At 40.9% G+C, this 137,411-nt stretch overlaps 7 protein-coding genes across 10 annotated transcripts; 3 read left to right on the forward strand and 4 right to left on the reverse strand.

Annotated features, from left to right (window-relative positions):
- The first annotated feature begins 1,734 nt into the window (after positions 1–1,734).
- slc25a44a (solute carrier family 25 member 44a) lies at positions 1,735–6,837 on the forward strand. 2 transcript variants are annotated; one of them, XM_063902040.1, is made up of 5 exons: positions 1,771–1,804; positions 1,976–2,071; positions 3,105–3,812; positions 4,177–4,304; positions 5,178–6,837. In XM_063902040.1, the coding sequence occupies exons 3-5, from the start codon at positions 3,179–3,181 to the stop codon at positions 5,367–5,369; spliced, it is 954 nt and encodes a 317-aa protein (XP_063758110.1). In that variant the 5' UTR covers positions 1,771–1,804; positions 1,976–2,071; positions 3,105–3,178; the 3' UTR covers positions 5,370–6,837. The 2 variants fall into 2 exon arrangements, with proteins under 2 accessions (XP_063758102.1, XP_063758110.1); XM_063902032.1 differs by having other exon boundaries at positions 1,735–2,071.
- Positions 6,838–7,092: 255 nt separating this feature from the next.
- skic8 (SKI8 subunit of superkiller complex) lies at positions 7,093–13,364 on the reverse strand. The gene is made up of 11 exons (XM_063902052.1): positions 13,227–13,364; positions 12,805–12,862; positions 12,459–12,486; positions 12,072–12,177; positions 11,197–11,369; positions 9,890–10,038; positions 9,629–9,722; positions 9,339–9,432; positions 9,060–9,152; positions 8,351–8,429; positions 7,093–7,311 (listed from the first exon to the last, which is right to left on the reverse strand). Exons 2-11 carry the CDS (start codon positions 12,814–12,816, stop codon positions 7,222–7,224), a joined length of 918 nt encoding a protein of 305 aa, XP_063758122.1. The 5' UTR covers positions 12,817–12,862; positions 13,227–13,364; the 3' UTR covers positions 7,093–7,221.
- Positions 13,365–17,582: 4,218 nt separating this feature from the next.
- On the forward strand, positions 17,583–32,510 carry crabp1a (cellular retinoic acid binding protein 1a). The gene is made up of 4 exons (XM_063899512.1): positions 17,583–17,875; positions 21,656–21,834; positions 28,135–28,248; positions 32,141–32,510. Exons 1-4 carry the CDS (start codon positions 17,806–17,808, stop codon positions 32,189–32,191), a joined length of 414 nt encoding a protein of 137 aa, XP_063755582.1. The 5' UTR covers positions 17,583–17,805; the 3' UTR covers positions 32,192–32,510.
- An 8,098-nt stretch (positions 32,511–40,608) lies between these two features.
- Positions 40,609–57,524, reverse strand: sin3aa (SIN3 transcription regulator family member Aa). Of its 3 annotated transcripts, XM_063909259.1 has the most exons (22): positions 57,427–57,524; positions 52,940–53,156; positions 52,440–52,619; positions 51,875–51,981; positions 50,747–51,044; positions 49,851–50,099; positions 49,136–49,288; positions 48,800–48,955; positions 48,577–48,666; positions 48,267–48,385; positions 47,956–48,166; positions 47,654–47,770; positions 47,175–47,413; positions 46,605–46,788; positions 45,605–46,184; positions 45,036–45,205; positions 44,771–44,944; positions 44,577–44,669; positions 44,028–44,122; positions 43,919–43,940; positions 43,539–43,731; positions 42,277–42,498 (listed from the first exon to the last, which is right to left on the reverse strand). In XM_063909259.1, exons 1-21 carry the CDS (start codon positions 57,522–57,524, stop codon positions 43,588–43,590), a joined length of 3,696 nt encoding a protein of 1,231 aa, XP_063765329.1. In that variant the 3' UTR covers positions 42,277–42,498; positions 43,539–43,587. The 3 variants fall into 3 exon arrangements, with proteins under 3 accessions (XP_063765313.1, XP_063765321.1, XP_063765329.1); XM_063909243.1 differs by lacking the exon at positions 43,919–43,940 and having other exon boundaries at positions 40,609–42,498; XM_063909251.1 differs by lacking the exons at positions 43,919–43,940; positions 57,427–57,524 and adding an exon at positions 54,824–55,054 and having other exon boundaries at positions 40,609–42,498; positions 52,440–52,637.
- Positions 57,525–60,058: 2,534 nt separating this feature from the next.
- ptpn9a (protein tyrosine phosphatase non-receptor type 9a) lies at positions 60,059–81,285 on the reverse strand. Its single transcript, XM_063904290.1, has 13 exons — positions 80,837–81,285; positions 74,167–74,310; positions 70,361–70,450; positions 68,535–68,659; positions 67,952–68,057; positions 67,053–67,163; positions 65,697–66,013; positions 64,864–64,951; positions 64,423–64,492; positions 63,691–63,769; positions 63,392–63,542; positions 62,866–63,073; positions 60,059–62,374 (listed from the first exon to the last, which is right to left on the reverse strand). The coding sequence occupies exons 1-13, from the start codon at positions 80,867–80,869 to the stop codon at positions 62,184–62,186; spliced, it is 1,713 nt and encodes a 570-aa protein (XP_063760360.1). The 5' UTR covers positions 80,870–81,285; the 3' UTR covers positions 60,059–62,183.
- Positions 81,286–86,500: 5,215 nt separating this feature from the next.
- snupn (snurportin 1) lies at positions 86,501–94,419 on the reverse strand. The gene is made up of 9 exons (XM_063898835.1): positions 94,319–94,419; positions 93,181–93,345; positions 92,554–92,731; positions 92,090–92,194; positions 89,369–89,465; positions 88,404–88,501; positions 88,169–88,246; positions 87,610–87,690; positions 86,501–87,464 (listed from the first exon to the last, which is right to left on the reverse strand). Exons 2-9 carry the CDS (start codon positions 93,336–93,338, stop codon positions 87,144–87,146), a joined length of 1,116 nt encoding a protein of 371 aa, XP_063754905.1. The 5' UTR covers positions 93,339–93,345; positions 94,319–94,419; the 3' UTR covers positions 86,501–87,143.
- Positions 94,420–94,992: 573 nt separating this feature from the next.
- Positions 94,993–112,671, forward strand: snx33 (sorting nexin 33). The gene is made up of 2 exons (XM_063906416.1): positions 94,993–97,310; positions 109,604–112,671. The coding sequence occupies exons 1-2, from the start codon at positions 95,876–95,878 to the stop codon at positions 109,855–109,857; spliced, it is 1,689 nt and encodes a 562-aa protein (XP_063762486.1). The 5' UTR covers positions 94,993–95,875; the 3' UTR covers positions 109,858–112,671.
- The last annotated feature ends 24,740 nt before the right edge of the window (positions 112,672–137,411 follow it).

A 137,411-nucleotide genomic window follows, 5' to 3' on the forward strand; every position in this document is an offset into this window, starting at 1 on the left:
GCAATAATCCACGACGACCTCCAAGCTCATCATTAAGCTCAGGGACCTTGGGCTCAACAGCGCCCTCTGTGACTGGATCATGAGCTTCCTGACGGGCAGATCCCAGGCAGTGCGGATGGGGAACATCACATCCTCCACCTTGACCCTCAACACCGGAGCCCCTCAGGGTTGTGTGCTCAGCCCTCTCCTCTACTCCCTGTTCACGCACGACTGCGTGGCCACACACAGCTCCAACACCATCATCAAGTTTGCTGACGACACGACCGTCATCGGCCTGATCACAGACGGCGACGAGACGGCGTACAGAGAGGAGGTCAGAGCCCTGACATCTTGGTGCCAGGACAACAACCTCCATCTCAACGTCAGCAAAACAAAGGAGCTGATTGTGGACTACAGGAAGAGGCAGAGAGAAGCACACACACCCATCACCATCGACGGGACTCCTGTGGAGAGAGTCAGCAGCTTCAGGTTCCTCGGGGTTAACATCAGTGAGGACCTGACATGGACACATCACACCAGGGTCATATCCAAGACGGCTCGACAGCGGCTCTTCTTCCTCCGCAGGCTGCGGAAGTTCAACATGGACTCCAGGATACTCTGCAACTTCTACAGGTGCACCATCGAGAGTATCCTGACTGGCTGCATCACCGCCTGGTATGGCAGTTGCACCGCCCTCAACCGTAAGACTCTACAGAGGGTGGTGAAAACTGCTCAGCACATCACCAGGACGGAGTTGCCATCCATGGAGGACCTCTACACCCAGCGGTGTAGGAAGAAGGCCGGTAGGATATTAAAGGACCCCCATCACCCCAGCAACAATCTGTTCTGTCTGCTGCCGTCTGGCAGACGGTACCGCAGCATCCGGACCAAGACCACCAGACTCAGAGACAGTTTTATACCACAGGCTATAAGACTACTGAACTCCTGAGCTGTGTGAATGTCTACTCACATCTGTTTATAGTACACACATACATATATATTATACACATCTGCCATACATATCTGTTTATAGTACACATATCTATATATTATACATATCTGCCATACACATCTGTTATACATAATATATGCATCTGTCCATACCTCCTCATTCAACAGTGTAAAGTATTTAAATACTTTCAATGTATTCCACATATGTATATATTTCACATCCTCAAATCTGTATTGTTGTTATTGTAAATATTCTTCTCTCTTTTTCACTATTTTATTTATCTTTTGCACCATGTATGTTGAGTTGTTGGAGGAGCACGCGACATAAGATTTTCATTGCCAACATATACGCTGTATCTGCTGTGCATATGACAAATAAAACCTTGAAACCTTGAAACCTGAAACCTCATTCCAGTATTTGAGGACATTGAGATATCAAAACCTCTTCCAAATTAATGCATTTAAAAAATGTCTATCAATTATATTTTTAGTTAATATTTTTGAAACCACTTTTGCTACAACTTTATTTTCATTTTGTCTAAGGAAAAGTTTATGTAGCACAACTAGTGCATGTATTAGCATTTTGGGCATGGATTATTAGACACTTCATAGATGGGACATAAAATGTGAAATAGACCATTCAGTCAAACACATATCTCTCCTTCAATACCCTAAGTAAATTGTGATGCTAATACTGTAGTGCTTTTACTTAATTTTGAATCACATGTAACAATATTTCAACACTGGCATTATTTCTACATTTGCCTGCGTAGAAAGAGCTATTGGTTTATTGGTTGTACTGGTTTCTCACAATTTCCTACATTTGCATCGGATCCTGAATGCACCACCATCGACAAACTGCTAACTTGCTAAGGTAAACACATCGGGTAAACATCACCATTACACGGTCAACTGGAGTACAAAGCTCAACTTCAATTCACATATTTGTAATCTAGGAACATGTCATAATGTAAACAACAGAACGCTTCCTTAAACCGAGTGAAACACCACCCATGAACTTTCACCTTTGACTGTGTGTTAGCAGTAATGGACGGAAGACATAACCCACCTTGCAGCAGAGCAAAGAGTTTAACAAAAACAACAACAACAGAGACTGTGGACCGACTAAACCCCCGCACAGGTACGTTTTATCGGTGTGATTCGGTTAAATCCACCCATTTCTCCCACACTTAGTATCAGCCTTGTTGTTTGTTAGCTAACACAGCGCGAGAACACTGTGTGACATTGCACGTGTTTCCGCTTTCCTTCACCAACCTCTTCAAAACAAACACAAATACCAGGTTATTCTCTAACATGGCATGTGGTTGCCTAATGTGTTGTTAAATGTGTAGATAAGGATACATCCTGTGTATGTCTTTCATGCTGACCCTCATTGATTACATTAACACCTGCATAGAAACTGTGCATTTCAGTAGCGAGCTAATCTCTGCTGTAAACTTCCCCTCTTTGGCCTTTATTTCCGTATAGCATGAAGTAAAGATACAAGAGTGAGTTCCTGAGATATGATTTCTGTAACGTAGCATGTGTAAATACAGTCAGAGGAACAGCCCTCCACATTCTTCTGTTGGATCAGTTACATGGAGCCGTGCAGGTCTGTCCTGTTGTGACATGTAGCTTTTAAATGTTGTTACAATAGCTGTGTGTGAAATGTAATACTCATTCCCCTATTGTAATCCTGCAGCATGCCATTAAATTCATTCTGCAGATGCATTGCCGCTTTTGTGTGCTCGGGAACATAAACTGCAAAGCGACAAATCCATTCACATACACATATTAATTAAATAGCAAAAAAACAGTTTGGGTGTTTTGGACCCATTATCAAAACTTCTAAAGACATTACTTTTTAAATATTTAATGCTTAAGATTGAGCCCTTCAACCCTGGACCCAAACGTTTTGAAACATGTTCGTCTGACAAGACACTATCAGGACTAAAATGTAACGGAAACAATTTTTCTAATAAACAATGTCGAGACGCCCACTAACGTTGAAGCAAAACTGTAAAAATGAAGTATTTTCAAAACCTTCAAGAATTTTTACAAACCCTGATAATGTCTCCGGACAACCGTTCTGGGATCAGATGCAAAATCGGACTGAATGGATGAATGTTTCAGTGAATCACAGATCTTTTCTAATGCTGAATGCCATTTCACAGGTGTGATGGCTGCTGGAGGGCCGATGACTTGTGATCCGTTGCTTTAGTGGCGCAGCGCTGCCCTCGCCGGCACCATGCAGCAGAAAGGTGCGATCCAGATTATTGAATGGGAGGACCTGGACAAGAGGAAGTTCTACTCCCTGGGAGTGTTCATGACCTTGACCACCAGGGCCACCGTCTACCCGTTCAGCCTCATCCGCACCCGGCTTCAGGTGCAGAAGGGGAAGGCCCTCTACTCCGGCACATTTGATGCTTTCTGCAAGATCCTTCGAGCAGAGGGCGTACGAGGCCTCTACCGGGGGTTCATGGTGAACACCTTCACGCTGATCTCAGGACAGGCTTACATCACCACCTACGAGCTGGTGCGCAAGTATGTGTCCCAGTACTCGCCCAGCAACACGGTGAAGTCGGTGGTGGCAGGGGGAGCAGCTTCTCTGGTGGCTCAGACCATCACCGTGCCCATAGACATAGTGTCTCAGCACCTGATGATGCAGGGGCAAGGGGAGCACCTGACTCGCTTCAAAGCCAAACCCAAAAGGATGCTCGCAGCATCGAAGCGAAAACTTACTTTCGGGCAATCCCGGGAAATCACGGTGCAGATATTTGCAGCAGATGGTTTCAGGGGATTTTACCGGGGATACGTGGCATCGCTTCTCACTTACATCCCAAACAGTGCTCTCTGGTGGCCTTTTTATCATTTTTATACCGGTAAGGAATCACCCTGTTAAGGATGGGGATTAAATAAGAGTTTATTGATACCAATGTCATTATCGATTCAGCATATCGGTCAGATTATTTATGATTTACTGATACGTTTTCTGTGTGAAAAAGAAGTTGGTCTATATAGGATTTCATCATCAGCGCCCAAGTAGAAGTGTTAACTTTGTCAGAAAGAAATGCCAGCATTAATAACAAGAATTAATAACTTAAGAGGACTTCAATTCTCATCATTCGGTCAAATTTGAACAAAATTCTCGATTCCTCTGTCTACACTTAGCCGCTGCATGCATTTGAGTAGTGACTGAAACAACAGATATATTGGGCTTACACAATTTCTTTTATCATTTTACAGAGCAGCTGTCCTTGATGGCCCCCACCGAGTGCCCCCATCTGATGCTGCAGGCTTTGGCCGGACCAATGGCAGCAGCAACCGCCTCCACCATCACCAACCCCATGGATGTTGTTCGTGCAAGAGTTCAGGTAAACACTGAGACACCATTGTTCACAACATTAAAGCTGACATGTTCTATGTTTCGATACGTATTTCAGCTGGAGTCAGCGCATTTTGCTGTGTTGTTTCACTTCCTCTTCTTACCAACATTACTCAACAGCTCCCTTACGTGCTGTAAACTTCATTTTTTCATCAGTCTGATTGGACAAAAGCAAGGCAGGACTAAAATCTGGTTTAAAAATGTTAGAAAATCTCTTATTCATGACTAAAAAAGACAATTTTACTATTGAAAAACCCAACAAGCAGGTGTTACACAGGACCAAGACTAAATCAAAGTATCTGACAAAAGGTGCTCATACATTTGGAATAAATGAAGTAGAACTAGATACAAATATGCACCATGAACAGTTGTTCTTAGAGTCTTTAATTCTATAAAATGATTATTTGTTTTACTTTGAAACACAGTCAGTCCAGCAGTGGCTCAGTCAGTAGGGGCTTGGACTGGGAATCGTAGGGTTGCCGGTTCAAGTCCCCGAACAAACTTGAAATATGGTGGACTGCTACTTGGAGAGGTCCCAGTTCACCTCCTAGGCCCTGCTGTGGTGCCCTTGAGCAAGGCACCGGACCCCTCCAATCCCCCCTCCCCATTGCTCCCCGGGCGCTGCACGATAGCTGCTCCTAGTACTAGGATGGGTTAAATGCAGAGGACCAATTTCACTGTGTGTGCTCTGCTGTGTGCATGTATGTGACTAATAAAGAGGGTTCCATCCTCCGATTCTATTCTATGTTGCCTCAAGATTAAGTGTATTCTTGTCCTTGAAAACAGCAGTTAAAACAACAATCATTCACTTTTAAATCTCATACAAGTATCTAACGATGTACCTCTCTCCCGTCTCCTAAAGGTGGAGGGCCGATCGTCCGTCATCGAGACGTTCAAGCAGCTGCTGGCAGAGGAGGGCATTTGGGCGATAACCAAGGGACTGTCGGCCCGCATCATCTCCTCCATGCCCACGTCGGTGCTCATCGTGGTGGGGTACGAGACTCTGAAGAGACTGAGCCTGCGAGCCGAGCTTGTGGATTCCAGACACTGGTGAGAGACCGGAGGGAACCAGCACCGCACCCAAACAGTCGGAAAAGAACGACCAATATCTGTGTCCAGCCTCGGGATTAATGCTCTCTGCTTTTCACACCTTTTTAGATTTGTGTTGTTTTAATGTAGGTACAATGCAGCGGAGTACAAGTGGTGATCATCTGGTACACTTGGGAGTTTTTTCTGTTTGTCCGACCCATTTCTACTGGCCTTACTGGGAAATATGAAGACATAAGTGAAAATAAGGTTCTGCATTTGCTAAAAATGTCCAATCTAAAGAAAAACACACAATACATTTTTCCTAAAATTGAAATGTAGGAGGAAATTGCTTCTATAAGTAAAGCGTGTATCTAAGTCTGTTTGATTAATGCCTCCTGTACCGTTTAACAATAGGGAATGACAGCTGCAGGGTTTTTCTTTTTACTGTTGCTTCACCGTGCGAGTTCGCTGTCCAGCTGTTCTTTCAAGTGAAGGGACTCTGCAGTGAATCACACTTTGTTTCCCTGGCTTTTCAATATCACCAAATCTAGAGACCAAAAATTCCATCTTTGTCCTCTTGAGTCTCTGAAATGCAGAACAGCTTTACCGAGTTCATTCCAGTGGAAAGAACATTTGTGTACAGAGGTGTAAAACATCTGCTAATAGCAAGCAGTTATAGCAATGCTGTTAAAATGTACAGAAGCACCTCGAGTGTCAAATTTAAGCTAGTGTCCAAAGCAATATTTGAAAAATGGGGAAGATCTTAGTAAAACCTAACTAGAGTCTGTATAGTTAGACCTATTGTTGTAATGTATTCAGCTGTGTCTTGTGATTTATTCAATAACGATTTATTCAAGTCTGAAGTTTTGCGGGTATAATGATGAATTCTACTTATGGATTAGTTGATCAGACAGGCTTTTGTGCTTCTTGTTGTTCCTGTCTTTGTAAACGGACTGTACAAAACAAACGGAGCTGGACAGAAAAAGATGCAACTAGATGCAATGTATCAGCTAAACTGTAGAGTTGGTGTTCCAGGCCTTAGATAACCCCAACATGTGGGAACCCTTCCTCATAGGACACTTGTTTCTACGTTATGTAGACTGTTCAGATGACTGGGGATTACAAATCTGCCACTATTTGTTTAAAGCTAACACAGGGAGAGTAAAGCCAGCGGCAACACAACAGCAGACTCAGCTAAACATCAAAGTGGCCTTCAGATTTCACCGTCACAGGCCACAAGACTATTACTGCCAGAAAACATCAGTGAGCTGCGACACGGCTCCTTTCTTTTTTAAATGTAAATCAAACTGCACTCTTCTGTTTAATGACTCTTCTGATGTGATTTCTGAAAAGCACCATTAATGGACCTTTGCCTGTATGGAGGAAGTGCTACACATGTACTCCCCAACCACCCGCTGTGTGTAAAATCAAGCAATTGTTAGAAATGGGGTTTAAACTCGTGGAAAAGTAATAAAGCATTCTGAATCACTGCAGCTGTTTTATGATCTGTACTTTATGAAAGATTTCTATTTGAAATAAGTGCTTTGAGGCTGCAGCACAGCATCTGGGCCCACAGAGGGAGCTCTACTTCACTTTATGTCACCGCTGCTCAAACAAGCCCCCTCCAAAGCGGCTCTAATTTTCTGAATGTACAGTAAGGATCCCAAAGTAAGTTTTCTTCAAATTAAGGAGCAACACAACTGATGCAAAGCTGTAACTTAAATAAATAAAACCAAGAGAAACATGAGTACAAAAGAAACCCTTTTATTGGCCGCAGTGGGCCAGTGCAAAACCCTAACACATTTACAGCCTCCCCCCTCCTCCCTCCAGGATGTGAATAAACCTCTCTGCAGCCACCCTCCTGTACAGGACGCCCCTCACATGGGACAGTCGTAGATGTGGATGGAGCGGTCGTCGCCGGCTGAGATGATCTTTGAGCCGGTGCTGTTGTACTTCACACTCCACACCTGAAGGCAGCAGGGCCAGAGGAGGGGGGTTAGGATGACATTTTAAAATAACAAAACAGTGTTCCACCTTTTAGGGTTATCATAGTAAATGATATTTACACAGCTTTTAAAAACAGGGAATAATGTGTATGAGAATGAATGGTTTTAGAGACAGCGTTCTTGTGAAAAACAACACCCGGCAAGAACTGAATTTCTTGTTTCCCGTTTACCTTTCGTTGTTTGCCATTTGATTTATGTTTTCATTACTTTTGTTTGTTTTAATCATAAGGTTTATTTGACTCTGTTTTACACAGTGTTTAGTTCATTTCTTTCATTGTATTTATTTGTGTTCTGTTTTTTTATGTGAAGCACTTTGGGTCGCGCTATATAGGTACATTTTATTATTATGTATTTATTGCTTAAGCCCTTGGAGCTGAATTCTGTGTATGAAAAGTGCTATAAAAATAAGGATTTCTTATTCTCATAGAATAATCTTTTTTTCCATGAATTTACAGCAATATGTTGTTCTGCTGCATCGAAGACTGAGGAAGGGGATGGAAGGTAAAGTACACACCATGCAGATAAAATGGAGAGGGCATGGATACAACTCTTCGATTTTTTTACCTCAAGTAACTCGGAGTGGAGAGCTAAGACCTATCAACCAAGTGCTGTTTTTTTTGTCTACACAGACGAACAAGCAAATGAATTGTCTGCAAACTATCCCTGTGGATTTCCTCGTTTCGTCTCATTTCATCATGACACACAAAATAAAACAGGCAGCCTCTGTTGCCTCCCTGAGCGGCTGTGATATTTCATTTAGAGGTTTTGTTGGGAGTGTAGATCATACTCCCCGCAGGCGCCTGCAGCCGGGGATCTAATGACGGCTTATTGCTTTAGCGCGAGCTGAAGCGTCAGATAAGGGTCATGTGAGGGGCCACGCCATGACATCGGCCGTATTGATTTCCCCACAACACATCAGCACCTCCAGCAGATGGACTTTCTCACTTTGGATCTGATTATGACACTCAGTGAGGGGTTATACAGGGGGGGGGGTTGTCACCTGGTCCTGATGGTCGAAGAAAGTGTTGATGCACGCTCTGGAGCCGGCGTCCCAGACCTTCACACTCTTATCAGACGAGCTGAGGAGAGAGGAGAGACAGGTCATGTTACAATCTGACTGTGTTGTCCGGCTCAGCTGCGCCGTTTGTCCTGGCAGAGAGAAGTGGAAACAATAAATATATGAAGAAAAAAAAAAGCTTTAACTGGAAATGCTTTCACACCATGGGAGGAAAAGCAGGGGAACGAGAACAAGAGTAAACATGGCTAGTGTACACTGACAGATGCTCACAGCACTACTGGCTGTTCTAACTTAATATATTCAAAATCTTTTACACATCTATCAACATTTGTAGGTACAAAAAATGCTATGTTGCAGAAATTTTCTGCTGTATTTTTCCTAATTTAATGGTTCCTAAAATATGTCTTAGATTTCTGATTATAAAAAGGCCAAAAGTCAAACATTTAACAAAAATATACCAAATTATTTAATACACTAAGAATTAAAAAACAATGAAAACTACAGAACATAAAAAAGTGTAAACAAAATATGAATATGGGTAAAACCGTGAATTTGTACCTTTACCTTAAAGGAAAATACAATACTTTCTAAAATGCTTTGTTGCAGAAATTCAGCTTTTATGCATAGATCTATATATTTCTTTTTTGTCAGAACATAGAGTTGTTTTGATTTTGCAGTGTTTGAATTTTACCTGGAGACAAAGTGTGTGTTGTCTGGAGAAAAGGCGACGTTGAGAACCCAGGAGGCGTGTCCACTCAGCGTGCCGGCCAGGTTTGCATGTTGCCTGTGAAACAGAAGCTGAAAGTTTATTAAACCATCAAATGTCTCACTTTCTCTTTGCTCTCTTTTCTATACTCCACATCTGTAACACTGACACACCGTTCCCTCCCTTGTTCTTGTTCGTTAAGTTTAAAGGTATGATTAGCATATTTGGCTTATACATTATCCACAAGCAGCATTCGGAACTCACACGTCATATATCTTGATGTATCCGTCGTCGGAGGCGGTGACCAGCAGCTGGGAGTCGGGGGAGAAGGTGAGGGATCTGATGGGCATGGCGTGACCTGAAGAGAGAGGAAAGAGTCAATAATCTTCTTCAATGACGTCTTAAACGTGAATGATCTTTGCGTTCTTAATACTACATGTGTGTGTTTGCTGAAAGGATTTTACATGTGCAGCAGTGAAAGGCTGCAGATTGTCTGTCTGAACAGTCAGCTGTTGCAGCACTAGATTCCCTGTTTATTACAAAAAATATTTCACCTTCCAGCGTATGGAGCAGCTTTCCAGTGGCGATGTCAAAGATGTTGATGATCCCATCGATGGCTCCGCTGGCCAGATGTTTTCCATCAGGACTCTGAGGGACCAAACAGAATAAAACCAATTAATAACAAATTTTAAAACTACTTTTAAATGTAAAATAGGGTTAAATCTTGAGTGAGAAGATAGACGATGAGTTATTGTCAGGTATAAGACCGACAGGTCTTCACGCAGCCGACCAGAGGATGATTTATGATTCCTTACGTAAGCTATACTCAGGATGAATTTCCCTCGAGTGTCCAGAGAATGTTCCTTCTTGCCACTTTCCACGCCGAAGATGTTGACCTTGCCGTGGTGGCTTCCTGTGGCAATGTATTTAGAGTCTGGGGAGAAGGCGACCGACCATGCGTCAACTAAAGGGGAGAGAAGACAGAAGGGAGGTTGGACACATCGAACTGCAAACCTACTGTAGCAACAAGACAACAAACACTCTGCTAAATGATGACACAATTGCTATTTATAAGCTAAAGATTATATTTAAATGCAAAAGAACAAAACAAAAGACTCTTCTATAAACCAAAATACAGTTTTTCCCAAGAGGAAAAAGAAGGTCTTTAATCCAGTGACCCGGACCAACCACTGAGTGAAGTGGAGCGTCTCTAATGGGAGCTGACATGTCATAGGATGAAGTACAGTTCAGTCCAAGATACACAACGACAGAGACATTTCTCTGGGAGTGGGGTTCCTGAGAGGTGAGAGTAAAAAATAAAACAACCTGGCTGAGCTTCACAGCTGAACAGAGCAGCTGCCGTCACCTGCACTTCTGTTCGAGTACTTTAACCAAGTGACAAAAGCAATGACTCAACTCCTAAACCTGCACGGTAACAGCACATCCTCAAGAGCATAAGGAATGATCTAATAAGGGAATACTCTATGTCTGTAAAATAGCAACTGGAAAACCTCATAATCAATTATGAAATCTAGGGGAAAAAAGATATAATATGAAATGAAAGGATGAACATTTTCCTACATTTATCAGTGAAAAATATTAAAGAATTCAGAAAATAAGAAAAGATTAATAATTTCCTAAAGGGAAAGGTCGGAACAAAGGTCCATTACCCAAATATATCCCGTTTAATATCATATTCAAACACAAAAAACAGTTAATTACAACAAATAAGAAGCGACAATCATCGAGTGATCGTATTTCTGCAGGCTTTATAAAATTAATCTATACTTTAAAACGTTTATAGCAATTATGTCACTGCTCATCAACTTATTGTTTCAATAGGTATCTTACACTCCCAAAAATATTTGCCGACTGTAAATTGGTCGTGAACTTGATGAATCCATAATTAACCTAATACATTAAAGGCAGGAAGACAAACCACAGATGACATAGATTTTAAAACAGGGGATTCAAAGTGTTGTTGGGGAATAATCACACAGATTTCTTTCTATATTTAACCGAAATGTCGGAGTCAGATATAGCTCTGAAGAAAGCATCCCACGGCCCAATAGAAATGTAATAATTTAACAATCATTAGAGATTCTCAGAGGTCCAGTCTCACCTGGTCCAGCGTCCATGGACTTGATCTGTTTTCCGGACTCCAGGTCCCAGAGACGGATGTGGGCATCGAGGGAGCTGGAGGCGGCGATGGCTCCGTTGTGACTGATGTCCACTGACACCACGCCCAGCTGGTGGCCCTCCAGAGACCACTGCAGCTCCAGCTTCTCATCAGACCTGCAGGGGCCGGTGAGGACAAAAGGTCACGTCGAGTCGGATAACATTAACTCAACTTTTAGGGGAACATGGAGGAGAGACTTCTGAAAGTGCATAGAAATAGAATTGCTTTATATCCCTTTTGTTTGTTACAGATCTTCTTGAAGGCATTTTTTTTAACTTATAAGTAGAGGCAACGCTAAAGAAGAAATGAACCGAAGCGGGCAGTCAGGTGTGCTACTGCAGTCTCCATTTATGGTCATAATCAATAGCTTCATCACCACTACAGATCAACACAAATGGAAAACAGTCAGGCTCAGTTAGACAGGATTCCCTGATGTGGAATGAACACAGACAATACCATTTTTATAGAAAAATTCAAACGATGGCTTGCTCTATAGGCTATAAAGCCTGTTTCAAAATGGCCCATGGAAAACAGCTTATCTATTCATTTTTTTTACTTAACCAGTTAAAACATAATTTTATCATGCTTTGCTTATATTTAATAATAATAATTTACTGTTTTTAAAGTCATATTTCACTTTTTTTTGTGAAACACATATAAGGTATTTCAGACAGTTAAATAATAGTTGGATATTGACAGAACATAATCTTTGGCAAGAAAACAAAGTCATGTAGACAAATGGCTATCAGAAAAATTAAAGAACAATATCAAAACATTAGGATCAATTCTCAAGTAAATAAAAATGGAAATACACTCACCACTTCCAGACTTTCACCATATCATCCAGAGAGCCGGTGATAATCGTATCGGACCCATCCGCCTCGCTCTTCCCCCACGCCGCTGTCCAGATCGCATCATCGTGCGCTGAGAGGAAACACACGGGTTACAACTCTGATGATAGTGCGAGAAGAAGTGATCAAAACTGAAAGTAGCAGAGCTGATGGGTAAGACAATTAAAAGATAAGTCGTGCATCTTTCTATATTTTGGTTATTGTCCACAAATCCATTAAAAAAAAAGAGTGAGTTTGAGTTTTTTAGCAATGGAAATTGTGCTTTGTGCATATGTGTGTTTGTTCATTGCTTTTTGAAAGGTTAAAGTGTAATTTAGGAGGAGTATTTCAGTGTGTATCCATAATGTTACTCACCATGTTCTTGCTTGAAAAGAATGCTGTACTGAAATCAAAACACAAGCCGTTAGTTAATATGTGAGCTCTTTCACACATTTTTCAAACAGGGTCAGGAGATATTCAGAATTAGAATCTTATGTTCACTATTCATAGTAAATCCATTTTATTCAAGTCATTTTATTGTCGTTGTTTTCTCTCAATGTACATACACAGACAGAAATAACAGTCACAAACAAAGACAAGGCTGCACAAATATAGGTAAAGAATAGCCACGACTATTGTGTATATGCACTGATAATGTGTAAACATAATACAACGCACCAATGACCAATAACAATGTGGATTATGTCGAATTTTTGCTTACTTGAGTGCTCATCTTTTGGTCTTTGGAGTCGGAGAGCCAGTTATTAACTTAATTTAACCTGAAAACAACAATAAAGTGAGTTAGTTTGACAAAGTAGGATATTGTCATTCAAAAAAGTTCTGTCACTATTCAACACAACCTTTAACTAGTAGAGCTTCCACAGTTAAGGAGTGAAAAGTCACATAATAAAACATCAAACTTGAGTTTAACGGCACAGTATTTTTGCAGTTACTAATAATTCAATCTAAAACACCACGGCTAACAGGAGCTAGTTCTAACTAGCAGCGGTTATAAAGCAGGTTAGCGATGCAACAAATAGTCTTTTTAACAGTTAACCAGAATAGCAAGTGATCCCCCAGTTTAATGGGCAATGTGTATTGAAAATGTAATATTTAAATGTGATAAAATGTGCACCCACGTACCTTCAAATCACCTTAAAACAGGTTTTATTCAATATCTGGAGCTCGGTGATTTACATGCGAGACGCCATGACAACATCAGTCGTAACTTCCGCTCTGCATCTTCTTCGCTTGTTGAAAAGTGGTAGGCGGGTAATGTACGAGGCGCACTACTGCCACCAGCAGAGTGTAGAGGGAAACGCAATTACTTCATTTGAACACGTTTTGAAACGGCTGATTTTATTTATTTAAAGATAACAATAACATTGTAAAAATATTATAGAACGGGGTTTTCATTAAGTATAAAAATGACATTGTTTTGGTAAATTTATATTATAGAACAAACCAGTAAGACAGGTCTGAAGGACACTGAATATGGATATGGCAACACAAAGTACAATAAATACTAGAATCATATATTTGTGAATGGACAAACAAAAAGCACGCTTAATTAATACATTATTTGTATTTACTGCTGACTTAGTGAGACAGAATACTGGAAATATGACTGTTTAATTAGCCTACAATATTTAAAAAAACAGGTTTTGGCAGAAAGTTATAATTAATATTTGACATCCAACGAGACTTCAGGATGTTCAGGAGCTCTCTGTTTCCCTTCACTACAACAATAATAATAGCATATAGAGGAAAGTTTCTCTGTTGCAGAAAGACAGGCAATCCTGAGCCAGAAGAGTAAGCAGAAAAATGTTTTGACAGTTGCTGAAGCAGCAGTCTGAGCTCGACACACTCAAAAGAGGCTGTCAAGAAAAGGTTTCAAGAGAATCATTGAGGAACAAGTCCAGGAAAGTTAACAAAGTGTTTTCTAAAATAACTCTGAATAACTGAAGTGAAGCTGATATGGGCAGATGTGTTTTAGAGAAAGGACATCAGTGTGAATCTGCTGACAGAGAGAAGAAGATGAGAGATGTCCTATTTACAGTGTGTGTGTGTGTGTGTGTGTGTGTGTGTGTGTGTGTGTGTGTGTGTGTGTGTGTGTGTGTGTGTGTGTGTGTGTGTGTGTGTGTGTGTGTGTGACCCTTCATTAAACTCCATAAAAACTAAATGTACTGCGGCATAGGCCTACGTATAGATTCTTTAGATTCAAACATGGTGAACCTTCACTTCTTTTCAACAGTTAGATATTTTATCATTACTTGATTATCCTCTCAGCACTTCTTTATTTACTTATCCTTTGGAAAAATAATCTAAACATTTAAAACATGGACTCACTTTAATAGTTGTAAGCAGATATAAGTGTTTAGTATTGGTCATAAACAATAAGTCCAGCTGAGGGGGGGGGACTAAATGAACTGAAGCTGTAAACCACCTCTATAAGTGCAGGTCAAAACCTATAAAGAACTATATGTTCAGTACTTCTGTCTCCATTTTGAAACTATTTTTCCCAAAACTGTATTTCAACATTATTTTACTTTTTCATAAATGTTAGGCAGGAAGATGACTCATCTAAAAGCAAGAGCACAGAGCACTTATCCTCTTCCTGCCTCATCTGGAATTTTATAATTTCTCTTTCAAGCACTGGTGTTCTTCCTATTCGTTGGTCCTGCAGGCGGTTATGATCAGAGCGCTGCTATTTTCAGCCAAGTGATTCATTCGCCTTTTCAGGGAATAATAACAGAGGGTAATGAACCTGATGTAATGACATTAGCTGCAGCATGCTGAAGGGAAGCAGGACTTCTGTTGTCATTATCATTTTAATGACAAAATAAAGTACTTTGAAGAGAACAGAACACATCCACCCCTCCATCCCTCCGTCCCTCCATCCCTCCGTCCCTCTGTCCCTCTGTCCCTCCGTCCCTCCGTCCCTCCGTCCATCCATCCATCCATCCCTCCGTCCATCCGTCCCTCCGTCCCTCCGTCCATCCGTCCCTCCGTCCATCAATCCACCCCTCCGTCCATCCATCCATCCGTCCCTCCGTCCATCCATCCCTCCATCCCTCCGTCCATCCATCCATCCGTCCATCCGTCCCTCCGTCCATCCATCCATCAATCCAGCCCTCCGTCCATCCATCCATCCGTCCCTCCGTCCATCCATCCCTCCGTCCCTCCGTCCATCCATCCATCCATCCCTCCGTCCCTCCGTCCATCCATCCATCCATCCATCAATCCACCCCTCCGTCCATCCATCCATCCGTCCCTCCGTCCATCCATCCCTCCATCCCTCCGTCCATCCATCCATCCGTCCATCCGTCCCTCCGTCCATCCATCCATCAATCCATCCCTCCGTCCATCCATCCATCCGTCCCTCCGTCCATCCATCCCTCCGTCCCTCCGTCCATCCATCCATCCATCCCTCCGTCCCTCCGTCCATCCATCCATCCATCCATCCATCCATCCATCCATCCATCCTGCTTTTGGGTTTTTCCTTTCCTGTAATGTTTTATATAGGTTTTGGTGCATATAAATGGTCTGCAAAGGCTAAAATCCCAAAGCTCCCTCCAGGGAGTTTCTCTACCACGACGAGCCTGACGCTGATATTAAAATTACTGCAAGATATCTTTAAAGTGTCAGCTCCTTATGTAATGACCATTCTCCTCATTTTAGCTTTTAGATTATCAGTCTAGCCTGATTATGGGATTTGGTCTTAGAACGGATGTTCATCTAAAAAGTTTTGAGTCAGTGGAAACAACCGGCTTAAATATAAACTTGTGGAGTATTAGAATATAGTTGAGTGGTTTATACAATCTCAAATTATATAAGTGTTTCTATATATTACTCTAATATTATTACGATCTGTAAATTGAGTTAACAAGAACATGCATATATATATATATATGTACACATGGCCAGATGTGGAAAAAGCCATTTTTTTTTACAGTTAAGTACATGAAGTGAAGATGAACAAGTTGAACACTGATTATGATAATATTGAACAGTAATCTACATTTTCAAAGGATAAAACAAGTTAGATTCCGATCATATGATGTAATGTATGTGATTAACAAGTTTAATAACAGTTCAAACCCTTTTTTACGTTAGATAACATCAGAGCTCAGCTTCACTTTCCCTCTTCATGCTGCTCACCTGTTGAGGTCTGAGAGGTGAACCTGAGGGCACGACCGTGTTTCTCTTGCCGCTGCTAACCACACTACAGTATGCAACACTAAGCAATGTCAAAGCTCAACAGAGTGCAAACATTATCACGCTGATTCCATTACATAATAAGGCATAAATAATGTAATCAAATGCATACATAATAAATACATACATTGTTAAAGTCCGGGGGCGGGGTAGGATCAACAAGAAAACCTCCAGAGGAATAATAACCGGTTCAACAAACCTCCTCTTTGATCCATGTTTGAAATGCATTACATTATGGCCATATAGTGCACCATTTTAGTCAACAATACAGACTTCAATTCAATTTACATAAGTTCAGAGGAGGCAAAATGCCGCAAATGATCAAACTTTACATCATGATACATTATTAATAGAAAACAGTGCAACGTGTTTTTAGTAAATACAGTCCCTCCCTGTTTCTGCCTGCAAGGAATAAACAAAGGAACATGTGGAGGATGCTTTACTGGTGCAATAAAGCAAATCTTTGATCTGTGTTTATGACTCAAGGTTAGTTTCGGACAAATTTACTGAAAGTTTTCCAATTGTTTCCATAATTTAGTCAACATTTCAGAACAAAAGAGAGTAAAGACAGTCCAGAAAATACCCACAGAAATCTTTAATATGTATTAAAGGAGTATATATAATTGTAGGACATCAAATAAGGAACCGTTTGACTGAGGATGGATGGATGATAAGATAATATATACTTTATTTATCCCAAATTGGGAATTGTTTTTGTTGCAGCAGCATGTGAAACAAAGTATTGCACATAATTAGAAATAAAAAGTGTACAAAAATAAACAATTATACAATATAAACATCTCAAAATAAAAGATAAAACTGAACTAAATGAGTGAAAATATATAAAGTTTACGCTGAAGAGAAAAATATGTAGATCTGACAAATAAAGCACTATTTAAGGATTAACACAATTTAAAAAGTAAGATATTACTTACATTTAGTGAGCAAGATGTACTCAAATAAAAGTTATTACAGCTTAATAAACTTTATTCATAATACTTTGAAGTCACACAATCTTTCTTTACCCCTAAAATGAGCTTTTTTGGCAATAAATGTCAACAACTATGAAATCCAACTTCAAAATAAAAAAGAAGTGATTGAAAAAGAGTTATTTAACAAAGTAAAGCACTATAAATACACTCTGAAGGAATGGATTTGGCTGGTTTGATCTCCGGGGACAGCAGACACGTCAGTCTGTGTTAATGGGACAGAGCTTTCAGGGGGAGGGACGTCCTCTGACTCCCATTAAAGACAGACGCTATAAAAGAGCTGAAGACGAGACTGCAGCCGGCACTCTGAGTGAGACACACGGACGAAGCAAGAGAGTGTGTGTGAAGAAAATAAATAAATAAACACTTTGGTGAACGAGAGGCTGAGCCCAGCAGCAGCAGCAGCAGCAGCAGAGGAGACAGGGAAGGAGGAGGAGGGTGAGACACAGAGAGACAGAGGGAAGACATCAGGACGAGGAACAGGTTTCTTTCTGCAGTGCTCAGCTTCAGCAGACATGCCTAACTTTGCCGGCACCTGGAAGATGAAGAGGAGTGAGAATTTTGATGAACTTCTCAAAGCCCTGGGTAAGCCCCATTCTTCCTCTCCTCTCCTCTCCTCTCCTCTCCTCTCCTCTCCTCTCCTCTCCTCTCCTCTCCTCTCCTCTCCTCTCCTCTCCTCTCTCACCCCTCCTCATCCAGTGCTTCATCCCTGCATGAGGTTGGCTATCCATCATGTCCTTATAGAAAAAGAAGCTGTTGGTGGACGGCATGCCTGACTCCCAACAACGTGGTTTTGTTCTGGGAAAATAAACCCAGAGATCTTCAGGGAGATCCCACGGCTTTCCAGGAGATATGAAACACTGGATGCTGAATTCCAGCCTAAACAGACGTGGTATTGTTACATGAAGAGAAGAAGGGGGGGGGGGGGCACAACATTATTCATGTAAAGCATTTAAGTAGGGCATGCATTAGGAATGCCAGGGGAGGTCTCTGGAGCCCAACGCTGTTCTCTTGTGTCCTATCTTTATTCATTCTTCCTAGTTCTCACTGATGATTGTGATGGGTTGGATTTGGACCCGTTTAACTGGGTCACTACATTGTGTTGCAGCGTTTGGTCACGGCGAGAATGCTCAAACAGACAAGACACATCAAAAGGGTTTGCGGGTCTTTAGAAAAATGTAGAAATCTTTAGGGAGAAATCCCACTGGGAGTACGGGGAGCAGCTTCAACTAATCTCCAGGAACTGTTGACACCACACAGGAGGATTATTATACGTTTTTAGACGTGTATTTCCTCTTTTTGTGGGAAAGATAAGTTAAAAATAAAGAGTTTTTCACAAACAAACATCATTTTAGTTGTTTCTGCATCGCTGCAACACCACCCATGGGAGATTTATTGAATATCCGAGGACATATTTAGCTTTAGAACGGTCTTTTAACACCCCTACCTGCTGTAATAGACTATTCAACACTTGAAAGGATAATATGTTAAACTATATTTCTCTTAGTGACGGCGAATCCAAAGAAAAAACAACAACCCCCAATTTATCCAAAGTATCGCCTTCGTAATCAAAGCATTTCGCACAGAGCTTTTTTTTCTGTGCCACAGATCTAAACACATAAATGAACAGCACTTTTTCACTAGGTGACATGTTTCCTTTTATGATGAACCTGGGCAGGGTGGTTTATTTAGAATAAATCCCAAATGCAATGCCCTCCTGCTGTAAATACCAATTATGTGTTCATCCACAGCTGAAAATAGTCCCAGCAAAAGCATAGTTAATGCCTATTGGATTCACACTCTGTTTTAGGTAACTACTAAACCATTTAAAGAAAGTAAAGCATGTAATGAAAGATTTACATCCTGCAGGAATGAATAGGATTGGGGTTGAGTGCAGAGTAGTTGGAAATATTAAGGGATGCACTCTCTTTTTTAGGTAGAATATGTAGGTTAGCCTTATGTGAAGAAATACTCAGCATAAAGCTCTTAAATTGTTCAGTTTTGATCATTTTGATTCACAAACGAAGCCTCACCAATAACAAATCAACCCTACTTTACATAATGAGTTTTATTTCAAGCTCCATAAGGCAACCATCCCTCCAGTTGCACCATACATCGAAGGGAAAACCATTCACTCTCCTGTTTAGCACCTCATCCATTCATGAACACATTACCCACATCTGCTGGTGCCCATCACTCGTTGCTCTTACATAAGGACTGGGTCAATGGGGAGCTCTGATGGGCAACTACTGCGGATTCCAGTTCTGCAGGGCCGCCAGCCTCCATCAACATCTCCATAATTACCACAGGTTTCCCTACAGTCGGAAAGATGGTGTATCCAGGCTGCAGAGAGCGGCGTGAACAGAGCTGTACGAGCTGATCAGACTCACAGGGTGCTAATTGAGAGCAGGCATGTGTGTCTGCATTTGATCAAAGGGTGCAAGAATTCTGCACAAATCAGGAACAATTTTGCTACTGAGTTAACGGGGAGTCAATTCAAGGGGTGCACATTGAATAGAAAATGTTGAAATACAAGCATTGGGATTAATAGAAACAAGTAAATTACATTTTGAGAAGTAACACATGTTTTCAAAATGAGGTAGACTGCTCATACATATTTAATGCTGTAAAATCCCCTGGTGATATCCCTCAGATCATGGGTGGGGTCGAGTGTAAACTGTCTTAATTAAAATGTTTTCATGCCTGTGGGTTTAATAAGCAACATCACAGTTTGTTTTTGGCCTCTCAGAACTAAGAAGCAGAGCTGGAAGAACTGCTCAGATTTCATACTTGAGGAAAAGTAGCATTACCCAATGGTACAAATGTTCTGTTACAAGTAAAAGTCCTGCTTTCAAGTACTCAATAAATGGCCCATTTCAGATCATTTAGATAAGTGGATTATTATTATTGATGCAGTAATGTGTCTGGTAAAGGTGGGGTTTACTAACTTTGCACACTGCTGTTGGATTTTTAACCAATTTTATGTCAATGCTTATTTATTAGTTTTGTTATTATGTGAAAATGTATACAAACTAAAGCTGTAAAATAAATGGAATGGAGAAAAAATTAATATCAGCTTCCAACATGTAGTGGAATAGAAGTATAAAGTAGCACAAAACTAAAATACCTAAAGTACAAGTATGCCAAGATCGTACGATATTTGATCATATGTACTTCCTTAAATATCACCATTTCTAATAAGGGCTTGATTGTTTTTCAAAATCCATTAAATCTTTGCAAAATTAAACACTGGATCTTTTTAACAATGATATCGGCTTTTTATACATTCAGTTATATCAAGGGTAATTGGAAAATATAGAGAGGCCAGTCAAATAAAAGACGTTGGCAGAACATAAAGCCAGATGGTCTTGCAGGGTGACACCAGGCATGCCACTATGGTTAGTGCCATACGTAGGATCCCCACTCTTCCAGCTATCAAACAAAAGGAGCAACAGCGTAAACCTGCCTTCAAGAGTTTGATATTTTTCTGGACATGGCTGAATAATCTCTCACACAAACCCCGGTCCACAAATTCCCCAGATTTCTCTCAGTTTGGAGAGATTGTTCAGTCAGAGCCACAGCGTATTTATTGAGATTTTTTTGTCTCTAGATTCCTGTCATTCCCGGTTAAAAATTTAGGCTAAGAGACGTTCCTGTTCAGCGTACACAGAAATACAATGAGACATGCAGCCAGGGTGTGCCTCTATATTTGAGGTCTAGAGTCTGATAGAAGCTGGCATGAGGGCCTGGAGAGTCTAAATGTGGGTGGGGTCGAGGGTAAAGCAGATTAGAAAGACCACAGGACACAGTGGAGGAGGCCTCTGTGAAAATGGTAGCACTACAAGAACAAAAGACACCTCACTTTTCTTTCTTATTTTTGCAGTGATTCATCGCTCAATTTCAGTATCATGCATATACATATTCCACATTTTTAATTAGACACTCCACGCCAAATCTATGCCTCAGCTTTTAAAAAACAGACGGCAAAGATAAACCTTTTTCTTACTTCCTTTACATACACCTGCCATCCAATATTTAAGTTACATTTTATGAGGCTTTCAATGAGAAATTGTGGCCTCTCATGAACACAAAATTGTATTCATCCTCTAATAGATATCCAATCAGAACTGTCATGAAAATGTGTGTCTGATAAAGTGAGAAAAATATCAAAAAACATACCATGATAAACTATAATAGCAGCGTCTCCTTGGCTAATTTCCAACAAGGTTTAAAAAAACACCAGAAAAGCAAACACGTAATTATGGAGTCATGGATAATTATAAACAACCCTATTTCCCTCTAATAATCAATTCATGGTGACACTGACGCCAGTTTTCTCCCTCTCGTTGCTCTGGTTTTGTCCAGGAGTGAACACCATGCTGAGGAAGGTGGCTGTGGCTGCGGCCTCCAACCCCCACGTGGAGATCCGCCAGGACGGAGCGAAGTTCTACATCAAAACCTCCACCACCGTGCGCACCACCGAGATCAACTTCCAAGTCGGGGAGGAGTATGATGAGGAGACGGTGGACGGACGAAAATGCAAGGTAGAATTTCAAATCAGTACTGCAAAATCAAGAAAACCTGTGAGCTTCTCACTTGATTTGGTATTCTCAGTTTGTGTGTGTATTAAAGGTCTTCAAAGCTTAACGCACACTATTGTTGATGAGGGTTGAATAAAAAATGAATACCTTCTCACAGTTTCATCACTTGGTATCATCGTCACGTCTAAGCAGCTGGATTAAGGGCAGCTTGAGTCGGGATGGATGAGAGTTTCTCTCTGAACTATCTTCAGGCCCCCGAGGGGGATTTCACATCCTGAAAGACAGTCAGACAGACAGGTTAAGAAAGTAGGCTACTCTTCAGGTACATCAAAGTCTTCTGAACTCTCTGAACTCATTACATATTCTGCTAAAGTGACTGTAAAATGTGTAGAAGGACATTTAAAATCAGAAAAAGTGTTCATGTTCTGACATAAAGCTGTGCTATGTTACATGTAATGAGAGTAAGCTGGCTTCTTCAGGCACCTCTGATATGATCTCAACCCTGAGACTTTTACGTAGGTAGTATAATCGGATAAAGTGCATGAGGCAGATTATTATTTAGTCCTTAAATGTGTAAACATATTATGATTGCATTCACAAAGCTACCCACCGTCTGTCCTTATACTGTATATTGAGTCAAAGCATGAAGTCTTTTCACTCAAAACTTTCTAAATTTGCTTCGTGAAGTGAATTTCTTTACAATTATTCACCTCTTGGTGTTGCATACTATATATTGTAACATCATAAGTCATTAAAAGTCATAAAGGAAGACACAAAATGAATCAATCATGTATTGTTAAGCAGAGGAGGTGTTTTATGTTAACTCCACATTTGAAAGCTTTTCCATTTGTATGCAGAAGTCGATTCCCCCAACTATTTAATTGCATATAAACAACGAAGGAAGTCAGCGCTCCAAAATGAAAACTTGCTGCCACCGAGTCACTTTTGGTAATAAGATTATTTGCCATAATCATCCAGATGCTGACATCTGTTTATCTGCATAGCAACCGGTGTCTGAGCTAGAGAGAAGAGGAGTGTTATTTAGTATCAGTGAGGTCACACATATCGGGTAAACAACTTTAAGTCTAGATGAGTCAACTTCAGCTGCCACCCTGCTGAAGTGTCCCTGAGTAAGGCACTGCAACACATCACACAAAAACACTCTTAAAAGGCTGAAGAGTTTCTGGCTCTCTGCTGAAATGTAAGAAAAACAGAAAAGTCCCCACCCTGAAGAATTCTTTGGCCACAGAAAGCAATGCTATAAATGCTTGTGGAGAGGAAATATTGCACTTTGAAAGGGAAAAATGTGTAATTGCGTGCAAGCACTACTTAAGATATTGGAGATATGTGTTTTCTTGGAACCACAAATCCCTTCTGGTTATGTGCAGTACATAATTCATTTAGGGTGGATCTGTTTTATTGTGCACTTATATTTACAAAATTGCATCACGTTACGCTTGTAGAATTTGCTCAAAACTGAGCTGTATATGTTTGTCTTTACCTTTTATTTTATGGTATGAACTACGTGTTGCAGTCAGAGCAGACTTGACCTATTTCTGCTCACAGGAGACAGTGTGGGTTCGTCTGTCTGTACCCTGGGGCATGCTGGGTATACTGGGCAGAACTAGACATGACGCGCAGTGTGGCTTTTGTGATGGCACATGACGCCTCGAGTCAAGTTGTCATCACACATTTGCCACATCTTCTTGTTTGGGTTTGGGCAGCAGCATCACAGAAGGTGTTAGGACAGTGACATGTTTTCATTGCTTTGTCTCTTAAGCTATATTTGAAGCTTTACACAACTTTATTTCTCAGTTTATGGCATAGACTGATGTTTAATCACCAGAATGCCAGAAACACAATCCTAAATGAAACATAATGTAGCACCAAAACTGCAAGATGTGCAAATTAGCAACTGTTTGCTTATCTTTTCTTAGAAATGACGTCACGTTTCAATGTGTTTCAGCTTTAGAACAGTTGCTAAAACCTATATTTTAAAGCTATTTTGGGACAGAAAACCAAAACCACAACATAAAAGAAGCTAAAATGCTTAATATAGCTGACAGGAATTGCAAATCTTGGTTATCTATTTGGATTGTGTCAGTGCAAGCAACCTGTTCCACTGTATAGTTGATGGGGAAATGTTTAACATCAAATAATATTTTAAAGGAGACATTGTTCAGCGAGCTACATTTTCAATAGTTACACTATATTTTAACCTAGGATGTTACTCTGAGCAACAAGCATATTGTGTTGCAATCATACGCAAGAATGAAGCTGAACCTGCAGGAGGCAGCGCCCACTGACACTGGACCATGTGCCAGAGAGGCTGGGGGAGGGAGTGTCGGGTATTGGCGGACTCTCAGGTGGAGCGGGTGGCAGCAGAGCCCTCAGTGTGTTTTGGCCGTTGTGGTTAAAGGGATTACAGGCTGAACTGTTCCTGGCGGAGAGCAAAGGGGCAGATTAACTCTGCCATAAGGTTAAAGAGCTGCAGATAATCTGTGTGAGTGTGGTGGGATCAGACACCCTCCTCTCACTTACTGGAGGAGACAGTGAAAAGAGAAACAGAGGAACAGACACTACGGTTATTGCAGAAAGAGGAAGTCGTTATATGATATTGTATATATGATTGTACCTGATTTGATGTATGGAGGTGTATAGGTGGCAGACAAACATGAGCACAAGATATGTTTCTGCCTTGGGAATTGTCCAGAAATAAAACAGTGCAGGGATAAGCAACCATTTGAGAGATGTTGCGTGAATAAAGATCTGAAACAAAGCTTGTCCATACAAATATTTGACCTAGGCAATATCCACATTACATTCTGACACGAAGAAGATGGCAAACAGCATTTCCAAATAATGCATTCCCCCCCCCCCAGAGGAGATCCTGTAATCTAATAGTGAAGGTAATATGTGAAGCTCAGCCGCCTCCTTGAGGATGGAGGTAAATGGATAAAAAGTTATGAATGTATTTTCCAGAACAGCTGGGACTCAAGCGAGATTTCAAGGGTGTCATTTAACATGGAAAGGCAGGAACATGCCTTAGGCAACATTTAAAATAATCTGTGGAGAGAAGAGAGTCGGAAGAGTGATTGCTTTGGACTGATTCTCATATGCAGGGGAAAATATAGAGTTTTGGATTTGCAGTGCCGTTTGCAGAATCTGTGTCTCATTACTTTAAAGGCAGAAAACAGTTTTGCAATCACTTTTCAAGATTAAAGGCAATTTAACAAACACAATAATCCCTGACGTCATCCATTGTATTGAACGGGACATATTTAGGGTTACATTGATTTGGTTGCACCTGTGGTTTTCTATGATAGATTATTGTTTCCAGAGTTGTTTTCAAAACATAGAATGTGTACAAGAAGTTGACGTAACATTTGGCTCTTAGACAACGGTTTTCAAGCCTTGAGTTTTGCATTTCTGTGATCCTCATCTTGATTTATTGGAGCCAGAAGTGACTACATTTGGGTGAGAGGGTGGAGCTGTGAAGAGCGAGGCCCGGTGGCACCAACATAACAGACCCTTAGAAGCTAACGGCTAATGCTAGCTTGGTTAGCAACTTAATTTAATGTAATGTTTGATGTTTAATGTAACTCTTAGAGTGGCTTGAAGGATAACCAGATGCTGAACAGCACATCTGTAGAACCATTGACAGGACACCGCAAACAGGAAACACACTCAGGTAAAGTTAGCCACACAACCTGGAAGCTAATAAAAACGTTTTTGGCTAGCAGTTCTCCTCGAATTGCATAAGGATGCATCCATTTTCACTGACATTTTCTACTTTTATTTATTTTTTAAGGATTCTGTAATGACATGAGAATAATTATGGCAGATAATGAAGATATGAGCAAAGAAGCAGAGTTTGGGTAGAGCCAACATGGAACAAGACTCCTCAACCACCCAATACAATAGGCTGGCACCAAGAATAATAAACCCCAGAAAGTCCTTTTTCTTTTTACGGGTGAAATGAAACAACTTTTGAGACAAATTTAAGGGGAAGCTTCTTATGGAAACCCATCATTTAGGAAGTGGTGAGTTTTTGAAGGTTGAATCTTCTGTACTGTCAGATTTTTGGTTATCAGATCAAGTTTAAAGGTATTTCTGCATCTGTTCCTCATAGTTTTGTCCTAAGGCATACTGAGAGTTGGAAAAGTGATGAACAAGCAGAGAGAGATAATGTGATCAAACTCTGGGAAGATGAGTCCTGGAGAGAGTGAGTGTTATTTCAGGCTCTGTGTTTTTTTTATGTAAAATCCAACATAACATTTTTAAACCAAGCAGGAAATGAGATGTTCTCCTGCCACACTGTTTGTGTCTGATAAGCAACTTAAGTCTGAGGGATTGAACAAAAGCCAAAGGCAGCAGATGTTCAGATAAAAAAGCTGCAGAAACAAACAGGATTGGTAAAAACAAAACAAATGCAGGGTGAATTTGTGTTGGTGTCAAATGTGTGTGCACGAGCTCTCGTGTGTTATTTGGAAGTGAAAGACGATGTGTGAGAATTAGTCTTAATGTGCAACAGAGAGAATGAGAGAAAATCCATCCAAGTCAGAGGCTGAGACTGATGCTAACGCTAAAATGGAGCCGTAGCTAATCGACTCCCTAGGTTCTGGCTTTATTAGAAGAAAAAATCAGAGGGTGAGCTGCAGAAAAGCCCTGCTGTTGTTCAGCTTGGCAAAGCCTGTAGGCGGCAGCCTGCAGGGATCCATGATGGCTTTGCTTACCTTTGATATGCTGATTAACATTTGCCTCAGAGAAGCTGGGGGTGCTGCTCCCTGCAACACTGAGCAGTTGTGCAAAAATTATCAAGTGAATTGTTTATGAGCAGCACTACAAATATGCTTGAAAATTTCAAGTTTTGATCAGATCCAGGCTTTTGGAGTGGGATAACTAGCTAGCGATGCTCTGGTTAAAAGAAAATGCAGCTGGCTTTATTGAGCGAAAAAAACAGAGATCAACAGTGTGGGGAAACATAATAAGTATCAGACAGCAACACGAAGCTAACACTTGTGAAGAAAACTCATCTTTGGGTTAAAGTGTTGATTTGGAAACTGCATCATCAGACAGTTGAGGTAAAGACATACGAGTGTAATAAATGGACCCTTAGCTGAGCAAAATGATAAATACTGTCCATGACCACAAATTAAAGCCACAGGCTCACCTCGGTCCTGCTCCTTTAAGAGTTATTAGTCTGAAAGTCAAAGTCTGAGCAGCTCTGTTGATGTCATTTGAAATATTATCAAGGCAAATTAGCAGACAGAGGGGAGAAGAGGACTTTTCTCTGTGTCAGTCTGCCTAAGACTCCACTGGGAAATAATTTATTAGGAACCAGGCTCATTAGGAAGTGGCAGATGTTCAGACGTCCTTAAATATTTGTCAGAAGACCTTATGCTGCGATATTACACATGTTTCTGATGCCTTTCTTCTTTCTTTTTTGTTAGCAATGGATGGTATGATACATTGTGTTTGACATGTGTGGCTCATGATGAAAACACAGATCATTTGCAGTCTCAGTCAGATTTGACTGAGATGGTGCAGCTAAATTTTACCAAACACTGAACAAGACGGCAAACAAAATGATTAAAACTAACTTTCATAAACCGAAAACACACTTTAAAACCTGAACGTAATGAAAACACGGATAACATCCAAACTGAACAACCATTGTAGCAACCTGTCAATCAAAAAAGGTAGCCCCGCCCCGAATCATGCTTTTTCATCTATTGTAGATCATTTAATTTACAAAATGAATATCATGCTATAACGGAGAAGACTTGACAAAAGCAACTGAGATCATAAACTCATCAAGAAAACATTTACTGAGGTAATAAATCAAGTGAGTGGTAGGGTCATTTTCTCATAGACTTCTATAGAATCTGACTTCCCTCTGCAACCAGAGGAGTCGCCCCCTGCTGGCTATTAGAAAGAACGATTAAAAAAAGTTAAAGCACTTCTGCATTGGCTTTCATTTTCAGTCCAGGGGGTTGCAGACAAACAATTTGTCTAAAAAACATGGAAGCTAAGGGCGGCTAGATTCAGTGATTAAACTCAGCTGTTCATAACTACGAGCGTGTTTTTCTTTTAATGGTCTCTTTATACCTATGCTTCCTCATATTAAACAGCTTTAACTTGTCACCTTGATGCAGAGGTGTAGAAGTTCTCTCTCCAGGATGTGTCAGTACGTTTTGACATCACTGTTGGGTGCACTTAAGGGCCATTAGGTGACCTTTAAAAGGACATGACATGTAAATGTGTTTTACCTTACTGACCTCCATGTCCCTCCCTCTGCAGAGCCTTGTCACCTGGGAGACGGAGAACAAGATGTACTGTAAGCAGACTTTGGTGGACGGCAACGGCCCCAAAACCTACTGGACCCGAGAGCTGAACGGAGATGAGCTCATACTGGTGAGCGCACGAAAATGACTCATCTCGATGAAAGCCTCGTAATAGATTGCTGTCGAGGAAAGAGAAAAAACGACAAAAGCAATAGTAGATCAAATAACTCTCATTACAGAAAGAGGATCAACAAAGACAAGGCAAACAAATATTAAAGTGCTCATCCTAAGATGTTAATTAAAGCACAAAAATAATAAGATCTGATGGGTAGCTAATCTGTACGGTTTGTCTGGTACATGACTTGTTCTCATGGGGACCCGGAAGACATCAGGCACATTAAAATGGGATTTCTCGAGCAGCTAGTGTACTCGAAATGTTTAATGAAACGAGGCAGGGAGTCACCAAGGAGATTCATCCGTAAAGGAAATGAGAAGGCCCGTTTCCCAAGGAGTCGAGCTTTCATCCACCCCGCGGAGAGATGTTGAAAGGAGAACAAGAGGGAGCTGCTACGCTGACATTGCAGTAATACCCCCAGTATTTAGCCAGATTAATATAGGCACACGTCAATGGGTCTAAAGCCCCTCGAACGAAGTGCAAGGGAGCCGTCCAAAACCAATGAGCCGGACGAAGAGTTCTCAGGGACTCAACAGCTTTTGCTCTCTCAACGCTCCCACGCTTTGCTCTGTTGTTCCTCGAGTACTTGTGAGATGAATGTCTAAGAGGCAAGAGCTTTTAACAACAATACAGAAGGTGTAGATACTGAAGGAGTAAACACAGGATGTTTGCAAAGCTTTATAATACAAGCCTGAAGCTAAAGCAGCTTGAATTGTGTCTTCAATGCTAAACTCAATGCTCCACTTGAAGTTTAGAGAAAGGCAGAACAGATTCTAGTGTTTGCGTGATAAAATGTGTCACAGCGCCTGCCACTCTGCTGCCACTTTGGCCCCCTCTGCCCTGGAGGAGCTGATGCATGCATGCACAAATGGAGATTGATCTGTGTTCCTCTGCTCTTCTCACCTCTGTCCTCCCTGCTGTTACACCGTCACACAAACCCCAGGATAGATCGTGTTGACAGAGCAGCTTGTAGAGCCCCAATTTTACCTTTTTCTTTTTCAGTATTAGGACTGAAAGGCCAGGTATAAGACAGGTAATTGGTTTGCCATTGGTTTCGCAGCTTGTATGTGTTGTCATGTCAACACTAACAAGTACATCTTCATCGTCATGATTCACCTGAGACAGCTGGCCTAGTTTAAGTGCAGCAGCAGCAGCTTGGTCCTGTCCTTTCAAGCATGAAGGACAGCAAGAAACAACTGTGAAAGGAAATTGATGCGAGTGATAATTAAATTACAAAGTAACTGAGGAACAAGTCAATTGTAAAGCATGAATGGTGAGTTTATATTCTAAATGAGTTATTCTGTTATGCCTGACAGAAAAGATGCAACAAATCAAAACTTAGGTAGAAATATGGACACACTAAAAGCATTATTTGTAAATGTACTTCAGTGCCTGGTGTTGGTTGCTTCACACAGTTCAAAACAGATAAAGACAAAAGACGTACTTTAACCCTTGTGTTGTCTTCAACTTTTGTCCTCCCCATTGGACTATTTATAAAGCACATAGTATAAATGATCACCAAGGCAACTTTATTCCTACGTATTACCACAATTGTTACTCTTCTTTTGAAATGTATAGTCAATAGACCTCATTCACACAAAATAAAACATCATTTCCGAGTTAAAAAAGGAAAAAATTTGAAGGATTTTACTAAAATCTCCGCCAGAAGACCATAGATGCTATAACTAAACCAAAGCAAAGTGATCATAACTTTTTCTTCCTGAAAAACACAGTATAAAACCTGTTATTTTTCTGGCACTAACATAAAATAAACCTTTTACCCCGACATAAAAGCATTTTGGAAGAGGTCAAATTTGACGCAATGCAACAGGAAGGTTAAATAACTTCTGAAACTGAAAAAGAAACACAATCTTTGTCTTTGTGTTTACTGAGAAGTTTATGTGTTCTCACCCTCCAAATAAAACATCCAGGTGTGGAAGAGTTTATAGTCTTAGAAAAAGTCAACATTAGTCACCACATGTGATATTTAAGTATGAAAAGGATGCCTCGAGAAGCAGAAAATCCCCCAAATCCTTTGAGGATTAAAGCATAGACATTTGGAGTGAAGCTGAACAACTTGTCTGATTTTGATATGAGGTGTACTGAAGCCCAAAATAGTCTGCACCTGGCTGTGAGCACGTTCTTAAAATTTGAAAATGACTGTTCTTTTTCAGCAGAAAGTCTACTTAGCTCTTGTCCAGTCTGTTAGATATTTAGAAGCAGAGTAGTCCTTTATCTGCAACACATAATCTATTTTGTTAAAATGTGAGTGCTATTTGAACCGTTTTATACCCTAAGGCCAACATACTACTACTGCTAGATGTTCAACCAATTAACCAAATATCTGGACATCAGTTAGAAAACAAATCAGAGCATCACCTAAATAAACCCGCTCATAAAGTAATTGGAGCAAAAACTGTAAAATAAACAACATCTTTTCAAATGCTTTGGTCTGTGACACAGAAATAAACACTGTATCATTAAAATCCTGAAAGATTTTAAGCCTCTTAATAAAAATGAATGAATCAAAGTGCAACCAGATAACCTCTTTCTCAAACAAACTAGACAAGCCAAAACAAACACTGTCTGCATCTGAATCATATCTATCTGTCTCATGAAAGCCTCGAGACAAAGAGACAAAACCAACAATTGCAGAGCTTCAGCTGGAGCCTCAAAGGAGGACTAGGATCATAAAGCAATGGTCTGATTGTCTGTGGCAGTTCACACTGTAAGTGGGGCACATTTCCATACCATTTGCATGATCCGTTTAATTGGTTTAGTCTGAAAACACTTTAAAGGGCAAAGTCGTGTGGATTTTCTCCGGCTTCATCAGCCTGCAATAAAGCGAAAAGATGACGGCACATCAGAGGATTGGACTGGTCATTCAATGCTCGGTGTTGTGGATCTTAAGGGACGCATGAATCAAGCCGTTTCTTCTGGTTTCATCATCAACAGTTTTCAATCTGACCTACATTGATGTTATGACACACACATCATGGGGATTTCTTTGACACATTGAGATGCCTCATCCTGTAGACAGCATGTTGATACTGTCATAACCCAACGATCTCCAGACAAGACATGTTATTTCATTTCAAATGAAAGGCATAGACTACTTTAAAAATGTGTGTCACAAAAGTGCTTAGACTTACAAGGTCCAGCGTGCTTAAAGAAAATCGAGTCTAAATGACATCTAATGGATTGAACAGCCACATATACACCATCAATTAGTCTTTTTTTTTTAATTTCTATGAAGCCTTTGCATTATGATTAGTACAAATAAGGACGTGGGTACATGCTGTACTTGTTGTAAATACAAAATGTGACAGAAGTAGTTCTTTGAAGAGAAGAAAGGACGGCGTGGTTGTCAGATTATTGGCCCTGGTAGCAGAAGTTTAGTCCAAAATCAACCACCAATCCAGCCTCTGCATTGTGTTGAAACAATGATACTGGGGTTTTATATTTAATTATGTGTCTGTTTCTGGTGAGACAATTCAGGAAGTACAGTTTGGGTAACAGATCTGTGAATTTGGAGGCATTTCAGATACCAAAACCCTGTGAAGAAGATATCTCTGGGGGCAATTGTTTTTCTTCAACCATGTGCACAAAAATGTAAAGCCTGGTTCAACTTAATTATTTTGTCAAAACAGACTGGCTTTAAACAACTACAACATTAAGCCTTTGACCATGCAACATGTACTTTGCATCTGAGACCTACTATACCAGGTGTTTGTTTAAGACGTAAACCATCTTGAAGCTAATGAAGCTAATTTAACATCTACTTGCACGGTGGCTATAATGGCTACTCCCTGTCTGAAATCTACAATGATCTTTTTGTTTCCTGTAGACTTTCGGGGCAGACGACGTAGTGTGCACACGGGTTTACGTCCGGGAATGAAACTCTTCGGGGGGACGAGAGAGAGAGACCCAGTTGGACCACAACGCCTCGATTATACCCAACAACACTCTGTCATGCTAACATGCTAAATCATTCGCAACGTATCCTGTGTATTCTCTCAGCATCAGTCTGCATAGTCTCTACAAACAATAGCAATGTGTCTGTAATCTGGTGATAATAGTGAGTGTTGTGTCTGCAGTAGCAGTGTCCATATCTGCAACCCTGGTGTCGGCTGTGTGTGTAGGATTTAGTCATGAGTTGCCTTCATTAAGTATTCATGTTCAATGACAGGAAACAATAAAAAAAGGAACAAACGGCAGCAGAGATTCTTTCTTTAAAACATGTTGTCCTATTAATCTGCTTGACTTTGACAATGATGCTCAGTATATGCATGCACATCTCGTGGCAGACAGACTTTCCCTGGTTGTTAAGACATTCAAATATTCAGTTTCCCTCCAAAGCATGATAATAAGTAGCTGTGTCCAGTCTAATAACCTGCCTTGCTCTGCCTTGGTGATGACAACATGCCATATCAGATCAGATCTACATCCTGTACATCTGTAATGCAGCTAGGGTTTTACTACTTCCAAAATCCTAAAGTGCTAAGAAAAACAGGGGGAAAGATCTATATCCAAATACAAATCTTGTGATATGATTGAGAGCTATACTTTTTTGTCCGCAATAACTTATTCTTGCTTTGTAATAAACATCACAGAGTGACTTTCTGCAAACCGCTTTTGGAGTAAAGATAGACATACAGTATTTATTCATTTAAATATCATCTGTTAGTAGAGGACACTCAGTGGGTGAGAGGTCGGAGATCAATTCCTGCTTGGGATCAAAATAATCTTAGGCTCAATCAGGTCTTCACAAGTTTCCTGCTTTGGTCAAAAAAGTGGTCATCTCTAGGCTGGAAAAGTAATTTTAGAACCTTTTACAGACAGTTATATGCTATTGAAATCTCAAAGACAATACTGGTGCATGTTTGGAGTACCATGCACAACTCCCAGCTTCTACAGAACTCAGTGACACTTCCTACAAACCTTAAACTGCCTCTTTAAAGGAGCTTTAGCTTTTAAAACCCCACATCCCATCATGCTCCAGCCTCCCTCTCCCTACTGAAACCTCGTCACTTTCTGTGATTCTTCCCAGACACTCCCGAGAGACACGTCTTTGTGTCTGATAGACTTCTGAGGCCTGAGATTAGAGACAGAGTGGGGCGGGGAGATAAGACTGAAGCAAATACAGTTAACGCTTCTGAGCAGGGCCTGTCGCTGCAGCATGACTAATACCAGGGCTGCAAATTTTACACGAGTCGACTATTCATGTACGACATTATCAGCTTTCATTCTTCACGGTGGGTTTTAAATCCCAAGTGGTAAGAGGAGTGTGCGTGTTTTATCATTCAAATAAGTAAGAAAGGATGAAAGCTGTCCTCGTGTGACTTCATCCCCCGAGCAACTTTGATTGGAATGAGCAGACACAGTAGCGTTGTGGTCAGTTCCTCTCTCTGACCTCTTTCGCTTGGCTGGCCTTTCCAACCTGATTGCCCAGCGGTCTGTGCTGCCCGTTGTTTTACCAACAAGGTGGTCAGTCAGAGACGAGGTTGTTGGATGCAAAGTGCCGTGAACAGGAAGCCAGAGAAGCAGTGATGGAAGCAGAGTTTGTTCAACACAAAATGAAAGGAAACATTGCTGAAAAGTAATGTGGGATCATATAGAGGTAGAGCGATCAAAATGAATTTCAGTAATTGACATGTTTTAGTGACTGTAGAGAATGGTATGAAACAAAGGGTAAGCAAGGGAGAGAGGACAGCACACACTGAAAATATGGAACTCTGTAAACTCCTGGTAAATTCGGACCATGTTCTAACCCTCACTCCTCATTGCCGCCTCTCTCTCTTTCTTTAGTGTAATCTCCTGCTGTACGATTGAATAAAAGCACCAACAAAGATTATATAGAAATGGAAATCTTAGTATCTTATCTAGCACTAAACATGACACTCAAGGGAATTTAGCACATGGGTTTAGGGGTGTGCATTGGCCTCCACACAAAAATGGGGAGGTTTTGGAGCTCTGACCATGCTGATTGGAGATGGATGGACAGACAGGCAGAAGAAGAATTGAGAGGATTGTGGAAACGTGCACACTGAGCCACAGTGGAAACAATTCAGTAGATATCATACAATGAAAAATTTGAAATATTTCTCTGGTTACATGCTATCCAAACCAGTTCTTGTAGCGCTGTTGGTTTGCCGGACATTGAAGGCCTGAAGCTCACTTGTGTATCGTTTTTTGAATATTGTTTTGATGGTTGAAGGTTGACTCAAATAAATAAACCTATTCACACCAGTTGGATCATCTCAAGGTAAAATGACTGTATTCCATTCTTAGAAATCGTCTGTTTTATTGGTTCAGGGTTTCAGTACTGCTCTCGGGGCTAATGTACTGTTTTGGTTCAAGAGCCAGCAAGAGCAATGCTACCATACAAATCTCTCAACTAGAAAGCCATTTGGGATCGTATTCAGAACACTTCCCCAGAGCAGGTGCACGACCCATGAGTGTGATGCTCGGGGCCAACAGAGCCGTAGCCTCGCTGCAGTGAAACGTGTTGCCGCCTCGGTGGCGGTCAGAGGCCTTGGCTTGGACTTCAGTCTTGTCCTCGGGGTGGATATGGCGAGAAAGTGGCACACCATCAAAAACAAAAAGCAAATCTGTCTCTGTCCTCCACGGCTGCCAGGGATTAAAAGGTTCGCCTTTCAGCAAAACAGAGGAGCGGCGACTGTTCCCATTCCTCAACGCCAAGGCTGCTGGGACGGGTCTATGCCGCCCTGCTTTTTGACCTGGTATCCCCTGAAAGAATGAGTTTCCTCCTCAGTGCACCACAATGCTCCGGGATGCAAGGGCCAGGGCGCGCGCCTGCTGTGATGTTAATTTAATGACAAGCTGCTGTTCGGATGGCAGGTCCAAACAGCTGAATAAAGGCTTGTTGTGTTTATGCTCCATTTTGTCAGGAAGGGGCCCCTCCGCCTGTATTACTGCTCTCTTCTGGGCACCAAACAGTGGAGCCTCTGTGAGTACAGTGAAGCACATCGTTGCAAAAGACAAAAGTCGCCTTACTCTTATCCACTTGGTGTCCCATTTTATCTCCTTCCTTGAGCTTGAGTGGGTTTTGGAGTTTGGGACGCGTCTCAAAAAAGCCAATTGAGTTTTCTATGAAAAAAGACTCATTAGTGCTTTCAAGTTTTGGCCGCTACTCCCAAATGTAACAATGCCATTTGTTTGTACCAAGTTAACTGACATGAAAAAGAGGTCAGATGCTGCAAAAAACACAATAAACCTGATGGTCAGACAAACAAACATCCAGGTTAACCAAACAGATTTGGAAGAGAAAAAAAGGACGAAAAATAAAAAAAGACTTCTTCAAATTGACTTGCTAAAATTCTCACCATCTCAGTTTACTTTGAGACACCATACTTACTTTAGCTGAGCTTACAGTCTTTCTATGCAATAAGGAATTATTATCGGGCATACTAGGGCTCCAAAATGTATCAACATTTTATCAAAATGTCAATTTGGGCTGCTGCAAATAAACAAATCGCAGTGAGCAAAATATCTGGTAAAAACCAAAAATACGATCTGATTTAAAGAGGCCCTATTATGCTTTTTGGGGGTTTTCCCTTTCCTGTATTGGGTTACATAGGTTGTTGTGCATGTAAATGGTCTGCAAAGGCTAAAATCCTCAAAAGAATAGCAAAATATATTCATATTTTTTAAACCATACAACCAAAGCACAAACCAAAATGGTAAAACCAACTTTATGTAGCCATGACATGGCCGAAGTTACAGTCCAGGCTTCATAAATGTCCGAAGAATGCTAATAAGTGACCCCATATTTGACCATGGGCAGATGGTGCTGACTAACCCTCCCCTCTGGTGGAGAAGGTGTAACAAGCGACACATGAACGTACAAGTATTGGCTATGAACACCAAGAGGGAGGATGGAAAAGGTCAAGTTCAGCCAAGTGTGTGTTAAATTACCCAGCATGCTTTGTGCCTCTGACGTGCCCAATGACTTTCATCTTTAGTCAGGCTTAGGTCTCGATAAGTGGCTTTTTCTCAGGAGGGGACATGCACATATTCAGAGCTCTGCACAAATGTCTGTTAAGAGGAGAGGAGAAGAAGACCGGTTAAACATGATGAAAATGAGAAAATAAAGCATTAACATTTAAGGCACAATTTTAATACAAAACACATGATTTTGATCTTCATCTTAGTCATTTGGGCAGAGCCACAGTAAATAAATCGAAGCATCAGTCGCTGGTTAGTTTTCTAATGTGATTCAGAACACATGTTTATGGGATTACAATTGTATCATGTCAGAACAGTTTGAAAACGTCAATGCTAGTTTGAATGCTAGTGCATTTACGTCCATTACTGTGATGGATATTAACACCAAAAGATTGTCATACTTTCTCATGTAGTGTAAAGTACTATAAAGACAAGGAGGCATTGTTGTTGGCTTAACATCACAAGAACAAGACAGAACGTTTATAGACTTTCTGCCGTTTTTGCTTTGGTGCAATGTTTATCATGTTAGCAAGTTAGCATGCTAACGGTTGCTAATGAAGCCATAAAGTACAGCTATGGCTGATGGGATTGCAATAATTTGTGCAGGGGTTTTCATCATTAATTATGAGCAAATTCGAGCTAATGCTGGCGCTAGATGAAATCACCAAATTAAATTGTATCTGCGGTTAGTATGAATGTGTGAACCAAATTTATTGGCAATCTATCCAGTAGTTGTTCATACATTTCCCAGAAAAAAAACCCACATAAATGTGAACCTCATGGTGGTTCCAAGTCAGAAAATTACCAAAATGACAAGGATTTATTATCTGGGATCTATGAATTCCTAGACCAAATGTCTTGCCAATCCATCCAATAGTTGTAGAGATATTTAAGCTCAGGCAGCTATAACCTCTACGGAGAGCTGGGCCACTTATAGAGGTGAATATTGTCTCAAAAGTGAAGTTAGTAGTAAACAAATCAAATGTAGGCGATACTTGAAAACGCTTTCAGAAAACAACAGCCTACATCGTCTTTAGGGTTTCATTTATTTTGTTGGCAGCTCATTCCTTAAAACAGAAGCCTCAGATTGCTTATAATAAAGTAAATATGAAGGTTCAATTTCAAGCTTGTTATAGAAATAAGTTATTGGGCTTTTTTTTATCAACTAAGATTTGCTAGAAATGTTTTTTAAATTTAAATGACTGAATTTACTTGAAAATGTGGCTCATAATATATTTGAACATATATATTTGAGAAGTACAATATAAGACGAGCAAAAGTTTAATTTGTGGGCCATATTGCATTATACTTTTAGAATTTGCAGAGGCCCGATTGAAAATGGCCTCCGGGCCGCATTTGGCCCCCAGGCCTTAGTTTGGACACCCCTGCTCTAGGACATGTCCAGTCTGTAGCTTAATATAAGCACACAAGATATCCATCCAGGGCTTGACGGATGACACCTCAGGAGTGTGAAACGGCCGTTAAAAGGACAAAAGAGTTGGTGGAGAGTTTTAAACTGGACTGTTCAGCACAGGAGCTTGCAGCCGTTGTGTAAGAGTGCCAGACTTCACTAATCCTTTTATAGCAGGAGAGGAGCCTGCAGGGTTTCTCATCATCAAGACAAATCAGCCTCTTACACTTACTCCACTGGGCTGTGCATCCAAAACACATAGAGAAAAACCTCCTCTCTATAGAATAAAGCTGCTCTCGATGAAACGGGTGGAAATCACCTTTGAAGTTGTGATACAGATGAATTATAAAGAAAGATCAGAGCTTTGTGTTATTTATAGCTGCTCCAATTCATGCTTTTTGTTCTTTTGATCCGCCAGTTTTAAAACCGTATAACCTTTTCCAGAAATACATAATAGTTTTTGCCTATTTAGCTGGTGCACACACAAGAGGAAAACAGTGCCATCATTCAAATGCAGCAAACGTCTAGTCAGCGTTGCCAAGATGTTCTACTTCACCAAGATGAGCAGGACAAGTATTCAGCGTTGTTCGTCTTCTGAGAAAGAGCAAAAGTCTGTTGAATTTTGAGATAAAGCAAACACTGTAACTGAAAAAACAGGCCTCACCACATACGAGAATAAAGAAGGGAAGTGCAGTGGCCACTCTCAGGGTTAATTGCTGTGGATTGTGAGTGCCAAGGCCTCCGAGCTGCCGGGACAATGCGAGCTCTGTGGCGGTGACAATAGCTCTGCTCTCAGAGTCAGAAGTTGCGGAAGCACCGACATTAGGGAGCTGAAAGCTGTCGAAAGTTCAGGAGCGTGCACTCCAATGAAGAAATCACGCAGAAGAGCTTTGGGAAAAATAAAAGAAACCTCCCCCTCAGCCGGTGCTGCCTTTGAGGAACTCATTGTCCGCGCTGCCAGTGGGAGGCATGGAGGGCTCTGCTGGCATGTGTCGGCCTCACTCCTCGTCAGGGCCAACTGGGTAAAGGGTGTGTGTGTCTTTGAGAGTTTGGTTAAGGGGCTCAAAGCTGCAGGTAGTGGAAGTGGGAGTGTATGAAAAGGGAGGTGAAGTTTGGGTTAGGGGACATGTTCAGCCTCTCTCTGTACAGTATGTTGGACCACCCATGGAGGTCCTGTTTGGACCCGGGCCAGATTCCCAGTGAAATGTACTTTTTGCATCACAGAGCAGATTGTCTCACACAAAGAGAGGTCTGCCTCTTCAAGCTGCAGCAGATCATTTCCAGAGCTTGAGCACACACGTAGTATTAGCTGAGGGATGGTGTGTTGACGTAATGACAACAATCTGGCTCCAAATGTAAACACTACAGAGTTACCCAAAGTGAGCTTTTGCCAAATTCTTATGGCCGAAGCATATTTGGGGTAACACTGTTGATCAAATCATTTATAGAAAAACTTTTCAAATAGCATTATATTCTAAATCTAAGCAGAAAATCCTAAATATCATTTTTTGGGGGAGTTTTGATGAAACTCTTTGTTGATTATGAAGCATACATGTAGAAACCCCCCCCAAAAAAACAGGTTTTCTTGAACTTGTGGATATTCTGCTTTTTCTCTGGTTAATTTAATTCAATTGGTCATACTACAATAGCTTTTTGGATATCACAATGGACTCTAAAGGTCACATTTTACATACTAAATAATAATGTAGGGTCTAGGGTATTATAAGAGTGTAGACCTCCATTAATGCGAGTAGTCTCTCAGTAATGCTGCTGACAAACAAACAAACCAGACCAAACCAAACCTGCTTGGCAAAGGTAATACATCCATTTAAAAGCTATATAATATAAGCAGAAAAAAAGTATCGATGCCAATGCCACAACTCATACCTGGAGTTTACTGCTTCTTGTGTGATGAGACACTGGTCCAATAAGCATGGAGGGAAGACACCAGAGAATCAGGTGTGAAGAGGAAAGATTACAAATAAAAACGATCAGCCAATAACCTGTCAATAAAGACCATATGGCTGCGAGGGATTTAAGTCAACAAGTGTTTCAATTCATCTTCAAGTACACTTCAAATTCAGCATGGTAATACAGTATGTGGAAGATGCTATGAGCTCTGTGAGGACAGCTCAAGGACTCCCTCTGCAGGGCTTGAAGGGGATCGATCACTTCATGGCAGGTTTTCATACATGTTAAATAATGCTTTTTTAAATCCTTTCTGTGGTTTGTTAATTAATGTTTGCTACAGGGTTCACGTAGTTAAATTGAAGACTTTCTTAAACCACATTGCAAAATCAATTTAAATACCCATTGTATGCTCAACCAAAAGCATCATGGAAAACCAGAAGGGAAACTACGGCTAAGAATCGCTCTTTATTATTATTCATTGTTTCAGTACTTGCCTGAAGCATGTAGCATTTTATTAAATGAAATGATTCATTCAATTAATTTGAGCTGGATCCCAAAAGAGTGCGATGAATCCAACATCACAAAGCCATTATTAGAGAATAGTCAACACCTTTGTAACGAAGACTTCGTAAATCCTCCAAAGGCTTCTTAAACTTAATAGTTATTTTTAGACTTTTTACCACTGTAAATAAAGGCACAATGACAGCTTTGGATAATTGGGGGATAAACATAATGAATATATTGCAGTGTAGGTGTTGGTAAACTTTAAATCATGCATGGGGCTACTCACTTTAAATAGATAACATAAATCCCTACTTAGATGCAAATGAGTCTGGATTGCTTCTGTAGTCTTAAGTAATGAAAACCACAAGTCTAAAAACTGTATATGACAAGAAAATCTGCATATATTTATCGTGTATTTGATATGCTCACAAATTCTCCTGCAGCTGTTTTACCAGTTAACCGCAACATGAATGACTATGAAGGCAAGTGTGAAAAAATAAATCACTCAACTCCACCGAGGCTCCGTAGGCTACAAATGTCGTTTTTATTATTACATTAAATAATGACTAAATAAAGGGACTAAAGACATGCTCGTGTGACTTCTTCCATTATCAAAAATATGGTGTGGGCTGAAGTTTGCAGCAGAAATCTATCCAGGGAGGGAAGAAGTGCGTCACAAGGTGAGACCGTTGTGGAGTCCACTCATCCGGAGAGAAATTAAAGAGTCCCACCATCGCCACGGACGGTGTCGGTTGTCAGAAGTGGGGGCAGTGATTATTATTTTTTAAACCAACCAGGTGTCACATTCAGCAGAAAAAGAAAAGTTCTTTCTCATATATAAAAAAAACCAAAAGACCTGGATACATTTCTACTTTTCCACATGTTTTTACTACAGATATTAAAAAGAGAAGACATAACAGGAACACACAAAGGGGGCAAAACAGCTATTTTTATAATCATCTCCCTTTGGTAAAAACTGTAATAAATGGTGTTGCATTTGTCTTTTTCATATACATACTAACTTCAGCCATTTATCACTTAAGTCCACAGAAAGCTTGGAAAGTATTACTAGCACAACAACACAGATCTGTCATAAAAAGTCTGAGACTATATACAGTGTATTTACAACGTGAGCGGCATGTGGACAGTCCTCCTAGAATGAGACGAGTGCGAGTGTGTGTGTGTGTTTGTTTATGTGTGTGTAGCTGGTGTATTGGCAGAGGGCATTTTAAAAAAGGTTGACTCCCAGGGCGGCGAGGATTATTTGTGTTAATAGAACTATATATAATATATATACACAACACATACACTGGAATTCCTGTCAGTATCTGACATACACAAGCTATACAATTTACAGTCCGAGACCAAACAGTGTTGTGAGGAGAATTTTTTGTCTTTTTTCAGGTTTTTTTTTATATAAACGCGACAGTGCTTTTTGAAGTCGACCCGACAATACTGTTTGGGGCTCAGGCACAGTTTCTAATAATGCTGCCGTGTGTCTCGAAAAAGTAACCCTCTTTCCGTCTAGTGATAGGTACATAATTGTGATTTGGCCGTAACGCAGGAATGTCAGAACCAGACCTCTCAGACTTTGTCGTGCTCCAAACCTTCAAATCTGGGAAACAAAACTTTCTTAAACATGTTCTTCTTTTTCTAAATAAGTGCACTTGTCCACCGTTTATTTTCCCATGGATACTGTAGATTAACACTAAAGAAATCCCTGTATGATTGATAGATTTCGATGCTTCACCTCTGATGGCTTCAGTGGAAAATCAGTGGGAAATCTAAACTGAAGCTCGGTTGTGATAAAAGTACAAAAAGCACCACTCTATCTCTCACAGGCTCGCCGTTTACGTTGCTAAGCCCCGTGGAGAAAAGGCTCAGGGAAGTTTGAGAAGTGGCTCCGAGTGCTGGTAAGAGCTCAGGTCTGCGACCGGATCGTGACCATTCCTAAGTTTTGGCACCAAAGGCCCTGCGAAAAAATTGGGCCCAGCTAAAAACGCTGGTAAAATCAGTAATCCTGCCGCCCCGGGTGCAACACACACGGTAGTTAGCTTAATAGTGCTCCCATGTCGGCCTTAAAAACTCATTAAGAAGCCCTCGACCCTACCTCTACTCCTGACCTGTTTGATTTGAGACCCAACACCCCCAGAAATCAGTCTCTTTTCGTTTCTCCGCGGCTACGGCGACTTGCTACGGGGGCCGTATTTGACGCGGTACTTGTTGATGTTCACATAGTGAAGGATCTCCGGCTGGCGGCTGGTGGTGCAGGGTAAGAGGCCCTCGCGAGCCTCGCCCATCAGCCACTTATTCGTCTCGGCGCTCATGTCGCGGGTCACGTGCTCTTTGGCCCACACGTCCACCCAGCCCTGGAAGCGTTTGTGCAGCCGGACGCTCACCCGCTCGTGGGACTGCGGAAAACAACATTATAATACTCAGCGGGAAGACAACGGTAACCACAGATAGGCTTCCTGAGTGACAGGAGATATTTCTAAATGACTGACACATTGTGTATGAAAATCACGACTGAATTTGTCTCCCAGCAAAATGTGTTGTTTTAAAGAAGAAAATGTAGTTTAAAATCTAACTTGTGGCCTCTTGCTGCATTAGTACCCTCTTTTTCCACCGTTCTCACCAAGGCTGTTCTATCAATTAAACGCAAATGGCTCAAAGATTAAGAATGACTAAAAACCTCTCTTGATTTTTTATCTTGTCTTCTGTTCAATATAATCAGGTGACTTTAGCCGTTATCATTCATTTATAATATACCTACATAGCTAAGGCTTTCCTGACTCAAGATAACATTCCCAGGTGTTCATTACCTTATATTACTATAACAACCAGGAAGAAGTTGACTATGGATGAGAACAACAAGGACATGTGAAACCTAACCTGAAAGCTAAGTCTTCAAAGAAAAAATAGTTCACAAAAATAACTCACAATTAACTGTATTTACTGAATGATGAGTGTTACTGTAACTAGCATTTGCATAAGAGCGCCCCTCACTGGTGACTCAAAGGATAACAGTCAGCTCAGCAGTGACATGTACGCCTTCTTTAAATCAGCCCTCTGAACAGTGCATATATAGGCCGTATTAGTTCAAAGGACGAGGTCTTGCCATAAAAATGATTCAAAAAATGTGTGCCAAAAATACATCCTTTTCTTGGTTCAAATCTTTATGCTATAGGCAAAGTTGCTCCTGGCTTAAGCTACATATTTAGATATGACAGCAGTACTAATCTTCTCTTCAAGTCTCTGACCGCAAGCAAATTAGCATATCTACAAGGATGTCAAACTATTATTTTAGCTTATGCGTTTAAACAGGAAACAGTTAGATCTTTATCAATTAACCGAAACTCAAAGACACTGCTGCCCTTAAAATGAATAAACAGAGTAAGTCAGTAAGCCATTTTGCAGAGTCATTTAGAGGTCAGAGTAGAGGAAAAAGTACCTGGTGAGCTCTCAGCAGCGCTGTGCGTCGGTACATGTAATCCTCCGACTTAAAGACGTACACCATCTTGTAGGAGTTGAGTTTGAACATGCACTCCATCTTCTCCTTCTCCAGCGACTTCTTGCCTCCCTCGCTGGCCTCCTTGTCCAGCTGCTCCCGGCCCTTCTGGTACTTCCTGATCCGCCTCAGGTTCCTGATCACGAGCGCAAAACACAGACGTGATGAGAGTGACTAATGAGAGCCAGCGGGAGAGTGTCACAACAAATCCATTGGAGTTCATTTAATCAAAAAGGACAAGTGTTTGTGCATTTGACTTTCATTGGGGCTGTGTTCAGATTGCTGAGCAAGATGTTATGTAGTAAAAAAGAAGGGTTCCTTACCATTAACATCACCCTATTTGTTCTGAGTCAAAAGAAATAAAACTGCATTCACAATTCAAACAGTTATTTGCAATTTTGACAAAACAAACGGTGTAAAGTGACAACTCACCTGGGGAGGAACACGGGCTTCTGAGCGAGGTGCTCCCTCAGCTCAGGCGTGGTGGTGTCTGGGTTTAAGTAGCGGCCGACATAATCAGACCAACGCTGCAAACAAAGGACGTTCAAAAGTCAATGTACAGCACAGATCAGATAGAAAAACACCAGTATCACCAAAGGTTGGCAATAGGTCCTTACTAGTTTTTCCACCCCTGCTGGAAAAGTGGACCTTACGACAAATTCAAATACAGTCACAACTTTGATTTGCAGTTATTCACTGGGTATGTAGTTCCCTCACATAGTATAAAGGTCAATTTAAACATGACTGATTTTGATACAAGCAGCCAAATAAGAATTGCTTACTGTCACTAAATATCAGTTTTAATGGAAGATTAGTCCAAATTAAAGAAATGAGTCGGCAGATTACCAGCCATAAATGCCAAACATAAATGATGTGTGGCTGGAGATTAAAGGGGGTATTTCTTTTTATTCAAACATTTTGCTCTCAACCCAAACCTTAAAACTGAAAGTCTTCAAAGGGGGATTAACATTTTTTTTTTACCTCAGCCTCCATGGGCTCATCCGAGTTATCTTCCTCCGTGTCGAGCAGCTCCACCATGAGCTGCACCTGCCCTCTGTTCCTCGAAAACATCACCTGAGAGAGTGAGAGAGTGTAAGACACAATGTATGTATGCCACATCAACAAGCGGAAACATGCATCTCCCCAGTTCCTAACAACTGGAGGAACCGTGTTACCTTGAAGCAGTTCTCGTCAGACATGATCTGTTCGGCTTTCCTCTGGTACATGGTCTCTGCAGAGCTCCTTGAAGCCTGTGTGGAGAGGGTGCCCCCACTGGCGCTGTTAGAGCTCTCTGAGAGGTAGAGGTCCGTTACTTGGACACAGATCTCATCACTGACGATGTGCTGGAGCTGGGTGGAGAGAGGGGAATGACTTAAAAAAGGCCAGAATTACTCTTACTGAACTAACGGAAGCTTAATGTGACCTGGACTGGAAACTCACCTGCCGGACGATGCTCTGGATGAGCTTGTCCATGGTGAAGGCGATGTAAGCGTGAATGGTGAACATTTCCCTCAAAGAGTCCTCGTACTGAGAAGTCTCCATGTTTCCATCCAGCAAATTCCTCACCATCTCCAGGAAGGCTGAGTAGTAATCTTCCACCTCAATGTCCACTGGAGAGAAGAAGTATTATTTGAAAAAGGGTCAGATGGTTGAGTGTGTGCACATGAAAAAAAGACTCACAATTAAATCAGTTGCCTAAGGTCTCTAAGAGTGAATCCCTGGGTGAATACAGTAAGAAATTATGGTATTTTCTTCCACTTTACATGCAGTTCATTCATTTCTTTGGTCTTTTTCTGTTTACTCATGTTGTTTTAGCTACTCCGATTCAATAAAGCTGTAGATCCACTTCTCTTTTATTAACCATTGTCCCAGCCAACAGACTTTTCAGAGTTGAGAAATATGTGTTGGACAGCAATTATGTGACCTAAATGTAATGGAATCGGAGAAACAATGCTTTGTTTGCTTTTCCTATGACGACATGAATCTTGTCTGTGTGTGTTGTTACTCACTGGGCTCCTTCAGTCTGAGCTGGATGGCCGGGTTGTCGTTCTTCTCCTTCTTCAGTCCCAGCACCTCCCTCTCCCAGTCCCGTTCTCGGAGCTCCTCCTCGATCTGCCGCTCTGCCTGGCCGTAGAGCTTCAGCAGCCGCGAGCAGAGCGTCTGGTGCAGCCGCAGGAAGATGTACCAGTTGTTGTTGACGTAGAAGAGGTTGTAGGCGTCGTCGGTGCCGCGTAGCTTCTGCGCTGCCGTGTTGCCGAACAGCAGCTTGGACTTTGAAGGGCTCCCGCTGCCGGGGACCCCGTTGTGCTTTTTAGAGGCGCCTTCCTCCAGATCCATCTCCTCTTCCTCCTCCTCTTCCTCCTCCACCTCAGAGAGCTCGCCCCGCTGAGAGAACAGCATGTCGGGGATGAAGTGGTAGATGATCTGCTTAATCTTGTATTTGTCCTCCTTCTGGATGCCGCTCTGCCGCTTGACGTGGTGGATGATGAGCGCCGCCGCGTCCTCCAGGATCTGACTGTCCTCGTAGGCCAGGGTCAGCTGAGGTCCCGTGGGGGGGGTCGCGTTATCCTCAGACGCCTGCTCCTGGCGCTGCAGAGAAAAACAGGGGAGGAAAATGTCTTGTTTATATTCAGATCTTTCAAATGATGTATGCCGCTGTTCCCACTATTCCAGGTATTAAAGGGTTAGAATAAATTGGCGATCAAACAGACACTGAAAGTCACACTGAACCCAAATTCTCCGATGATGATACACCAACAAATTATACTTGTATGAATATAATTCTAATAGAAGAACTGATCCAAGATAAGCCGGTTAAATCCCCACTTGAGACGCAGAGAACCTGTGATTTTGGGAGATGCTGAACTCTCCTTTTCATCCATATTTGAGATGGTTTCAAGAAGTTGTTACGGTTATATAAACACATCAAATTATAAACAAAATGCTGACAAATCAGTTTCTATTCCGTTTATTTGATTACATGCTGAGGTATATTAGAAGGAAACGTACCTCATCATAAATGCTTTCGATTTCATTCAGCATGGACTTGGATCTGAGCACTTTGGTGTCGTTCTGTTTGAAGTTGATGCCCTGATGGTCGAGAGACTTGAGGTAATACTTCTCGTTCTGCTCCCTCCAGATCTTGTTGAAGCCTCTCTGGGCTTCCCGCCACTCCTCCTCCTTAGTTTTTAGCCTGGTGAGAGGCGAAAGTCAGGTTATGTTCTTGACAACAAAGCTGTCGTTTGCGTGTTGTGGTGCTTCACATCATGACTAGACTCATCTGCTGCATCTTAATTCATTTCAGGCATCCAAAAACTGCTGCAGTTCAAAGTCTGTTGCCGGGAACACAGCTTATAAAAAAGACACAACAAATCTCAGGAGCCATTTATGAATCCAGCATTATATTAGCTTTTCCTCCCCTGTGGAAGAGTGGATTTATAAGCCAGGGCCCCTATAAGAAGCTGGGGTCAACATACTTATTGCAATATGCAAACAAAGAACTTTGAGGGAAATCTGTGCTTGCTCAAGGTAAAGAACATTATTAAGAAAACATTATTCGGGATAAGGTTGGACCCCCACCTCTTTAGCACGATGGGCACAGACACAGCAGGGTTCTTCTTCAGGCCATCGAGGATGTCGGGCGCCTTGTCTCCGTATATCCTTTGGATGGCTTTGCGGTGCACGACCTCCGAAGAGCCGCCCATGGTGTTGTCCAATCGGAACTTGGCCTGCTCCTCCGCCGACATGCGGGACAACTTCCGCTGTACTGCCTCCAGCACCCGGATGGTGGCCAGGTTGGTCTCCAGCACTACGTCCAACTGTGGGTGAGAAAACACAGCGGTTAAATATCCATTGCTGTGTGACGATGTGCAACAATACAAATTCAGTTACTAAAACCTGTCCCATGTCTACATTTCTAGTGAGAGAAATGAGGCTGTGACTGCGCTGCTAATACTGTTGTTTGGATCTTTTGATATTTGCAATGTTTTGCTATTTGTCCCCCCACCCCTGTGGTGAGATCAACAGACAAGGTGTAAATATTTAATGTCCCAGCTCACCTCAAAGCGCTCGTCCTCACATCTGTAGATATTCTCCTCGTACTGAGTCTTCTTGGAGCTGACAAATGTGGAGTCCTCAGACCAGGAGGGGAAGGACACCCAGGTGTCATTTAGGACCTGGACACGGCACAAACAAACACTGTGTCATCTTAAAGGGTCTTGTTAATAAATATAAATCTGTCAAATTCTAAATTCCGTTGCTAAATCATGACATTTGATTTATTCTAAAAACAACCATAATAAAACATCTGGAGTTATGCCATTGAAGACATTTTCCAGATAGCTCTCATACAACTTCTTACCTCTTTACAAAGTGGAGTTCTGCCAGTGCATTTGGGCTGCTGGTAGCTTTTGGGCAGAGCTCTGTAACTGGAGCCTAGTCTCTTACAGGAAGCATAATCGATCTCCATGGCGATGCCCTCGGTGGCCCGTTCCTTAGGGTACGTTTCGATGTGGGACATTTCCCGATATCCCAAGAAGTTTTTGAACCAGTTGAACAGCTCTGGGAATTTTCTGTAAAACATCAAACAGGCAAAAACATACAGTATATACGATATATACACCGTTGTGTGAAAAACACATTTTAATTTCATTTTCCAGGACTGCTACTCACCCTAAAAACGGCAGCACCAACTGCACTAGTTCAGCCCTGGAGATCATCTCCTGATTGAAGATGACCAGGCACCGCAGGAAGTTGTCGTAAGCCTCTGCACTTCGCAAGGCTTTGCGCACCTGAAGTGAGAAATACATCAGAGATCAGAATGTGAGGTATAGAAAGAAATGTGTAATATTATTATATTCCTGATGAAAGAATCAATGTTTGCGTCGATTCCTCTCGTTAGATCCTGTATTAACATCCTTTTACTTAATGGCTGTTTGCTTCACGTAAACAAAATGATGAAGCAGCAGACTAATTAGCTCACCTTCTCAAAGAACAGAGATTCTGTCCCGACTCCATGCTTGCTGGCCTCCGCCACCGAGGAATCTTTCAAATTCAGTAACTTGGGCTTCTTCTGTAGCGTTATCACCAAAACAAGCAAAAAGAAGACATCAGATCAGTCATTTTAAAACAGACAGGAAACAAGAAAGCAAAAAAGAGTGCACTAGAGCTTCAGCAGTATGTGAGGGTGCATGTACTGTATGTACCTTGACAGGAGGTGTGGCCCCTGGAGTCGGATGCCGGCGGATCGGGCAGCCGTTCTGATTGGGCCGCTGTTTGTTGTTGAGCTGCAGCTTTTTGGCCGTACCGCCGTGGTCGTTCCGTACGGACTCCGCCTTCTCAGCCGTAGTCTTACTTAACAACTAGGGGGCAATAATATCAAACTCTGAGTAAGACAGGGGAACATTTACCGTCTAAGTTCTCTGAAATATCTATCCAAGGTTGAACATGGACTGTTAATAAGACCCCTTTTACTCCCCACTTGAAGTCAGGGCTAGTACATCACATCTGCAGTTCAGTCAGAGGGAAAGTTCTCTGCTCACCACTGAGCTGTTGGCGTCAGGCAGAAATTGGCCGAACTCTGAGAGCAGGTCCTCTTGGTTCTTGAAGAGCCGAGCCACCTGGGCGTACACCTCCTGCTCCGTCAGTGCTGGGGTGTAGTTCCCACCAGCCTCCTTAGCGTTACGCTGCTCCTTCTGTAGAGGATGAACACAAGTTTAGTGTGATTGATTTACTCTTTTAAAGAACTGCTTGTTTGTGTCCTGTGTTAATACAGATGACTTCTCTCGGATTTTACAAATGCACTTCCTGTCTCTTATACGAGGACTGCCAAATGTAAATGTTGTGTTTTGTGCTCAAATTGTTTGTAAATTCCTTCTCCATGAGTTTTAGATTAACGTCAAATGCTTTGGCCTCCTTAACTGTGATGAAATTGATAAAACTGATAGTATTTTAGTTTAGAAAGTTAGTTTTATTCAATGAATCCACAAAATCTACCGAGTGTTGTATGTATTTAGTTGAGGGCAGCCCTGCTACATTCAGAGCTCAGCATTTTAGGAGGACATGAGGAACAGAAACTATAACCACCACAAACAGCTCAGTCACTGCTATGTACTGACACAAGTGTGGAAGAACCTCTCTCAGTCACAACCACACGTTTGCAGCTTTCCTAATCACAATTGCACAATTTCATATTAGCGACAAGAGAATTTCAAAACACTTTAAAGCTTCATTTCAGTTTGAGCTGTGGCCCCTGACCTGGTACGTGTGGAGGATCTCCAGGAAGGCTTTGTAGATGTCGGGCTGGCCCTGGAAGCGGTTCTTGATCTTGTTGACATAGTTGATGGCGTGGTTGAACTCCACGGGCTGGTTGTTCTGCATGGGGGGCCCCGTGGGGGTCCCGCTGAGTGGCGGGTGGAGCTGCATGGGCGGGGAGCGAGGAGACGGGAAGGCAGGGATGGACGGATTGCTCTGACTGCTCGGTATCAACGCCTGTGGCTGAAGAGGCTGGGAGAGGACAGAGAACGTTATAGAGTGGTGCCGAAATGAGTCCTGAAACCTGGAAATGAGTTCAGCACTTCTAGATGTCTCCAAGTCAAAAGATTTTTGAACGTGTTTTTGGCAAGATGCCTGAAAAAAGGGTCTGTGGTTAACACAGAGATCTTCATGTTTTGTTTTACAACATGAAGAATGTCAGTCGTGAATGTGTAAAGCACCATAAAATGGTGGTTGTTAACTTGTGAATAAAGGGGACTACTAAAAGTCATCACGCCAACACAAGTTCGACCTTTAGCTTAGCGCTGGTGTTTTGAAGACATGTGACCTAGCTGTAGTTTCTTTATAGCCTGACATTATACCCTCTGGCTTTTGCATTTACACTTTAACTATTATACAAGTGACGTTAAAAATGTGGAAATTGTCCTGCTCAACAATATGTATATAATGATCATAAACGTATATTTGTCATTGAGCTTATTTTCTGAAATATTCCAAAAGCTGATGAAAAACAATCCAACAAAAACACGTCACCTGCAAAACATTAGATTTATATTTGCTTTTACACAAGACAGTGGAGGCGGGAGTAACTATTTATGTGTGGGGATATTTGTGTATTGTTTGTACAAGTCTGGAGGTTTCCACTGGGGATTTCTCACCTTGCTCATCTTGGCGGGGGTGGGCTGCGTCAGAAGGGGCGGAGCGGTGGTGGTGGCAGCAGCAGACGGGAGCAGGGGTGGATGTAGGGTAGCTGCTCCTGTGATTGGGATGTTCTGAACCGAAATGCCATGCGGGGTGATGTGGTGGATCTGACCAGGCGTGGTCACGTTGACCAGGTCGTTGGTCTGGACCTCGATCTTGTAGCCCGGCGGCAGGAAGGTGTTGAAGCCCATGATGAGGTCAGGGTGACCTTTGAAGAGCTGTGACACTCTGCTGATGACCCCCGGGGTGTCAATGCTGGAACAACAACGAAAAAAGACAGAATTCATTTATATTTACCATAGCTGGCTTCCTGTGAATCAAGTACTTATCTGGAGCTCCAGTACCTTTTATTTACTGCAACATCACGAATATATAAATCCTAATAACCCTGATTCAACAAATGTTTGTCAGTGAAGTTTTGCTGGTTAAGGAACAGATTGTAACTCTACTGATAAACTGTTAAGAGTAAATCGAAAAGTTGTTTCAAAGTAAAAAACTAATGTAGTCGGGTCTTTCTGACTTACAAATTGTTTTGAAGAATTAATGATCTTATATTTAGTCACAATCTCCTCATAATGCATTTTCCTAATCTGACCGATTCAGCTGCAACCGTCATCCCGCTGCACTTGGGATCTGACTCAGAGAGCATTCAGAGGCTGCCAGCATCGTGGGGCATTGAGAGTTTTACGAAACAAAGAGCAGAGCATACCCTCTGAACTTCAGATTGTTTTAAAACAAATGCCAGCTTTAAGTACCATCTGTGACAACAGGCTGGCCGTTCTCAGCAATGAGGTCAGCAGAAAATATGCTAATGGTCTTTGTGGAAGCCACAAAGATGGAAACAAAGAAATTGACTTTATGTTTTTTGGGGACATGTGAGAATCCTTCTGGTAAAATATTACTGTTTTTGCAACAAAAAAAACCAAATCTATTTGAGATGTATGACCCTTTCCTTTGGCTTAAAAGCCCAGTTTTATAAGTTGCATGACACTGTTCAAGGTATGACCGAAAAAGCAAGGGCACTTAAAATATAAATGTTGGCTTAATTTCCACCACATCTCTCTATATTCAAACTGTGGCCTCACCTTTGAGACTTGAACTCTTTCATTATGTCCAGAAAGTCGTTGTAGACCTGAGGATGGTTGCCAAACTGCAGTTTCACTTGATCCAAGTAAGACAGAGCATCTTCCACCTGAGGGATAAAAGAAGAGGGAAAGTCAATTTTGAAAACATCTGCCAATCTGATGTTCTTCTATATTCACTTTTGGCAGCAGTGGGCTGGTTTTGATAAAGTAAAAGAGCGATTCATTTATACAACAAATCAACAGTGACCATTAACCACTGCATTGCATTTTGAAATCTTGAGTAAATACACAAATATTTTAACCCAGGTCCAAAAGAGTTCATTAATGACTCTACTGGCATATTACAGAGTTAAAGTGGGAAGTCAGATTTGAGTGAACCAGCCTTTTTAACAGCCATGACAGTGGCCCAAATTAGTAGAGTCTAACAAATCAACATACCATAACATGGGCTAAAAACACACCGCATTTACTAACTTCCTTGACCTGAAAACTCAGTGACATTTTCAGGTTTTGCCTTGGACTAGGCAAGTGTGAGAATCTGTCAAAATAAAACAGGCTGACTGACCTTGAGCCTTTGAAACTGCTGGCCCTGTGCCGAGGCCTGGGGAGCAGCTGTATGGCTGTGCCCGGACATCACTGATGGCCCATGGGACTGGACTGCTGGGCTGTGGTGGTGGGACCCGCCGTGGACAGCTGGGTTTGGAGTGTGGCCATGCCCACCACTGTTCTGGGCCACGGTGGAAACCTGGGAAAGCAGAGATACCTATGACAGCGATGGCGAGAAGTTAACTTCAGTATATCAGTAGGGTTTATCTGATGGACAGCACTATGACAATGTTGGAATAGGGACAATAATTTGAATCACAACAAAAACAACCATGCAAATTAATACAAAAGGGAGCCATGCTGGGAGCTTATAGAAAGATAAAACTGCTCTAGTCTCCACCACAAACTGACAGCCTAATCTATGAGCCACAAATGACTTAAAACTGCTGTTTGACCTAGTTTTTCCACTCTTAAGTCAGTATGCTTAAAATAGATCTGCAGTGGACAAGCAGAGCCTACCTGGTATCCCTGGGGGACGGAGTACTGGACGCCTGCTGTGGGCTGCATGTTGTCGGACACGGCCTCATACACAGCCGGGGCCGGTGCAGGGGCCAGGACCCGATGCTGGAAAGCCTCCGCGTTGCCAGCGAGGCGCCGCTGCTGGGACGCAAAAACCGTTTCCTGATCCTCCAGACGCCGCTTCATTATGAACTCATACTCGTAAAAGCTGAGAGACCTGCGTAAAAGATAATTAAATGTGGGAATCCATTAAATCTGCCACTTGATTTCATGTAATGCTTTGTTTCGGAGCATATGGCACTCATTTCTTTTCTTTTTTTTACTTCAAATAAGAATTTATGGACACACACAGTGCCAGCTAGAGGCTTCTGTTGTTAAGACTGGAAGACAAACATTACATAGTCAGTGATAAATGCCATAAATCCAATAAAACACCCAATGCATTTAGTGGCCTGAGGGTAAACAGAGGTCAACTACATGGGAGTGTATTGATTGACTAACGTGTAACAGCACATGTCGATTTATACTTTGAAACATTTTCTTTTTGAAAATAGGTTTATGTCGCTGACTGATTACATTTATGTATGAACTAACAGACGTCACAAGCTACTCCAAAAGCGCACAGAAATGTGGTTATCAGCTCCAGACTTGAAGCTCCATATGCAACAAAAGGATTGTGTAGCACATAAAAATGGTAATAACAACAGTATGAAAATAAGGAAACTTCATTGGTTGATCATTTTAATGAGATCATAATTGTATTTGTATAAGTTCAGCTACTAACATCATCGTTTTAAGTTATCCAAGTAATAAATAACGATACTATTCTGCATGACACAAATATTAAACAACATGCAACTTTATCCCCAGGTCTTTCTTGTACTGTAAATGCGAGGGGATCACTCAGTGCTAAAGCGATGACCACATGCATCTAAATGTTACCATGCCCTGAATGTAAAGCTTGCAGTCTCCGTAGCCAATGAAACACAGACAGCCTACGTCACCGATGCAACAAACAGGTGCTCGCTGTGGGAACGTGGGGGAACCAGCCTGCCATTCACAACTTCCTCAAGACAGCAACAACTGCAAAACACCTCGATGAATTGCGTTGAAACAAAGACAAAGCTTATAAACCCGACAGGGGAGAGAGTAAAGTACGTTTCAAACCCCCGACGTCAAGAAAAAGTGACATCGTCAAGCTGAAGTGGGCTCGACAACTGTAGAGTCTCGCTTTGAACAGCCGCGGCCAACGAAAACGAGGCGGTGGTGCTCGTAGACAATTCATCTTTACTTGGTTTAATATCGTTGTATTCACAAAAAGGCAAATGCACCTATGTCCGCTAGCCACATACTAACAGCGCTTCACCATCCCCTTTATGGCCTGGCAACACAAGCACCGACCTCGAGTTACAGCCACGACGCTTTCTAGACGCCCGCCATTTAGAGCGTGGCGCAGGACAGCAGCAAATTACACTCCATTTCAAGCAGGTAAGCATGAAAAGTAGCTCAATTGCTCGCCTCCTTGCTGCCTTTCCAAGTTGACGTATGCGAAAGCAGTTTTTTGTATTAACTACGCGGATAACTTGTTTTGTCGACAGCGGCTGTGAGCTGCCAGTTAGCTAGCTGGCTAATGTAAACAACATGAGTACCCCCGACACCGAGCACCTAGCAGGGAAGCACATGCAGCTAACCATTAGCGGTATGGTCGCTGTTACTGTAACATCTGAAGCCAGCATTAGTTATCGATTCACTAAAAAACTCATGTCGGGTCTAGTTTGAGGTAATTGGCATGAAAAGCAACGTTGGTTTCCCGTGTGGGGTACTTAAAACGGCTTCTAACGGTAGATATAGCTAAAGCTGTGTTAGCTTACTGAATGAACTCACCCCTCTCCCAAATAGCGAGCTGAAGAACGCAAATGATGCTTTGATAATCCGTTATTTTTCCTCGTTACCCGCTTATTCCTCAGGCCGGGGAAGATAACACATTGATGAATATGCTAAAAGCAACTTATCAGCGGCGTGTGATTTTAAAATAAACAGTTCAAGCTGCAAAGTGAAAATCTCCCCGAGAGGAAAACAATCTCCGTTCGGTTGGCTTTGGGTGTGGGCGGGGCTTCCGTGTGTAGCCCCGCCCTCGACACTCGCTATTGGCCGGTTCATTCAGAGGATCCACGGAAGGGCGGAGCGATTTCCCCGGATTTGACAGCCTCAACTGTCAATCAAGGATTTTCTCGCACAGTATCCATGCACGCCCATTTTGACTGGAAGCGCGACAATATCAGCGGTGAGAAGAGTCCCGCTTGTATTGTGTGTGGACAGTATGTCATGTTAGGTAACTCAACGACGCCTGGTAATGAAAATGCATGTTCGTATTATACTTTGTGATTTTTATGACAATTTAAGAAGCCTGTCTCTTTGTCCTGCAGGACTATCTTATCCTGCACAATACATGCACACCGGTATTCCTACAAGACTCTTCCACGACTGCAAGTATTCATGATAGACTTTTTGTATTTGTATAATACTGTTAATAAAAATCGTTAAAGGTTGAATTAAGCAAAGGTTTAAGAAACGTAAACTCTCTTGCATTGCCTGTCCATGTACACACAAGCACACACTCACTCTCCATTTATAAAAAAACTAATAGCCAAGAATTGTTGTCGACTTAGAATTACATTTCTACTGTAAATTCTTGGAAATTGTTTATATCCTTTTTCAGTTAACGTTTATGTGTGTGCATTTGTCTGGTTAACTTATTCGGGAGCATCTGTTTCTTCTAAGTTTTCATAAAGTATCCCACCAGGGACATAGTGCACTATAGATATCAGCTTAATCGTTGCACAAAACAAGAAGTTATCCTTTACTGGGATATTATCTAGCCCCTGGGTTTGTGTTTGTCAGTTGTTTAAGTGGTAAATAGGTAAAACAACATATGCAAAATGTGAGTATAATATAAAATAAATAAATAATAAAGGTCTCAAAACTAAGTGTTTACACATGACCCTTCAGCAGGACAGAGACAGAACATGTTGAACCTTGTCTGAACCCTGGTAACCCAGCCTTAAAGTGTATTTTACTGTATGTAAATATAGATTCACCATACTAAATACTGATTCAATCAAACGTCTTGCTTCATGTCTAAAATATCGATATCGGGTTAAAAGAACTTGGTAGAACACGGAAATCTCATGTTATTATTATATTGATATTCTGCACGAGTGAGTCCTTCCTACACAACTAGCAAGCCTACTTCCTGGACTTTGATAACACGTGACTTTGTGGGAGTGAGTCTTCTTTTGCACTTGAGTCCCGCCTCTTTTTGAACACTTCAGCCAATCACTGCATTCAACCGTCATTACAAATCCCAAAAAGGTGGAACTTCCAAAATAAACCATCGCCCACGACAGGCGGAGCTGCCACACTAGCCCGGGATTCCTCATTCCAGCCCTGGCAGGCAGTGGAGTCAGCAGCACCGTAGGCTGCAGCACACACACACACACACACACAATACTCCACTATCCAGTCTGGTTTTCCCCACATCATTGCGAGCGGTTTTACAAAACATACGCTCCAGACCGAAAGCAGTTTTGACCAAAAAAACCACATTTTTATTTTTGCTTCACCGCACAATTCGAGTATTCTTCGACAGCTCACCAAGTATTTTATTTTCAAGTTTTGTGCAAAAGGTGCAAGGCTGTGGAGATCCCTCTCCGAACAACGCGGTGCACACGGTGAGGAGGATCAGCCCCCCTGCATGCACTCCGCGTCAGTCGACGTGCGTATTTACTGTCTGCACTCTCCAAACAAAAGGCACTAAAATGCATCATCTGGTAATTGACGCTTTTGCATGTACGCTGGTGGGCACGCACGGTGAAGTGGGGCCTATAGACGACCCGACACTGCATCTTTTCTGGGCGGCAAAGAGCCGATCCAGTTGCCCTTACTAAACAATGCCAAAGTCAAACGAAACGGGAACTACAGGCGTCGCTGCCTGTGTGGAAACATCGGCCATTCTCCGCGATCCCAAATAACACGCAGACGCATTTTTCTGCAGAGAAAGACGGCGACCGAGCACCAAACAAATCCTACTCTTTGTTTACTTCAATAGTCGGGAGTAAAATGTCTAACCTGCCTCACCACAACAACTCCCTCCCCCCTACTGAACCATTAGCGTTACAGGCTCACACATCGCTGCAGACAAAATGTTTCCAGACAGCGGGATGCCTCACATTTCCAACACACAGCCCGGAAAGAGTGTTTACTAGCCCACAAAATGACGTCCTGCGGATTTGAAACATCTATCGTGTTATGTTTCTGGTTATTTTGTAGTCGTTTACGACCGTAAAAAGCCCCTTTTTAAATTCATTTAAAGGACACAAAGAGGCGCGACTGGCCCCCAAGACGCTTTCTGTCTCGAAATAAACAACGTTTACTTGTAAAAGCAGCAATAACGATGATATTATTTAGTTTAACCAGCTGTTACATACCCAGGAAAAAGACTCCTTACTCCGGATTCGTGTTTGTAACAAAATAGTTGGAGACGCCCCCCTCCGCATGCATTGGCGCACACTACCATACACGTCATTTTATTTTGAATATCACCCGCTAAAAGCGAGGCAGCAGCAGGGAAACAACAGAGTCTCCATGGCTATCATCTAACCTCAACATCTCTGGAGTGGAGGAAAGTTACTGGGAACTGTGGCCTTATGTTATTAAGGACATCCTATCAACTGATATGGGAATAGATAGGTACTAGTTTGCCTTCTTTATTTAGGTGTTAATATGTTACTCCACTAAAGGCTACTTCTCTTACTCCACTGCATGTTTGACTGCTATAGACAGTCGACTACATATTGGGCAGATTCAGCTTTTGTTTACGTATGACTTAACTTTACAATCAGAAAGAAAAGTAAATGAGTCAAATACAGTGATGGTTACAATTGTCCAATATCAAAGAGGGAAGTATACATTTCCACATATATGAAATTCATACATCAGTGATTCATTTTCTCCAACTAAAAAAAGCTTTCTGACAGCTAAAGGTAGATGAACCTGTTATACGACTATACTTTTCTGACCATTGTTCAATAGCAGGGTGTTATTCCCTTTTAACTTGTGATGGTAAGTTAATAAATGATACATAGGTTCACAGAAAATTATACCTGGAGTAAAATTCACAAACTACCCTGCAGTATACCAAGTCGATAAAAATACCTGCATATTTACCAGCTTTGATAAACACTTTTATGCATCTATAAATATAACCTAAACATATACTATATATTATTCTGTAATGGACCAATCTGCACAATACTTTACTTACAGTATATGTTGATGCTAATACTTTCGTTCTTTTACTTGAGTAACATTTTGAATGCAGGACTTTTACTTGTATCAGAGTATTCCAACACTCTGGTACTTGTACTAAAGTACAAAATCTGAGTACTTCTTCCACCTCTGAGTTAAAGTCTCAGGAGTGGCAAATACAAAAAACGTCATTCTTTCTACATCATGGCTTTAGCCTTTAAATGTGATGATCATAGGTCTTAAATGCTCAGTCTTTCAGTATATCTCCAGGTGTAGGATTAAGGGCCTGGGATTCAGTGACACTTGTAAAACTGGATTACTAGCATGCTATTTAAAGCCATCTAAAAACTCTCAGTGATCTTTAAAAGGTGTTCCATTAATACAAAAGAGAGCATCTTACGAATGTTTTTAAGGAGTGAAAGCGGCAACAACAAGCCAAATTAAACATCGACCCAGCTTCAGGATAAATTAGATCAATACTAAACAAAAGGTTTCTGCTCGCACTGAACACTGATCCGAGACAGCTTAACTGCTCCGTTATACTGAGCAGAGATCGGTAATTTTGCCCTGAGGACGTCATACCACACCCAAAAATAAGCATTGTTGAGAGAGAAATACCCACACACTGCTCCCAGCATGCTTCACGGCTGCAGTGTGACACAGTACTGGGAGTAGTATACCTCATTTTGTGGGTATTTCTTTTTCTACGCTGTTGCTCACTTTGGTGTGGTTTGAAAGCCCCACAGCCTTGCTAAATTCACTGTATTTATTGAGTGTATGCAGCAGTGTAGGAGTCTCACTGCAACCCCCAGCTCTGTATTTCAAAAGAAAAGAGATGTTTGTCCTTCAGCTGTCAGCTAAAATGAATGGTCATCTTTACCTAGCCTTGTAATGAGAGATACATTTGGTTTAGTGTTGGTTCTATGTCGGACATTTAGAAATCCTCACAACCTACAGACATACACACATTGATCTAATTCTTTAAACCTGCAGCTATTGATTCCTTTGTTTTGGAGCAGCTAAACATGTTGTAATCTCAACATTAACATATAATGACTTTATAAAGTTGATACAGAGATCAGTTGCCTTTTTATACAACCAGCACACACGAAGCATTCATTAAGAGTTGCGTTTCTAAAGGCTTGATAACACAAGTCCATTATGTACTACTTTTTGGGTCTACACCAACTCCCAAGGGAAACATGAGGCTCTCTAGTATGCTTCTGCTATGTCACAAACACTAGCTGTGTCTGTCCACTGTTTAGTGCCGGGCAGGCAGATTTAGAGCAATGTTGTAGAAGGTAAAACAGAAACAACCAGCTGATAGAAGCTAAAACGCTGTGTTGAGCTGAGGGGAAGTGCAAGCATTATTCTTTGCTGTTCGTCATACGAGTGACAACTTTCACGCTGCTGCGTCATTTGACTTATTGATATAAAGAGTGCAGATTTATATTGACATGTTAAACAACGTAAACATGGTTCATTTTGAGCCCCTTTTGATTCTTTTTAATTTTCCCAATATCTGTGCATGTTTTTTTTAGTATTTATTTTCTCTTCTTTATAAGTTAACACTGGTCTGATAGTTTAGGCCATTTAGAGAAATGCTCCACTGTAGCTCGCAATAATACCAACAGTGATTAATATTTTGTGTACCTGCTCCATGATTTAAATCCGCTCTGAACTTAGTAAAGAATTTCTTTTCCAATGGTATGCTCTTTCACATTTCATCCACGGCAGTCATTTTTCCATAATCCTGCTGACAAACAAGACTAAAAACATTCCTTCTCGGCAAAGTTAATAAAAAGCACACAGTTCACGTTGACATAGTTTGTATTTAATACAGTATAGCTTGATTCAATAGTCATACGAATGATAAAGTAATAGGTTATAATAGAACAAATATAAAATTAATGTAGATAACTGTATATCCTGGGTAATCGTATGAAAACAGTTGTTGAATACAATAGAAAAATAAAATAGGGCACATTTTGCATCCATCATTGAAAGGAAAAAATAATTCTAAAACAAGAGTGCATGAGGATGGCAGATTTAAAAAGGCTTCACTACAAGCAAATTCAATATGAATTCTGTAGCAAAGAACAGTTGTTTTTTTCACCCAGCAATGACATAATGCAGCGTATGAAACACAGACAGTTTTTGTACATGTACTCTATAATAATGGCAAGGTACTGGGATCAGATGAAAGCACTGATTGCAACCACAGTCTGTAGAACTTAAAGTAACACAAGAATAATGAAATATACTTCAGACGAACTCAAGAAGGACTCTGGAGGGCGTAGGCACATATTAGTACATGCTTTTTCAGTTTTTCTATCATTATTTTCTGGCTTCCCTGTAACAATCCTCTTGATGCCCCAATAAAGCTCTATGCAGACAATTACAGTAAGTCCAAAATGTCACTAAATGTTTTATATTTCAGCATTACTAAGATTAACTATCCCAGCATCACATGTAGAGCGACAGATCTAAATTGTACGCGTCATCACATCCTATCTCCACGATGACTAATCTCAGAGCACATTGGGAACAGTTATATGAAAGTGCTAAGACATGATCTGTGAGAAGAAGAAAAAAGTATTGCACTACTCATGAGGTCTTAACTGATGACTTTGATGGCATAGTCACTGCAGACTGCTCTAAATGTGTGTGTGTGCATGTGTGGGCACTTAGCGATACATTCCCACAGTCACTGAAGCATGATGGCACTGCTAGTGAGCAAAGGCGGCTACAGACACTGGTCACGGTCTGTTCTGCAAGTCAGGAAATCTCATAGTTGAGATGGAAGGTCAGTGGATACAGTTAGATAAAAAAGGAATTTAACAAGTGATCACAGGAGGGGGTGTAACGGCCATTTAGGAGTTTACAGCCCGGTCATTTTGGATGTGCTTACCCCTCTTTACTGCTGCTTTTTTCTTTACTAAGGCAAAGGAGAATGCATCAAATAACCTCAAAAGAATACAACACCTTCTTGGCAAAAGACTACATTGTTTTTTTTTAAAGTTGAGCAGTTTCACCTCCTTGTGTTCAGTATGACACTCCTGAGACTGGCTCGTACCATCTATGTGACAAATACCATGTGCTAAAAATGCACTACGCAATATTTCCTGGATAGGAGGTTAAACAGGTGGGGACAGTGGAGCTCAAACACCGCAATTTGGAATAGAAAATGGTTTACTTAGTTAAAGGATCGTTTCACCCCAAAATGAAAACTCCCGAAAACTACAAATTGAAAAACAAAGCGCATAAAAATCTCTCTCCAGCCTCAGCTATTTCAAAAAAGTATTTTATTCAGCTTACTTAAATCGTATCACAATGATATTGTCCTTGTAAATTATATATGCTGATGTTTAAAAAATGGCTCTCCATAGCTAAATTAAATTACTCTTGGCACACAATGGCCAGGTTTACATTAAAGGTCATATTTATTGTTATCATTGTCTTAATTTCTGTGGAGCTTAAACTGATAAGGATTTCATTTAAATTTTGGGGCGAATTACTCCTTTAAAGGTCCCCTAAACCGTTGGTTTTAAATGGCAGATAAATTAAAAAAAGGGTGAATGAACATTACCTCAATCACGTCACCCAATATGCCTGAACACAGAGCACAAAACTGCACACCACAGGAGCAGTTTGTTCACGCTGCCACGTATTGTCTGAGATATGTTGGGCATAAACAAAATGTCACATTGTTATCACATCGAAACATCATAATGTCAAACTCAGGCCTTTCCTTATCACCGTCTTGTCTCGGTTTGACTTGCTATTAAAGGATGACCTAGTTTTAGAAGACAGCTTCTGTGAGGACGTTAACTAGCCTGGGCTCACAAATTGGTCACACAACACAGCATGGGGTTAACAGACTGACTGCAGAGATCTCACGGCTCGTGGATTAATTTCAGGGAGTCAGGGCTGAAGCTCACTGATTGGCTGGGAGCAGGCCCTGTCTTTGGGCATGCTCCAGAATGGCATTGTAGCAGAAGTAGTACTGGTCCGGGGTTTGAATGCTGAAGGCTCTCTGTGTTCTCATGCGTCGCACCGTCTGGCAAACATTTAGCGAGCCTACATCCTGCAACTGGGACAGACAGATGTCCAGGGCACAGAAGGTACCTGCAAACAACAGGGCAGGTTAGCAGCGACACTTTTTTTTAGGAAGGGGGTTATTGAAGATGAAGCACAATTGTTATTATGTTCTTTTATCATCTCATCCATTCATATTATACCATAACTTAAAACAGGACGGCAGCTAACACTATTTTTAGTCCCAGATTATTGTCTAAGCTCATTTGTTATCTGCTTGGTCTATGACATGTCAAGAAACAGTAAAAATGTAGAAAGAAGTATAAAATGAATAAATGTAAATCTTGTTTTTCCAATCCAACAACCAAAGACATGTAGTTGAACATGATATACAAAAAAGACAAAATAAGGAAATCTCCACATTTTTGGAAATTGTTTTCCTGTCGATTGACTAATAACTGAAGCTCTATCTGAATTCCAAAACTGGGTCTCTGAACAAATCCTGAAAGTCCCCAAAGTCCTGTATATCTGTGCGTTGTTATCAAGTTTGAACTTTTGAAAAATGCAATCTCCGATCTCACCTGTTCTCCCAATCCCTGCGCTGCAGTGGACCACCATCGGGGGTCCCTGTGGGTGGCCCGCCCACTGAAGTCCCAAAGAGTTCACCATTTTCCTCTGTTGTCTCTTCACAGCTCCCAGGAAGTCAATGAGAGTCACTGCTGAGGTGGGAACGCCGTAATCAGGCCAGCTGAGGTACTGGAAATGACTCACTTGTCTCTGTTCACACGTCTGAATGGACACAAAATGAGGAATACTTTAGTATTTTGAGAAATATGCTTGCATGAGTATATCAACGCCTCACTATTTATGTCTGTAAACTATACTGTATATGAAGATACAGTTTGCTTGCAGTTAGCTAACCATAAAATAAACACTGGAAATAAGCTTGATTTTGTAAACAAATATAAAGATGGGACTATGGACTTACATTTGTTGGCCATAACATTAATATTACTGACTCTACGATGCATGATTCCCCCCCATTATGCATCTGTTATCTGTTTTCCTGTTGCAATACATATTTATTGCATTAGTCTATGCCTGTACCTCAGTGTTGTGCAGTTCCAGGGTGGTGTGGTTGTAGTGGGTGTGGTTGTCCACCCTTTGGTTAACCACTGCCATGTGGCCATAGACCTCCTGCCCACCTTCATCCTGAGGCCAATACTGTCCACACTTCTTCCGACTCCCCTCATCTGTCCTGCAGCACAGAGACAGGACACACTCGATGAAATCAATTCTGTTGCAATCGTGATGTACTTGAAAACAGGAGAACTGGCACCTTTCATAACTAAGCAAACAAGTATGAACTTGACTTGGCATTAAAATAAATAAACAAGTGAAATTACCTGGTAGTCATGACGATAACAAGCACGTTTTGTTCCCAGACCATTCTCCAGAAATCACTGTAGGTCTTTTCCAGCGGTCCTTGACAAGAGATTCAAAGCACATTAAAATGATTTCAGTGTGATGGAGGATATCTAATTGATTGCGTGGAATGGCAGTTTAATGAGCTGCACTCGACCCAATCACTGATGAAGACAATCATTACCCTTTTTTCTAGGGTACTAAACAGAAACCCTTCCATGCTCTAAATCGTCATTTTCTGCTAACTGCTTATTTCCTGCTAATTTAGAGTGTGCCATTTCTATTTGTACACCCATTACCTGTAGGTCCACCATGTCAAGTCAGTTTGAGAAAGATCTTCAGAAAATGTGTTTCTATAACACTAAACATCGTGTCTATTTGACCTGGTTTTCAAAAATCCACATTCTTAACATTGGTGTCCCACAAGGTTCAGTGTTCGGTCCTCTGTGATTGGCTTTTTTTAATGAATGCTACTCCCTTGGTTTCTCTTGTGTGGATAAATACTCAGATTTCAAAGCAATGCCTCGAACACCGTAACCCACCCCAACACTCACCTAGGAAATGAAGTTTCTGATTAATTTACGCTTTTGTTTTCCAAATTACCACATTTCATGCTACTGTGTCACCCTTATGCAATAATGATTAAGGAAGTATACATTTAAACACTAGGAATCCAGAAAGAATTGACTAAAAATATGTAACAGCTGTTATACCTTGAGTACCAATGTATGCATTCCTCTGTTTGTAGCCGTCCATGAAGCTTGCGTTGATGTAGTCTGTTCGCTGTGGGAACAGAGTTTTGTTATTAAGATAGAGATAACCCTGCAAAATCTGAAGTAGATCCTGTCAGTTTAAGAATGACACTAAAATGTGAATAGTAGTGTGATGACATTCAGGAGACAGCAAAGCCTGGTTGTCTGCATAATGCTGAAGGAGTATTCAATTATGTTAGAGGAGTAAACACAACAGAATAAGAATACTCTTGGGTTACTTTCTGGATAAACACCAGCGGCAGCGTGGCAGCCTCTCAAAACGTTGAAGCTTGGCAGGTTTCTTGGCAGCTGAGAGATATGAATGGAACCGGCAGTGTTTTTCTTTTCACATGAATGACAACCATGATATGGATATTTCAAAAGAATAAAGAAAGCACCGACCTCGTTCCTTCTGGGTTTCAAACGAACTCTGGTTTGATCAAGGCACAGCACGTCACCATAGCGATTCCTCTCCTGATTATAGGCTGATCTGTAGACAAATGACAGCAGCATTTATTAATGACACTACAACTGGAGCAGCTTGACATCTGGGTTGCTATTTTTTTTTTTATACAGCCAACTGTGCAAAATCCAAATAAATTCAGTTGATTTATTACATGAATGACTGAAATGACATTCCCATATTTGAGAGGCTGCAATGTCTATTAAATTAATTGTAGATACATTTTCTGTTAATTGAGTTATGAATTAATGGTTTCAGCTTCTACAAAAGTGATTATCATTGTGTGTGTTTAGGCTAATTATGTGAGCTTAGGTCCAAAATAATTATTCACTCAATGAACACATGTAACCTAAACTTGGGCAATCACAATAAATCCCAGAGACAAAGGAAACACATTAAAGGCTTCCTTTATTTGTTTTATGTTTGTAATCAAACTCAGATGCTCCAGATGTTATCGGTTGAATCTAAATAACTCTAATGGAAGTTGCTTTTGTCAACAGCAAAACCATATCACTATTATCCAACTACTTCTTAAATGACAGAGTTTTAAAAAGTATGGTTTTAGCAAAAAGCAGGTGTTTTGAAAGTAGTGAATAAACAATTGGATATGGATATAGTTTGCTTTTCCTTAGTTACTTAAATTCATCAAAACTTGAATACGTTTTTGGATTCTTTGCTAACCTTTGAGGCATGCAAGAAAAGAAAGTATTCTTCACAAATTCAAGTTCACATGAGGTTGATTAATTCCTTCCGTCTGCTGATGTGAACTCACTGTGCGCAGTTGAAAGTCCCGGGAGGCGGGTCTTTGCGGACCTCCTCGTACTCCTGATGGATGCCGGAGCGCTGAAGCCTGCCGAGGTGCGTCAGCAGCTCCTGCGGGCGCATGGACTCGGGTCCGGGGACGTGAATGGAAGCGTCTTCCACGGGGATTCCCACCAGCTCGTCCACTGGGTCCACCCGGCCGTTCTGACCCGCCAGGAGCTGCTGGTTCCAGCTGAACGACTCCAGAGGCAGCAGGCCGCCCAGGTGCTGCGGGAGGCAATCTCTGGGAAGGTGTTGGCGAAGCTCGGCCATTTTCACCATCTGGACCTGGAGAAAGAACAGAAACGGATCTATAGATGTTTATAAGTTCACATCGAAGTCAACTATGGACTTTTCAGGAACTGCTGACAACAATGTAAACTATTTTGAAATGTGTTATTGTTATTACTGGCTGCTACTTCTTTAGACTGTAACACCACTGTTGATGGTAACATTACTATGTGCAGCATATACTTATACAATACATGTCTGAGGATCATGAGCATACTGGAATTCATCCACCGTGTGAAAAGGGACTCAAGTAAAGAGATAACAGAAAAATAAATACATATTAATTGCACACACTTAAAATGTACCTGTAGCACTACATTGGCATCTAAAATGTGCTGTCACACGAGTCCACGTGCAGCACATTGATGCTGTACTTTGAATTGAATGCTAATATGCTAAAGTTTAGCAGGTATAATGCTAAGACAATGTGCACCATTTCTACAATTTCTTAATGATATAACCGGTGGCTGATTAACTTACTTTATCATAATGCTGCTATTTAGCTTTTTTCTATACATTTCAATATGTTTTATTTTATTAATGTGTGCCTGCTTCTTAATTTCATATGAATGTCTACCCATCTTATTTATGCCTTTTATCTGCACTGTCTCTTTGATTAACAATTTAGATTCCCCCTCTGTGTGAAGAATAAAGGGTATCTGACTGAAGTAGTATTCAACATTATTTTTGTTTTTCTGTTTTTACGTCAATCTGTATTCGTTTGCATATTCTTGATTAAATTAGTAATCTTAAACCACAATTTAGAGTAGACACTGGTGACTCGGAATAAATCCATACTAATGACATTCCTCAGGGGCGGGTATGTAGGCAGGGTGATCGACTCCTGTGATTCAAGTATTTATGTGTGGTGGGAGAGAAGCCCCTAATCAAATGATCACTTGCAGCAATCAATAACACTGAAGTGCTCACTCATTGAACGCCTCTCCAGATAAACTTAACAGGATTTCCCAAAACTGGTAGCTAAGAAACATCATACACATGGTGCAAGATTTACAAAATGAGCTCCTTTATTTACCCTCTCCCTTAGTTTCTCCTTGAGAAGCAGGCTGAGCAGATTGTAGGGCACACGAAACCAAACAGGGGCCCCGACAATCAGCACCTTCTTCAGCCTGGCAGGGAACGCCCCCTAGTGGAGAGAGAAAGCACAGAAACAACAACAATTTATTTCAGCTTCAACAGGAAGTATGTAGAAATCCTTCAGTGGTTTAACCACGGGGAAATATCTCTGTAACAGTAAGATGAAAAAGGCAAATATAATAAGTACATTAAACATATTTCATTTAGACCTAAGCACACATTAATAGGATAAATCAGTAAACATGCATAGTAGGAGCATTTTTCCTCCTATGCAATTCAGCAATAAGAAGTGCGTATAAGCCATGATTTAGACAATTATGTGCTAGTTTGTTGGGTCTGAAATAACTTAGTTTATCCTTAAAACCTGACTTAGACAGCGCACTCGCATAGTAAATCTTTCACTCCATCTTCTCTGAATATTTTAGCGGAATTTGAGGAGGCCAACAGTCCCTTTTTAGATCAATATGTGGGCACAAAATACATGCCGTTGATGCAGATGTGGCCACACAAGTGTCTCTGTTATTGATTCAAGATGACATACTACTAGATCACTTAGAGTGGTGCTTAATTCGGCAGGACTCTGCAAGTATGCCTACAGCTGAGCACGGCACTGCCACGGTGTGTGGATTAAATCATTCTTATGCTTGTAAATCCAGTCCGTAAGACATTTATTTTACTACCTTCTTTTACTAAAGGGAGTGGTCTTTAAATCGTATCTTGTGAGTGTGACACCGTCCTATTTTTCAGGATTAAGCATCTTATTTTTTCAGATATTTGTATTTTTTGGTACATTTACTGTACACATTTCATGTAAGAAAACAGCACTGCAAGTCAAACCTTGAGCAGGTTGAGGATCTTCTTGCTCAGGTCCAGCTCGAAGTTTGTGTAGTTAGAGCCCGCCATGTCATAGATGAACACCAAGCCATTCCTCTGGGTCTCAAAGCTGTGTGCAAAAAGAGGTTAATTTCAAACATTAACAAACAGGTCAGGTAACAACTTACTGATGCGGGACCATTTACCAAAATGTTTTCCAACACAGCAAATAGAAAAAATTGGTGGGAGACAAACTACCTCTGGGGAATATTTGGATTTTAGCCTTTGCAGACCATTTACATGCACAAAAACCTATATAAAACACATTATAGGAAAGGGAAAACCCCCCAAAACTAAATATGGCCCCTTTAATGAAACATTTAGTATTACATATACTCAATCAAAACTAACCTCTGGCAATAAATAGGGTTATATATTTAGTCTTTAGTTTAAGTACAAATGCTAAAATAGTGCTGATTGTTTTTTTAAGGGAAAGATGGATGCCCACTATTGATCAGATAACATTTCAATAATAAATAAAAGTCAAATTCAGCTTTTATATTACAACTTTTGTTACATATTCAGGGTCTAAACCCATAGTCCTCACCTTTCCACAGCCCGATCCAGGAGGTAGAAGAGAGCCTGAAGCACCACATGGTTGCCTGTTTTGTTCGGGTGATGAAGTTTGGCAGTGTACAAGGCAATGGAGGCCCCCGAAGGATCCCGCACACTCTGAAATACACACGTTTAGAAAAAAAAACTAAGCATTTTCTTTGATTTCTGAAAGGCTTATTGTCCTCACTTAATTTCTATCCTCAATAACTACCACCTGATTTCTCATAAGATGCATGTTGTTCATTTGTTTATGAGAAAATGTTGAAAGATGTATATTTTCCTAGAAATCATGTGGTTTAAGGTGTGACTACAAGGCAGACAAATGGTCGCTCTGCAAAAATGAAGGCTGAACAACGACCACAGGGGGGCACTTAATTTCATATGCTGCTTTCTGGCACTCTGCCAAAAAAAAAAAAGGCCTGTCAACATTTCAACAGGAGCAACAATTCTTGGTAATAATGATGCAGGTCCTACAGCTCCCCCCCCCCCCCATCCACCAATGAGAGTGACACAGATTTTTTTTTTCCACGTCAAACCTGATCAGTGTTGCAGCTGCTGGTGTCAGGAAAACTGGAGGTCTTTCTTTTTAATGAAGGCGCAGAGCAAAGATTACAGGGAGTCGTCCTTTGTAAGCAAATAAGACCGTGTTCCTGGGCATGGTGGCTAAAAATACCCTCAGGCAGGATATGAAGCCCGCTGCTGAGGCAGGAGACCTCCGACGTCAAACAGGAGGATGTGCAGCATCAATGCCACTGTGGCACGTCAGCGGGGGGAAGGAAGAAGGGAAACGCAGGAGAGTAGGAGTGTGTGTGTGTGGAAAGGGGGGCATTTACGGTTTTGATTTGGCTGACAAAAGGCTAAATATGTCTGGCACAGGAAATGCACTTGGCAAATCCCTCGATCAATATCTAGCACCCCAAAATAACCCTGCGTTCAGCTTTCGTACTCTCATACACCTTTTTTTTGTGAATGGAAAATCAACATTGGGGATCCTTTAAGGTGCCAGTTATGGATTGATTTACCCTGGAGCTGAGCTATTTCATTGACAAGTTTAGAAGAGCTTACATTTCTAAAAAAGGGAGGGAAGAAGAAAGACCTCCAAGGTGAGACCATGCAACTAGAGAAACATTTTTGTTAGCTATTTCGAAACCTCAATTATTTTATTCAATTCAAAACCAAAGCATGTTTTTACTATTTCCTCCATCATTCTTTAAAAAAAAAAGTACTGAAATCAAGAGCAGAGTAGCAGCATTACTCACAACTTCAGACATGAAAAGATAAGGCTGCTTTTAAAATATTTTTTCTTGTCTATAAATTCCATGAAAATAGCAAAACCAGCCATGTACGTCTTATACTTTATACTCTATTCCTACTAGAGATGTAAATCCTTAAAAACACATCACAAGTATACAGTTTTAGTTTTGAATAGAGGCCTCATTACTTCCACTATATTACAACACGAGTACATTTGTCGGGGACTATTTTAAGCTGCGGATTAATACACATTTGATGCTTTAGTAGGCATACATGACACCAAGACTGTGTGTGTGGGATCAAGAGGAGAAAACTAAAGAAGCCATTCAACATGATAATGAGAGAACATGTGACAGAGCAGTAATCTGTCTCATTGGTCATGTGTTTTCAATCGTTTTTGAACAACAATGGAGGACCATGGGAGGGAGGAATACGCTATAGGAGGCTTTGGATACACAGAACTTTGACTTGTAGTAGGATACATTTTTCTCTGTTATATGACGTTAGAATGACCTGTTTCTCTTTAGGGATACAAAGTAGAGGATATTCAAATGACTCTCTTACCAACACGGTGAACTTCCCACTGAGCAGCTCAGAGCGCAGTGGTTCTTCCTGAGGCTGGAGTCGGACGATTCCTTCTTTAAGACGCGTTTCCTGAAGAAAACAGATCACAGCAGGTGAAGTCAGGCTGTATAACAGGCCGTCACTTTGAGGTAAATTCCTCTGTGTGAACAATGGAAGGTTTCCATTCCTTTTTTCCATCCCCCGGGGAGGCTGAGTGGGAGTTTTTTTAAGACTTATTCTTACAGGCCAAGAATGGGAGGTGCCATTTTCATTCACCGTTGTATTTACCATTCCTTTCTTTTATAAATAATGTGGGCCCTTGACTTAGTTATTAAGGGGTACATTAATGCATTTTTACCAGTGAACTGTGATAAATATTGATAAACTCAACTCCCTATAATTTAACTGAATAGATATTAACAGAGGGTTTGGTTTTTAAAAAGAGGAAAGGGAAATTATGGAAACTGTATTTATTAATAATGGCACCTCTTGTATTTCTAAGATTATAATTTCATCAATCATTTGTAATTATTAAATGGGAGATAATGGTATATAACATTTTTTCAGTATCGAGTATTTATTTTACTGTACAATATTTAATTATAATGTTTTTTCTTATTCATGGATTTTATTTGCATCATTTTATCACTTTTACTATTTAATTGCATTATTATTATTTTTCTTAACTTTGAACTACTTTGCATATCTTGACTAAAGTATGTTGGATTGTTTGAAGAACCTGTGATTGTGATATGTGATTATTGAATATGGAAAGAGAAACTAACATGTACGGATAGAAGCAGTTTAAAAACGTATATATTACAGCTTGTACTTTTAGTGGCACTTCATTGTCTAACTTAATGCTTTGATTTATTAAAATACAGCCAATCACAGCTTAAGCTCCTCCTGCTGCAGTTAAACCAGATGCTAAAATTAAAATACACTGATGTTTCGTGCCAGGCCTGACTCGCACGACCAGCCTCCTCAGCCTGAATGCCAGCTTGGCCTGTTTGGACACCAAACCCCCCCCCCCAAACAAACACTTCACTGGAAAGTTTCCCCCCTTAGTTTGTTCTGACAAATTACTTGTCCCCAGCTTCTGTCCCGGTGCTGACGCAGCATTAAGCCGAGTTAAATGAACTGTGTCGTGGCGGGGGAGACTAATCCTTCTCAGAGTCACAGTCGAGGCATTCATAAGCGAGTCGCGTTCACGCACGCCAGCTATTCATTGCAGGAATAAGAACCCACCTGGGCGATTGAAGCAACGTTACTAAAAAGGTAGGAGGTAAAACCCTGTCACATCTTGGAGCTATTGAGGTCATAGGGAGTCTGTGTGAGACGTTTGAGAACTTTCCGTATGCTGCAGGGGATAAACCGGATTGGAGCAGATAAACCCCTTTTACATGTTCAAATTTGTCCAGAATTAAACCTACAGCAGTAAAGACCATTTAGGGACAAAACGAGACATTATCCTCAACTCTCTGGTATTTATTACATGCCTCAGAGGAGAAGCCTTTGCTACGTTATTATCTAGATGTTATTTTCAGATCATAAAGTAAATGAGACCTGCAGTTTGATCCACTCGTGCCGCTCTAGAGGTTTCATACTTCATCATTTTCCGGCTTGATGGTAATAATATCACCAAGGTCACCGACTGCTATTTCAGTGATGTGTTGTGCACGAACACATCTCTCCGCTATGCTGTGGCAGGTGGCCTTTCAACGTCCCTAAAACAGATTGTTTATAGAAACACAGCTAGCTAATAAAGATCCATATATATATATATATATATATATACACACTCCCATGCATGGCTGTTAAAGGGACAGCAAAACATGCAATGATAAATATACATACATAGGTCTTATGCTTCAAATACATTTTTAAGTATAGCAAAGAATAGGATTTCATTTGACCTATCACGCACACATTTCTATTATTGTGTTCAATATTGTTTTGCATGCTGGCCCAAAACACCCATTCCTGGAAATAATGTTGTTCCTCATTTCATTTGACCTCATAACCTCAACTGAGAAGTATTTTCTGATGATAGTGCAACCCTGTTTTTTTTTGATGGGCTCAAAGCTCTCTTTAAAGCTGAATAGACTTCATGCTGCCTCTTGAAATAACCCCCCCGGTGTATAATTCAGTGTAAGGGTGTGTGTGTCTCTGGCTCCGGGTTTTTGGTGCATCTGTTTAGGCGATCCCTTGCTTGGCTAGAACTTCTGAAGACATTTCGTTTAATGAAAAAGGGCTTTTGTTACTGTGGGTTTGGTGAACACGCTCTACAATATGACCTCCACCTTCTGCCTTTGAGTCAATCTGTGTGTTGTTCGAACTGCTATCCATTGTCTAGAAAGGGCATTTTAAAGAGGACATATTAAGCTTGTTTTCAGGTTCATATTAGTCTCTTGTGCCTCTACTGTGACATGTCTCAATGTTTTAATGTTCAAAAAGCTCTTTATTCTTCTCATACTCTTTCAGCCTGTCTGAAACCAGAGCCCAGTCTGCTCTGATTGGTTAGCTAGCCGGCTCTGTTGCGAGATGTCCCTCCCCTTAGCCTATCAGGTACAATGAGTTGAAGCACTAGCCAATAGAAGCGCAACTGTTACATAGTGAGGTAAATATCTTACTGAAGAAACCAATAGAGTCCAATGGAGGCATTTCAGGAAGGGGCGGGAAGTGTGTGGGAGAGAAAAATGTGGGATTTGAGCCTTTGTAGACCATTTACATGCAAAGAAACCTATATAAACAGACTACAGGAAAGGGAAAACCCTGAAAAGCATAATAGGGCCCTTAAATTCTTTATCTCGACCCGATTGAATACGTTGCTTTTTGCAAAATGCCATTAGTTTTTTATTTCCATCTGAAGTCATCACCAACGACATTTGTGTGTCAGAAGCAACATATAGTAACTAAAAAAAACGCTTAAACCCACAAGCCGAAATGAGTTGATGTAACACTAAGACGTTCTGTGAACACTCCCAAGTGTTGCTGGAGCTTTGACCTCTTTCCCCTCTCCATGACCCTAGGCGGTTGGAGAAGTTCTTCCCACAGCCACTTTGCTTCTTCAGAGATGACTTGTTAGAGACTTTGCAGTTGTGCCTCAAAAGGGTTAATATTATGCAAACAGTTCTGTGGAAATAATATTCTGTATAATGAGATAATATTGTTGCTATGTGGGCGTAGACTCGTTCGATTATGTTGAAACAGAAAGCTGAAAATTAAGATTTCATCAAAACAAGTAAGAGCTCGGGATGACTCAGCATCTTATCTAAAACCATTGCTGCGGGGCATTTGATTTTTCCTCGCTCCGTTACGGTTTTGTAATTTGTCAACGATTATTGTCATAAAAACTGCGCAGTATAGAGCGATAAAACAAGGGCGTGGATTTATTTTCTTGCTATGACTTTAGTATGACCAATGGAACTTTACCTACTTACTTACTACAGGTGATTGTTACGTTGGTTTGTGCACCGAATAAAAATAGTTTTATCTTATTTGCAAATTTCAGAATCATGAAAAAGACTGTTAAATTCAGACTCAATGTTTTTGATCTGGTGTGCATTTTAAAGTGATAGTATGATCTGCCCACTTGGTCGGCTAATTTATATGCTGGCATTCAATATTAGAAACAAAATAAACAGCATTATTGGGAGTGCAAAACAGCCCGTGTCTACTGGATCGTGTTTAAATGGACAAGTTCAGCTGTTCATAGAGACCGTTGAAAAGATGAGGCTTGTTATAAGGGTGCTACATCCTAACTGCTCCAAAAGTAAAACCGGTTTAATCCAAACAATTCTTACCCTGTAGCTGTGGAAAAGCTCGATGGCTCGCAGGACGTCAAACTTTCGAGCCATGAGGAACTTGACGGCCAATTCCCTGGACAGCGGTGACACTCCATGCTGACTGGTCCACTTGTTGATTTCCTCCAGAAACTGCCTAGTAGCCTGAAAACACAAACAGATGTGGTCACAAACTTTGCACTCCCATATTCGAAAGGGTCAAACAGAAAAGGAAGTGAAACGGGGCTTTAAACGTGATACATCCTCAAAGGAAGTGCTATCTACAGTCTCACTGAATATTTGACACAATTTCTATGCCTGGTAAAATGTCTATGATGGTGTTTGATATGCCATTGTATAGTCTGCTCACTGTAAGCTTCTTTACAGAACGTATATAAACAGGGAAGTACAAAAATAAATGTGTGAAGTGAATTGTAATTTGTGCAGCCAACCGAAGCAATTGGTTTTACACAAAAATGTTTCTGAGTTTTGCCCGACCTTCCAGTGTGTTAACACAGCTGGCTTGGGGAAAGCTTTGGCACTTTGTGAAATCCATTAATGGATGACGTTGACAATGAGAGCTTACAAAGTCAAAATAGTTTTCATCAAGTGAGTGCAAGAGCATGAGAAGAGAGGAAGCTGGAATCTTGCTGAACTGGTGTTTATGACATGAAGCTGCAATAAGGACAGGGTGACACACTTAATAATTCTTCAAGTAAAGCCAGTCGTATGTAGTTGTTGAATGCTGTCATCCTCGATAACACTATGCTGTCTGATTGGATGACCCGCGTGCCATGTGTTTTAGGTTTGATTGGTCATCCAAACTAGGTCTCTTTTGGTCTCCTACAGGAAGAAGATGATGAATGAACTCTGTGATGGTAAAGCTTACACATGTGCCTCTAACATGTTTCAGGATGGAGATGCTAATTAGTTTCTTGTGAAATCTGGCTTCCATTCCAGTAAAGAACCCCGAGCAGACTGGAAAAAAGCGAAAAACTGAAGTTATGATGGATTACTGGTGATTACGTGGCATTAATTACACCATAAATCAAGGAAAACTTGGTGAGACAACTGAGTGTTTACTCTTTAGTATTTTGTTTCATGTTAAGTGGGAGTAAGATTGAAAAAATGATAAATATTTCGGTACGTTTTTAAGCTTTTTAGGGTATCCACAAATTCAAGCGCAATGTATATTAAACTTGCAATAGCTGATTGTAGCCAAACAAAATCAGAGCTGACATATATCCACTTGTTAGTACATTAAATAAAAGTGTTAGCAACAGTTGTGTATAGACACCCATCAAGCAGATTTACAGATACGTCCAATATTCACTGGTTTTTTAGCTCTGTTTCGGTCTCCACCAGCTCTCCAAATCTTGCTCTTTAGCCACTTAATGTCCCTCCATGTTCACCAGCCAGCTGCTAACTGTGTCTTTCTGCCAGGAAGGTAGCCTGAAGTGGGTTTTTTAAAGCTTGTCTGCTGAAAACAGCTGCCTTCACACATCTAAAGAGCTTGCTAAAAAAACTACATGGTTATTTTTTTTAATCAGACACTGGTTCATATCTAAAAAACATCCAATCAAATTCGTATCATCCACTGCACTTTTGGAAAAAGTGTTTACCATAAAAGCCTTCCACCCATCTTGCAAATAACTTATGCATTTAGCCAGCAGTCTTTCAGGGGCTTCCTGTCCTCCCCCTGCTCTTATTATACACTCCCTCAGGAACCTCCCCCCCTCCACCACCACCACCACCCGCAGAGTAAGCGAGTCAGCACCCAGTGAATCGTCAAAAGGCGACACAGGAGGCAATGAAAGCTCCCACTTTAAACACAGGCTCCCACTTCTCTGGTGTGGCACAGCGGCGGTGGGGCATCCATGGGAGACAGGAAGTCAAGTTGTGGGAGTCCACGGCTCTTCAGGAATACAAAACGATCACTGACGAGTGCCGAGCCCAGAGACAGGACGCCACTGTCTCCCCTCAGGAAAGCCAGTGCTTTCACACACAGGAGGGCCTGCAGCTTCTGCTCTGTTCAGGGGTCTTAGCATGCAAGGGATGAGGGATGATTGCACCTGACAGCGCTGAGGTCGCTTCGTATCCGATTCTCATGGGGAGGGGTGTTAATCTGAGTCCTGAGCTTTTTAGTGCAATAGAGAAGGGATATCTGATCATTCTTTGCCATTTTTCCAATATTGGCATGCAATGCTGACAATTTTCAACATAAATGACTCAGACCTCACAATTTAACTACGAACCACACATTGTGGGCCTATTTTACTGTGCATTGCCATCTCAAATAGTTATTATAAGAACACTTACCCATATTTTATCGTGTTTGTTTTCAGCCCAAGTAACTATAATTACATTTACTTCATTATGTGCACAGTTTAACGACATCTACATGCTTATGACACCATCCACCAGTGAACAAAACACCAAAATCAGTCAGAGCAATGACTGGGAAAGAGCCTTTGAACAGAAGCTAGTTAACAGAGATCAAGAAGGATCAAGGAGGTCAACCACATCCTATGCAAGAGACAATCTTTAAACATTAGACCATGTGTTCAATGTCCACCCTGCAGCTGAGACTTCTCCTTCCACGAAAGAAAACAATGAAGGATGATGGATTTCACAAAATGGATTTCAAACATTTCTCCCTTTTATTACATTTTTCGTGTGTCACTGGCTGAACTGCTATCGTTCTTTCAATATTTATGGAGGTAGTTTAGTGGTTGTGTAATTAGTGGTACCATTGATCTGGAGAAAGTCACAAAGAAGATGAGGAGTCAGACAATTGACTACAGTTGCTGACTTTGATTCAAGTTCAAGTTAGATTTGATACAAGTTAGATTTGATTCAAGTTAGTCTGGGGCAAAATCAATCTCTGTTGACGTGTTAAACAAGACAAATCGAAAAATTACAACCGAAGAAACTATGTTATTATTTTAGAGAGGGAGAGAGAAAGCTGCACCGAGATATATGAAGTCAACACCACCTACAAATCTGGGAAGACTTAAGAAAATGTATTTGATGAATAAGTTAAGTATCCCATCAGTTTTCCGACCCTTGCTACTAAAGGTTTTGGACTAGGCAAATGTTGTAGTGCCGTCTTTCAACAAGAGGTCCATGAGTTCCTACTACTATGGAGCTATCTGCTCTTTGTGGTTCCACTGTGAAGCGGCAATCCTTCGATGTAGGCCAAAGACAACTTCCTGTCAGATTGCTGTCAGGTACACTCGGCTTTCCAAGATTTCTAATGTTCTGACAGCTGCTCCTTCTCTCTTAGCCTTTTAAGGAGAACCTGCCAACTCCATGCGTGACCCTCTGTTCCTCGAGAAGCCAGTATTGTTTGGTTTTTCTGCACTAGGGGCCATATCCGCCAGAGTGGAATTTGAGGATGAACCAGTTTGTTTTCATGATAGCACAGCCGACTGCTCTGGAAGACTGACTGCGGAGGAGTAACTTTTTCAACTCCTGGAAAGACGCATAAATATTTGCTTGACTTGCTCCGGTTCTGATAGGGCAGGAGATACAAGTTCTTGAGACACTTAATTCTAGCTTTAACGGCGTGACATAAATCTAAACAGACTAAGAAGACGGTGCAAGTGCAGGAATAGTCTGTTTCTGGTCGGAAATGTTCCACTCTTCACTGGTTCAGCTGTCTTTAACTCTTCAGTTTGTCCAATGGTGAGTGATGCATTTTAAACAATAAACAGCTGACCAGTTAGCTGTCAGGGGGTTGTTCATTGGCAGAGTTGACAATGACTGTCGATAACTAATTGATTAGGTTCACTGTGGTAGGAACATGCTGTGCAGCGAGTTAGCGGATGAAGTTATAGTTGGTTCTTTGCCAAACAGGCATAAAAACAAGTCCACAAGTCCAAAAAGGTTGGAGACACTGACCCAGGGAACTAGGACGTCCAACAATACAAAACAAGAACTGCAATGATTTGTTCAAAGGTGGATTAGTGGCTTTGTATCATCTTAAACTTAAGTATTTGGGTTTTGGACATTAACTTGGACATTGAGGTCCAAGGCCAGGAAGACATTATTTTGCAATTCTCTCATATTTTAGAAAAAACAATCTATTAATCAATCTAGAAAATAACCGGCAGATCAGTCAAGTGTATGAATATCCAACACTTGCAACTCCAGCTATAAAACTATTAGACAATCGACAGCATTTATTGGTGTTCCAGGTGTTAAAACCAGTGATTTTTCAGCATATCTAATGAATCATGTCAACTCTACAAGATTTGTCAAATATTTAAACCACTTTATTGGCCAAAAACTGCCTAGAAAGACAGTTGTTGCCAACCACTAAAACAGCCCCATAAACCATTCTCAGTATGCTTATCTTGAGTAGTGAAATGTAGGCGTGAAGTATTTTTTATAATAGCTGTATCACATTTAAACGTGTCAGAGCCAGGGCAATGCATTATACATGCTGGCTGACTGGCAACCCCTTTTTTTTTTTATATAATTGTTTTACTTTAGATCCTGGTGATTCTTGGTTACTGGAATTGTTCATCCCAGTATTGACATACTGCCATTGTTTTCACATTCCAGCCAGGAGGAGTCACATTGTACACAGTGACTGTACTAATGTCTCACCAGAGGAAACTCTATTGAAGGGTTTTTGAAAGTACAGAGGCTTACTGCAGCTTGATCCTACACACAGAACTAATGCATGTATTCACTGTTGTATATCATATGGATTCATGGCTTCCCTGACATTGCCCTTCCAGAATCTATACAATAACAGATGCCCTGCTAACCTATTTACACATGTAGGACTGCTGTTGCCATGCAGCTTCTCTTCACTTCGGTGAGTCCCATTTGGCACGAGTCAATACCAAAACAGGAAGTCAATGACGTCACTCTCTCCCTATTCCCCAATTTCTCTCACTCCACTGCTTCCTGGGAGTAGACTCAACACACAAACACAGGCACACACACATTTTCTCTAGAGCACATGATAGACACACACAAACGCACTCTGTAACTCATAAACTCCCCCTTCCCCCGAGTCTAGTGGAAATGCTTTTAACAGCTGCCTTCAGAATGAAGTTCCACTACACCCGTGCATGCTCCCGAGAGAGAGAGAGAGACACACACACACACACACACACACACCCCCCCCCACTAGGCTGTGGATGTAATGAGGGCCTCCGGTACCCTAGCGGGGGCCCAGGCTCACACAGGAAATGGAGTAGCCAGATAAGGCTCTCTGCTGGCCAGATGATGAGAGGAATAAGGAGGAAGAAAAGGCACGCGCGTGACCCAAGCACTAAAGGAAAAGACTAAATGAATCAAATGGATTCAAAATGTTCATCCTGCAAACGGATTGCTATTATTCCTCCATGGCAATGTTTCATTTTCATAGAGAAATTATCAATATGCTAAAAAACTATCTTTAGTGTTCATGTTATTTTACACAATCATGACTTTGTACAGTTTATGCCACTACTGCGTTGACTGCTACTCAAACTACACATAAAGATAAAGGCTTTCATTTACAATAGTTTATTAGGTACAGGTAACTTCAAAGGTATACAATAACAAGGTTCATGTTCAATTTTTGCATAAACGTTATTATAGATAGGGTGAGTCGACTTTAAGGCCCACCCTCATTGATATAAAAAGGAGTGGCACAGACTATTAGAGACACCTCAGTCAACACAATACATTTGAACTTCTTCCAAATCCGCTTCAACAATTATAATTTCCATGAAGGTAGGATTTGCTGCAGGGTTCATTTCCAACAAACAAACAACCCTGCAGCAAATCCTTCCCAGTACCACGAATGATTAGACTGCATTACTTTTAGCTAAGGGCTACCTAATACATTTGCAGGTTTATCTGTATAACTTGAGCTTTGATCTTTAAAATCCAAAGAGTCTGAAGTCATGTCTCCAGGGCCTGAATCCACGAGTATGACAGAAGTATATAACATGAGAGTTGAACATATTTTTCACTTAATTTGATAGGCAGATATTGGTTTTAATGCAGCAATTCTAAGAATCATGGAATAATGTATATCTTATCCCTAAATTCAGGTTCTGTTGTGCAAATATTTGCCGGTTTTCTTGAATTTACTTTGATAGTAAACAGATGAATGGAACATTTGACAAAACTAAGCTTTATAGGCTAACATAAACATGTTGAACTATAGGGTGAAACTCATAGACTTTGATAAGACCAAAATACATTTCCTATCTTTGAAATTGGGTCAAATATGTGAAAATATGCCAGTTTATCAAACTCACAGTACTAGCATGTCACTATAAACCAAGTTTCTACTGTAAACACTGCTGAATTAGCCAAGTGTGGAAGCAGACTGCTTGTCCAATACTCTCCCAAAACATTCCCGGGTGTAATATCACGGTCTGCACCCACCAATGAACCCCTAAAGTCCCGGAATGAGTATTTTACATCTTAGCAGAGAGACGGATAAAGGCGAGCTCGGCCTGTTTCGCAACACATGAGCTGAGGCGCTGGACAGAGGATCTGACAGTGATGCAACGACAGCAATAAAGCACCAGAAATCGATACAATATTTCCGCTTTCAAGAAAATTTAGCAACAAATTCATTGCGCACCCGCTGCGGCCAAAATACCTCCAGGTATAGAGCCGAGGCTGGAGCGTTTAGGTGAAAGAAACACAGATAGGAAGAAGCATTAAGGCCTACCTGTTCTTCCTCCGCCGATAGAGTAGCTGCCATCGTCGGTTCTGTGATCACCTTTCCCCGAGACGCGTCCTTTTCATGAAGTGGAAGATGACGGAGATGTGTCTGTCCCTCGTGTAAAAAAAACGGGGTTTAGGGGTTGTCCCTCTTGCTCAAAGTTGAATGCATCTGCTGCAGTACGAACTGCTTTCCTCTTTGCGAAACAAGCAGGGCAATTAGCCCACCAAACTACATAGAAAACGCGCTGATGTTTTATCAGATTTCGCCTAAGAGGAGAGAAGAGGACAGTGAGGAGGGAAGAAAGAGGAAAACCCTCGAGCAGCTAGACGAGGCTTGACTTCGGCTCGGTAATAAGTGGGTTCAGAGCATGATCTGCTGCTCCACCACCTCACCTCACACAGATCAGAGGGCTGCCGGCGCCTCCTCCATGCCATGAATTGCAAGTTTTTAGCCGTGAACGTCGCCTTTATGTTGTGGGGGAAGCGCACGCACGCACGCGCACACACACACACACACACACACACACACACACACACACACACACACACACACACACACACACACACACACACACACACACACACACACACACACACACACACACAGTGAGAGTTGAGGCTTTTCTTTCTGCATGTTGCTCTACCCCCTGGTGGTACAAACTAGAAAATGACAAAAGCTCACGACCTCCGCCTTCATTCATAAAAATAGGAAACCAAACAGGAAAATCACCATTTTGAGTGTCAGTCTGCATCTGGAGGGACGAGGAGGACTCAGAACAAGACGCTATCATAACTATAAAATACGCTATTGCGAAAATAACGGACTTACTGAACTACACAATTAAAGTTCTCTCACTAAAAATGTTGTTTTGCTTACGTAAACGTTCCTTTACCTAAATGATGAACGGCTGTCACTAGGTAGAAATGCGTGTTAAGCAGTATTTGTATTGTTATCTTTGAAAGACATTTCAAATAGTTGGATGAGAAGATTGATACATCTTCAATATGTGCATTTATATAAGCTATTTACAGTTTTGGAAGAAGTATTCAGATCCTTTGATATTTCTTTAGTAAAATTACTATGCTCTTAAAGTACTTAATTAGAAGTAAAAGTACCAAAGTATCAGCTTCAAATGTACTTAAAGTAGGCTACTATTAAAAGTAAATGTACTCATCCTGACCTGTTTCATAATAATGTAGAGTACAGAAGTATCGTCATGTACGTAGAGTATCAAAGGTAAAAGTACTTGTTGCAGAATAGATATTTTTGCAGTATTATGTTTACTATGTTATCCTGTTTTTATATGCAAGGCCATTTTAGTGTTTGTCAATGTGTAGCAATTAAGATACCTGAAATATTCTGCAGATTAGTGGTACAGTACTGCATCATTCCATATGAGCATACATCATATTTATGTGCAAAGTAACTAAGTGTTAAAGTACAAATACATTAAAAAAGTACTAAAATATAATACTTGAGTAAATTATTCCATCACTCCTTTTGTGCTGGAGCCTCCTGTAGCAACTTCCTGTAGTCTCCTGCAACTGCTCGCTACAGAACAGCAAAACATACTGAATTGCTTTTAGACTTTTTTACTTAATTAAACCGACAATATCTAAATACTTATTAGAGAGATGTATACGCTCTTGTGTTACCTTTGGCCAGTACTACATAAATAAGATTCCCCATTTCCAATCTCTATGCTAAGCTAAGCTAACCACCTTCGACCACTGCTGTCTATATTGAGGTTATACATACTTTTGTGCACATCCATGCATTATCTATTCCTCACAAAGGCATACTCAATGCACATTAGGATACTGATGCATGAAATAAAGTAAGAGGAAATAACTAATAATAGTAGCAGGCCTTTCCGCAGTAGGTTGCAAGAATAGCAATTTAATTAGTGAAACTCTGGACTCCCTCAGGCTACATTATGATCCAGTACACATTACAGGAATTGCATGACATCATAGGAAGCAGAAAATACCCTACCGTACGATAAAGTCACTATAACCACCCACAGAGAAACATCAGGTCTCTACAGAAATATTATACTCTGCTGATATTTCTCATCAGGATAGTTAAATCAAGTGCAGTCAGGAGATTGCATTTCCTGTAAGCCTATTGACTGCCTTTATTTCATACCTTGATGCGATTTTAATGAGGTTGTAAAAGTAATCTATGCCAAACAGTCACAGTGTGAGGAGTTGCTGAGATTTCTCAATGCTGTGTTAACATCATATATATATATTGTTAGGCCTGTGGTTAAATAAGGGAAAGCCTTTTGAGACTCATTTCTTTAACTTCAAGTGTTTTTGCAAGAGAAGAAGTTAGAAGTTATAGGTACAATCACATGCTGTTTATATTTTCCTTTCCACAAAAAACAATCCCACAATAGGCGAACTGTAAATAATAAGCCGTGAGAAAGTCTGGCTTGAAAACTGAAGGGAAAAGGGAGTAGACAACAATAGACTTCCTATCAAACTAGCTGACATCATGAAACTCGGGAAAATGTGATTGGTAAACTCTTAACCCTGCCCTTGTAATGTCCACCCTGACTCTTAAAGACCCATTGTCACACACTGGTTAGCAAAGCTGGGGGGTGAAATAAAGGCATTTACAGTCTAAATGAACCTGTTTACTCCATGATGTTGTCTAAAGTACAGTGTGTGGATGCTAAGCACCATATAACAAGTTTAGAATGACTACTTTTAATGGGAAAGCTGCTTGAAAATAACTGGAATTTTGCAAACCATTGTGGAATTAGGGCCTTAACACGAGGGCCACACATTTGGGAACTACATCAAGTCACACACACATTACTGACAGAGGTTACACTTAGAAGATTGAATCTGATGCCTTTTAGACTAAATAATTTGAAATAGATTTTTTTTTTTTTACACAAAATCTAAATCTAAATGGTTATACTAAAATAGGGGAACAGGTTGCCAAATTTGGAAGTATGCTTATTCCCTTTCTTGCCAAAAGTTGGATGAGAAAATCAATACAAGTCTCATATCTGCACTTTAAATATAAAGCTACACTCAGCAACCCGTTAGCTGAGCTTTGCACATGAGAGGAAAATTCGGGATAACAGAAAGCCTTACAACTGAAATTGGCATTACTATTTTAATCACAAATCATACTTGTGTGTGTGTGTGGCTAGTACGAATGTTGGATTGCAACTTCTTGGAATTTGAGTTCAGTTTGGAAAAAAACTAGGCTAATCATCATGCCTGAGAGTTGCAAGAGAAACACTAATCTGTGTACTTAAAGGGTTTGTGACAGGGTTTTCGTAGTAATCAGAAAAGCCTAAGTAACCAACATTGTGTGTGTGTGTGTGTGTGTGTGTGTGTGTGTGTGTGTGTGTGTGTGTGTGTGTGTGTGTGTGTGTGTGTGTGTGTGTGTGTGTGTGTGTGTGTGTGTGTGTGTGTGTGTTTGTGTGCATATACAGTATGTGTGAGAAACCAAGCACACTTTGAAGGGTGCAACTGTGGACTGACTGAGGTGCTCAGTTCCTGGAAAGTGATCTGCGCTGCTGACTAATAGCTGAACTCTTGCAGTAACCACATGCCTGACTTTGCTCTCTTTGACAGGCGTCTATGTGTAGTGGCGAATGAGTGTGGAAGAAAAAAAAACATCCGATTGTACCCCGATGAAAAGCATATGTGTTAAAGATATTGTTCTTAAATACTATCACTCGTCAGAAGGAGTCAAATGCATTGGAACCTTTTGCAGAAATGTGAATTTGCACACCACAGATGAAAAGGAGATCAAACATTACTTGTTTCCTGGAGTAAAACACAAAGGAAATGTTTCTTCTTTAAATCTGATGAGTCAAAAACCACATCAACACTGTTCAAACATATACTGCATATCTGTTCCTTGTCTACATTAAGGTAGAACTCACATAAAAGCAGATAACCCTCTACTACTAAATACTGTTATCTGCTTCGACTGTTCAGATCAGTCCTGGATGTTTAATGCTTCCCAGGAGCAATCGCATGATCACATTTTCTAATGTGGTATTCAGTTCTTTCAGCTGCATTGTGCACTTTCCTCTACTCTAGTCAGTGATCTCCTACATTTCCCCGAAAGAGATATATAACAAACCCCCACAGAAGGGTGGTGAACGTGTTATTTGCACCTGTAAATGTTCCGTGTAGGTGGTGAGAGCAATAGTGATACCATCATAAGAACAAGAAAAGAAGAAAAGAAGAAAACAAGTTTTTTTTTTCCAGAGTAGAAAGAGTGAGTAGTAGCATGAACATAACATTTCTTTCAGCTGCAGTGCATACTGTTCAAAAGGAGGCAAGTTAAAATAACTGCCTTTCTCTAAATGGAAAAATAAGTCCAAAAAGTATGTGTTCGAATGTTTTGAAATTAGATGAAGAGTCTACAGCCGAAGTAGTGTCTCTTTGAGGTTGTTCTCTGGGACAGCATTGATAAAATGTCACCATCTAAGTACTGTTAGCATGCTATCATTTGCCCCTTAGGATTAAATAAATGGAAAGGTGTGAGGGTGGCAGCATGCTATCACAATTGTTAACCATTTGAAAGTTATCACTAAAGTTCATATATTTTATTCTGAGGGGGACGTTAATATCTTTACCACGCCATAGCAAACCATAAATAGTGGAGATATTTCACTTTCATGTTAAACTCGTGGTAGTGCTTGAGGAAAAGTCAGAAGATCCCCAGAAGTATATATGCTTCTTCCTCTGTAGACCATGAATGGATTATGGACATTTCATTGCAATACATCCAACAGTTTTGGAGATATTTCAGTTTGGACCAAAGTGGTGGCCTAACAGATGACACCATTATCTGTCATGCTAACTAGATGTAGAAATAGAATAATTGGGCAGATATTTCCTTTAATGTCACCACATCTACATGAGCTACCTTTAAAAGGGATAGTTCTAACTGAGCAGTATACAAAGATTCAACACGTTTAGAAACCAGGCATCGAAAAGGAAACAGAGAACCACGCTGCTTCTGATCTCCAGGTTTTGTAAACAGGTTTATACTCGGATCTCATAGCCTGAGGTGATGATCTCAGGTGTTTTTCTCTCAGAGGATATGTTGGCACAGGTCGTCAAAAACCAAGTTCACGACCCTGCCAGACACTCTCAGATCTTTCCCTGTTGACAAGTTCCTTCTAGCTATTCAGTTACGCAAATGGCCGTTCGAGTTCAGTGCAGGGGGGGAAGAGATGCTCACGATGAGCGCCACTATCAGCACTATGACTCACATCCCATCATATCAAGGAACATCAGACACTTGCAGGTTTATTGACAGTGCAAGTACAGTCAGGTCTGAGGTGTGTTTTGCAGAGGATTAAAAAAACCCAATTCAAAGGATTTTCTTAACTTACCATCCACTTTATTGTTTAAATAAGTTAGGTATACACACACAACTGTTTTAAAGTCTTTGATTGTATGTATGAATCTGTAACAGAACCACTATAAAAGTAATAAGCCTGAAACATGTTCTTAATTGTGAGTGATCCAAACAACCAAAATGTAATTAAATGAGCATATTAACAGTTTTCTTGAAGTCTAATAAAAAAAAAAAAAACCTTAAATTAAATGTCTCTCCTCGAGGATTAACCTCATCTGAAAATAAATAAATAAGTGGGAATAATAAGTGGGAACACTGTGGGCCGATAAAAAATCATTTATTAAGAAACATACACTTTAAAACATCTTTTAAGCAACTTGAAATTTAAAATTGAATTGTAAAAACACATCAATGCACTGTGTCTGACTGTCAGCGAAACCTCACCTTACAAAACTCTTGAGTTCAAATCTCCACTTCTGTTGCACAGACTAAAGATCTGCTCAAGAGTTCTGTATTGTTTGGTCGCTGGTAGCTTTAGAAAGTGTGCAAACTTACAGCAGTAGAGAAGACTATAATGTGAGATCCATTGCAATCAAATATATAACTATAGCAGAATATCTAGCACTCTTATTTTTTGATCACATGCAGCATGGTGTTATGAAGGGGACTCGCATATCAAACCCTCTCAAAGTAGTTATAGCAGCTAAATACTGTGCAATTACTCTGAAAGAAACACTGCAAAGTTCTGCAGCAGGTACAAGATGTAAATGTCAGAGGTTTAGTCATTTGAAAACACATATATAACATAGCTCAACGGATCTGCAATCTGAGGGCGTCCTGCTCGATGAACATTAGCCATGCACTGCAATTGGTCAGATCTGCAAAAGCATTCAGCAGACCTTCTAAAAAGGGCCGCATGCAGGCCGCTCAGAAACACTGAGTTAACAATTGTTTAGCCCCCCTCTCAGACCTCCATGTGTGCTTCCTTTATTGGCTTTTGATTTAAAAAGTTCAGAGGGTCCTCGCTGTCCTGGATTGGGGTGGACAGGTACTCTAACTCGTAGCCTCCACTTCTGTTGGCGGGGCGGACTTCACTTGATGGTTTTTTGTGCTCCAGGATCTGCTGCAGCTGCTGGCCGGCGTACTCTGGCTTAGTGGTGAGGGGGCCTTCGGGCACCTCGATGCCCAGGATGTCGGTGACCATGTAGGGGCGGAGCCAGCCCACCAGAGGGGTGCTGCCGGGGGTGTAGTGGGTCTGCCGGTGGTAGAAGAGAAGACCATCCACCTGCAGCCAGAAAGTCAGAATGAAGGCCTGAAATTTCTCCATTTGTGTTTTATAATAAAATGTCTACCCAGAAATTTAAGCAGCTATTGGACTCTACATGCAATGTGCAGCAGATCTGAATTGAAGGAAGAGGGATCTTTCTTACGCTGAAGCTGTACTCAGCAGCTAGGGCTTTCTGAATCAGCTCTGCAGTGCAGGCTGCGCTTTGAAGGCTCACAAACCGGAACTGTTGGACCAAACAAAACCACAGCACACCACGTTGTTATTTCAAAAAACAATTTGTCCTCGTGTCAAATGTGAGAAATTTCTTTCCGATGGCGAGTTTACTCTACAAGGACTAAGCCCGATTTAGCTCCTACTGGGCTGTACCACACAAACCCTGAAGATTAAAAGGGGGAATGTGAATTCAAAGTTCACTCTGGCTTCCTCTAAGCCCCGTAATTATCAAGATTTGTGTGCAATAAACACTTTAGTGCACAATTAGTATCAAAGAGGGTAATGGAAGTTTGCTTTTGATTTCCTCTGTCTCATTTTTCCCTGAGGAGGCCCACATTAAGGACCCACATGTGGAAACGAGGTGCAGCAAGGCACAACAAACACGCGTGATTGGATAAACATGTTACAGTCTCTCAAATAACAACACTGTAAACTAGGAAGGACAAAATGGGGCTTGATGTGAATAGGCTCTTTTCCTGTTAACTCACAGGGTTGCGTTTGGCAATTTCTGATAGGCCGTCCGTCTCCTCCACTTTGGACTGGAGCCAGTAGAAACGGAACTCGGTCTGTAGATGAGAAAAACAAGTACTGTAAACAAAAACCTCCTTCTACAAATCCAGAGCCAATGAGAGGGGCAAACGTGGCAGAAGAAGCACATCTGTGGCCCAGACTGGGCTACTTAAGCAATTAGACAAGCATTCCAGGATTAGAAGCCCGTCTTACCGGGCAGTCGTAGACCGGGTGGCCTCTCCAGCACATGATGTCCAGGATGTAAAACGTTCTGTCCACCTCGCTGTAGATGCAGTCCAGGATCGTGTAGTCTGTTTGAGGCAATATAAAGAGTTCACATGATCAGCTATTCAGAATACACTTTAATTAGACTACTTTATAGCACAACATTTTTTCAACATCTGCGTATGCAAGGAAAGCATTATTGACCATTAAAGGAGCACAAAAGTTACTACTTCTGATTCAATTAGTTTCTTTTAGGTCCTGTTTGAAGTGATCGAAATCATAAGACACTTGTCAAAAAACAGCATGAGAGAGAACTGTATGATTATAACAACATCTAGTCTTTGTTAGGTGGCTTGCAGTCAGATCTCTGCTCTCTTTGACCCCATCCGTATTTACTGTTTGACTTTTATTTCCCCTTAAGAAGCTTGAAGTATTTAACCTTTGAATCAAATGGAAACAGTGTGAAGATTAAAGAGGAGTTCATTCAATGTCTCTATAACCATTTCCATGTTTCATCCTCATTTCATACACATTTGCACCATGTTCTTTCAGATTTTCCATCGAAAAGGAAAAAGTTCTTGTCTTTAATTATCACATCAAAAGCTAAGGTGGAGCTTCTTTAAACGTTGTTGCACTGATATTTGTGCATATCGACACTTTCTTGTAGAAATGCATCATCCGTCGGCCGCCAATCAGTCTCATATTTCCAATCAATTACTTCCAGGATAGAATCTGATATGTATATAGATACAATTTGATTTTGCATTGAAGAAAATAATGTGTATGCAGTCAATTACAGTTCTCAGTTTCTTTATGGGCAGAACTGACGTCAAGATTTGAATATCTAACCCTGAATATCTCCATCAGTTTATCTTATATTCTTGTGCTTCAGTCATTGTCTTAGTGGTCTTCTATAGTTAACCACGGTGCTGCACATTCACAGTCCCACCTACCTTTTCCCATGGCTGAGTTATGGCGGTTCCCACCGGGCAGCAGGGAGGGGAAGCGGTTCACACAGTATCCACTTTTAGTGTACGCTGCAGTGGAGCCCTGCAGGAGAGAAGAGGAAGACACAAATATTACCACAACATGAGAAACTGTCATTTCAGCGGTATAGAAATATTGTGACATCCATTAATAAGAAAAGGAACAGAAATATCAGAACACTGGATCATTTGGCTGTATTTATACACTCTAACTTTTGGAGACATGCTCTAGAAAGCTGACCAAAAGCCGAAATAAATGACCAAGGCTCAACCGTTTTGCATTACATGACACATTTGTAAAATAAAGAACAACAATGCTATTAGTTTTGTATGATAATTAGCTTTGAATAATTTATTCAAACAGCCTAATTCAGTAAAATCATAATTTAGCAAAAGCTGATTCGATTAGTTAATCGTCACATCGTTATGGTCTTGTGTTTATACTGAGGAGCTTACTAAATGCATTTACAAATAAAAAAAAGTGTGCCTTTTTTTACTCAAAATGAGGGTCTCAGATGCCAGAAAGTTTACACATAATTTGAGCTACTGCACAGGACATAGAAGTGATTAGTGAGCCGATAAGACATGTCATGTTCAGGTTTCCTCAAGTGTTTCGTAATGGCCTCTGTACCGTGGTGCTTCAAAAATGTGGCATCAATGAGGTAAAGTTCTGAAATACTGAATGAGGAAGTAGGTGGCAGTCATTCTGATAATACAAGCGGTTGCATCACAGGGTGTGGAGTGAGAGCGGAGAGGGAAACTTTATCCTCGGCCAGAACGACAGGACGGACATGTCGTACCAGAGTTACCGGAGATCTAATGCTGATGCATAATTGTATTACTCATAAACCACACCGCTGAATGCGTGGTCGATGAGGCGATTGTTTCACATAATATACCACTGAAGAAACATGACATTTTCGTGAGAAAGTAAACTGGAAAAACACTTGAGAGCTACTTTCCTTTCTAATAAAAAAAATGTGATAATGTTTTTGAAACCGATGTTTTTTAGGAGGGGATTTTTTTTCTGAATAAACTACTTCTACAGTTTGGTTTGTGCAGGGGTCATGACCTACACAATAAAAGTATATAAAATAATTTTTTTTTTAGGTCTTCAGGAACCCTAAAGCAATATTACCCTCTGTCAACTTTTTTATATGCATTTTTAAAATTGTAAAATATAATAGAGAACATAACTCAGGCAGGTTGAGCTAAGTAGGCGAAGACTGATTGGTTGAACTAAAATAATCAGCTGTAAACATTAGTGGATGGACTGAAAATTAAATCTGCAAATGTTCCTCATCATTTCAAATTAAAACAAAACCATCCTATGTTCTAGTCTCTCAGATGTGAGGATTTCTCCCATTTTTTTAACAAACATTTCATGGACTAAACAATAAAATAAAACAATGATGTCCCTGTGTTGGGCTTGGCAGAGAACCAAGAGGAAAGTTTCAGAGCAGACAAAGCACGCATACTTCAAAGAAAAGACAGCACACCTATTTTATTAAGCTGTATAATTATCACTTTTTTGGTATTACTACAGCTTTTTAAATGAGTAGAGGAAAATTGATGAATTAAACACCCACATGTGCCTCTTGACCTTTACTATCCCTTTCTTCTCTGATAGGATTTATTTGTGAAACTGCATTGCAAACTAATGACTTGATTCGCGTTCACGTCAGTAGGAATTATCTTATTTCCCAATGAATTATGAGACACGGTGACACACCACCACAGCTTCTGGTACTTCCTGTTTTGCAAAATTTGTCATGTCTTTTTGACGTGACAGTCAAACCATTTCTCCTTTTGCATTATATTCTTGTAGTCATGTAGCATACCTATATTCTTAAGTGTGAAAATGCTCAATGTCAGTGGCTAAATATGCAGCTTCACAATATATCTTTTTATAAAACTGCCTACCATTGCAACTCAGACTCCAATTAATATGGTAGAATAGACACACATCTTTACAGTATGATACTGAAATCCCTACCGTTTTCTCTGTTACAGGAGAAATCGTCCTAAGTTCCCCTACATTCTGCATTTTGTGTAGGATTTCTAAAATAATTTGTCTCATCTTGCTAACAGACATAGCTCACCTCATGCTGTTTAACCCCCCCCCCCCCCCCCCACACACACGCAACAAAGACTACCCTGTTGTGCAATACTACTTATGTGCAATACACTGTATATACCGTAAATAGCTGTGCAATATATACCTCCACCTTTCATACTCTCACCTGCTGCTATCTCAAAACGGTATGGTACTGGATGTGTCTTTTGTAAATTCTATAATTTCTTTAATATTTTTATGCATGATTTGTAATTATATTAAGCTCTCCTTTGGCTCTTAACTTGCTGTAACAAGTTGGATAATCCTCTCAAAATGTTAATTAGGTACACATATGACATTGCATTTAAACTAGAAAATATCCTGTTGTTGTTTATCTTGAGGACATTTTGAAGAGGGTTAGGCTTACAATTAGGGCCGGAAGATGACTCATTAAAAATACAAGCGATGGCAACTAGTTGAAAGCCAATAAGTAGCGGCTTACAGGATTTAAATTGAATTTGATTGACAGTTCTATATGCAGTGAATTATCAATGTGGTGCCGTAAGACAATGATCTTCTTCCTGCAGGATAGGATCATGTGAAACAGGAGAACGCAGCGACAGGTTTTTTACCTTGGAGGCAACAATGAGGGATCTTTTCCCCACAGGACAGACCACCATCAGCCAATCAGTGTCCAGCTCTGATGGAACATCCACCAGCCACTCTGACAGCATGATCTGAGGAGGGAGAGGAACTTTGTAACATACATATCATATATCAGTTTACAATAAGTGCAATCAATTATGCATATACAAACTCAAAACAGCAGGAATCCTGTGAATACATTAGATTCAAATATGCAAAACCTTTTAAAGTGCTGCATAAAGAAGTAAGAAGTGCTGTTTTTTCATGGGCTAAGGGGCAGTCAAAGGAGCCGTTGTTAACAGTGCAAAATGATAATGTCTGATAGCATTCAAGAAGCTTGTTGGGATATCATTTTATGAACTCAAGCGCCCTCTGCTGATGGAGATGGCTCATTCGTTTTTTTAAGCTAAAGCATAGCTTTGGCATTGAAAATCTTAGGGTTACAACTCACCTGATTTGCATAATGCTTTGGCAGTTTCCTCTTCTCAATTTCCATCCCCTCCTCCTCTTCCTCCTGCTCCCGTTCCCCCTCCTCTTTCTTCTCCATGTCCTCCCCTTCATCGCTGTCTGCCCCGGTCCAGTCCCCATCAGCCAACCGCCGTGCATGGTTGACGTAGTTTAACCTTTTACTGAGATTAGCGATAGGGGAATAAACATTAAAACATGCATCCAGATCAGGTACCAGTTCATCTGTAAACTCTGCAATCCTAAATTTAGCAACTCTGTCGAGCTGGGTTATCTAGGACTAAGCATTGTGCAGGATGTATCTGGGTGTAGCTGATACTACAGATTGTGTCTGTAGTAATAAGTATGCAGCTGGAATGAGTGCAGAAGCAAATGCAGAAGCAAATGCAAAAAGGGCTCTGGTGTGGCTTTCCACATTTAGCAGCAATGGTATTACAAATGTGTTCATGGTGCAATAATGAAATAAGAAAGGCAAATAACATTATTGTAAGTATTAAAACTTAATAAGTTTGTAGTGACTAATATTAACTCTTACCCAGAAGGGACAGGGTCCGTGCTGGGAACTTATTATTAGAAACTCCGGAGTCATATACTCATTAAGAAGAGCGTTTACCTTTTCTGCAGCTCAAGGAAGCGCCGCCGTCTCTCGCCCTGCTCCAGCACGCTGTACTTGCTCTTGTACTGGGCCAGCCGAGGGTGGGCGGCGGCGGTGCTGTTGGGCTCCTTGGACACAGCAAAGCTGGCCGAGAGGGCTTGGGTCAGGTCATCCATGGGGACTCTGGAGAGAAAATATACTATGTGGGAAGGAACCAATTACATGGCACTTCCGTAGTGGAGTGATCATTGAAACATGCTGACTTGATATTCATTTGTGATTTTGAGGCAAACTTGTATCCACCAGGTTCTGCTAACATCTTCTTTATTCTGGTAGTATTACCTGATACATCTACTTCAAGCATCAACAGTGAAGTACTCGTTTGTTTTCACACTATTTTATTATTATGGATATTATATTATCCTGTTTTTATACATGTAAGAAGATTTTAGTGTTGTAGTTTAGATACGGTGTGGATAAGTAGTACAGTACTGCATTATACCATTTCAGCATATGTATACAAAGTAACTAGTAACTGTGAGAGTTCAAATAAATGTAGAGGGGTAAAAAGTACAATATCAACCTCTGAACTGTGGAGTAGAAGTATCACATTGCATTAAATGGAAATACTTAATTAAAAGTAGAAATATGTCTTCTTAAATAAATGTACTTAGTTACTTCCCATCACTGTTTATATATCCATTAAGTGTGTACCCTCAACAAATGCAGTTCAGGCTCATCCAAGTGTTGATGAATTCACATGGTTAGTTAGTTTTGATGCTGAGTTCGATTAATCAAAACTGTACTAATAATACCAAAACATGTAGAGTTATGTCCGTTTTAAATGACGTTAAGACCACATTACTGGTGTCTTTGAAAATGTAATCCACCAAGAAGACAAACTTCTAAACAAACGAGTGATAAAACCTGTAAAAAGCCCGGGGGATCTTTTTCAAAAACCCACCGCTACCACCATTCGTCATGTTAGCAGTTAGCATCGAGCTAAACATGCAGCTGAAAAACAGTCTTTAGCAACACTGGATGCTACAGCGTTACGTTACTGATTTGAGTGCATACTAACTACACACACTCTTATCAGACCCAAAGTAACCATTTGACTAGATAATAGCATTAATAATATTAGCTAAAGAGATACCTTGGAGATTCAAGGAGGAGGCTGATGTGACGTCACGCTGCGATAGTTCCCTCTCAGTTGGCCGACAATATACAGAAAACTATCCCGGAGTTTTACAGCGCAAACTTCTGTAGAGATGTTTACTTTTTTTGTTTGTGTTTCAACCTTATGTGTGTATTAAGTCTATAATTATATTATTATTGTTATCATTTTATAATAAGAAGTATTCAGATCATTAGTTTAGTAAATATAGCAATAAAACAGCGGAAACTTATTTCACATAACTCGTGCATTAAAATGTACTTTCGCGGTAAAACAATTGTATAAGCATCAAAATGTAGTTAAAATAACTAAAACAGAAGTATTCATCATGCAGAATGGGACTTGTTAGGATAGCATAGGCCTACATTATATTATTTGATGTATTAGTATTAGATCATTTCAATGCTGCAGCTAATTGGGCTTATTTGAATGAAATACTTTTATTTAATTATACCAATATTGCTTCTACTACTTTCTCATCAGCTTTATCATTTTAATCTGCAAACTGTATGTCGTTTTTTGAATCTGTAATAATGTGTGTTGCAGGTTGTATATAGTCTGTTAAGCCTGTGGCGGGCGATGTCGAGCCTGTTTCTCCCCCACAACGAATATAAAGGAGCTGATGAAAAAAAAAGAAGGGAATTTGCCTTCAATTGTCCAAGCGTAACGTCATGGAAAGAGTTACTTTGTTGCGGCTCGCACAGGAAGGAATAACCCCTAAGAAACAACACTGACCAGGGATGTGGGTTGATACTTTTGAGCAGGACACTGTTTGGTTTCTGATTTGACTTTATTTTCCAATTTAAAGCATCGACTGAAGATGCGCAGGAACCTGTTTACAAGGAAAACGCTGCAAGTTTCAGTCTGAGGGAATGCGGAGCAGGCTCACAATGCACCGGGATACCATTACTCATCCCTCTGTTTTTCTCCACGCCGGGACACTTTGTTTTCATCATTTTTTCACCATGGAGCGTTTTAGGATCTGTAATGGCAAACAAGGGTCCGATGAGTGAACAAAGCGAGGCTGCAGCCCTCTTTTTTAAAGGATTAAAACAACCCACGGTGCTTTTGGAGGAGCCTTTCGGTGAAACCAGTTTTGTACCTGTTGTGTTTGTGATGTAAAGAGAGGAAGAGATTCCTTTATGTTATGAGGAAGTTATTCACCTATAGAGCCTTTATAGTCTGACATTGTTGACTTTTAAGCACAAGACAAAGAGCAATAGCCTCAATGGGCTGAGGATGCTAGTGGTCAAAGTAGGTATATTTTAGACTTTTTTTGGCGGATAGAAGTAATAGTTTTACTGCTTTCTTCTCCTGTTTATTCTAAGTGTCAGATTATTCAATTTAGTCATAGGCTACTGTGCTGTTGCACACCTGATACAACAGCTGCCATGTAATTTGAGAAGAGTTTAATTATTAAAGAGAGCTAGTGTCAGATGTTTCCAAAACAGCATGCATCAACACAGTAGCATTATTATAGTCTAGACACTATGTGCATGTAGGTTTTCTTGATTTTGGACCCACTGGAGAATCAAGATGTCAAAAGCCAAAGCACTCTACACTTTTCAAAGTGAAAACAAAGAGGAGATCAGCATCCAGGAGAATGAGGAACTGGTTATCTTCGACGAGAAATCAGTGGACGGCTGGTTTCAGGGGGAGAACAGCCGAGGGGAGAAGGGTCTATTCCCAGCATCCTATGTGGAAATTGTTCGCATTCGCTCAAACTCTAACGTGACGAACAGCTCCATAAGCCCAGCAGGATCCTTAGGAAATGACTCCTCTTTTTTATCATCAACCCCAAACACCTCTTTGACTTTGCAGTCGAATATCTATGACAACGATGAGGATGATGATGATGACTGGGACGACTGGGATGACAGGTCCACGGTTGTGGATGATGGTGACCACAGGAGCCCTGGGGCCAATGGACACCTCCATCACAGCCCACTGTCCAACAATCCCAACGTGCACTACCGGGCCAAACCACACATGGAGAGACAGGACAGCATCTCCAGCTCAAGGAAAGGCAGCATGGTGGGCAGGAACTTGAACAGGTTTTCCAGCTTTGTCCGCTCAGGGGTGGAAGCATTTGTGTTGGGGGATGTACCCATGATGGCAAAAATAGCTGAGTCATACACCATTGAGATGGGTCAATTGGGGCCAGTTTGGCAGGCGAGCCCACAGCCTTTCTCCTGCTCTGTTGAAGACCCCACAAAACAGACAAAGTTCAAGGGTATCAAGACGTACATTTCCTACCGCGTCACGCCGAGCCACATAGAGCGTCCCGTGTACAGGCGTTACAAACATTTTGACTGGCTGTACAACCGCTTACTGCACAAGTTCACTGTGATCTCCGTGCCTCACCTGCCTGAGAAGCAGGCCACTGGGCGATTTGAGGAAGACTTTATCGAGAAGCGCAAGAGACGACTGATACTGTGGATGAACCACATGACCAGTCACCCAGTCCTCTCCCAGTATGAAGGCTTTGAGCACTTTCTGATGTGTGTTGATGACAAGCAGTGGAAACTGGGCAAAAGGCGGGCGGAAAAGGACGAGATGGTTGGTGCCCATTTCATGCTGACCCTTCAGATCCCGAACGAGCACCAGGACCTTCAGGACGTAGAGGAGCGGGTCGACACCTTCAAGGCCTTTGCTAAGAAAATGGATGACAGCGTGATGCAGCTCACACATGTTGCCTCGGAGCTGGTTCGTAAACACCTGGGCGGGTTCAGGAAGGAGTTCCAGCGGCTGGGAAATTCTTTCCAATCGATTAGCCATGCTTTCACGCTGGACCCTCCCCACAGCTCTGAGTCCCTCAACAAAGCCATCTCCCATACGGGCCGCACCTACGAGAACATTGGAGAGCTGTTCGCAGAGCAACCTAAGAATGACCTCTTCCTTATGCTGGACAAGCTGTCCCTCTACCAAGGCCTGCTCGCCAACTTCCCGGACATTATTCATCTACAGAAAGGTAAAATCATATATGACAAGTTTCAATTTCTCTGATGTCCTTATGGATGCAAAAAGGGAAATCAGAAATATAACTCCTAAAAAATGTTAATGGTGATTACTTCCATAACCCAGATGTTTGGATGAGTCCTCAGCCTCCCATCTGATTTTATTTCCTGCAGCTTTATTCATGTGTTTGCTGCCCAAAGACAGTTCCTCTTTCAACACTACAAATTGTATTTTTTCCAGCCATCAGGCCACATAATTACACAATTTCATGGCACAGCAATTAGCATTTATCAGAAGGGCTACGCTGATTATCATGAACCTAAACTCTCAGACACAAGCACCAATTATAACTCTATAACAGGTTCTGAAGCACTCCTCAATTGAGACAAGTAGCAACTACAAGTGTGGCAAAAGCTTTAGTAATATATCAGTATAAGTGTCTGCCAATAGTCACAATGATCTTTTGGCCAGTGATCACATTTAGCTCTCAAACCGTCCTATATATTTTGTTACGGTTGACAGGTTAGGTCATGTTTTGCCTCCAGCATCTCCCCCTCCTCACAGACAAACACATGCAGACAAATGACATTTCAACCCAGATGGACATATTGTTGGATGTGTGTTACAGTCAGTCTGGGATGAATGTGAGGTGAGAGTGTTCGCCTGTAGCATTGGAGGTCAACTGCTCCACCTCATTGACCCCAACCCAACCAGACCGAAACACACACACGAACAAATGATCTCCGCTAGACAAATGCTTTCATAGCAATGACTGACTTAAACAACCAGGGCAAAATATTAGAAAAAAAAAGAGTACATTTTACTTTTTATTTTCCGAATCTCTTGATATTCTGTTTAAAATTGAGTGTGTTTGTTTTGGAAACTCAACTTAGACTCCTCTTGGCTCTGTTTAAAAATTGATGCGATAAATGGGCAAGAGGTTTCTTGTGGTGTTATTTTACACTCGATTGTCATGATGTGACACTGACACACTCACAGGGAGTGGCTCATGGATATGTGATGTTTCATTAGGTCATTTTAACTCATGTGACTTTACTTTTCAAGAAGTGGTTCAGCTTGTTTCCAGATGTCAGCACTCACAACTGTGTGTAAGCATAAATGCCCACAGTGACAAGTGAAGCCCTAAGCAGAAATGGCCACACCATCACTGAATCAATGGCTTGTTTGACTGTCATTAATTGGCCTAACGGTGGTTAGTCAGTAACCCGTAAACCATAAAGCTTCCTGTAATGGTAACGAACCAGATTTGAATACTCTGTGTTCGTGACAGCAGATTTTCATAAACCTAATGGTAAAATATTTGTTCTGCTCGGATCTGCACTTCAACTCAGGCCTCTCCTCTCGTGACCCTGTTAGACGTGGTTCGAGGCAGCGAGAGCTTTGACGTATCAGCGCTCTGTGTCAGCAATCAAACAAATAACCGTATCAGCTGTTGCCGTTAGTTACAGAGGAAGAAAAAGGGCTGCTGCCAGGAGTAGTTGTGCTACAGTAAATATTATTATCCTACTTCAAACAGCTGGCAATCATGAGCACAGAGGTCATCGGTGATACAATTCAGATTAGTTACATTTAGCCACTCCACCCACAGATACATGAGAAAAACAAAGCCATCTGAATCATATTAAAGGGTCAATCCACCCAATTCTCAATCTTGATAATGATATAATTCAACCCTAGTGGTGCAGATAGTTTCAGTTTCATGTGGCAAAGTCTTTAGAGGTCTGGCTCAAAAAGGAATATTTGAAATACTATAACACTCAGGACATTTTATTCACACTTATTTTGTTGGGATGACAAAGGTGGATATCCCTTATATCCATAATCTGCTTGTCTACATTATACACCCAGGGCCAGGAAGAGAAATCTGTCCCCCTGTAATTTTGGCAAAATGATAATTTTTGGTCTTGGAAAGAGTATTTCTTTTTTCAATGTTCAAACACTGTACTCGAGGAAGTTGTGTAGCAGTGTGTTTTTGAAGGCAGGGACCTTTCCACTCTTCTGGGTCTTCCTCCATTGATGCGAATTGTTCTGCTGAACCACACACAGCTGTGGCAACACTCAGAACTGAGGTCAAGCTTTTCCGGTGATCTCCTCCTCCTCCTCAGGTCCTCATTGCTTCTTTTTTTACCTCCCTGATTCCTATAATGGCTGTTTCTAACTGTGGTCCTGTTGAGCATGTGATCTACAGGAATGTTAACTCTCTAGGAGATGTGGTGTGGGGCAGGGACTGCATGTGGCCTTGATAAAAAGGAGGATCCAGGGAGGAGAAGATTTAGGGGACTGGCGTTGAAATGTCAAGGTGTGCTGCAAACATCTCTTTCTCCAAGTTTCTCAGTTCTGTCCTGACTTACTTCTCTATTGGTCTCTGCTTTTGCTCCAACTACAAGTCATTCTGTCACTGTTTTGTTATCCTCTTCATGTCTGTTTTCTTTTCTTCCTCAAAAGACAACCAAGTCAGAGTTATCTCTCTGGGCAGCTGCCCTGGTTTCAATAATGAAGAAAGTAAATCTAGTCTGGTCGAGAGGCGTGGACTCCTTACAGTGCTCGGCTGCACTTTGAAACCAGGCCAAAATAAATCCCAAAGACCTTGATCTCATTCGAACACAAGTGAACATCTTGATCTATAGGATTAAATACATTCCATTGTTATAGAACAGCAGGACCCTGAGGCTTCATTGTGGGGCAGATGTGAGCAGGGGTACAATTATTATTTGTAGTAATCCTCTGAGATGTATTACACTGTCTCTTTTGAATTATTGAACATAACCAACTAATCTATGCTTGTCTTCATAGACTTTATGTACATGGATGTAGTCAGTGTCTCGTCACCCATTGGTTTGTGGACTACAGTTTTGAAGCTTTGGTAGTTTGACTGTTTTCATCTTGGTTTTTTGGACCCAGAATAGTCACAATAGAGGAGCAACGTACAACCAAATAATCAACAGTAATTTTTAGGTAACAAAATTGTGCAAATGTACCTTCATGATCATACAGCATGCATTGATGGGCTCTTCCACAGTGGCAACATCTCCAAAGCATACCTTGCTTTAGGGGTCAGGGATCTTTTGCTAAAGTAATAAATGAAGTAGGAAATAGGGTCATTTCCTTAGAGACTTCCATTCAATCGGACTTCTCTTTGCTATTCACTTCCTGCTGGATATTAGAGGAAATGCAAGTGTAATCCCTTCCCTATTGGCTTCACTTTTAAGACCATCAATCTGGGCTTCAATATGAAATTCTCTTCAGCTACGGTTACATTCCTAGCAATTGCAACGTGTAAGGTATTTGTGCGAGAAAATCCGATATCATGTGCTGAAGGTTTTGTTACCTGGTAACAACTGAGGTACTTATCTGAGACAAACCACCTCACGAAGCCTTTGATTAAACACAAAAGGGTTCACAATAGAGTGAAACCAACCCGCCCCACGGTGAAGTTATCAGTCCGATCTGATCACATGGGTTTGAGGATGAAATCTGAGGCGTTGGCTGTGCACTAGATCTGGATCTGCATCACCTGTGTTACCAGAATGACTATCTGAGGAAAGAAAGGCAAAGTAACAGTTAAATTCCTGTAGATAACTAAAAACGGTGATGAATAAGTTGAACTTTAAGTTGTGGGTTGGCTTGAAAACGCCACATATTACAGAAGATCCTGAAGTAAAACATCATGAGAAATAGCATGTGGGAATATGCAGCACATTTTTCCAAGTGAAATACACCAGGCTCTGTTCTCCTTTTATCTCGACACATGTACATTGTTTTTAAGTATAGAGAGCGTGGTGTTTGTTGGATCCAAAGTAGTGCAGCAAATTATTCAGTTTGAGAATGAGCCAGCTCCCCTGGGATGCCTCCAGCGAGCCAGACTTTAATCTGGACAAGAGTTTAGTTGTCGTCCATATGGCAACACATTACAACACCACATGCAGGCTCTTTCAGTTTCCCCCCTTCATCTGCAACAGGGGGTTGTCTTAACTTCACTCTTTGGGATTGTGCCCGCGTTTGAATGCCTGAAAAGTCTTGAATCAATATTGTTTAGTTGTCAAAAGTGCTAACAAGAGCTCATGCCGTGTGTTAATTTTCAAACAAACATGTTACTGATTAACATTCCAGAAAACACACAAGAAAATAATGCTCTGTCAGCAGGTAGACGACCCAGGCTAGGATTTCAGGAGCGTACCATGGCCCAGTTTTTACACCTTTTCAAACATTGATTGTATGTTATGTTGTTGGCTACAGTCCCCATCGCTGTCTGTGGGGACTATGGAAAGCAAATGTTTTCTCTCTCCTGTTTGCTAACTCATAAATCTTGACAAAGGCAAGGCCCTCGTCTTCACACAAACTGTCTATCCACATGCTTCTGCATTCCTGCCCGTGTTGGCCCAGTGCACTGCTGTTTCACACTGAAGGAGATTACAGATGTCTCCAAGAACTCACTTTACCACCGCCGCCTCACTCTTCTCACATTTTGTGGTTAAGTGTCATAAGACTGAAAAAGACTTGAAGTAAGAGAGCTTATATAGTGAAAGAATAGGGCTATAGCTGTTCCACATAAACATATTGTTTAACTATCCTGTTCTCTACATTACAATTGCAATTGGATAAAACATTTGAACCTTTCAGGATACATTTATAATAAAGCACCACCAATATCCGAAACCTCAATTATAACAGAGTTGAACACTGAGTCAACAAAAACTATGCTTCACAAAGGAGTGTAAATAAAAGCTTTCTATTGTTGCTAACTTCTGTAGCTTCCAGTAACTATTAAGGCCATGATCAGTCAAACAATAGCCCCTTGGTTTAAAAAAAAATACAGCCATTCATTTCAATGGGACCACTGTTTGGCATACGCAGTTGCCATGTCGACCTCTGTCCAACTTTTGCCTTAAAACAATGCAATGACATTGAATTAGGGACAGAATTAGCATGCAAGTGCAGGGCATGGCAATATATTGATATGCTATTGATGTCTTGTAATGATACTAGATATTGTTTTAGATTGTGTGTATGGAATAAATGTATTTCCTGGTTTTAAAATCTGTCTTACAGAATGAAACTGTGGGTAATTGAAAAACCTGAAGAGTCCTGTAGATGTGAATGTGTCTGTCTGTACGTTTCAGCCTTTTGATTGACTGGCAACCTGTCAAGATTTTACCCAGTATCTTGCTCAATGCATGCTGGGAAGGGCTTGAGTCTCCATCAACCCTTAAAGGGACAGTTCACCCCAAAAATCTAAGATGCATATTTTCTTTTACCTGTATTTATCAATCTTGATTTAGGGGAATCAGCCCCAGTGTTGTCTGTCCTCTCTCAACAATAATGGAAGTAGAAAAAAGGAACCCAGATGGTGCTCAGCTTTTGGTGCTCATAGGGCCAGAACATTTTCCCCAGATTCCATGACCTGATTGTTCAAGATAATTCCCAGACGTTGTGTTCAGCATCTTAATTGAGAAACAGCACGAAAGGGTTAGGGTTGTAAAATGTGTGTCTTTGATTTTGGGTGAACTGTCTCTTTAACAGTAAAAATGGTTTTGGACATCGAGTGCTTGCATTGTTGTGAATAAATGGAAAATAGAGGTAATGTAAGGCATCTGTTTATGCTATGATTTTTTCATTCTTTGGCATCTCATACACTAGTTAGGTCATACTTTCATTGTGTTTCTGTCCTTTGAGCTTCAGTGCAGCAAAACTAACCAAAAACTAAAACTTCATATTCTTGAAGTGTTCAGCTAAAGGGAGCATTTACCCCCAAAAATGTCCTTATCTGTTACCTCCACTGACAGAAACAATGCTTTAAAAGGGGCCCTATTATGCTTTTGGGTTTTTTTTCCCTTCCTGTAGTGTGTTGTGTGCATCTAAATCTGCCTGAAATGCATCAATTGGACTATTTTGTTTACTTCTGCAACATAGTGACATCACTACGTAGCCCTAATGCTTCTATTGGCTAGCGCTCCAACACATTGTATGCGATAGGCTAAGGGGCGGGACATATCTAAGCGGTTGAACAATCACAACAGAGCAGGCCAACTAACCAATCAGAGCAAACTGGGCTCTGGTTTCAGACAGAGGGGGAAAAGAGGAGCTGCAGCACAGGCAGTATGAGAAAAATAAAGAGCTTTTTGAACAGTAAAGCATGGGGAGATGTTACAGTAGAGCTACTAAATACATATGTACCTGAAAATGGGCAGAATAGGGCCCCTTTAACTGTCACAGAGATTTGCCTGCCTCTGAGCTGTTGTCATGGTAGCGCTGACATGGTAACAATGCCTGTGGTTCACATGGAAACGCCATCCCTTAGGAGAACAGCGGTGTCAACTATTGCATTCTCTGGTCTTTGCTTGTGTTACAAAAAAAACCATCATAAAATATTGGACGATGGAAATCTTGTGTCATCAGACCAAGTAATTAATTTCATATGGTATGTCTTTAGAGGCTGGATATCGTGAGGCTGGAATTAAGGAATTGCTTTTGAACCTCCAACTTACATTATGATCAGCCAATTGCCTTTTATCACAGGGATAACGTTGTCCCTCGCAAGTAATTGCAACACTACTCAGTGAACAATAGCTCAATGGCTGACTCAAAGTAATAAAAGAAAGACATCTGTTCTCTGACAAAGGTGCTGAATAAATTAAATGCATGTCACACTCAGAAAAAGGAACAGAAAGCCTTAAGACCCACAGGGATTTAAGGATTGCATTGCTCTTGTCTCACAAAGATTAGAGTAAAAGTGATACTGAGGAGTAATGATGTCACTGGTTGACACATTTGTTTTTCTTGATGTGCGAACTTTGTGTGCCAGATTTAGTTTGAAAAGCCAGAAAAGCTCATCATTTTTGTTCCCTGATCGCAGCTTAAAATCCCATGAATTTCCATATCTAGTCCAACTGTTGATGTCACTGTGACAGCATACAAATGTAGGAAATCTGAGCTGAAAAGGAATTAAATGAATCCCTTTGCTGAGGAATCGTATATAATAAAGAGGACTATTAACAAACAGTGATAAATTATATTACCCTTCAACATCAGGGATGAGCATTTCCCTCTTTATAATCAAATGCATCTTGATAGGAAGATGTCTGACATGAGCCTAGATTTCAAAGAGCATCTGTGTGGAAGTGTAGTATACTACAGTGTTTTAGAGTGCAATAAGTACGGAACATCTGTTGCTTTGCATGGATTCAATTAGGAGCTATTGGGAGCTTAATGTATCAGTTATGTAAGCACAGTTGCAGTTACGGTAAAAAAAACTAGTTGATGTCCACAAAGTCATATCAAGCGTGTCGAGTAAGATGCCTCATCACAGATCAAGCATTTCTGGCAAGTCATTCCCCGAAGCAGGCCATAGAGGTTGTTTGTGTTTTCAATCCTCATCCCTTGAAGTAATACAAATCAAACAATCGGAAATATTTGTTTCAGTGTTCCATAGCAAATTAGTCCCAAAGATAAATTGACAAAGGATACTTGAGATGGCTTAAAGCGGTTGGAAGCACATTCCAGCTCGGGACATAAACTGCAGCTCTGTTTTTATCTGTGTATCTGATTTGCTGGTATAAACACCATAACTGTAAGCTTACTCAGCAGTGGGGTTTACTCATGTTTGTGTATCCATGAGGCTTTTAAGGCCCACATTAAACGCTGGCAGTACTTTTGACCCTGTCATGCATTCTTACAGCTGTGTATCAGTTTTGCTCCCTCTCTTCTCTTCTAAAACCACCCTCTTCTGTTTTCAGATATTCAGCACTTCTGCACATCTTTTATCCTGTCTTTTTGACTTCCCTACCTTCTCTCCTTAAATTCTTTTGTATATTTAAAGTCAGTATTTACTTTGTTGTGCCTTTTCCTGGAAACAGCACCAGTGATTTCCCCCAGGAGACAGTTCCGACCACATTATTTGTGTTAGCTAGCTAGCTATCCAAGTTATGCCTCCCCCCCCGCACTTCCTTTACTTATTCAATTGCATTTTGTACAACCACAAATAGTAAACAGCTACTTGTTTTATCGCTGAATAACCTATTAATGAAACAACTGTTGTACAACTATAAGAGGAAAAGACGCAAAGTGAAAACAAAACAGGAATAGCCTAAGTCTAAGGAGCTACTGTTTTAGCGTTAGCATGTTTTCACTCAGTAGCTTACAAGCTAACCAAACAAGTTATTTGTCGGCAAGCTTTTAGCACCTTTTTTTTTTAACATACTTTCACATATAACTTGCACATTTCTGGTGTAACCTTAGCTAAGAGGACATTAGGACGCAGCAACATTTCAGTAAGGAGCCTTTTGTTGGGGTTTTCATTGACTTTTTGTGAGGATAAAGGGAGAACAAACGCCTTATCAGTCCTCAGTGGTGCTTGACTCAGACGTCAGCAGCCCCTCCACACACACTCACAATCTCACCCACACTCACAGCCCTTTACTAATGGTTGGTGTTTTGTGGTGACAAGCTTCATTTGTCCTCTGTTGAAAAATGTTTCTGTTTACCCGACTGTGCATTGTGAATGACATCCACTAATCTTCCTCAGTCACGTCAGGTCTTCCTGTGTTTGAAATCTTTGTACCAAAATCACAGATTTGTTTATTTGACAGTACAGAGAGCAGTATTTGGAAATGAAAACAAGGGTTTTAGTAAGCATTGTTTTCATAATTGAGATTGTTTCCAACTTAACCTTAGGAAGGTAACCTTGAAGGAGCGTATCTTCATTTTTAAAATTCTATTTTTCTAATGTCTGAGTTTTTTTTGTCCAGCTTTGTAAAAAGAGTCATTGGTGGTACCTTTCACATAAACACAAATGTGATTTGGCCTTACTTTGGGTTACTAAGTTAACAGGTAAGATAGTTAATATCTTCCCTATTTCAGCCCATTTCAATGCTCGGCCTTGCAGGATATTCTCCTTGACAATGCACTATAAAAAATGAGAGGACACTCACCATTATGCATTTAAAAATGGCTGCTACCAAGGTCCATCATGTGACGCTGGTCATATGGTTTCGGGTCAAACCATTTTTTTGTTGCAGGGGGATATTCTTTTCCTTTTCTGACAAAAAATAGGAACACCCTGACAATACTGATAAACATTTTTTGGATGGCAAACATTCCCCTTAACTGGTAAAATGTGAACATTTTGAAGCAAAAAAGTAAAGTAAAGTAAATCACTAATGGACATGAAATGGACCACCAAGGGCAATAAAGGCCACTATCTTGACATGACTTTATTATTATTATTAATTTACTTGCAATTATCTCTCTCGTCAAACAGTTTATTCTATCACACCACATATCAGCCTATGTTGTTTTTTTCCTGACTGGTTACAAACAAATTAAAGGGGAATGCTAATTTATACTAACAACCCTCAACTTAAGCGGCTCCTCTCCAGTTTAATGACGACTTTATTTTTAAGCAGGAAGAATGATTTAAATAGATGTGACTGGAAACCAGGGTCCCCGATGAGAACGAGTTAAGATTAGACACGCTTAAAAAACTTGAAACTGCTCTCCGCAAATGTTTGGATTTTAGAACAATCTGCAGTCTGTGGAGAAGAGTAATACTGAAGAGAAGCTCAGCCACAGGGAATTGGGTCATTTCCACACACATTCACACATAAAAGAACACAAGCAACATACATAAACAAATATCTTAAAGAGGGACTTCCATTCTAAGTTTAATGTTTGTGTCAGAAGATAGATGAAGAAGTGCTGAACTTCCTGAATTCATCCTACAGTGACCTCGGGCTGTGGGAATGGGGAATCTAGCAGATGTCTGAGTTCAATCCCCCAGAGAGTTGTGGCTGTAATTAATCTCCACTGTCCTCATTCTTCTTCTTGTATACACATACTGTATGACTTAATAAACTAGACAGTGTATCTGCAGGTCTTATGAAGGTTAGTTTTCCTAGTATTATAGGCATATGCAGTTATATAACAGACCTGTAGCTAACACAGTCAGCTCAATAGAAAGCCAATTATGGAATGAAGGGCTAGTGTTGATTTTGGTTAAAACTTTATTTTTCAATTGCTCAATCTTAAATTGATTTTTACTGCCACTTTTGCAAGTCCAGTTTGCATTTATTGAATTCATTATATCATCAGGATATTGCTGGTAAGTAGTAAAAGAAAGTATATAATAATAAATAGGTCTAGGCCTTTTTATCCCCTCTGGTTTCATGATAATTTGGAAAGTATGATCATAGAATTAACTATTCACTCTTGGGGTTTCAAAAAGTCCTACATTTAACTTGGTGAATCCAGCAGAAACTATGCTAAAAAGCCTTATTTATGTTGTTTCAGCTCACACTGTTGTCCTTTTCTTTTCTTTCCTCTCCTCTCAGTCATTGTTAACCCCCCACTGAGTATGCATATCTTCCCGGCACAGACCCATGAAGCTGTCACATGTGAAATAGTTCAATCCTCTCTTTGGACACCACAGCCATAAAGCATGCGGTCGCCAGTCTGGTTGGGCAAGATAAACAAATCTGGTGACTTTCTAGACCACTGGCCATGTATCAACTCTTTCAGAAGAGGAAGACTAGTCGATAGTGGGAGAGAAGGATTGGATTTTAGAAAAGAAGGAAACTTAAACAGCTTTAGTTTTATTCCATCAGTTTTTCTTTTCGTTGCTTTTGTTTTTGGTCTTTAATTGTATTAATTGTATCAAGTTACAGTGCAGATTTAGCTGCAAGGAAGCATTAGCTGATCCACACATGTTGAAATATTTGGGTGTAAGAATAGAAACAGCCTTGTTTTTAAATCCAACCATATTTTTTGTGACTTATGTTATGTAACTTAGTTTTGCAAGAATTTAAAGAGCAGATTTAGCTGCGAGGAAGAGCGCATCTTCGTTATGAGATTTTGCATTAGCTGATCCAAAAATCTACCCCCCATTATTTCCCGCTGCACACACAACCAAGAGCTCCTTTCCTTTATGTCCCACAGACATGGTCTCTGGTGATGCACATTCTCCTCTCATGTGGAAAACAGAATTCATGAATGTAGGTCAACGCCACTGACTGCACTCCATACGCCTCCTTGCTGGAATGGACTGAAAGTGCTGTTCATGCTTTCCCAGACTTCTGCCAAGAATTCCATGCAAAACCCAGGGCGGCATGAACTGACATATAGAGTTAATGCATAAAACGTGCGGCGGCTACATTAAAGACCAAACAACTAGTTGAGCAAAATAGTTCTGCTAGCTATCTTATCTACAGGACTAAAGTCAGTATTCTTCCTGGTATGGAGATAAGCTTGTATGACACTCACTAATCTGGTGGGAAATGCAGCATGCCAAGACATGCCATTAGGCTGTTATTTTCTTTACTTGGAAATGTACGTCTTGTCCAGTCTGTGTGAATGTGGTTACAACTTTTCTTTGCTTCATACTGAAACTAAAGGTCTAAGTATGCAATGAAACAAAAAGTAATTGTGTGGTGTGTTCCCGGCTGTACCTATAAAGTGTGCAGTTTCACTGGAGTATAGGGGAAAAGTTACAGTGTCGATCTTTACTGCTGACTTCCTTGACGGAGATATCGGTATAGATTACAGTGTTTTTTCCTTCCGTATAGCACATCGTAAAGTAAATTGGATCCACCCAAAGCCAGAAGAGCAATACAGATCTAAGACGGTTTTTAACTACACTTATCTTTTATTACAAAATGTGCAATACGGTATTTATTTTTATAATTTAATCACAAGCACATTTTACAGCTTTTCACTGCCTCTATCATCGCCGCATTTTATTGGTACGAAGGAAAGTTTTGATTGTCTGAAAATAGTTTTTGTTGACTTTAAAGGCCTATTGACCCAAACACAGCCAACCCTCGGAAAAGTAGCCGAATTGCAATGTGAACATGTGCAATAGTCACATTGCAGTATTCAAAATGTGAATGATTTCTGCTGGTTACAAAAGGAGAGCATTTTCCACAATAAGCTACAAGAAAAGTCTGTGATTGACATTGCATAAAGAGGACATACCACCTATCTCAATCATTCATGATCAATTTATGAAACAACCAAAGCAAGTTTTTTTTATAACAAGTCCAAAAGCAAAACCAAAACTAACTGCATATCAAGATACCACTATGTGATTGTTGTCTGTGGTCGGAGGCAGAAATCTAAGTGATGGATATCTAAAAAATGTGGCAAGTTAAACAGAAACTGAATCACCTTTTACGGTAAATGTGATCATTTTTCTTCTGTATTGTCATTTGGATGCCCTTACACCTACTATTCAATGCAATACAAGTGTTTTGTTTAGAATAAAATATATAATAAAACCTTTTATCCTTATCCTAGGTGCCTTCGCCAAGGTGAAGGAGAGCCAGCGGATGAGTGATGAGGGGAAGATGGACCAGGACGAGGCTGACGGCATCAGGAAACGCTGCCGGACGGTTGGCTTTGCCCTGCAGGCGGAGATGAGCCACTTCCACCAGCAGCGAGAGGTGGACTTCAAACAGATGATGCAGGCCTACCTCACGGAGCAAATAGCCTTTTACCAGCGTGTTGTCCAGCAACTGGAGCGCACCCTGCGCATGTATGACTGTCTGTAAAGACACCAAACTGCTGCTCGGTTCAAGATGCCAAAAACTAGAGAAGAGAAGGAAAGGAAGATTTTGACTTTTATCAACACATTTTGAGGAGGATTGGAAGAGTCGGAAAAGCAGAGGGTTAAGCAATAATTACTGGAACGACGTACAAAGCCAGTCTTTCACTTTGACGGATATAAAGTCAAAACATTTTGAGAGCTACTGTACCTTTTATATTTCTGAGATACACATCACATAGGCAATGTTGCAGCATATTGTTTATTTTACATAATTTAAGGTGATTGTAACATTAAAATATGAATTTAGGTTACAGATTTATACCTGATCTGTATTTTATTGTGCTACAGTGTAACACCATGAAACGGGTTCTGTTTTGTCCCCTTCTCTCCAACATCATGCACTTTGGATTCTCCTGGGAGTGATTCATGTAGCTTCTAAAATGTACAATTACCAAGGAAAACTACTATAATATTCTGGTTCGTTAACCAATATCAGAAACACATTCCAGATGCTCTTCAACTGATCATTTTAGGATTTTATTGCAGTCACTGGCAATGAAAAGATAGAATTTTTGGCCAAACCAATACAATTAAAGAGGCAATGCACCCTCCTCTTGCTCAGATGTTCACTGCAATTAAATGCATATCATTTTGTCTGATATCTCCTAGTACAAGTCACAAATATCTATGTTAACTTTGCACCATGTGGAAGACTTACTGATATGATATTCAGTTTAACAATGACTTGTCACGTCCATTTTCACGCAGAGAGTGCCTTTACTTTATCTGAGGCATTCTGATGGAATATCTTTAAAATGGACCATTTGTCTGTAGTATGGCTTGTGTTTTATAGTGGGAATTATTTCGAATGACTTGCATTTAGTAAAACGTTTGCACATGTTTTTTATACAGTAGTGGGTTATACTGTGGGGTGTGTGTTTATGTGTGGGTGAGTGAGATGAACTGCTGTGCTGATCGATTCCTCTTTCCATGGTGTAAAACTATATGTTTGATGTGTAGCAGAAGGCCTAGCCAACAAGTATGAACGTTATCAGACAGCTGAGGTGGATGAACTGGTTGTGTGATGCAGACGAAAATGTTTGTATTAAATAATTTAGTTGACAGCAGACCGACAACTTCCTGAGTTGTGTAGTCACATTATATCAGAGTATCCCACAATTACTTTAAATTATTTGTCAACGAATCAGGTAACACAGTGGAGATTCAACTAGCAGGGGGTTAGCTTAGCTTATCATGAGGACTGGAAACAGGCTAACAACAAGACTGGCTGTGTCCAAAACTTGTCTCACTATTTAAAAATGTCATATTTTGTATTTATTTAATATGTACGAAACCAAAGTGTTAAACTTTAATTGGTTGTGTCATGTGTTAAACCACAGTCTGGATTCTGGTAGACAGAATGAGTCAGCTGTTTCCAGTCTTTATGCTAAGCTAAGCTAACTAGCTGCAGACTGTATTGATCCTGGAGATATCAGGCAAAGTGGTTTCAATCTTCAACACACATATTACCAAAATGTTGAGCTATTTCTCAAAGATAATATATCTTAATTAACTTCTTACAGCTACGATTATGTTGAAGTGTCACGTTTTACATTTTGTTTTTTAGATTAGGTCTCCAAATTTTCCACACAATATGAGTTATAAGTGACAGTAAGGATTCAATTTCCACAGTTTGAATACGTGTTGATTTCTTAACAACAGTTGCTCCTCTAACATTACTCATCCTGCTTAACAAGAAAGAAAAATAATCATGGCAACTTGCGGTTGACGAGACTAGTGTGTCAACATTAGAGTTTAATGTGGAGTCTGTGTTGCATTATCAGCATTACATCGAGTAGCGGAGGGATATTTTTCGTGAGCTTTACACGCTTTTCCTAGAGCAATTTCCAGTGTTTATTCTTCAGCTGTGAGACACTGATAATTCATCTTGATGGAAGAGGGTCTGATCTGTCAGTGGTGTGTTTGGGTGTGGATGAAACGTTAAAAGAAAAATGATTTTCTGACATCTCTGCCTGGTGTTCATGAGTGTCAGAATTTGAGTTTCAAGCCTTATTATGGATCTGCCACAACAAAGAAGTGCTGATCAGTGCAGGTTTCAGTAAACAAATGTCCCTGTATGTGAGAGTGTGTGCATGACTCAGATATGAGTGTCTCAGTTACTGGTACTGTTCAGTCCACATCTGCAGCCTTTAATGCTTTGCTGTCTGAAACTGGTGTTGTTTATGTCTATTTTTGAACAAACATTTCCTTTTCCTACTTCAGCATTTCTATCTATATCTGTCAGCAGTTGCACTCAATTGCAGTTTCTTTGAGACCAAAGAAGTCAGACATGTTCTGCTTCCTTTTTTACTCTGTTAGGTTAAAGTGAAATCTAATGTGCTGTCTGCTTTTGTAATTGAATCTGTTCTACTCTAAGGAAAATGTGAAGAGAGAATTTGGAAAATCTAACAAAAACACATTCCATGAAGAAACTTTCGGACAAAAAAAAGACAGATTTTGGGCGAAAGAAAGACATGCAAGGTGAAAAGGAAATGGGGTGAAAAACCATTAGGGAAGTGCTTGAAACCCCAATCAGGTTTCAGAATGAGACTTTCCTCTCATGTTCCAGAGCTGCATGATAAGTTAAATGCCAGGCATTTCACAGAGGTGGACTCTTAACACGCATGTGTGACCGGGTGAGGTGCAGGAACTTCAGTTTCAGTCTCTGGAATAACAGATGGTGTTTTTCCGTAAGTAATTTGTCACTTGATTTAAGGGAAGGGGACTGAAAAATGTTAATAAAAGCAATGAGGCTGAACGCTCCCCCTTCTGTGTGGATTTGTGCTGCTATGTTGTGAGTTGGTTTCCATGCATACATTATATCAAGACTACTGGAGTATTCTGTATTTCATATTTTATTAACAATAACCCAAATAATGCATCTCTTTAGCTAAACCAATTTACAAAGACAACATTGAGGAAAAACTGGGACACTAATCAATGCCTCTACTTCATCCAATGATTCTTTTCACTGTTTTTTTTCTTGTAGTTTTTTCCACCTATGCTCAGCATATCCGGATGTGATGACATACACACACACACACACACACACACACACACACACACACACACACACACACACACACACACACACACACACACACACACACACACACACACACACACACACACACACACACACACACACACACACACACACACACACACACAAACAGTTTGTCCTTAATATAACCAAAGCAAGGACAGCCAAGAGCTCTTACCCACATTTCTGTTTAAACACAAACGGATGCAGTCATGTTATGGCAAAATAACTGAGACACAAACAAATATGCATTTAATGTGAAGAGAGAGGATACTTAACATCAAATCAAGGTTTGTGCAGGAGTCGGCAATCTGTTAGGTCTATTATCTGTAGTAGAAAGCGTATAGAAATGTGTTACTGTGTTTTTAGCCATGGCAACAGTGAGGCTGGCATCATTTTGTCAGACTGAAATATCTCACAAACTGTTAGATGGATTGCCATAACATTTGGTGCAGACATTCATGATCCCCACTGGCAGAAGCCGACTGATGCTAAGTGATCGTCTGCCTTTTCCTGCAGTGCTACCTCGGAGGTTGAAAGATTTGGTTTTCTGGGAAATATCCAGTACTAGATGGATATTGAAATGTTTCCTTCAAATATTTAAAAGAATGTACTTTAGGTAACACTCAAGTGGGATAACAAAATTGCCGCACTCATTTATTTAATATTTTGGTCATACTTTGGGCAAGCGTCTACTCTGCAACTTGGCAGGAAAATCGCTGACATTATTCTAATAGTTAAATCATTTTGGGGGAATTTCCCAAAACACATGTTTGCATAACTTTAATATATAACTTGTTATGAAATCATAGATACCTAATTGTTCTCCTTTGTCTGATGTTCTTTCCATTTTCTTATCATACTTTATTTTGCTTTTGGGACTACTGTTCATTTTTTGAGTGAAATATATTGAGAAAAACATAGTATTTTAAATATAGTAAGACACACTTTGAAGACACATTTGAACAATTTTAAAAGTTTTAATTTTCGACACAATCGCTGTTGCTTAGCTGTATCTGAAAAAGGCCAGACAGATATTAACTTTTAGTCTAAGAAAATTTCATTGAAGGTTTCCTAATATAAGTGATGCTTTCCTGCTGGGTTAATGCTTGGAGACAGTCAGCTGATGAATGCCAAACTCGAGCCGTGTACACATTAAAGAGAAACCCCCATTAATTTTCTCCAGATGTTTTGGAAGCAAACATTTCCTTTGGACAGCTGAAATCAACAGCGCTGTTGTTAAAGTGAATTAGGTGTGTTGGCATAAATCTTAATTATATTGAGCTCCTTCTATTTTACCTTTTTGTACTTTTAAAGTGACAGTTCCTCTCTGACATGAAATTGATGCTTAAAGAGGACACAGATGCTCCACTGGGTGTCAAGTACCGTACCGAATGCACCTTCAATCTTTTCAACGGAAAAAACGAAAGAAAATAAATGTCCAGATGTTTCTATTAGAGCCCAATGCCGGCGTCTGATGGTAACGTCTCGGACTCTTTCAGGTTTTGGTATGTAACTGGAGCGGCGGGGTGATGTCACCTTTGTGATATGTGCCAGAAGTAGGAGGAGGTGTGTGTGAGTTTACTTAGAAACTGAAGACTGACAGAGGAGTGTAAATCTACATTTGAAGCATAAATCACCACACTACTTAAAGTGGTGAAAGCAGATTTAAACAGTATTTGCAGACTAATTAGGTTTGTCTGCCATACACTTCTATGATGTACACCACAGGATATTAGAGAAGCAAAAAGGCAGTAAAATGACACCTTGGAAACTGTTTCAAAAGCTAGAGGTATTGCCAAAGTAATGCTAACAGTGCATTTCTCCACACAAGTTAACTTGTCTGAGCAAAGGAAGTGGAGGAGATGAAAAACAGTCAACTCTGCCTCCTTTTAAGCTTTTCCATCAGACACAGCTGAAGCCTGAATGAGCTAACTACCTTTTTTTCCTTGAGAAGGGAACAGTTATTGAAACAACTCCAGCGTGGTGCAGAAATTCTCCCATAAAAGCTGAAAAATGTCCTGTTGCTACTGGTCTGGTCATGCTCAGGTGTCATGTTATGAGCCACTTTCACATTACTCAACACATCCTTAATTTCTCATGGTATTAACCTCTGAAATACCTCACCTGGCTCATCTAAAGGGAACGTGTGGATACTTCAATGCTGCTGCAGGGGCACATGGTAAAAGCGTTATGGCCAAAAGTGCCAGCAGATGCCTATAAAAGCTAAAAAAAAAAAAGATACTGAGAGAAGGAAAGGAGCAGTTTGATGTGTGCATATCCTTAGGAGTGCGCCTCCAGGATACCTCAGAGGACAGGATGTACCCAGAGTCCTCATTTGATTCCCTTTATGAACAATCAGCCTGCGCTCCCAAGCACAGCATGTGTTTTAGTCAGCTGCCTGTAACTGTTTGACATGAAGCACACAAAAAATGTCAAGACTCCCAAGTTTAAACCTCAAATGTTCCAGTCATTTGTAAGTTAAACTCCCTGAAATATGTGGTCTGTACATCAAGCCGTAAAAGGTGTGTTAAGAAAATGTCATTGCTATCACATTCATGGGTGAGCAGACAGGATTGTTGTCTCACTCCTTGAATGACATGGACTTGACCTCTAGAGTGCGGGGGGAATTACAGCGTCCTCCTCGAGCATGTGAAGGAAACAAAGGCAACAGATGGTCGTATCAACACACACGGTGGCTTTGGTAATCCCACCTCCTCTTGCTGCTGGAGTTAACATCGCAGCAGGGCCAAAAGCCAAACTTCAGACCAGATTTGGGAATTAGTTTGGGAAAGGAATCTTGGCACTGACTGTCTTTGGGCGCAATTATGGTCCTTTCATGGGTTTACAGAGAAGCATTTTTTTGACCCTCAGAGAAATCATTGTAAGTATTTTCTCAAACTCAAGTTATGCAAAAACACATAATATTATCCAGATACCTCCCCATTGCGCCATTGCATGGTTCCAAATTAAGTGTGAGACCCATATACTTCATAAAATAGGGTGTAACCGTGTAAAATGAAGTAATATTATGACCATTAAACCCCAGTTTTGAGGCATTTTAATGTGAACATTGGGTTGTAAACAGTTCACCACATTTCTTCCTCGTCTGGTTGATTCATATGAAGGATTCAAAGTCCTTTAGAGAAAGACATTTATCACAAGAGTAAACAATCAAAAGAAAAATCATGATCTTTTTGCAAGAAATGTACTTACTGTTTAATCTCTTAACAGTCTGCTGGGGATTTGTTAGAAATAAGAAAGGCTTATTAAATGCCAACCTGTCACTTTCTGAAACAAATTTGAATCCACTCAGTTACAGTAGACACCACTTATTTATAAACGGCTATAAATGGACACACATGGGGGAAAGTACATCTCTCAGCGAATGAGTCATGTTGCTTCCTCACATGAACATCTATCTAAGACGTCTTGATAATAAACAGTCCAAAGTCAACAGTCAGTAATTCTCTTGTTTCTCTAAATCCACTCTGTGTTTGAAATGTCAGCTAATAGTTTTGACAATAGACAACAATAATACGAATACAGAAGCAAACTGGATTTGAAGCTGCTGAGGAAAACATAGCTAGTGTAGCTCTTTATTGAGGTTTGAATACAATAAATCAATTGCATGGTATCTATAAAGTCCAGTATCAGAATGTACAGACTGTAATGCATACAACCAGTGTCAGTTGAAGTGATATACAGTACCTATCACTGGAGTATTATACATGATGTCATCTTATTTAAGTAGGTACAGTTTCCTATATCTGTCTATGTGTCCATCCCTGTCTCACAGCCCTCCACTCATACTGAGGGGGAGGGGAGACCCAGACTCTAGACTGACTGGTTCCAGATGCATCTTTTTGTCCACCAGAAAAGTGCACTTCTGGAGGATGAAGTGCTCTCTTTTATCTAGTAGGAAATCCACATAGTTTAGAAATGTTAGATGTGCCATTCAAGCTGCAAATAACTCTTAATAATGTGACTGTTTGTGATGTTATCAATATCCATTTGTCCTGAGCAGATCAAAGGTGCCAGTACTCTGAGGTCAAATGTCACATGTCCACTGGCTCCACTGTTAACATTAGTGTCTGATCGGATGGTCCTGGAGGGGATGTTTTTTTTTAAAACTCGGGTTCATATAAACACTTGTTTTCTTATACAAATACCAAAAAAACATCCCATATACAGAGCCAAAGACAGGCTGGTCTCTAACTGTTTCCTGGCTGGAGGTGATGCATTTCAATGGGTCGACCAAAAGGCCTTCACATTCTTCCGCAAAGAACCAATAAAACATGGTCAGGTTGTTTTGTTTCCTGACAAGTTAATCAGACCACAAAAGCTTCATCATGGTTCTCACCGGACAGTATGAATCACAACAACTTTTGTATCTTCTGCAGGATAAAAACAGATGTTTGTCAGATGACACATCCATTTGGTCTCAGCAAACTCCACTCACCATCAACATAAACAGTGATTTGGCAAAAATAAAGTCAGACTGAAGTAAAGCCGAGAGGGCCTTCACAGAGAATGGATAGGAAACTGATTTTATGAACTTATTTACCAAATTCACAAGCCAGCATCCTTATGTACCTCTGCAGAAGGTCTAAAGCATGGGTGTCCAAACTACTGCCTGGGGCAAAGCTTGTCTTATATTGTACTTCTTAAATACACATGTAAATGTATATTACACAGTAGTATTCATGTGTTAATAAGCCCACTTTTCAAATGAATTCAGTCAATTAAAGTTGAAAAAATGTTCTAACAAATCTTACTTGAGAAGAAAAACCCAATTACTTATTTACATAACACACTTGAAATAAACCCTTCCTGTTTCCCCTTTTTATAAAGCAACCCGAGGCGTCCTTTTCAAGGAATGAGGTCCTAACTAAATAAATAAAACCCCATGGAGAGCTGTGATGTAGGCAGATTTTTCTCTTTTACCATATTTAAGTTTCAAGCATAATGTACCTACCTCCTTATAACTTATAAGGAACTGTTATATTACTCTCTCATTATTGTATAATTGTCTTATTTATCGGTTTACTTACTAGTGCAGCTACAGATTGATAATATGAATCATAATCAACAAATAAATGATGAAGTATTATTTTAGAAGATAAGGTGTCATTTAGCCCCAGTACTTTCACTCTTGATACTTAATGCTAATTCACATGTTCTTTAAAGTGTAAGTAAGAAGTTGAGAGCAGGACCTTTACTCGTTGAAAAGATTGGAGTATGTCTCCATCAATGCTGACATCACATAAACAAGTGTGACTAACTCCTCTGACCGGTTTCTGACTAACACAGGAAATAACGAACACCCATTACTTATTGAATCTCGGTGCTGTCAGATTAGAGTGATTTTTGAAGTGCTGAGAACATATCAAGTCAGAACATGTGATAATGTAATCCTGGTAGTTTACAGATGACTAAATCGGCTGTGAACGTAAACGTGTGTGTGAAATCTTTTCCCTGCCACAGGCCCGGACAGGTAATTCATTTTGGCGTGCCTCACTGGTTTTCTCTTCTGCGCATTTACAGGGCGTCACATGCCACAGTCTTGTTCCGGCAGAAGGGGAAAGATTGTGAAACCTGAAGATCCTTAGATAGCAGGTGAGTTAGACGTGAGGGAGCTGTACAAATTGCAGTGGCTGCTCGGTAAATACAGACAATAGCTCAGGCTTGGATCAGACAAATACAAAGCCTGTTAACTATTATGCCAGGACATGAAATGCTGCATCCGGACCACAGTCTCTAATTGAGAAAGAACGAAGCACTGCTGTGTCATTACATGGAAACTGCAGTGGTGGTACGTCTAATCTTAGCAGAAAAATGTATCCTGGCACCATATGTGAAATTGGCAGTATATGAGTTTACCCCCAGCATTAAATACATGTTTTATTATCGACACCTGTAAATTATAAGGCTGAGTGTCAGGGTTTGAAGAACATGAAGTCCAGTCTCAAGACAGTTTGTCTAAAATCTTGGACTAGTCTCTCTCTTGTAAGTTTTTTCTAATACTTAACTCAATCTCACAACTCGGTCTCAGCTTTTAGAATCTTAAGACTTGACTGATTCACTTTGGTTTGGCTGAAGAGCTGTTGTATCAATCCATTTAATGAATGAGTATTGTCCTTGTGTGCCAAATTTCTTCTTTTCTGACTCAAAGTGTAATAATAGCAATAATAGTTTGGACTTACATAGCGCCTTTCAAGAAACCCAAGGACGCTTTACAATAGAACCAGGGGCCGGAGGGACAAAAACATAAACAAATAAGAAGATTAAAAACAGAAATAAACAAAGGCTGGTCACAAAAATAAAGGAGAGAGTTAACTGAGGTTGAAATTCTTGACAAACAGATGAGTTATGGACAATTGTCAACTGAGTGAAAAGATAAAAGGAACATAATATTGTTTTTCTTCCATAATAATATGTTGTGCCAATTATCTCAAATTGTACAAAACATATTTAAACTTTGCTACATTTTACTGTAAATTAAGATGTACTGAAAGATAGAAGTATGAAAGAATATGACATGGACACTGTTTTCATTATTCAGTCTTGTTTTTGTCTTGATTGCCATTTGGACTCATCTTTGAAGCACACACTCATAAATTGGTCTTGTTCATGACCTCGACTAAAGCCCTTTTTTGTGTGTGCAGATTTCAAGGTAATGATGTAACTTCCTGTTCTTTTCATTGACCCACATTCCTCCAGAGAGATCTACTTTGGGTACTTTGAGTATATAGAAGTGTTTTCACGTTGATTTCAGATGGGGTTTCAACACATAAGAGCAGAAAAAGCTGTTTTTGTGACTGCTGGCAATAGAAAAGATTGGAAGTTTCGGAAATTTCAGATCACATCCAAAAACGTGAAGGCTTCAGAGTTGCTCATCTAATGGGCCGTGGGAGTGATGAAGTGTAAGATGCCATATGGCTGCCAACCTGATCTCAAAGTGGCCGTACTAAACTGTGACCCTGGATGATCTGGCAAAGAGAAGGAGAAAGAAAAATAAGACGTAAAGACTCAAATGGACTACAGGAGGTAAATATGAGATAAGGGCCAAAGGAGAATGACCAACGATACATCTGGTGCAGCAGGGAGGGACTATTACTCATTTTGACTGGAGATAAAAGGTAATTTCACTGTTTCTGAGCCAGATAGATATCATTAGTAATATCCTGCTTCTTGAAAGTAACACGCAAGGTTGGGTTGATGTCTAATAAATGTGCTTTAGTGTGCTGTTTACCAAATAAAGTCAAGATGTAAAAGACACAGTGCTTAAAAGAACATTTCAAAATTGCTAAAGCGTGTTTTTGGTGGCAACTGAGATACAACAAGCACTATAAAACCACCCACAAAATAAATCTGGAAGAAATTAAATCCTCCTGTGTGAAAATAGACCTCAATAAAGGAAATCAGGTCAACAATCTTTTTGAGTTTTGGATTTGTTTGAAACTTCTTTACTTGTAGAGTGAAAGAGGATCCAGATCAGTAAAAAGTATGCTCCCTTATTGTCTTTAAATAGGTCATTTTAGACCTATTTTCAGGTTCATATTTGGACTTTGTGCCAGTTCTGTGACTTCTTTCCATGCTTTAATGTTCAAAAAGGTTCTCATACTGCCTGTGCTGCATCACCTCTTTTCACCCTCTGTCTGAAACCAGAGCCCAGTCTGCTTTGATTGGTTAGCTGACCAGCTCTATTGTGATTGGTCAACCGCTTAATCTTAGAGATGCCCCGCCCCTTAGCCTATCACGTACAGTGTGTTGGAGCGCTAGCTAATACAAACACAACTGTTACATAGTGATGTCAATATGTTACAGAAATAAACAAAGGAGTTTTAGCCTTTACAGACCATGTACATGCTCAGAAATCTATATATAACACACTACAGGAAAGGAAACACCCTTGTTCTGCCCCTGGCATTGAAAGTGTGTTTTTTGTAATGTATGTGGCATAGGTTCCTGTACCTTTAAAAGGGAATGCTCTAAGGGAGGGGCTGCTAGTTAGGTGACCGGAAGTCACAAGCACGTTATTCACATAGAGAGCATGCAGGATCGACAGCTTGATCAGCTCTTCCATTAAGATGCAGTTCCACATCTTCTTGTTTGTTAAAGCAACGTCTGTAAGTGTTATCTTTATTTTCCATGTGTTGAATTATAGATTTACTTCTTTATGCTTACTGTTTAGCTTTATTAATACTTACCTTATGTTTGTATTGTGTTTACAGTTTCACGAAATTACCATTAAACTACATGAGTAATCCTCAACACGCTGTGGAGTTTTTTGGGAAACGTTTAACTGAATGGATAGTTAGCTTGCTTGGCTAGCGAGCCCATTACAGTGATAAGACGGCAACACAGCTAACAAGATAGCCGAAGACAGCCATCTTACAGAGCTAAATTGCTAACCGGCTAACGGAAAGACATCCATACAGCCTGTACGCCATCATATCTGTTGCTGGTATTAAAAACGCACCGTCATTATGTCAGCAGCTAACAGTAAGAACAAAGAAAATGGAGATAATAAGTCTGTGAGCTCTCGCTCTTCCGGTACATCGTCCAGCTCAAAGATGTCTATGGCTGTGGCCATGGCCAAAGCAAAAGCTGAAGCAGCGCAAGCTAGAGCGGCACATTCAAAAAGGGAAATTGAATTAAAGGTAGAGCAAGCACGGATTAATGCCAATCTTGACGCATTAAACGAAGAGAAAGAAAAAGATGCTGCCATAGCGGAGGCTGAGTCTCTGATGGCTGGTATGAGAGAACAGTGGTTCGAAGTGGTCAGTGAGGCTGCCAGTAAAGTATCAAAAAAAAGCAAAGAAGAGCGTACTGCTGCTTACGTGGCAGAGCAAGCCAGTATAACTGCAGTTGATTCGCCAGCCAATATAAATGGTGACAATCCCACATTACCAAACCCACAAAGCATCAGCCAAGCCCAAGACACCACTCCTTATGAGACTACGTCATTCTACGCATCTCAAGTGTCGCATTATAGAGAGACTACACCTGACTACACACCGCAAGTCCCTCATCATATTAAAGCGTCGCCACATTATAGCCTAAATAAGCATTTGCCATCCCCTGTACATCAGCCTGTCCATGGAGCGCCCTGTAGAGTTGGATGCGACCACTCTCAAACCACCAATGACCTCGCTAAATATCTGGCCCGCAGCCACCTCGTGACATCAGGACTCACTGTATACGATGAACAACCAATGAACTACTGGTCATGGAAAATGTCGTTCCATAGTGCTATTGACAACCTGGACTTGTCTGCTGGAGAACAGCTCGACCTTCTCACCAAGTATCTCGGAAAAGAGTCAGCAGAACAGGTTAAACGGATTAAATCGGTCAATATCAGACACCCGCCTACTGGATTGACTATGGCATGGGAGCGGCTCGACGAGCTATACGGCTCACCGGAGGCCGTCGAACAGGCCCTCTTTGGTAAACTGGAAAGCTTCCCCAGAATCACAACAAAGGATCCACAGAGACTTCGAGATTTAGCAGATCTGTTGTCAGAGCTGGAAGCAGCTAAACAAGATGGCTACTTCACCGGTCTTTCATACTTGGACACTTCAAGAGGAGTCAATCCTATAATTGAGAAACTCCCATACAACATTCAGGAAAAGTGGATCTACTTCGGATCACGATACAAACGTGACCATTCGGTCAGTTTCCCTCCTTTCTCTGTGTTTGTCGACTTCATTCGCAATGAAGCAAAAGCACGTACAGACCCAAGCTTCAACCTCTTCACACAAGTTCCAGCAGAGAAAAAGAACAAGTGGGAGAGGCCTATGAAGGCGCCTGTATACGTTCACAAGACCCAAGTCTCTTCAGTGGACAAGCCTGAGTCAAGAGTAGGTAACAAACCAGTGGACCCAAGCAAACACTGCCCCCTACATGGAAAGCCTCACCCCCTGATGAAATGCAGAGGCTTTCGAGAAAAGAGTTTAGAGGAACGCAAACAGTTACTCAAAGAACACTACATCTGCTTTCGCTGTTGCTCCTCCACAGAGCATCTCGCCAGGAACTGCTCCGCCGATGTCAAATGTATGGAATGTGAGAGCACCAACCACACGACAGCACTACACCCTGGACCAGCAACCTGGAAGTCCAATTCGTCCCCTCCCGCTTCAGAGCATAGTGGGGAGGAGGACAAAGCGGAGGCCCAGGAGGTCACTTCGAGGTGCACTCAAGTGTGTGGCGAAGGATTAAGTGCGAGAGCCTGTGCTAAGATCTGCCTCGTCAGTGTGTACCCCACTGGACACAGACAGGAGTCCAAGAGGATGTACGCAATACTCGATGATCAAAGTAACCGCTCCCTTGCACGTTCAGAGTTCTTTGATGTCTTTAAGATCTCTGGGTGCTCCTACGAATACACTCTCAAGACATGTGCAGGACTTAAAGAGACAGCGGGGAGAAGAGCCATCGGTTACACTATCGAGTCACTGGACAAGAAACTTACCTTTCCTCTACCTACGCTTCTCGAATGCAACGAAGTCCCTGACAATCGAGCTGAGATACCTACCCCGGACGCCGCACGCCACCATACTCACCTGAAACGTATTGCAGATGAAATACCACCTCTCGATCCTGATGCTAACGTACTCCTCCTTCTGGGAAGAGACATTCTGAGGTTACACAAGGTCAGAGATCAGATTAATGGTCCAGGCAATGCACCCTTTGCCCAAAGACTGGACCTAGGGTGGGTCGTCATCGGTGACGTTTGCCTTGGAGGTGCACACAGATCACCACAGGTGAACAGCTATAAAACATCCATCCTAGAGAACGGTCGTGCTACCCATCTACAGCCATGCAACAACCAAATCAAAGTGAAAGAGGTTTTCAGTCAAGCACCTACATATCAAAACCATCCAGTACCTACCTTCGCATATAGCTTAGGAAAGCTAGCAGAAGACAGCTTAGGCCAAGCCATCTTCACTCGTACTGCCGATGATCACAGACTTGCACCTTCCATGGAGGATCTAGAGTTCCTTCACATCATGGATGCTGAGTTCCACCAAGACAGCTCCAAAAGCTGGGTCGGACCTCTGCCTTTCCGATCCCCAAGACAACGGCTGCCCAACAACAGGAGACAAGTGCATGACCGCCTCCTCTCGCTCCGCCGCACTCTGGAAAAACGACCGCAGATGAAGGCCCACTTTCTAGTGTTCATGCAGAACATGCTTAGCAGAGGACATGCAGAGATCGCTCCACCCCTGCAAGTAGGGAAAGAATGCTGGTACTTACCCCTGTTCGGCGTGTACCATCCCAAAAAGCCGGACAAGATCCGAGTGGTCTTCGACAGCAGCGCATCACATGAAGAAGTCTCACTCAACGATGTCCTGCTCACCGGCCCGGACCTGAACAACAGCCTGCTAGGCATACTTATGAGGTTCAGGAAGGAGCAAGTAGCCATTACGGCTGACATCGAACACATGTTCCACTGCTTCGTGGTGAAGGAAGACCACAGGGACTATCTCCGCTTCCTATGGTACAGGGACAATGATCCTACCTGCAATGTCGTGGACTACCGGATGCGAGTGCACCTTTTTGGGAACAGCCCTTCTCCTGCTGTGGCCGTGTACGGTCTGAGAAGAGCGGCCAAAGAAGCAGAGGCAGAGTATGGCAGTGACGCAAGAAGACTCATTGAACGTGAGTTCTATGTTGACGATGCTTTGAAGTCGTTCGCTACTGAGGAAGAGGCCATCAGCGTTCTTGGAAGAACACAGAAGATGCTTTCAGCCTCTAACCTCAGGTTGCACAAGATTGCATCAAATCGACCAGCAGTCATTCACGCATTCCCACCTCAAGATCGCTCCAAAGACGTCAACAACTTGGATCTCTTTGTCGATGACCTGCCAGTCCAACGTAGTCTTGGATTGTCTTGGAACATGCGAGCAGACACCTTCACATTCCAGATTGAAAACGACAAAAAGCCATTCACTCGCAGAGGGGTGCTGTCAACCGTAAACAGTCTATATGACCCTCTAGGGTTTGTTGCACCGGTCTCTGTTCACGGAAGGCTGATACTCAGAGAGCTCACCACGCAGGCAGAGGATTGGGACTCACCACTCCCAAAAAACATGGAGATCGAGTGGACAAGATGGAAAGAGTCGCTTCAGGACTTACAGGACCTCCAGATACCTCGTCCTTACACGTCCCTCTCTACCGCAGGTGCACAAGTAAGAGAACTCTGTGTTTTTGCAGATGCATCGGTGAAAGCTGTCGCAGCTGTGGCCTACATTAAGGTGACGAACCACGAAAACCAACCCGAGGTTGGCTTTGTCTTCGGGAAGGCAAAGCTGGCGCCTCAGCCTGACCTCACTATCCCAAGACTAGAGTTGTGCGCTGCTGTACTTGCTGTGGAGATAGCCGAGCTGATAGTTGAAGAGATGGATGTCACATTCAACAACATCACATACTACACAGATAGCAAGGTTGTCTTGGGATACATCCACAACCAGTCGAGGAGATTCTATGTGTTCGTGCATAACAGGGTTCAACGTATTCGTCAATCACCCTGTCTCGGCCAGTGGAAGTACGTCCGTACAGACCTTAATCCAGCCGACGTTGGAACAAGAACAGCTACTCCAGCCCTCCTACGCAGCACAACATGGCTCACCGGGCCAGACTTTCTTAAGAGTGAATCCTTGTCCACGCCTGAAACTGAAGAGAGCTACGACCTCATCGATCCTTCCTCTGACTCTGAAGTACGTCCTCAGGTGACCACAAGTATCACACATGCAGCCATAGGTATGGTTCATCCTCAACGCTTTGAACGCTTCTCTAAGTTCAGCACTCTCGTCACAGCAGTTGCACACCTGATCCATGTAGCACACTCCTTCATCCGCCCTGTGCAAGGCGAGTGCCAAGGGTGGCACATCTGTCGTCCTACAGAGGAAGAGCTGGCGAGAGCTAAAGTGTGCATCATGAGGAGTGTTCAGAACCATTGTTATGCAGAAGAGCTGAAGTGCATAGCCAAAGGGTTCCCCATTCCATCCTCCAGCAGCCTCTGGAAGTTGCATCCTCTCCAAGACCTTTCCAGGAGAAGATGGACTGGTTCGGAAAGTTGAAGTGGAAGTCGTCAAATGTGGAACCAAGAAGACGTTCTTTCGTCCTGTTACAGAAGTTGTTCTGCTTCTGTCTCCTAAGACTGATTCTGTTAATTAATGTAGAGTCTTGTAAGACCCTAAGTGGGGAGTGTTCTGCCCCTGGCATTGAAAGTGTGTTTTTTGTAATGTATGTGGCATAGGTTCCTGTACCTTTAAAAGGGAATGCTCTAAGGGAGGGGCTGCTAGTTAGGTGACCGGAAGTCACAAGCACGTTATTCACATAGAGAGCATGCAGGATCGACAGCTTGATCAGCTCTTCCATTAAGATGCAGTTCCACATCTTCTTGTTTGTTAAAGCAACGTCTGTAAGTGTTATCTTTATTTTCCATGTGTTGAATTATAGATTTACTTCTTTATGCTTACTGTTTAGCTTTATTAATACTTACCTTATGTTTGTATTGTGTTTACAGTTTCACGAAATTACCATTAAACTACATGAGTAATCCTCAACACGCTGTGGAGTTTTTTGGGAAACGTTTAACTGAATGGATAGTTAGCTTGCTTGGCTAGCGAGCCCATTACAACCCTAATAAGCATAATAAGGCCTCTTTAAAGTCATAAACTGCTCATTAATGTGACATTTTAACCACCTGTCCTTCTCTCCAATTGACAGTTATGATATGAAGCAGCAAACAGGGTTAGCAACAAAGCTCTCATCCATCAACACAGTGCTTTGTAAGGATCCTCAACAGGAGCTTGTTGAAATGGGACCCACTTACTCCCACCACAGAAGCTGGCAAATCACTTCTCACTGCAGATTATCCCGTCGTATCTTCAAGTAGCCCGAGCAACACATGAGTGACAGTTTTCATCTTCACTTACAAACACACACTGCTTCCCATTTTCAGTCTGTGAAAACATGTGGTTGGATACTCTTTGAAACCATCGAGCAAAACCAGTTTCTTATTAAAAGATGTTGCTTTAAAGATGATAATGATGTTTGTATTTTCTAAGAGGCAACAAAGTCATTTTACTATTTAAAGATTTTCCATGGTAATCCAATCTGCTTTGTATCAGAAAAAGCTCAAATGACTCTCTGAGGATGTTCTCCCAAATATACATTTCATAATGAAACTTGAGCTTGTATTCTTTTTTTTTTTTACTTCAACGTGCTCCCTGTGCTACACACAGCACCCTGTCCCTGTCGTCCTCTCCCCTCGAAGTGTTGAAGTTCCCTCTGGAGACAACAACCATTTCCTCAAAACTCCGTCTGCATTCCTGAGATGCTGGCCGATCCCTGTAAACAACATTCCTGGCTTGGGAAACAAAAGCCATGAAAAAAATTATCTCACTGTCTGATCCAAAAGCCTCCTCGCTGCCACCTCTCTGTCTTTTCTTCCCTGACAATAATGAATGTTTCAACACTTTATTGTCAGGCCAGGTCCATGACAATGACTGTGGAGTGTAGACCACCTTCAACACATTTGCATCCAATTTGTTTTTGACACAGCAAAACTAACCCTAACCCTAACCCTCGCCCCAACCCTAACCCTAACCCCTTCTGTATTCCTAAAAACAATGAACATATCATTACAGAGACAAGAAGCTTAATGGATGAATCCCTATACTTTTCAATCTGTGTTATTCTTATAGTGTTTGGTATGCAATCCCACTGTTGATCCTTACATTTGACTCTTTACCTTGGAATCCATGAAGCTGTAATAGAGCGATAAATAAAAACTGGAGTCTCTTTTTAACACACAGTGGCAGAAGATGAGACAGCTTTGTGCGTCTCTTGGTATTCTGTGTATGAACCTATCAATCTAGCATGCAGGCAAATTGACAGCCTTACCAAAGGTGTGTTGAAACTGGATGCAAAGTGAAATTCTGATGCAGAATGAATGCATATAAAGTCAGTGGAAGAACGTATACCACATATATTACAAAGTAGTTTAAAGCAGCGCTAAGTGAAGGCGAGTTGAGAGTTTGTCCAACGTTTTCAGGCTTTGTATACAGGTATTTATGTGTTCAATGGCTAGTTAGGAGTAATTAGAGTCAGGTGTGCTCTCAGGGGACTTTGAACTCCACCAACATTTTGACGTCATCGCAGGAAACACAGGTTTCACTGATCACTGTTCCATTTAAGTGTCCCAGGAAGAAAAACCGCAGAGTCAGAATCAGCAATCATAAATGTTATTCATTATACCTGTGCTGTCGAAATGTCTGCTGTGATAAAGGACTATGGCGGGAATCAATTGATGGTCTGCCAAGTTTCGATTATTCCCCCTGAAGCCCTTAAAGTTTGCTGCATGTTCCCGCTAAACATGTGAGGGTTAAAGGATGTCCCACTGTGAAACCTGCAAAGCGTTTAAGAGCTTTCTGGTTGACTTTATGCACACTTTCTGTACATCCAAAATTCTGCAGACTTTGCTTAAGGGCAACAGCAACCCTTTGTTTTAAGATATCCATTTAATTATAGACAAACATGTCGCTAACCAGCCCTTTGTACAGTATATGTGGTTGTTCGTCTTGTGGTGACAGGGCTGCAAGGAGACATACTTTGCTTAGAGATGTCTGTATCTAAATGATTTCACATGTTCAGGGCTATCAATTCAGGGGAGACCATTGAACTGAGTCATGACTACTGCTGGACAGGCAGGGTAATAACAGGCAGTAAGCAATCAGATAATAAAGCTGTCATTATGAAAGTATCAGATCACAATACGGTGCCGGTGCATCATAAGTGGAATGGTGTGTAATAAATTTTAACCTTGTGTTTTGCAACTTCAAGTACTATAAGTGGGAAGAATGTTTTGCTTCTAAACAGGCCATAAAAAGGGGTTTGAAAGCAACTGGCCAACAAAATCATCATGATCAACACACCCAACAATGTTATGGTTGCCCAGGCCAGTAATAGTTCTCCCCTTTGGTCAAAGAGGGAAACGGCATTTATGAAACAGGACCATCTCAGCCATCCATACACCTTTTGGATACACTGTCTCATAACCCCCCCCCCCCCCCCCCCCACATCCATCTCATCTCCACCGGGACAGTCTAGTCTGTGCGTGAAATGGACAGAACAAACTGGAAAAAAACATCAGACTATAGAAAGCATGGCGTGATCGTTCCTAAAAACACAGACATCCATCAGCAGTGATTCAACACTCGCTGATGTGTTTACAGGGTGTATTGCTTCATATTTCCAGAAAATAGCTGAAATCGAGCAGTTTTTCTTTCGACCACGGTGTTTTGGTAGGACTGTGACTCAGTTTTGAAATGTTGAAAGGAAGCTCTGTATATCCCCTCATGAGAAAGAGAACTGCAGAGCTCTGATTGTTAGCATCTGAGAGCTAAACGTTAGTTGTTTTCAGGCAATGCACTCACTTTAAGGTCATCCTCCTAAAACACAGGGCCAATATTCTATTAGTAACGGTTTACCAGCTAAAAGTTACGCCCAGACATAACTAAGTAAAGTAGTTGGATATTATTTTGATATACTTGTATTTTACTTCCATTTTATACTACTCCTTCTCCTCCATGATATTTCATCGGCAACTTTTGTACTTTCTACTGCACTACATTTACTTAGCACTCTTATTTACTGATATGATGTGATGCATAACTGTACTATTAATGTACAGAGTGCTTTAAAAGTCACTTAAACTGTCTCCGCTTTGACATACTACAACAATAATATGACATAGCATGTATTAGTTGTAACAATAAAATATTAGAAATAATGTGAAATGAATCTAACAATACTTTTGTTCTTCTACTGAAGTAACATTTTGAATTAAGAACTTTTACATGTAATGAAGTATAAACTAAAACTAAACTAAACTAAAGCAAACACAAAGAGTTGCAGAGCAGCCCAGAAATATAATACCTCTTTATCATCAAGTCACAAAGGGGATGTTTAAGGAGGAAAAGTACAAGCCCAAGTTAGGATTATTTAACATTTAACAAGTATGAACTTGACATACAATTGTTCGGGCTGATGTGGTTTATCTGTCTTCATCACGCCCTGTGTAAATGTCAGAGCTCAAACAGAGTTAGGAGAAAAAGATAAGAAGTTTCAGCTCCGGTTGTTAATCTGTGGACGCACGCCAACATTTTTCGCCTCCAGTCGACAGCTCTGTGATTTTTTCTTCCCCACGCTCCCCCTGACTGTGGTTTTAAGCATTCCTGCACGGTTGGGGACTAAACTGTGAACAGATATTACCAGCAATTAGACAGATCCCAGTGACTCCTTGACGCCAGCAGGGAAAACATCCACCCACTTAGTAAACAAGCAGCATTGTGACACAGATGTTGTAATGTCAAGTGAGCTCTTACAGTATAGGAGAAGTGTGGATGAATACTTTCATTAGAAGAACCACAGTTTCTTTGGAAGCGCTAATTAGGCAAAACAGCTGCTAAGATTTCATTATGTTAGAGACAAAGGCAGGAGCGTGAGCGAGGTAAAGCTAGGTACAGCAAGTTAAGCTCTTGGGAATTCCCCTTGGCAACAAATGGTTCTCTTCAAAACACATTGAAACACTCAATATAACGGGAAAGGCATTAGCTATTAAGGTGATGCATAAATACTTTACACCTGATTTAATTAACTTTTACTCAGTAACTTCACTCCTTACTACAAAGCAAGTTCGAATAAAGTTATATTAAAAGGAAGCTACTGCAAAATGTATTTCACCACACTCAACACTTTAGATGTTGAGTGTGTAGATGTTGAACTAAACTAAACTAAACTAAACTAAATAAAAACTAAACTGAACTAAATAAAAACTAAACTAAACTAAATAAAAACTAAACTAAACTAAATAAAAACTAAACTAAACTAAACTAAACTAAACTAAACTAAACTAAACTAAACTAAACTAAACTAAACTAAACTAAACTAAACTAAACTAAACTAAACTAAACTAAACCAACCAAACCAACCAAACCAACCAAACCAAACCAAACCAAACCAAACCAAACCAAACCAAACCAAACCAAACCAAACCAAACCAAACCAAACCAAACCAAACCAAACCAAACTAAACTAAACTAAACTAAACTAAACTAAACTAAACTAAACTAAATAAAAACTAAACTAAACTAATAAAAACTAAACTAAATAAAACTAAACTAAACTAAACTAAACTAACTAAACTAAACTAAACTAAACCAAACCAAACCAAACCAAACCAAACTAAACCAAACTAAATTAAACTAAACTAAACTAAACTAAACCAAACCAAACCAAACAACCAAACTAAACAAACTAAATTAAACTAAACTAAACTAAACTAAACCAAACCAAACCAAACCAAACCAAACTAAACTAACCAAAACTAAACTTAACTTAACTAAACTAAACTAAACTAAACTAAACTAAACTAACACATTGGGGGGAACACATTTTCTTGCCATCGTCTGAGTGACTGGATGTCTGGTGGTGGGCCTGTGTAGCAACATGGCTGATGAAAAACAGTGCAGGCAGACAGCTCTGAGTGAATTTCCAGAAGGTCTGTCTCTTAAAATAACTTCCTGGTCAGGTCCTGCATACCACGTCTCTGTGTGTGTGCTGAACCCTGTCCTGCCCCCATGTGACCACCACCCCTTCATCTTGCTCCTGCACCTTCAGGACCACCGCAGGGACACACTCCCCCTGGTCATGTTACAGTTTGGTGCCTCCATTTGTCCAAAATCAACAGGAAGAACTTGCAGAACTTTCCGCCTTAATCACAAACCAACTTTTGAAATATAACAAGGAGTGAAATTGTAAAAACAGCTGCCTGCCAACATGGAGATTATTATCTCTGTGTGGATGTTTTGTTGGAAAAAAACTCCAAATATTTGCATGCTTCATACAGTGACACAATAAACCCTGGAGGGAGAGCTCCACCCAATCAGCTGGACGGAGCAACCCTGATCTGAGGGCACCACTCCCCCAGCTGTCAGGGAGGAGGGATGTGTGTCCACCCTGATGGTTTCCTGCCGAGTCTAGACTCTTGGTGATTTTTGGAAGGTAACAAGACGGATGAGGGTATGCCAAGGACAGAGGGTGGGTGGTGAAGCATAGGAGAAGGATGAGGTGCAATGGAGGGAAAGATGAAAGGAGGGCGGGCGTCGATATGAGACCATCGCTGTGTTTTTCTTGGCTCTCTCTGTAGTCTGTCCCACCCCACTGCAGGGTATTACACACACACGGAAAACACAACAGATATTTCCATGACAATAGTGTTCCAGCCAGTGGGAGTCACAAAGCAGGGCGACCGCAGTGATTTTCTCACAGAGGAGGAGAGGGTGAAAGTCTCAGGGCTCAGCAGCCGGACCCGAGGAATCATCTGCTCTGATGGTCAGGCCACAAAACCGAATAAGCCGTGCCATGACTTCAGAGGCAAGCTGGCGTCTGTGCGGCCAATTGGGGGAGGTGGCTCTCTAGTGGGGGTCTGTGGCGGGCCCAGGAATGAAGTATGTTAATTAACTCTTATTCTGTAGAAATCAGATGCCAAAAGCCAGGGAACTGTACATTGGTTACATCATTTTGTTCCAAACCACAACAACCACCAGAAACTGTAAAAAAAGAGCAAATAGAACAAACTTAGTTATACTTGACTGAATCATCACTCTGGGTGTCTTGGGTTTCCAAAAAGTTGGGAAACCTCATTTTAACCCTGTGCCCTTTAAAGGATAATTCTAGCCTATTATAACTTGGATCTTGTAGAAGGCTTACGTTCCAATCACAATAAGGGCATGACACTCACCAAGTTTGCTCAAATCTGGGAATGTATTTGGGGGAAGAAACATGAGGAGCACAACAGAGAAAGCAGAACACAAGTGCTTAAATATTTTATCCAAACTGTCCAGACATCCATCCCAGAGGGGTTCAACTTGCAACGGGCTAATTATTAGCATCAACTTGTCATCGGTCTGCAGAAAGCACTGCTTCTGGCCTAAAAGCGAAGTGTCAACTATTGAGCATGAGAGTTGCTTGTATAGGTACTGTATGTCTAACAGTTGCTTATTATACACCGTTTTTCTTTTCGTTCCTCAGTTTTTCTGGACTTGATCTTTACAGTAAAGGGACAAGCATTGGGGATTATGTGTAAAGAGGTTTAACTGCTTTTTCTTTGTTTTCCAGTTTCCCAGTCTATGATATCTTAGCTTATTGCCTGCCGGATCTTAATATTAAGCAGAAATAAAAGTGGCATCAATCTTCTAAACCACCTCTCTGATAAAAGAACAAAAAACACATTTATTTCCCAACATTTGTTCAAAAAACCCAAAATCAATTGTGAGTTTAATGTTTTCTAGCCTTCTTTCAATGACATAATGCATGTTTATTGCAAGTTACGGGGGGGGGGGGGGGGGGGGGGGGGGTATGTATAGTTAAAAATGACGTCCTTATATAATACCCCTCTTTTGTTATTTCCGTCAGTGGCTAAACATGTTTCCTTGATTTGAGTGTAAGACCCTTGCTACAAAGAGTTAATGTAAACCTAATTACATGGTTTAAAGAGCGTGCTGTGAGTGGAATGTAGCTTGGAGACATGGTTAATGGTGGGGGGGGGGGCTACAAACTACATTATATTGCCACAGTTCACAAAAACACAACATGACCTAAAGCATTTACTGTCCCATTAGCTTTGTCATATAATATATCATCGTGACACATCCTGCCTCCATTGTCTGCAGTTCACAAAAGTAGTTTAAACGTCTGTTAAACTGCTGACAGAAAGTTACTCCCAGTAAGTGTGAGACATCATAGATACTGCCACTAGACTACATTTATTACAACATGCTAATACCCATGCTTAAACTGCAATTCAGCAGAATGAATCAGTCTTCATGAGGATTATCCAGATCATTTGTAATCCTGCTTACTGAAATATTCAACAGGGTGCAGCTAGATGTGGGCCTCAGTGACTGACTGTATGCAGATCTTACGATACCTTGTTTTTAAAGCACCGACACTAATCTGTTACTCCTATAATTTTCATCCTCTACAGACTTGACAGTTGGCTGTAGGACATATTTCATTCAGGCCTTTGAATACCTTTGGTAAAAGATGCACACAATCTTTGCTGTCAATCCATTTGATTTGTATGTATGATTCATGGTTAGTTCAAACATAGCTACTTATGGCTATTAACATATGTTAGCACCATAGAAAGTTGATATGGTGAACAAGCAGTTGCTTATTTATACATCCAACAGGGATGGAGCAACTTAAGCCTTCATTGTGAGTCCTTTTATTATCAAACTGATGAAGGTAAGTCCAATATTTTATCCTCTTTGAACTCCGAATTTGGTCTCCAACGACTGCTTTTGGAAACTTCCTGGTCTTTAGTTGCTAAACGCTTAACTATGTCCACCAGTTACTGCTCTTTTTTTTGTCTGCCAGTGGTTCAGTATTGCACAGGTAGTTTAAAAAAACAACTAAAACAGCTTCCTTCTCCATCTGGAAACTATGAGATTTGAGATTTCGTAAAAGCAAAGCAATTTCATAAAGTTTCCAGAGGGTCTAAACATTGCTAAAATGATCGTAAATGACGGTGCTGTGGTAAACTGCAGTCCGGAAACAATTATTTGTGGTTTTAAAAATTATAATATCTGCATTCAAGAGTGGTGAAATACCAGGCTAAACATCAGAGCACTCCTCAAAAGTAATCTCAGTGACGCGAAAGGAGCATAAAGGCTATCTATTGTCTTTCTTAAGATGAATAATTGAAAGTAAACGATGAAGCACACACCCATGCGCGCACACACACGACAGCACACTGTACAGTGAGCAACAGGCTGTTCCCCCACATGTTTCCGTCCTCCAGCTGTCTGTGTGTGTCCTTCTGACTGAAAGGCCTTGTGGACGGCAGTGACAGGGCCCTGTTAGACTCTCACCCGGGCCCCAGCCCAGCGCATTACACTGCTCTCCTGACCCCGACATATGGCCCCGGAGACCCACCTCTGACAGCTGTGTGTGACCAGAGGGCCCAATGTAACATGTGGTCGAAGATGAACCTCAGAGGATACTTTTACTCTATATTTTAAATGGAGTAACCGGTTTTTAGTTTGGTGCATTTTATTCTCAAACAAAGCAACAGCAATAAGGAAAAAATCAACATCTGTTATCTGAGTGGTTACTGCTGCATGCAAACATTTTTCTGCAATTTGCTGTAATCCAGACTCCAGGAAATAATCATTAAGGACGCGTTAATGAACACATGAAAAAGTATATACACACATTGTCAACAACAACAGTGGTGTGCCTCAAATAACCTTAGAGGTTTTCTTTGATCTCAATGAGCTACGGAAGCATTTGATCACAGACAAACTAACGTCTATGTTTTTAAAAATGTCAAAAAAGTCGACATCAATCTACAGAAATTCACCAACTGAAAATGTAAATAATAGGACACCACATTACCGCCTACAATGTCATCCCTAAGAATTACTCGGCAGCAACTACACAGCAGAACACCAACTCTGTTGCCAAAACAACAACAAACAGAAACCTGTGGATAGCTGCATCAATTAGAGACAAGTCGACACCGCGGAGGATGAGATTTGACAGCAAAGATGCACCAATCAGACGGAGAGGTTTTCATTTCAGGTCATGACTTCTGCACGGACATGAAATATGTGAGAGGAAGGTGGGAACAGCATGCCCCGAAACACACTGGAGGATAGTCCATTTTGCATGCCACTTACTGCATGTGGAGAGTTGATGAAGGTTGTAGATGAGTCCAAAGAAAACAGACATTTCTCTTACACTGAGGTCGATTCGGAGCCTCAAGCCAACGTCAACACATCCCAGCTCAGACTATATTGAAGGTTAACAAGCAAACTGAGGTTTTGAATCTTAAGGAAGCTGGAAATAATGCTAACTTAATTGCTTGATGATTTGCTCGTTACGTAACTTGGGTTGTCTGGAAGAGTCTGGTGAATGTTGAGTCAGATGCAAAACATCCGTGAGAGATGGTTTCAGATTTTCTTAAAAATGCTTTGCCAAACAATGACAGCATTGTTGTCGATGTAATCCACAAACCCAACTGGAACACAACTGATAAAGCAAACGTTTTTTGTGCAGGTAAATGGTTCACAAAGGCTACCATCCCAGAGACATCTCCCACACACTCCCCCCCTGCCTGAAACGCCTCCATTATAGTCCTTTGTTTTACTCTGTTAAATAGTGACATCACTTTCAATCACTCACGCTTCTATTGGCTAGCACTCAAACACATTGAAAGGGATTGGCTAAGGGGCGGGATATCTCTAAGTGGTGGATCAATCATGACAGAGCCAGCCAGCTTACCTGTCATAGCAGACTGGGCTCTGGTTTCAGACAGAGGGTGAAAAGAGGTGCACAGATAGTATGAGAAAAATAAAGACCATTTGAACATTAAAGCATGGAGACATGTCACGATAGAGGCAAAAAATACAAATATGGACCTGAAAATGATAAAATGGCCCCTTAATGACTGAACATTCAGCTGTAAAGAACATTCAGATATTTTGACTAGTGCTTGCTTTGAACAGTTGAAAGAGTTCAAGCATCTTAAGAATGGTTCCTCCTCCCTGCCTTGTGTGTTTAAATTCCTGTTGGTCTTGAGGGATTGAGGAGGAGTCAGTTTGCACCACACTGACGCTTGATAACATCCGCAATCAGCAGCTCAATCTTTCTAACCAAGTCCAACATACAAAACAGGAGGTGCTTTGTGCTTCCATCCAAAACAACAATCAAAAGCAGATTTTGGAGGATCCACATCTCTGGGAGTGGACAGAGGGAGGTGTCTATGCAGTATCAGGAGAAATAAATAACTTCCTCCTGAAACATACTGTGTCTACACAGAACTGACATTTACAACGACACAACCACTGTTTTAATGTCAGAACATGAAGTCCTTCTCCAAGTCGTTTTATATTACTCTTTATACAAGCTTTTACAAGGCACATATGATGCTATCTGTAGCTCAGATTTGCCAATAACTCAAACTTTTTTGATGATGTTAAGGAAAACAAAGTTGGATTCAGGCTGTAAAATACTCATTGTGTCCCCATAAACACATTTCAGATTTTTGTGATGAAATTGCTAGCTTCAGTTAAAATTAGATTAAGGATATAGTTTGAAAATGAGGCAGTCAACACTGCTGTGAATGATACTTTCATTTGCACACTTAAAAACATTTCATTTCTTTATTTCAAAATGATTTAATTAGGTTTAAGAGCTGGCTTCTTAAAGAAAGTGAAATACAGTATCTTAATTTTAAGAAAAACACATTGAACTTGAGACTTGACATCCACTGCTCCGTGACATAAGCAGACACATGTGGAGCAACAGCTGTGCCGAGCAGATCATGAAAGCTGCAGAATGAGCGGCTCGGAGAAAAGAAGGGGCAAAGCAAC

This window comes from Eleginops maclovinus, chromosome 2 (assembly GCF_036324505.1).
Source record: "Eleginops maclovinus isolate JMC-PN-2008 ecotype Puerto Natales chromosome 2, JC_Emac_rtc_rv5, whole genome shotgun sequence".
NCBI lineage: Eukaryota > Metazoa > Chordata > Actinopteri > Perciformes > Eleginopidae > Eleginops > Eleginops maclovinus.

Coding starts and splice junctions, on each gene's coding strand:
- sin3aa (XM_063909243.1), bottom strand. CDS start 57,524: ATGACGTGTATGGTAGTGTGCGCCAATGCATGCGGAGGGGGGCGTCTC. Junction 47,414..47,653: donor GTGAGGACGAGCGCTTTGAG/GTGAGCTGGGAC, acceptor TCTCACCCACAG/TTGGACGTAGTGCTGGAGAC. Junction 44,123..44,576: donor ATGAGCCCATGGAGGCTGAG/GTAAAAAAAAAA, acceptor CTTTGTTTGCAG/CGTTGGTCTGATTATGTCGG.
- slc25a44a (XM_063902032.1), top strand. CDS start 3,179: ATGCAGCAGAAAGGTGCGATCCAGATTATTGAATGGGAGGACCTGGAC. Junction 3,813..4,176: donor TTTTTATCATTTTTATACCG/GTAAGGAATCAC, acceptor ATCATTTTACAG/AGCAGCTGTCCTTGATGGCC. Junction 4,305..5,177: donor TTGTTCGTGCAAGAGTTCAG/GTAAACACTGAG, acceptor CGTCTCCTAAAG/GTGGAGGGCCGATCGTCCGT.
- crabp1a (XM_063899512.1), top strand. CDS start 17,806: ATGCCTAACTTTGCCGGCACCTGGAAGATGAAGAGGAGTGAGAATTTT. Junction 21,835..28,134: donor TGGACGGACGAAAATGCAAG/GTAGAATTTCAA, acceptor CTCCCTCTGCAG/AGCCTTGTCACCTGGGAGAC. Junction 28,249..32,140: donor ACGGAGATGAGCTCATACTG/GTGAGCGCACGA, acceptor TGTTTCCTGTAG/ACTTTCGGGGCAGACGACGT.
- snx33 (XM_063906416.1), top strand. CDS start 95,876: ATGTCAAAAGCCAAAGCACTCTACACTTTTCAAAGTGAAAACAAAGAG. Junction 97,311..109,603: donor CATTATTCATCTACAGAAAG/GTAAAATCATAT, acceptor TCCTTATCCTAG/GTGCCTTCGCCAAGGTGAAG.
- ptpn9a (XM_063904290.1), bottom strand. CDS start 80,869: ATGGCAGCTACTCTATCGGCGGAGGAAGAACAG. Junction 66,014..67,052: donor AGGAGAAACTAAGGGAGAGG/GTAAATAAAGGA, acceptor TTCTTTCTCCAG/GTCCAGATGGTGAAAATGGC. Junction 64,493..64,863: donor TGAAACCCAGAAGGAACGAG/GTCGGTGCTTTC, acceptor CTGTTCCCACAG/CGAACAGACTACATCAACGC.
- snupn (XM_063898835.1), bottom strand. CDS start 93,338: ATGGATGACCTGACCCAAGCCCTCTCGGCCAGCTTTGCTGTGTCCAAG. Junction 88,502..89,368: donor TAACTCAGCCATGGGAAAAG/GTAGGTGGGACT, acceptor TGCCTCAAACAG/ACTACACGATCCTGGACTGC. Junction 88,247..88,403: donor ACCCGGTCTACGACTGCCCG/GTAAGACGGGCT, acceptor TCTCATCTACAG/ACCGAGTTCCGTTTCTACTG.
- skic8 (XM_063902052.1), bottom strand. Junction 11,370..12,071: donor ATGGTGAAAGTCTGGAAGTG/GTGAGTGTATTT, acceptor CGGCCCCTGCAG/GTCTGATGAGAAGCTGGAGC. Junction 10,039..11,196: donor GTCCATGGACGCTGGACCAG/GTGAGACTGGAC, acceptor TCTCCCCTTTAG/TTGACGCATGGTCGGTCGCC.